At 49.2% G+C, this 141019-nt stretch overlaps 3 protein-coding genes across 5 annotated transcripts; 2 read left to right on the top strand and 1 right to left on the bottom strand.

Moving 5' to 3' along the window:
• Positions 1–10798: 10798 nt before the first annotated feature.
• PHB1 (prohibitin 1) lies at positions 10799–22147 on the top strand. Its single transcript, XM_019415834.2, has 7 exons — positions 10799–10910; positions 13238–13353; positions 14503–14664; positions 16651–16793; positions 16962–17078; positions 20316–20411; positions 21780–22147. Exons 2-7 carry the CDS (start codon positions 13266–13268, stop codon positions 21990–21992), a joined length of 819 nt encoding a protein of 272 aa, XP_019271379.1. The 5' UTR covers positions 10799–10910; positions 13238–13265; the 3' UTR covers positions 21993–22147.
• A 29753-nt stretch (positions 22148–51900) lies between these two features.
• On the bottom strand, positions 51901–55532 carry LOC128774155 (collagen alpha-1(I) chain-like). Its single transcript, XM_053892229.1, has 3 exons — positions 55512–55532; positions 54289–55220; positions 51901–52396 (listed from the first exon to the last, which is right to left on the bottom strand). The coding sequence occupies exons 1-3, from the start codon at positions 55530–55532 to the stop codon at positions 52357–52359; spliced, it is 993 nt and encodes a 330-aa protein (XP_053748204.1). The 3' UTR covers positions 51901–52356.
• ZNF652 (zinc finger protein 652) lies at positions 54775–111635 on the top strand. 3 transcript variants are annotated; one of them, XM_019415835.2, is made up of 6 exons: positions 54775–54902; positions 92914–94078; positions 96539–96686; positions 97065–97180; positions 97536–97680; positions 106975–111635. In XM_019415835.2, exons 2-6 carry the CDS (start codon positions 93173–93175, stop codon positions 107484–107486), a joined length of 1827 nt encoding a protein of 608 aa, XP_019271380.1. In that variant the 5' UTR covers positions 54775–54902; positions 92914–93172; the 3' UTR covers positions 107487–111635. The 3 variants fall into 3 exon arrangements, with proteins under 3 accessions (XP_019271380.1, XP_019271382.1, XP_019271381.1); XM_019415837.2 differs by lacking the exon at positions 54775–54902 and adding an exon at positions 55188–55408; XM_019415836.2 differs by lacking the exon at positions 54775–54902 and adding an exon at positions 58953–59345.
• The last annotated feature ends 29384 nt before the right edge of the window (positions 111636–141019 follow it).

The raw sequence follows: 141019 nt of genomic DNA, 5'->3' as shown, positions 1-141019 counted from the left end.
GAGCAGCAAGAGGGCGAGAGGTGGGCACGCTCCTCGTGTACGCGTGGCTGGACTTTTGGTCACGTGGGAGGGAAGGGGGAAGGGCAAGAAGGCAGGTATTGATGGGAACACCCAGACCTCGGGCGTGGCTGATTGGGAGGGGGCCGGGACCCCTCCTGACATGCACAGTCCAAGCAGAAGAGCGGCCTGGAGTCGGGGCGTGTGTTAGGTGTGCAGGTGCCTGAGAGGTGTGCGGGCAGAGAGCCTGCTTAAGAGCAGGGAAACCCAATCTGTACTTGGGAATGAACTGTGGATTGAGGGGCCCAGGTGATGCCAAGAGCATCTGTCTTGACAGAGGTCACCAGTCTCCTGGAGATTCTGCCTCTTACCCCCCCCCCCCCACCCCGCACACACACACACACACACACACACACACACACACACACACACAAAGGAATGTCTCTAAGTTGGAGCAGAGAGGGGGGAAAGGAGGCAGGGAGCTCTGCAGGGGGAAGGGCTGGTGTGCACCTGCAGAAGTCAGGGAAGGGCAAGGCTAGAGGGGAAAGGGGAGTCCTGGGAACCTGCGAACTGCAGGACCCCCATGCTGACGGAATCCTTGCTTTCACTGGAGCATGGGGCCTCAGAAATCATCTCACAGATGGGGAAACTGAAGCCCGGATGAGTAGAATGCATTGGCTAAAACTGCATCCCCCTAAGTCGCTTCATGCTCTGGGTTGGGAAATTATAGTCGCTTGGTTTTGATTTATGCACAATCTGCCGATTTCCGTAGAGCCTGGAGGCTCACTCCCCCAGCACACCCACGTGTGTGACAGAGAAGGAGGTAGCCCAGGGTCAAAGGACAGGTGTTTGGGGGAGCCCCCGAGACCTTTGAGGCCCTCCCTTCCCTATCCCTAGAAGAGCGCCTCCCTGCAGTCCACTTGAGGACGCTGGCTCCTCCTAGCGGCCATAAGGAGCACTGTTCTTGGTCCCAGGTCAGCCTGGAGTCCTAGTCCCTGGAGCATGGGACTCAATTCCCTCCGACCAATCTCCAAAATGGGCCCAGCACCGGTTACCAGTCCCCGACAGATACTCCTGCCTGCCCCTGTAGGAGACATTCGTTCTTGAGGCCTGACCCCAGCAAGACACTGTCTTCTCCAGGCCAGATTCCTTGGCCGTGACGGATGTGTTTCCACCGCTTATGAGGAGGCGCGGGATACACATCCCACCCCGTCCTATCCAAGTGCTTTTCGCCAGACGAAGAGCCCCCCGAGGGCGGGAACTCTCCTTACTTCTCCTTAGGGTCGGACACAGAGCCTCCTGTGTAGTAGGTGCTCAACAAACTTCAGCTGGAACTAAAGCCCACCGCCCACGCAGCCGTCCTGGGACGTTAACACCCCCTGCCCCCATCCACACATTCCCAGGATGGGGCTGTCTACACCTCTGAACCTCTCAGCTTCAGTTCACCGTCAAGTTCTCCCTCTTAAGAAGCTGGTCCCTGGTCCAGCTTGGCTGGTGCCAGCTCCCTCCAAGCTTCAGGGGAGAATGGAAAGTGCTTCTAGAACTGCCTCCAGCTTTCTGTTGGGGTCTCTACCTGGCCCCTATCCCTCCAGGCTCTTCTCCTTCCTTCTCCGGCTCTCCACCCCACCTGGGAGGGCCTGGGTGAGTCTGAGCCCCCTCCCCACCCCCCCCCACCCAGGGCTTCCTCAGCACTTCCGGGAGCCCATCTGTCGCTTTTTTCCATACGGTCTTTTAGAAGCTGAAGATTTTTGCTATTCCAGTCCTCGGGCTAAGGAGCCGGTGCCATTGCATGCCTTTCCCTCGCTCTTTCATGTGAAGGGTTGGCTGTGCGTGGCATCCAGTTAGGGTGGAGTCTTCTCATCGCGGCCAGCTGGGGCTGCATTTCTGAGGGAGCAAGAAGGGGCCCATCTGAGGAGGGTGTCCTGCCTGGGGACAGGGGCCGGATGAGGTTATAACGGCAGGTAACATCTGCAGAGGTACGGAGGTCCTCTCGTGCACCCCTTGGCCAGGAGAGCCGTGCCCTCCCGCCGCCATCTAGCAGAGGAGAAACCTGCTGCAGAAGCCTTGCTCAAGGTCACAGCACTGGCGAGAGTGACAGAGCGGGGACCCAATCCGGGCCTTCTGATTCCCAAGAATCTCCCTCCCTTCCTGCCAACATATTCTGCACTCTATGTGTCAGGCATTAGACCCTGAGGTCCAGGAAAGCCTGGAAGGCAAGAACCACACACCTGTCACTGTCTCGGAGCACTGTGCCAGCATCAGGCTATGCATGGAGCCCCCGCCGTCCCCCGGACAGTAGCTGTGCCGAAGGAAGGGGGTGGGGGCGACACACAATGACTGCTCTACCTGGGCCACTGCCAAGGAGGCCGCTGGGGACTTAAGCACAAGTTTGAGGTCCTGGGATGCTCAGGACAGTGTCTCCCCCATTCTGTGTGGGTCGGGCGGCAGGGGCACGGGGAGATGGGACAGGAGAGTAATGTCGCCAAAGTGCCTGGAGAGCTAGAACCACAAGCAGGAGGGACCTCCAGCGGCTGCAGTGGGGCCACGGCCAGAAACCCAGTCCAAAGCAGGAAGCGATGAAGAAATACTCCGATTTCTCTCCCCGTCTTCCACCAGTGCCTCCCAGGGGCCTCACCCACCCTGAAGTAGCTGGCAAACGGGTTGGGTTGACGCAGGCCCAAAAGACTGGCCTCCTCGCCTCCGGGGCGAGGGACAGGAACGGGTCTGGGGATTTGGGGTTTAACCAAGCTGGAGTGTGCTAATGCTCATATGCACGTGGTATTCCCGGAGTCTAACAGAGTCGGCTACACAGCGGGCATATAAGTATCCTTGTTCAACGAATACGTAGAAGAGGATAGGTAATAAGGCCTACCCAGTGAGGTGTCAGGAGGAGTAAATAATAACCCCTAACATTCGCGGAGTGCCAGCGCTCCCCTAGGGAAACCGCAGACGTGACTAGCGTGGTCTAACGTATGCCTGGACACGGAAGGTACTCATTCGACGTGTTTCCTCCCCCTTTCCCCTCCTGAAGGATTCGATTCCGTCAGGCATACGCCTAGAGAGCACCTGCCTTGAGCACAGCATGGGCTAAGCACAGGGGACTCAAAGCAATGTGGTCCTAGACTCCAGGATTTGGGGACCAGCAGCACAGAGGTCAGGTGAAAGGGAGAGAAGGAGCAGGGGACAGAGTCTGGGCGCCCCCACCAGTGGGATCTGGGTGCTGTTGCCAAGGAAGGCCAAGCCACCGCGGGATGGAAGTGTGGAAGCCTCAGGACAGGAAGAGATTGGGCCCCCGCCCGTCCCAAAGGCCCCTGGGCCAGTCTCCTGGTGCCTCGTTTCCCTCTTCGCCTCCATCCCACCAGAAGTCTCCCCATGTCACTCTGACTGTTGTCGCTCCTGCCCTGCACACCTCCATTGCCACCTACCTCCCCCCAGCCCCAGCCCTCGTCCCCTGCAGCCCTCCCAACCTCCCCCCTCCCGGGGCCTGCTACGCTCTGGACTATGACTGGCAACCCCCCCCCTTTATCTCCACCTCTGCCCGGAACACCCCACCCCTCGGGCAGCCTCTCTGGCAGCCTTTTCAGTGGAACCTTGTCTTCTCTCATACCTGAATACCATGGGGCTTGGAGGGAAAAGAAGAGTCCTCCTTGATTCCCATTTCTTTCTCGTCCTTCCCTCCTTTAAAAATCCCAGGTCCGGGGCGCCCGGGTGGCTCAGTCGGTTGAGCGTGCTGACAGCTCGGAGCCTGGAGCCTGCTTCAGATTCTGTGTCTCTCCATCTCTCAGCGCCTCCCCTGCTCATGCTCTGTCTCTCTCTGTCTCAGAAATAAACATTAAAAAAAAACTTTAAAAAAAAAATCCCAGATCCTTTGAAGCCTCTGTGATCCATTTACCTTCTTCCCACTTGTCCCTAACTGTTCCTTGACCTACCTGCCTGAACCTCGTCCTCGCCAGAAACAATACCCCCCGGGAAAGCTCCAGTTCCAAAAACCACTTCCCAAACCACCACCTCCCGCCCTTCCAGCTGGCTCGCTTGGGTCCCTCTGCAGCCACGCTTCTGCAAGCTCCGTGAGAACTCCTGGTCAGTTACCGCTTTCCCCCTACCCAGCAGCTCTTCCCGACTTCCCCCTTCTTGCCCAGCCTACATTCTCAAGTTCCAGATGCTTCTAGCCACGCCCCTTCCCCTCCTGGTGTTGCCATAACCACCCCCCCTGGCAACCCCCTCACCCTGGAGGCAGTCTGCCGTGCACACTCTCCATGCCTGGCCCTTGCTGGAGAGAACCACCCGGTTGAGCACTGTCGCTGGCACTTAATGTCCACAAACGTCACGTGGGCTGGATTCTGCCTGGAAGTCCTGCTCGGTTTCTCTGGTGGTCCTGCGTCTGTTCCACAGGACATCCCATGCCCTCTCGTCTCTCCTCCAGCCTCCCACCCGTCCTCCTCTGCCCTCCTCTCAACTGATGCCCTCGCCACATACTTCACTGAGAAGCCATCTGACCTGGCGCTGCCATTTCCCGCCACCAAACCCTAAGCCTCGTGCATGTGCGCTGTCCCTTCCTCTCCGTCTCCTCTTGCAATGGCGCCACCTTGCACTTACACCCCACCCCCCTCACCTTTCCAGAGACTCTGCTCCCTCGGTGAACCACCCCGTTCCGAATCCTTATTCTCACCACCAGATCATTTCTGTCGGTCCGCAAACAGGATGGAGGGTCTCCCGTGGGGAGGAAGACCCTATTCTCCCACCTCGTCCTCCAGCCCCTACCCCAAAGAATTTCTCTTCTCCCCTTTCCAAAAACCTTGTTGCCGCACTCGGTTTCCCCTTCCTCACTTCCTATTCTATTTTTCCTCCTCCGTGCTGACAAGGAGGACTTAATGACAACATGACGGCAAGAGAATATGACGTGAAAAAAGATAGGACACAATGGTGCAAATTACTCTGACCCCAACTACTTACACGTTAAAAATGAAGGAAAGACCAAAAAAATCTAACAGTGACTATTCAGTGAATGTTGACGTTAGAGGCGATTTCTAGTTGCTTTTGTAGGCTTTTCTCTTCTATTTTCTGCTGTGAACACATATTCCGTTGTTGTTGTTTTTTTTTTTCATTCAAAAATTAAATAGTATACAAAAGAAGAGAAGTCTCCCTCCAGCTGAAAGTCGGTTGTGTTTCTGCCCAAGAATAGATGTCCTTATACCGCCTAATTATCATGACCTTCATCGTCTGTGGTTATTTGTAGCAGTTCAGGAGGCTAACTTTTGTCGCACGTTCTTGTGTATAGGCTTCCTCCTTTGTATTACCGTTCTTCTTTATTTAAATTGTATTTTTGAATCAAAGATACATTTGCACACAGCTAAAGAATTCAAGAGTTCCAGAAGGCTGCAAAAGACAAACAGAAGTCCCCATTCCTTCTCTTTCCCCCCAGATTCCTGCTTCCCCGAGGCCAACCCTTGCAATTCTTTGATCTATTTCTCTTGGTGTTTCCCTTTGTGTTTCTAAGTCCACATGCGTATACAACTGCTTGCTGCGTTTTTCAGCTGTAAATATTGCATCTCGTTATGGCTTTTTAAAAAAATATTATGTATTTATTTTGAGTGAGAGAGTGCACACGCGTGCTCCCTGACACGGGGCTCGATCCCATGAACCGGGAGACCATGACCTGAGTCAAAATCAAGGGTCAGTCGCTTAACCAAATGAGCCACCCAGGCTCTCCTCATTATGGTTTTAACCCACATTTCCTTGATGACTAGTGATATTAAAAAAAAAAAAAAATTATGCCTATTCATTTTCGAGAGAGAGAGAGAGAGAGAGACAGAGCACAAAGTGGGGGAGGGACAGAGAGAACAGGGAGACGCAGAATCTGAAGCAGCCTCCAGGCTCTGGGCTGTCAGCACAGAGCCCGATGTGGGGCGTGAACCCACGAAACGGGAGATCATGACCTGAGCCGAAGTCAGACACTTAACCACGCCACCCAGGTGTCCCTGATGACTAGCGATATTGAATGTGTTCTCATGTGTTTGTTAGCTGTGATGAAATATTTGTTAAATCTTTTGTCCATTAAAATTTTTTTTAATTGGGCTTCATCGTTATTGAGTTGTAAGAGTTCTTTATATGTACTATATGCAAGTACTTTGTCACGTAAATACCTTGAGATATTTTCTCCCAGTTTGTGGCCTTAAAAAAGCTTCTTTTCATAACAGTGTGTTTTGGGGTGCCTGCGTGGCTCAGTTGGTTGAGCGTCAGCCTCTGGTTCAGATCATGATCTCACGGTTTGTGAGTTTGAGTCCCACATCCGGCTTACTGCTGTCAGCGTGGAGCCTGCTTCGAATCCTCTGTCCCACTCTCTCTCTGCCCCTCCCCTGCTGTGTACTCTCTCTCAAAACTAAATAAAACATTAAAAATATATATATGTTTTAAAGAGCATAAGTTTCCATTTTAACGAAGTTCAGTTTATCACATTTTTTTGGTCTATGGCTTGTGTTTTTCTGTTCTATGTAAGAAATTTGTACATGGTCATGCAGATTTTCTCTTGCTTTTCTTCTAGAAGTTTGATGGTTTTATTTTATTTTATTATGATTATTTTTCAGTAGTAGTAGAGCTTGAGCTCGCAACTCCTAGATCAAGAGTTGCACACCCTACAGACTGAGCCAGCCAGGCGCCCCAGTTTGATGGTTTTAGCCTTTGTATCTGGGTCCATGATCCTTTTCAGGATAATGTTTGTGTATTGCGTAAGATAAGAGTCAAATACTTTTTTTTTTTAATGTTTTTATTTATTTTTGAGACAGAGAGAGACAGAGCATGAGCAGGGGAGGGGCAGAGAGAGAGGGAGACACAGAATCTGAAGCAGGCTCCAGGCTCCGAGCTGTCAGCCCAGAGCCCGACGCAGGGCTGGAACTCACAGACCGTGAGATCATGACCTGAGCCGGACTTGGATGCTCAACCGACTGAGCCACCCCGGGGGGCCCCAAGGGTCAAATGCTTTTGCTTCCCCATATAGGTATTCAGGTGCTCCAGTGCCAGATTTTGAAAAGACTATCTCCATCGAATAACACTGTTAGCTTTGTCAAAAATCAATTGACACAGATGTGTGGGTTTATTTCTAGATTCTCTATTCTGTTCTGTTGAGAGCCAATACCGCATATTCTATAGTTTTATGGGTAAATGGACACTCAGCTTCAAGCGCAGTAAACCTTTCAACTTTGTTCTCTTTTTCAAAATTGTTTGGCCAATTCTGGGTCCTCTGCAATTTCATAGAAATTTTAGAATTAGCTTGTTAATTTCTACTGCACACACACAAAAAACCTGCTGGAATTTTGGTTAAGATTGCTATGAATCTATAGACCCATGAGGAGAGAATTGACATTTTACCAATACTGAATTTTCCGTGAATGTGGTGGACATTTCTCCATTTATTTAGGTCTTCTTTAATTTCCCTCAGCAATGTTTGTGGTTTTTACTGTATACATGTTCTTAAATTTATCCCTAAGTATTTCATATTTTTGATGCTATTGTAAATAGCATTTTCAATCTTCAATTTCCAAATGTTTAGTGCTGACTTTGCAAACTGACTTTATGTTTCACACCCTTGCTAAGCTCACTTATTGGTTCTAATAGTTATTTTCTTTTTTTAGGACTTTTTTAAAATTTAGATTCTGGTTAGTTAACATACAGTGAAATATTGGTTTCAGGAATAGAATTCGGTGATTCATCGCTTACATACAACACCCAGTGCTCATCACAAGTGCCCTCCTTAGTGCCCATCCCCCATCTAGCCCACCCTCCACCCACCTCCCTCTGTCAACCCTGCGTGTTCTCTATTGTTAAGAGTCTCTTGCGGTTTGTTTTCCTCTCTCCTCTCGCCTCCCTCCTTCCCATATGTTCATGTTTTGTTTCTTAAATTCCACATACGAGTGAAATCAAATGGTATTTGTCTTTCTCTGACTTGTTTCACTTAGCATAATACACTCTAATTCCATCCACACCGTTGCAAATGGTGAGATTTCGTTCTTTTTGATGGCTGACTAATATTCCCTTGCGCATATATATATATATATATATATATATATATATATACCACATCGTCTTTATCTATTCATCAGTCAATGGACAGTTGGGCTCTCTCCATAGTTTGGCTATTGTTGATAATGCTGCTATAAACATTGGGGTGCATGTGCCCCTTCGAATCTGTATTTTTGTATCCTTTGGGTAAATACCTAATAGTGCAATTGCTGGGGCGTGGGGTAGTTCTATTTTTAATTGTTGAGGAACCTCCATACTGTTCTCCAGAATGGCTGCACCAGTTTGAGGATTTTCTACATACACAATAAATAAAGACAGTTTTACTTTTTTCCCAGTCGAAATGCCCCTATTTATTTTTCTTGCCTAGTATAGGCTAAGACCTTAGTGTTGATTAGAAGTGATGAGAGTGGGCGGGGCGCAGTCGGTTAAGCGTCCGACTTCAGCCAGGTCACGATCTCGCGGTCTGTGCGGTCTGTGAGTTCGAGCCCCGCGTCAGGCTCTGGGCTGATGGCTGGGAGCCTGGAGCCTGTTTCCGATTCTGTGTCTCCCTCTCTCTCTGCCCCTCCCCCGTTCATGCTCTGTCTCTCTCTGTCCCAAAAATAAATAAAAAACATTGAAAAAAAATTAAAAAAAAAAAAAGAAGTGAGGAGAGTGGGCATCTTTGCCTTATTCTTGACTTTGGGGGAAAACATTAATCCTTTCATCTCTACCTGTCTTTCCCAACAGCCATCTTGTTCTGCTTTTGTGGACAGTAGAACATTTCCCTTTATCTGGGGACAGCAATGATAGGGTTGGATGGTTCGTTTAGATTTTCCATCCTCCCTGTGTCTCTGATTCGGCCAAGTATTTTGTTTGTGTTGCTTTTGTTTGTTTTTGTTTTGTTTTGCTTAGATGTTTTTGTTTTGATTTTCCCTTTCACGTTATGGCTTTTCTCAAATGGACTTACATCACTTTTCTGACTGTTCTATTTGAGAACGAGATATCGCAGGCTGCTGGTTAGCCCACAAAACTCTTCTTCCTGGGTACTTGGGTGCCCCGCTAAAGAATACATTTCCCAGCCTCTTTGGTGACTAGATGAGGTCATGTACTCAATTTTTCATCAATAAAGTAGAGTGGAATTTGCATGTGCTGCTTCTGACCCGTTTTGCTTAGCAATTTTGTTGTTTTCCCCTCCTGCGAGCTGGAACATAGATGGCCCATGGTTAGGTAAAGACAGTCTTTTCAGGGATGGCCAACCAATGAGATGAAAGGAAACGAGGCCTGTGAATGGCCCAGGGAGCAAAAGAAATTAACTTCTATTTTCTTTAGTCCACTCACTGTATTTGGGGATCTCTTTGGTCCTGTAACTTAGACTTTGCTCTAACTAATATCCCAACTAATTCAAGCACTGAAGGGCTGGTTAGAAGCTTCATGTGCATGAAGGCTCATTCAGTGGCGGGTTTCACTCTAAGGTAGTGACTCTCCAGGTGGCAAGCACTGTTGTACCTTCTGGGAATAGAACAATGAAGACAGCTATCATAGAGCCTGCATTCTGACAGCCAGAGGAAACAACTGGGCTTGGTTAGGGCCAACTCACACCCACCTGAAGAGTGCTGTTGAGGGTATCTCTGGTCATTCGATGGTGCCAAGTGGGGACAGAGAAGAGGAGGGAAATGCAGGAAAAAGAACTTGAAAGAACCCAATCCTACCAGACTCCAGAAATAGGCCTAGTTTTGTTAAAGTGAAGCGTCCCTACAGTACTTAGGTAGGACCCTAGTTGAAAATGCAAAACCTGAGTCTAATCATGAAAAAAACAACAGACAAACCCCAAATGAGAAATACGCTTTTTGTTTGTTTTAACCTAATAAAATACAAGGAAGGCTGAGGACACTTTTCAGATGAAAAGAGATGCGAGAGACATGAGAAATAAATACCGTACCTAATATTAGACTGCATCCTGTATGGGGGTGGGTGTGTGTGGAGATTGCTACAAAGTTCATTATCGGGTCAATGGATAAAATTGGAACGCAGAGGATAAACTTACTTAAATCATGTAAGAGGAGGCCCCTATTCTTAGAAAATACAGAGAGAAGACGGGAGGAGAGAGGGAGAGAACAAATAAAAACAAATGGAGCAAAATGTTAGCAATAGATGAATTTGAGTAAAGGACTTATGTGTTCTTCGTATTATTCTTGCCACTTTTCCATATAAGTTTGTTTGTTTAATTGTGTCCAAGAGGCCCCGACTCTAAAGCGGGCCCCTTGACTAAATCAGTGCATGACCCTGAATGTATCCCTTCCGGTCTCTAGTCCACGTTTTCTAGTCCAGATGGTTCTAAGGGTCTTTCTGGTTCTGGCAATTGACGTCCCACGACTCAGGGCATTTCCTGGAAGGACTTTGGAAAGATGGCCCCATTTGCTTCCCTCCAGGTCCCTCAGCCCGCCAGTTATCTCACCACAACTCTCTCCAAGATGCTCACCCGTCCTCCTTCACGAGCTGTAAACTTGCCCCAGCCTATCCCTGCCACCGACCGCGCGCCCAGCCACTCTTTCCGGGGCCCTAGGGCCCATCTCCTGGCAGGTTCTAGCATCGGTTCTAGACAGGCACGTGCATGTAGCCCCAAGAAACTACAGCCCCCAAAAGGCTTTGCGACAACCCCTCCGTGTTTACCACCAGAGAGGAAAGGCTTTTCAGCGCGGGCCAGACACCGAATGGCATTTTGGGAATCGTAGTTCATTTGGGAAGAGCCGGGGAACCGGGGGTCAGGCCGAAAGCCACCCTTCCCAGAATGCACAGCGCTCTCCCCCACCAATCGGAGGCCCGGATCTTGGAAGGGGGGCGGGGAAGAGAAAGAGCTGAGCAGCGCATGCGTGGTACGTGTGGCTGGGGAATTCATGTGGAGGTCAGAGTGGAAGCAGGTGAGAATGGAGGGGAGCGGCTCCGGCCACGATCCGGGCGTCTCTGCAGCTCCCCGCTGCGTTCTCGTTCACAATTTGGGCGGGTGGGGTGCGTGCATGGGTCCGCCTCGTGTTGGAGGGGAGAGGGTGTGACCCCGGGACCAGCGGGGGTTGCGTCGAGTGAGAAAGGTGTGTATGGGGGCGGGGTGAGGAACAATCCAGAAGCTGTATTAGAAATGGAAAGGTCGGGACTGGGTGTCTTGGCCTCGGGAAAGGAAAATAGAAATGCGCGGGGAGTGATCAAGGAAGATTCGGGAGTTGAGGTCTTGCCGGGCGGGAGGGAGGATTTGAATCTGAAGTGGACGACGACGCTGGGGCGGGGCATTAAAAAGTTAAGTGCGGGGTGGGGGAGGGCCCTGCCTGGGTGGCTCAGTGCGTTGGTTGTCCGACTTGAGCTCAGGTCTTGATCTCGGGGTTCGTGGGTTCAAGCCCCACATGGGCTCTGTGCTATCAGCGCAGAGCCTGGAGCCTGCTCTTGATTCTGTGCCTTCCTCTCTTTCTGCTTCCCCCTCAAATAAATAAACATTAAAAAGAAATTAAGAAAAAAATTAAGTGCGGGAGTAGATTCCAGTTAGGTCAGTTGGGCTCCCGCCCACCCTGCCTCAGCCCCGCCCACCCCGCCTCAGCCCCGCCCTCCCACTTCTTCCCGGGTTCTCCCTTGCAATGCAGCTATGGAGAGCGTTTTTGCTCCTTTGGTTCTTCTGGTATCTTGGTCCCAGAATGTCGCCCACCTCCCGCTTCCCTATTAACAGTGAAGTGTTAAGCTGTGCCTGCCAGAATTAGACCTCCAGGTGCTAATCCTGGTTCCACCACTAAAGAGCTGTGTGATCTTAGTCTCCTCTTGTAACCTTGCTGTGTGCCTCAGTTTCCTCATCTGTAATAACCTACCTCATAGGGGTCGGTGTGAGGATTAAATAATTGCCATTCGAAGACTGCCTCCTGATATAAAAGCTAGCTGTTACTGTTACTTTTGCTGTTGGAATCACCATGTAGCACATTCTGGGAGTTACTTTTCCAAACCAGAATTGCACAGAACCAACCACAAAGCAAGCCTTTGTCTTGGGGCTTGCTTGCCCAGGAAATGGGAGGGTGGTTTAGTGTGGTGCTGAGTTCTCCGTGGGTGTCAGGCCCACGTCTCATTCCCATTATTGAATCAAGTGCCCCAGTCCCCAAATGGAAAAAAAAAATTTTTTTAATTTTATTTTTAATTTTTTAAAATTTACATCCAAATTAGTTAGCATATAGTGCCACAATGATTTCAGGAGTAGATCCCTTAGTGCCCCTTACCCATTTAGCCCATCCCGCCTCCCACACCCCCTCCCGTAACCCTCAGTTTGTTCTCCATATTTTTGAGTCTCTTCTGTTTTGTCCCCCTCCCTGTTTTTATATTATTTTTGCTTCCCTTCCCTTATGTTCCTCTGTTTTGTCTCTTAAAGTCCTCATATGAGTGAAGTCCTATGATTTTTGTCTTTCTCTGACGAATTTCACTTAGCATAATACTCTCCAGTTCCATCCACATAGTTGCAAATGGCAAGATTTCATTCTTTTTGATTGCCGAGTAATACTCCATTGTGTATATATATACCACATCTTCTTTATCCATTCATCCATCGATGGACATTTGGGTTCTTTCCATACTTTGGCTATTGTCGATAATGCTGCTATAAACATGGGGGTGCATGTGTCCCTTCGAAACAGCACACCTGTATCCCTTGGATAAATACCTAGTAGTGCTATTGCTGGGTCGTAGGGTAGTTCTATTTTTAGTTTTTTTGAGGAACCTCCATACTGTTTTCCACAGTGGCTGCACCAGCTTGCATTCCCAAGAAATGGAAAAAATTAAAAATTTTTTTTTTAATGTTTTTATTTCTGAGACAGAGAGAGACAGAGCATGAGCAGGGGAGGGGCAGAGAGAGAGGGAGACACAGAATCCAAAGCAGGCTCCAGGCTCTGAGCTGTCAGCACAGAGCCCGACGCGGGGCTCAAACTCACGGACTGTGAGATCATGACCCGAGCTGAATGGTCGGACGCCTAACTGCCTGAGCCACCCAGGCGCCCCAGAGATGGAAAAAATTTTAAAGCAGAAGAATTGATAGTACACTTCTCCAAGCTGTAGAGTTATTTATTAGGTGGCCTTCAGTGCGTGATTTTGAGCTCTCAAGAGTGGAGAAATAAAGAGCCAGCCTGAGAAGTGAATATGGTGCCTCAGAGAGGGCTTTCTTTTATGGATTTCGGATTTCGGATTTCAGGATCAAGCTGTTTTGTTTTGTCCCCGCCCCCCGCTGTAGGTGTGAGTGGGGTCCAGCAGGAGGCGACATGGCTGCCAAAGTGTTTGAGTCCATCGGCAAGTTCGGCCTGGCCTTAGCCGTGGCAGGAGGAGTGGTGAACTCTGCCTTGTATAATGGTGAGGCTCCGAGGGGTGGTGGTGGGGCACTGCCTTTTGCCGGATTTCCATTGGCCTGCGTGGCCCGTGTCACACTTGTGGTGGCGGCGTGTGTGAGACCCAGGGGGGCTCACCCGCCATCCCACACCATACGGTTGCCTTGTCCCTAGATCCTCTGCCCTCGTGGCCGCAGGTCCTCTGCGAGCCTTTGTTCACAAAGAGCCTCCCAGACCACGTGGCGGTCGGACATTTCCAGCTACTCTTGTTGGTTTGAAGTGACGCTGCGGCCGAGTGTCGGGGTCTCACGGGAGACCCCGTGGAGAGAGCTCATTTGATCCCTCGGCCGCGTGTGAAGTAACCCAGCGAGGGCTTTAGACCTTGTCTGGAACCGGATCTTTGGCTCTGCTGCAGTTGGGTCGTTCCAGACAAAATATCTTTTGAGGCGCATCGCCCAGCCTTTAACAGTGCGACGGGGGCTCCCGCTGGCTTTTTGCCTGCTTTCCTGTGCGACCTTAGGGGAACCATCCCCTCCCGCCCCAGGCCTCAGCTTCTTCATTGGTCAAGCAATAGGACGAAACTGGTTTATGTCTAAGACTCCCTCCAACTCCCGTAGTCTCTAGCTTTCGTGATTGGAAAGCGGCGATAGATGGACCTCCCTCGTTCGTGAGTATCTAGCAAGAGGAGGATAAGTCTAGAGCGAAGATCTTTGGAGCAACTCTGAAGTCTCCTGAGGCAGAGACACAGAGCCGCCGCCGAGAAAAGCTTAACTTGGTTTAAACGGCGCCGCTTTCTGCTCTGATGTCCGCAGCACAACTGGAGGGTAATCACCGTCACTGATTTCTCTCTGAACCCAGAAATCCTTAAAGCCTGAGAGAAACCGTGCCCTTGGAAAGAGTGGGACCGAACGTTAGGGGTTCCGTGGCTAGGTTAGGGTGCAGCTTCTGGGAGCACTGGCTTAAATTGAAACCAGGATGGGATGGTAAAGAGCTTGGTGAGTTTGGGAACAAAGTTTGGGGAGGTGATTTCCCGGAAACGTGTTGGTGGGTGGGATGGTTAATCGGAGCAGCGGCCGCCAGTTTCCAGAAAGCGCCAAGGAGCTTTCAGAGGCAGCCTTTTTGGTTAAGAGGCGAAGGGATTTTTTTTTTCTGACTTGTTCTCCTTCACTCCTAGTGGACGCTGGGCACAGAGCTGTCATCTTTGACCGGTTCCGTGGAGTGCAGGACATTGTGGTGGGAGAAGGGACTCACTTCCTCATCCCTTGGGTACAGAAACCTATCATCTTTGATTGCCGCTCTCGACCGCGTAACGTGCCAGTCATCACTGGTAGCAAAGGTGAGTCTTGCCCGTGGGTCCCATGAGGCAGCGTGTGGAAGGGTTACCGTAGGATCCAGAAGAGGCCGGACCTCCCCGAAGAACTCCCTTGTAAATTCCTCCTGGAGAGATTTTAACACGGATTCAGAGAAATATGTACAGCACGCAGACAGCTGTACAAATTTAGGGAGATCCACAAAGATAGACTTCGAGAGTCACGGAGCGCTCCAGTCTTAAAGAATATGCCGGATGTGCCTCTGCTCCGTCAGTCACCCCTTCTGGTCAGTTCTCGTTCCCCAGGGTGACGATGTCAGCCGGTCTCCAGCCATCCCCTGTGCCTTCACAGCCGGCTTCCCCTTGGCCTTGTTCTCCAGGGCCTCTGTCTCCAGCGGTGCTGGCCTCACATGGGCTGGGGCCGGGTCCCTGAGAGCGGTCTCCTGGTGTCTGGGATGCCGCTGGGTTCCCAGCGAGCCCCAAACGAATTGCCCTGACCGCTCTCCTGCCATCCTACCCACAGAGGTGCCCAGGCAGTAAACAGAATAGCAGGGATCTTTCTGCACGGCGAAAGGTGAGGGTCGTGTGGCTGCTGGGTTTATTATCTGGGGAACACTCGAGGCCTTGGGTGCCATTCCCTGGCCGATGTGTGCTTACGGTGACCGTGCCAGGTGTCAGGCTGGGTCGCAGGGTGGGGGTGGTTCGGAGATTTCAGAGGTGACTAAAGCGGGGGCCCCTGGGGAGCTCAGTGTCGCTAGGGACGTAGACGTGTGGACAGACAGTTACGGTAAGCGTGGCTTGTCCTGGAGGCAAGGGCGTGGGGTGGAGGCGAGCGGAGAAGAAAACAGCTCGCCCCCACAGGGGGCTGCGCAGGCTCCCGGGAGGACCTTAGCTTGAGCTGGGACTTTAGCGAGAGACCTGTGCCGGGCAGAGGAGGGATCGGGTCAGTTGGCATTTCGCAACCTGGCCTGTAGCTCCCGGCTACGGGGTCTGGCTCGCGTCCTACAAAAGGGAGATCAAAGTGGGGCGGGGTTAATCGAGAAACATAAAATTTTAACTTAAAAGCGTAGCTCTCAACTTCCCACCTCTTCGGGATTGCGCTCGCTGTTGTGCGGCACCTGTTTGTAAGGACGCGTTACTTACGCGTCTTCAGAACTGTTGACAGGAACTTCCAGAGATCAGGAGTGTGTGCATCTCCCGCTTCCCTGGGTGGCTGGTTCAGAACTTTCCCGTGCGTCCGTGTCATTGATGACCGCAAGCAAGCTGACCGTGCTTTAGCCTCGGGCAGGCCTGAGCTGTCAGGGGACGTTGTAATTAATGTTGTGCCCCCTGTCCCCCCCCCCCCCCCCCCCCCCCGCCTGGATCAGGTCACGAGAAGCGTGTTCCGGATGAGTCCGATAACCCCTTCCATCTGTTCGCATTTGACCCAGCGCTGTCCAGTCTGATTTCTCCTTCGCTCTCCCCTAGCGTTCCTGGAAGGCAGATGAAATCACCCCCCGTTCTTACAGACCAGGAGATAAGCTGAGATTGGCTAAGGCTGAGGTCACACAGTTAGTAAACAGGACGGGACTGCAGCCCAGGCCTTCGGACTGACTGCCGGTCCAGCCAGAGTGGACTGTCTCCGCTGGGCCCACGATAACCTCTCCAGGGCAGACTCCTGAGTGGGGCCTTGGAAAGGCTTCATGCTAAAACTCTTGGCATTGGCCTGTTTCATTAAAACACGCACTGTTCCACTGTCCCGCGGTACCTGTCATGCACGTACTCGGAATTGCTTATATCAGAGGACGTTCATTCAGGACAGACTGAGAAGCTGTCCTCCCCAGGAGCCTTTAAGAATTCCTGACTCCAGGGCTCTGCTGGGTTCGCTAACCAGGAAGCCCTGCGTGGTGGCCCCTGCCCTCTAAGGTCTTAAAATCAGCAACTTTACGCAGCAATTGTGGCACTCTTGGGGTAGGAGGGGTCACATAGAAGTGGTTTTGATCGCTAACTCCGGCCTTTGTCCCCTACCCTAAGATTTACAGAATGTCAACATCACCCTGCGCATCCTTTTCCGGCCAGTCGCCAGCCAGCTTCCCCGCATCTTCACCAGCATCGGGGAGGACTACGATGAAAGGGTGCTACCGTCCATCACGACGGAGATCCTCAAGTCCGTGGTGGTGAGTGACGGGGCCTCAGCCTAGAGTGCGGTCCCCCAGAGATAGACAGGTGCCAGGAAGAGCGCGGTGGCGGGAGGCTTGGGATGTGGCTCGTCCTTTTCCCTCCTGCCCTCTCTGCTTCCTCATTGCCATCCTCACCGGGCCCCCTCTGCCCTCCCTTGGAACCAGGCTCGCTTCGATGCTGGGGAACTGATCACCCAGAGAGAGTTGGTCTCCAGGCAGGTGAGCGATGACCTCACAGAGCGAGCAGCAACCTTTGGGCTCATCCTGGATGACGTGTCCTTGGTAAGATGCTTGTGGGGGGGGACCTGCGAGGGAGGGGCTGCGGTTCTTGTTCAGGTGCTTGGCCCCATTTCCGGGTGGACGTTAGTAGGTCCTGCCTTCCACGTGCCCAGACAGGCGACTTGAAAATGTGGAAACTTCTCGACTGTGAGACGGTCTCCGTGGGTTTGTTTTCAGATGAGAGTTGTTTTCCTTTCCCTCTGCCACACACATACTTCTTTTCCTTTTTTTTTTTCTTTTATTTTTCTTTTCTTTTCTTTTCTTTTCTTTTCTTGCCTTTCCTTCCTTTTCCTTTTCCTTTTCCTTTTCCTTTTCCTTTTCCTTTTCCTTTTCCTTTTCCTTTTCCTATTTATTTTTGAGAGAGAGCATGATGCCGGGGAGGCACAGAGAGACAGGGAGATAGAAAATCCCAAGTGGACTCCACACCATCAGCACAGCCCGATGAGGGGCTTGAACCCACGAACCGTGAGATCATGACCTTAGCCGAAGTTGGGACGTTCACCCGGCTCAGCCACCCAGGCGCCCCCACACATATTTTTCTTTTGACTTCTAGCCCCACCCGATGGTAGGGTCCCTAACCACTAGACTTTTCACCTCCTCCAAACTGTGAGTGTTCCCCAGAGCTCCCTGAGAAGTAGTGTCTTGTTAACCCCGTTGGATGCTGGAAGAAGCTGCCTAGCGAGACTAGAGAAGGCTCACAGTTTTCCTCCCTAGTGCACACTTCCCAGCCTGACCCCTTGGGATGTCCTCACATTTAGGGTCTGAAGCTCAGTGAGGTGGGCTCTGGGAACCCCCGGTGAAAGGGGATAGAGCGTGAATCAATGGTTCTGTTCCCCAAAGCCCGGTATGGGGCACAGGGGACATCTCTGAGGTGTAAGTTATCCTCTCGGGACCGTAGAGTGCGTGTATTTCTATGACACCGAATGCCATGACTCAGAAAGCAATACAGGCAGGATAGCATTTCAGATCAAGGAGGGTGATGGGGAAGGGGTCGTGTTTCTAGATGCTCTGGGAAAAATCACTGGGAGTGATTTGTGCGGGTGGCGAGGTAGAGGGTTTCCTGTTCGTTCTCCTGTGCGTCGCTAGGGAAAGGCACCGTTTCCCTCTCGGCGTCTGTGCAGCTGTTTAAACAGCCCTGCTCTCCAGACACCCAGCGCTGACCTCGGGGCGCCCCGCTCCCCCTTGTTTCAGTCGCGGGCTCCCTCTGCTGGCGGGATGCCAGGCTGCAGCCATTCCCCTCTAACCCCAGCAACTCCCACCTACTGTTAACCTAAACGCCTCGCCTGTGAGGCAGTGCTAAGTCAAAACCTAAGGAGAAGCTTGGCGTTCTGCTAGACTTTTAACCACATACTCCATTCGGGGGAAATGCGGGCTGACCACAAGAAACCATATCTAAGAGGTGTGAGGAGAAAATTAGATTTCGGGGGGGATTTGCTGCCCTCACCTGGCCCTTTTAGAAAGGAACTTTATTCCTTAGTTACACATTCCATTTTAAATTTCTCAGGACCGCGTTTTCTTCCCCGGGCTTTGAACACGAGTCCAGAAATGGAACAGGCAGAGTAGAACAGCTGCATTTGGAAGAGTGAGGAGCGTTACAAGTTGTGGAAGGCAGCGGGACTAGGATTTACTCTCGAGGAGGAGTGTGGAGCTGCTTATGTTTCTCCCTTTTTTCTCATTTTTTTTTTTTTTTTTAATCTCTATTTATTTTTGAGAGAGAGAGAGACAGAATGCGAGCCGGGGAGGAACAGAGAGAGGGAGACACAGAATCCGAAGCAGGCTCCAGGCTCTGAGCCACCAGCACAGAGCCCGATGCGGGCCTCGAGCTCACGAACCACAGGTTCGTGATCTGAGCCAAAGTCGGACACTCAACCGACTCAGCCACCCAGGCGCCCCTGCTTTTCCTTTTTTTTTTTAATTAAAAAAAATTTTTTTTTTTACATTTATTTTTTGAGAGACATAGAGAGACAGAGCACACGTTGGGGAGGGGCAGAGAGAGAAGGAGACACAGAATCCGAAGCAGGCTCCAGGCTCCGAGCCGTCGGCACAGAGCCCGACGCGGGGCTCGAACTCACAAACCGTGAGATCATGACGGGAGCCGAAGTTGGACGTTCAACCGACCGAGCCCCCCGGGCGCCCCTCCTTTTTTTAAAAGCAGAGGTTGGGAGGGTGGGGGGAGGGGATGAAGCAAATAGAATTTGGTAGCAAAACCAGCGCCATTCTTCCCTTTATTTCTTCCTTTTTAATAAAACGTGGGTTAAATAATAAGTAAGTCGCTCTAGTCTCGGCATTAAGAGTTGAGCTCTGGGGGCGCCTGGGTGGCGCAGTCGGTTAAGCGTCCGACTTCAGCCAGGTCACGATCTCGCGGTCCGTGAGTTCGAGCCCCGCGTCAGGCTCTGGGCTGATGGCTCGGAGCCTGGAGCCTGTTTCCGATTCTGTGTCTCTCTCTCTCTCTGCCCCTCCCCCCTTCATGCTCTGTCTCTCTCTGTCCCAAAAATAAATAAAAAAAAAAAAAAAAAAGAGTTGAGCTCTGTTCCCACTGTCTTCTGCCGTCATTGCAGACTGTCGCCTCAGCCAAGTCTCGGTTGTACGTGTTCTTAGGGAAGGTCTGTGGGTAGTCCATTGTAAGCCCTCACCCTAAGCAATAGCTTTACCTGCCTTCCCTCCTAAACCCTTTACCAGAAGCGCTCACACATGAGGAATACTGTGATTCGCGTTCCACCATTTTTCACCCTCTTCCTGTTTGGTGGTGGGGCTTCCGTGCGAAAGACGGGGATGGTTAATCCATAAGCGGAGAGCGTCACGCCCTTGAATGCCTGAGAACCGGCTGCCTCCTTCACTCTCAGGGGCTCAGTTTTCCATCTGGCCTCTCTGGGGGCTTCCAACAGGCCATCAAAGGATGGGCCCTAGTCGGAGGACGGGGGTCCTAGAACCCGCAGCCTCCTCCCCTTGGGAGGTGGTCACTTGAGTAGGTGCCTTCTGGCACCCACGGGTGGTTGTCTGCTTCAGATCTCGCCGAGGGCGACAGAAGGACGTGCGGGAGCCGTCGAGGCAGCCGAGGCTTCCGGGGTGTGCCCTCGGTTTGGACCCGGATGTGGAGGTGGAAGGACGTTCTGGCCTCACAGAGGCCTCCAGCTGCTAGAGCCATTCCTGGCCCCTTCCTTCCAGCGGCCACGGGGGCCCCGCGGCAGCGCTGCCTGAACAATCCCGCCGCCTCATCTCGCGCTCCCTCTGTCCCCTTAGACGCATCTGACCTTCGGGAAGGAGTTCACAGAAGCAGTAGAGGCCAAACAGGTGGCCCAGCAGGAAGCGGAGAGGGCCAGATTTGTGGTGGAGAAGGTGAGTGTTCAACCAGATGGCAGGGGCCTCTCTCCCCTTTCTCCTGTGCTCAGCCTCCCCATTTGCTGGGTGGCCTGGAAACTCATCATCTGTCATCTCTTTTTCTGGGATCCTCGGAAGGGGATTGAAGGAACCGCACTCCTACGATTGGTTCCAGGGTCTTTGGGGGCTAGTCAGGGATATGTGAACTTAGGTTCCGAAGTCACCGAAGGGTAATTTTTCTTCCACTTCCCCTAAGACCAAAAACACTCCTCCTACCAATAAAAATGTTTTCTCCTGGAATATTTTCAGCTTCACTGAGAAGTCGTTTTTAACCGTGGTTACACAAGTGAAAGCTGACAGCGAAAAGGATCAAATGTTGGGCCAGATGCACTATCGTCACTGACGTTTTTTTCCAGCCCTAAGTCCATCCAGATGTGGCAGAGTGTGGTGGGACAGGAGATAGTTGCCTAGCAGCCTGCTCTTCTGGTCTTTGCAGACGTGTATTTATTTCTTGCTGTTGCTTCCCCCCACCGCTGCTGGTTTTTCTCGGGTTAGTCCTAATCCAAGAACCCTTCGTCCTTTGAATCAAGGTAGAGAGATGTATTGGTGGCCAGCGTTTAATTTTAGAGAGTGTAAACTCCACGTGGACGGGAACTTTGTTGCCCGCCCCCCACCCACTAATCTCCAGAGCCTAGAACACGCCTAAGACCATGCCTGGAAATACTAGGTGCTCATTTAACATTTGCTGACACGGTACCCGCCTCCCGTGACCTCGGACCGGTTGTGCCCCGCTGATCGATGTCACCCTGCTAATAACGGGTGGGGAGAGCCTCGGAGATCTCTTTCAGTTGGTTGCCTGGGCTCCCGGTCAGGATCCAGCTTAGCTCAGGGGCGACTCTAGGGCCCGTCACGCATACGTGCTACTCCTCCCCAGCTGCCCTGTTTTCATCAAACAGATCTCATTTGTTTGATGAAAGTCCCTTCGACTTGGGGCTGGAGGGAAAGGTGAGCCTGAGGGTGGGTTCTGCCTTTTTTTTCTCCCTCCCGTCTTCCGCGGCTTGGATCCTCCTGGCCCAGAGTAAGGTGGCCGGACTGGATGGCTGTTGACGTTAACGAGAATTTTGAAATAAGACAGATACTTGCGCAGCCAACAGAAAGAGAGCCCTGCAACCATGAGAGGTGGCGCTGCATTGCAGGAAAGCGGAGGACTGGGTGCACGTGCCTGTTGACCCCACCTGGAGGGGGAGGAGGAGGAGGAGGAGGGAGATTCCCAGAGTTCCTTCAGGAGCCGGTGAGGGTGCCTCGCCGAGTCCTTCTGAGGCCGCTGCCCGCCGTTCAGCACCCTCAAGTGTGATCCTGGTCCCCCCCCCCCCCCCACTCTCTTAGGCTGAGCAGCAGAAAAAGGCGGCCATCATCTCTGCCGAGGGCGACTCCAAGGCAGCCGAGCTGATCGCCAACTCGCTCGCCACCGCGGGCGACGGCCTCATCGAGCTGCGCAAGCTGGAGGCCGCGGAGGACATCGCCTACCAGCTCTCGCGCTCCCGGAACATCACCTACCTGCCGGCCGGGCAGTCCGTGCTCCTGCAGCTGCCCCAGTAAGGCGTGCCCGGCCCGCGCCGCCTCGGGCCGCCTGGGCCACAGCCCTGAGGATTCTGAACACCGCCGTCCTTCTGCCCCTGCCCCAGAAATCACTGTGAAATTTCATGATTGGCTTAAAGTGAAGGAAATAAAGTGGAATCACTTCAGATCTCTAATTACTCTAGCAGACGAAGCTTTCTCATTCTTCCCATTTCCACCCACTTTCTGAGCCACCTCCTTCCCCCAGATTGCCAAGTGCCTACACAGCCCGGGGCAGAAGAAAGGGCTGTCGTGCACAGCACGGGTCTCCGTGTTTTCCGGCGGTTCCGACACAGGCCCGGCTGAAGAGGTGCCAGGGAGGGTCAGAGAGGAAGTAATCTGTCTCTTGCCATAAGGCTGATGCTCTCGAACTGTGGGGCCAGCGGAAGCAGGTGTGAACAGCTTGAAGAATCTGCCCCTGTGACGGTGGGTGGGCCTGATTCGCTGCCCCCCCCCCCCTTCCACCCCCCCCCCCAGGGTCCTGCAACTGCGACGGGCTTGGACAGCGAGCGAGCGGGCCTGGACTGAGATGTGAGTCCGGCCGAAGACTTCCTGTCCACCCCCCACCTCGGTGTCTCAGGACACCCGACGGATTGCAGCTTGAAGGATTGCATCCTGCCGGGGGCCAAACGTGCCTGCCAAAGACGTGCATCCTGTGCTCCTGGCTCCGTCGTTCAGAGACTGCCCTTCTCGAGGGTTCTGTGCCTGCGCTTTGAAGGAGGCGACCTTGGGAAGAAAGCGAATGTGTGTAAACTGCCGTCAATAAAGGACACCCAGGCCTTCCAGCCCAGGTCTTAAAAGGGTTTGTGGTTCTGTTTGTGGGAGCCGTGGGATCAGAACAGAGCATTCTAGAGTTGGCGTGTGCACGTGTGTGCGTCGCCAGCTGGGACGGACTCTCCAGCGAGGCAGAAAATGCTTCAGTTTCAGAAAGCACCACTTTGGGCTGTGTCCCAGATCCGTCCCCCGCCTGAAATGAAATGAATCTCAAGTCGTGCCAGGGGAGGGGGGTCATGAGATGGGCTCTTCGGAGGCCACGTGGGTGCAGATTAGTTCACTTTTCCCCCGTGGCTTTTGGTACCACCCCCCCCCCCCCCATTTCTGACTGGGAGCCATAGGCCTGCCCACCAGCCTGTTGGCAGCGGACAGACGTCACGTGCTACGCGCGGACAGTTGCCTTCCTTGCGCGCGAGTTCGGTTTTTTATGTTTTTGTGTTCCGATGGCCCCAGGTTGCTCTGAGGTCGGTTTGTATTGCTTACTCCGTTTTGCTTTGATGCAGAAAGGACTTGGCCTTTGAGGGGGCCAACCGGATGTATTTTGGATGGTGGGGAGGGAAAGCCGACCGACCATTGAGAAACGAGCCAGTGACCCATCCGAAATCCTTCTAGGAACTAGACGCAGAAACAGCAGTGGTGGGGAGCACTCCCGTTCGCTGTACTTTACCCTCTGCGCTCAGTTTAATCCCTGGGCTCACCACCTGGTCAAGGAGAGCTGCCCAAGAGACCTCGGCAGGCCAGTCTCTGACCTGAATTCCGCATTTCCTCTCCCCCTTCCCACCGCACCCCCCCCCCCCCCCCCCCCCGCCGCCCCTGCACCTGCTCCCCCTCCTCCCAGGGCCTCCCAGCGGGGGTCTGGTCCTTTCCCCCAGAGCACTCAGACAAGTGTGATGGGCCGGGCTACACCTCCCACCTCCCACCAGAGCCTGGTGAGAGCCGCGAAGCTCCCATCTAGCCCAGCTCCCTAGCCCCTGCCCCGGCACCCTCTATCTCAGGGTGTCTCTTCCTATTTCTTTGCTGTAAGAACAGTGAGGCCCGAGAACCATGTGCCTGGACTCAGCGCGACAGAGACGTGAGCAGAGAACATAACTTCTCGATAGCTTCCTGAAGGGCTTCTACTCTGCCGCCTTCCTCCTTTCCTGCTGTTTATTGCTTTGGACACCCTTATGGGGGGCGGGGGGTGGGGGGGGCGGCAGGGGCGGGGGGCGGGAGACTCCCTCCTCCCCAGGCCCTTTTTAAAAAGAGCAGTTGTGTTTCTTGCACCGGGCGGGAGATTGGGTTTCATCCTCCAGGCGTCTGCAGGGGAGCCCTCCACGGGTTTTGGGTCCCCTCTGCCTCGCAGGCCAGCCCTTCTAGCCACAGACAGGCCAGCTTCCTACCGGGTTTGCCTTTGGCCTGCTTGCCTCGGATGATGCCAGTGACAGCCCGGGGGCCTCGTTCCGCCCTGACTGCCGCCAACTAATTCTTTCCACAAATGTTCAAGGGCTGTTAACCGGCTCCTTAGCCCCAGAGCCCCCCCGACGGCCTCTGGGCTTCTCCAGATTTCTCCAGAAGCTGCCACAATGGGCCTTTATCAGTTCTGGGATTCTCTGGGCCTTGAATAAAAAGCCAAGTCCTGTCCTGGCCAGGGAAGAGCCAGAGTAGGGAGTGCCTTCCTCCCTCTCTCCTTGGGTCAGGCTGAATTGCTTCCTTGTTCGGGCCTGGAGAGGTCGCTTGCTAAGAAGGCAGTGGACCCTGGATAGGCAGCGGAGAGAAAACTGTTAAATTACGTTCACGTTAAAAAATACCAGGAAGTACGAGGCTCTCCATGGTCTGGCCACCGCTGGCTACTTTTCTAGTCCAACATTACAGTTTACTGCTTGCCTCCCCAGACCAACCTAGCAGCTCCCGTGGGGGTGGGGAGCGTTGTTTGACGACGCCATCGTGGGCACTGGGGGAGGGGGAGGGGAGAGGGCAGTGAGGCTACAAGACCTACTTTGTATGGGACAGACTCCTACTACGAAGAATCGCCCCCAAAGTCATGCCAGTAACACCCACCCCCCCCGCGTTGAAAACGCACACCGGACTGACGTCTCTTTTCTGCGCCCCCCACCTGTTCACCGCACCCCCTTTGCTCAGCAGCCCTTCAACCTGGAGAGCCCTCTCCCTACATTTCACAGGCCCCGGGAGCCCCATCCTCAAAGGCTTTCTCTCCCACAAAACGGCAAATCCCCTCTTCTAGTCATTACTTCTCCCTTGCCTGAATTTCCTCATCCACACTCTCATGAGGCATTTAGCGATCTCCTCATTGAGCTGGAGTGTGTGTGTGTGTGTGTGTGTGTGTACTCTTCTACTCTATAAAGGGCAGGATCTTCATAGGACTCAACATTCCTCCTTCCTCTTCTTTCCCCCAACCACTGCCTGGTCTTTTCCCCAAGTCAAGCACGCCTGGCTCTTGGGGGGAGCGCCCGGGTGTCCGTCGAAGGAACCGATGAAGGAGCAGCCAGCACAGGACCGAGGTTAGGACTGTGGACCGAAGTCGGGTCCTTGCGTTCTACTCCCACGCCGTCGTGCTGTTACCCCAAGCTCCCCTGAATCAGGCCCTCAGGGTCTAGCAGACCGACCCCTCCACTGCTGGGCTGCCCCGGCTGACCCCCCCCCCCCCCCCCAGTGCCGTCACTCTCTTGCTTCAAACAGCCTCCGTGTGGGATTCTCCCCTCGCCGCCGCCTGCCCGCAGCTCAGTCTCTCCCGCTTCTGTCTGGAAGTTCTCTCTCTCTCTCCCTCCCTCCTTCAATCCTCGTCCCTCTCAATATCTTGAGCCCAACTTAAAATGCCTCCGCTCCGGGAATGCGCCCCTGGCTGATGCGCCCCAGCTTTCCTAGCGGCTAAGATCTCCCTTTATAAAAAGGATGCTGACTCTAGACCGCCTGCAACACGGGGATTGAGAATTCGACAACAAAAGAGCCGTGAGGCCTGCCCGAGCCCGTAGAGGCCCGGATGCTTTGGCAAGGCCCGGTGCACAGAGCTGGAAGAGAGAATACGTGGCAATGTGCTGGCCTGGGGAAACCACTTTAATACAGCCGAAAGAGAACGCCTTTGCAAGGAACGCTGGGTGGGTAGAGAGGAGGGTATCTTTCCAGCGGCCTCCAATCAAGCTACTTTGGAAGAGAGAGAGAAATACCGAAAGGACAAGGCCACTTTGGGGGAGCTTAAAGCTGTTGTCATCCCTGCCGGCTAAGAGGAGCCATCCAGATCAGCCAGAAAGGCCAGGATCACGCAGAGGCTTGGACCGTCTGAGTTCGGCTGAACCGGCTGCAAACACTTGGGTGAGGGGTGGGCAAACCACGGCCGGCAGGCTGAGTGCAGTCCGACTCATGGGGGTTTTTTACCAGCTCACAGTGGTGTTTACACTTCTACGTGGTTGGGAAAAATCAAAAGAAAAATACAATTTGGTGATACATGGCAAGGATGTAAAATTCAGACTTCGTTGTCCAGGGGCGAAGTTTCGTCGGAACACAGCGAGTGTTGGAACACATTCGCGTTGCACTTCCAACGGCGGGGCTGAGTAGTTCCGACAGACCCCACGTGGCCTGCAAAACCCACAGTATTTACTCTTTGCCCCTTTACGGGACAAGTTTGCTGAGCCCCGACTCGGGGGATTGGATAGCCTCGGAGAAGAAAAAAAAAAGAAGCGTGGGATTTGGAAGTCTCAGGGACCAAGGGGACTGAGGGCTTTAAGTCCGACACAGTGTAATTGCTACCAGAGTTCTCGATCGTGTCCCGGAGAGCAAAGTTCTGCTGGGGCCCTGGCACACACGTTTATGACGCCTGCCGTTCTCCCTGGCTTGCACATGTTTCTGAACAGGACAGAAGACAGGAATGGCCGTAGCACACAGGTGGGAATTAGGAAGAAAGGAGGACCCGATGGTTCCTTAGAGATCTGAGGCTCTCCAGGCCTGGGATAAAAGTACTTCCTTTCCCTCCAGGAGGGGTTTGCTGCTGGACAGTCCTTCCAAAGCTAGGAGAGGCCACAGTCAAGAAAGGGAGCCCAGTGCACAATAACTCCCAGAAATGGGGCCTCTGGGAGCTTCAGCCACTGGGTAGAGAAAGTCTCTTGGTTAAGGCCACATCTATCCTGGATAACCAGAGATCCCAAAAGAACCGCAGATGCTACTCATTGTGGATTGTGCCAAACCTGATCTCTACCAGGCGTCTGACAGCAGATGAGCTCACCGTCTCTAGCTAGCAACTGCTTCCTGTCCTTGCTTGACTTTACCAACCTCTCAGTGTGAGCATTTCCCTCTCCCATGTCCCTAGCCCTCCCCTCTTCAAGATCCTGTCCCACACTCACTTCCTTCAGGGTCCCTTCCCTGTCTAACTCCGTCCCCACTGAAATCACAACAGTGTAGAACTGAGCAGGAGGCTTTCACATCCTCAGGGACAGCCCCTTCATTTAGGTGAGGAACGTGAGGGGACTTGCCCAGCGTCCCACTGGATGCTGGTGGCAAAGCCAGGGGTGGGACCCAGGTCTGCAGGCTCCCTGTCTGGTGCGGTTTCCATCCCATCTCTAGCTTCCAGATGTTCTCGATCTGAGGCTCCTTGTCCTGTCAATCCTTCTTGGCACTCACAAGTCGGTGAGTGCGTGTGAAATCTTCATCACTTTCACAAGCTTACTTTTATCCCCAGCTAGACTATCACAGGTGGGAGGCAGAGACAATGTCTTCTCTTTCGTGAGGCTCTCCATGCCAGGGAACTGCAGCGATCCTGACTGACACAATGGAACTCTGGGCTGGGCCCGACTTCCTAGATCTCTTGCTCCAGGAAGCAACTCCCATTTACTGGAAAGAACGTGGGTTCTAGAATTAGAACGATTTGGGACTGGATTTTGACTCTGCCATTTACTAGCTTGGGAGACCTTGGGTAGCTTACCTAAATACATCAAGCATCCTTCCCCCCTCCCCCCCCCCCCCCCACTTATTAAAAACCTGAGGAAATGGGGACACCTGGCTGGCTCAGTCGGTAGAGCATGCGACTCTTGATCTCAGGGTCGTGAGTTGGAGCCCCGTGTTAGGTGTAGACATTACTTAAATATATAAATAAGTAAAATATGAAAAAAAAAAAACCCTGAGGAAATGAATATCCACACTGCAGTGTTGTTGAGGAGTAAATGAAATGGCGGACGTGAAAATGCTTTGCACAGGGCTCTGAGCACAGATGCTCAAACTATTCTTGTTGCCTTTCCTATTTGTGTCCTAGGGGGCTGCCTGGCTCTCCCAATGTCAGGGACCAGGAAGCTTCTTTGGAATCCAGAGACAGCAATGGGCATCTCTGTGCCCTGATTCCATGCTGGCTATGGAGAAGGGGACACAGGGATCATCATGGGTCCGACCCCGATTTGATTCAAACAAGAAGATGCAGGAGGAATTGGGTTCTGGGCTTCTCCTCCCCAGGAGCCTAGATGTCTTGGAACAGGCGGCTTGGCTGAGGACTCAGGAAGCCGTGTTGGGCCCTTGTTTGAGGTTGACGGTGCAGCTTGGCCGGGCAAATGCCAAAGCATGTTTTGCACAAGGGCTCTGTGTTTTAGTCTGCTATGCCACTGTTTGCACAAGAAGGTTCTTTTTTTTTTTTTTTCTCTAATGTTTATTTCTTTATTTTCGAGAAAGAGAGAGTGCCTGCACGAATGGGGGAGGGGCAGAGAGCCAGGGAGAGAGTAGACTGCACGCAGGCTCCGTGCTGTCAGTGTAGAGCCCGGCTCGGGGCTTGAACCCATGAACGGTGAGATCATGACCTGAGCCGAAATCAAGAGTTGGGACGCTCAACCGACGGAGCCACCCAGGCGCCCCTGCACGAGTAGCTTCTTATCTTCAAGGTTCCACTCTCCCATCCTTACAATGACAGCGGAAGTGAATTCACCAGCTGAGCTTGGGGGAGTGTCCGGCAGGTCCAGTGGGGCTCCGAGTCCCTCCTTCCCCTGCTACGGCCACAGCAGCGCATTTGTCACCTTGGTCCTTGCTGTCGTTTGAAGGAAGGGTTCCGTGGCTGCAAAACTTTGACACCCACGGTCCTGGAAGCCGTGGTCAAAGGTTCCTTTCAGCTCCCCGGTTTCAGGCCAGCCTGGGAAGGCCGTGGCCTCTCTTGTCCACCAGATGGCAGCAACCGGCCTGCAGCCGCAGACCCCACGCTTTGTGGGCAAGTACAAGACATTCAGGAAAAGACCTCGGGGAAGGGACTAGGAGGCCGACAGCGGCAGGTCCGAGGATAAGTACACAGGTCGAGGTGACCCTTTGCAGACGGCTTCCTGATACGGAACCCCCGGGGGCATCTGTGGCTGTAAACATACCACGTGTCCCGGCCCAACCCCCAGCCAAACGGCTGCTACCCCTCTTGGCCACGTGGGAGACAGCCACCCAGCTCAGCTTTACCTCTTTCTTAAACCCGGGAGGCTCCCGGGGAACTGGGTCCTCAGGCCTTGGCAGCCTGAGGTCAATTTGGGCAGCTCGCTCCGTTGTTGCTGAATTAATGAAACACAAGGGAGACCTCAGACAGGATCTCTTTCCCAGGTTCCGGGGGTTTCCTTTCAATTTCTCAAAACACTCATGAGGCGGAGCAAACAGACCTGCAAAGAGCAAGTTCCGAATTGACACACGAGCTGCTCCATTCGTTCACCCCCCCCCCCACCCCCCACCCCCCCCCCACCCCCCCGGTGATTACTGAGTACCTACTGTGCGCAGTCCTGGAATCAGAAGATGAGTCAGATACGGGTCCTTTATACAGAGGCTGCTGCCACTCGGTCCAGATGACAGACGATCAGGTCACGTGTGTCAAAGTGCCTTATATTGTTTGTCTTCTCCCTTCAGAGTTCTCTTCCTTATTTTCGGCGTGGGTCAACAGCTAAATGAGGAGGCCGCGAAATGGGGGACGAAGCTGGGAGAGGGAGGGGTTGGAAGGAAGCCCAAGACAGCTCAGACTTTTGCCGCAAGGAATCCACGCGGTGAAATGCAGAACGGGCGACACTGTCTGTCACTGATGGGTACGGATCTTAAAGCAGAGCGTTTTCCCCCCCACCCCACCCCGCCCCCGCTTCTCCCATAAATTTTCCCGGAGAATCTGCCTTCCAGGCTCTACCTGTTTCACCTCGTAAATGCTCACTGCCAGATTCTTTCAGTTGCCTTAAAGATAAGACTTAGTGGTTCAATACTTCTTTTTTTTTTTTTAAGTTTATTTGTTTATTTTTGTAGTGGTTCAGTACTTTTTCTTAAAGTTTATTTATTTATTTTTTTAGTAATCTCTACACCCAACATGGGGCTCGAACTCACGACCCGGGGATCAAGACTGGCATGCTCTCCCGACAGAGCCAGCCAGGCGCCCCAATTTTTTAAACGTAATTTCATTTAATTTGGTTAAAGTGTATTTATTTTGAGGAGAGCACACACACATGAGAAAGACCCTCGAGCAGGCTCCGCGCTGTCAGCACACAGCCCGACCCAGAGCTCGAACCCGTGAACCCGCACAATTAAGACCCGGGCGGAAATCGAGTCGGACCCTCGACCGACTGAGCCACCCAGGCGCCCCAGCACTTTTTATTCGAAACGATACAGAGACGTGTGCAAAGAGGGAAACGGAACGGACCCGAATTCCACTGCCCGAGGTAATCTTTTCGAAATATATAAACCTTACTGAAAAACGGAAACAGCACCGAAAGATAAATAATGAAAAAAGTGAAGCCTTCCCACCACTGTCCTCCCAGTTCCTCTCGCTCAAAATGGCCCCTGGTGCGCGGGTTGCTTAAATTTCTCTCCAGAAGGGAGATCGTGCATTCAGCAGCATATCTATCTGTCAGCCTGTGGGGACGTGCCCTCTGCTCTTCTAATTATTTGCACGAAAGGGATCACACGGTTTTCTGCACCTTGCTGTTTTCATTCATGGAAATGTCTTGCCCTTCTCCCCGCAGTGGCATATACCGATCCAGTCCGTTCTTTCGAATGGCTACGGCGTTTTCCCTGGCGTGGATCTACTAAGTTTTGCTGTCAATCAGTTGGCTTTTGGACGACTAGGTGGGGCTTTGCATGTATTTTGCTGTTGCAAACAAAACCGCGGTGCGTGCTGCCTGATTTTTTTTAAAGGACGTGGTGATTGGTGATCTCTGCACAAGACTTCCCCAGAGGGCAACAGAGTTGTGCCCAGGGTCCTTGGGAGTAATTTGCGGTGGGGGTGGGGGTGGATCGAGGGATAACGATGCTGGAGCCCCCCACGCCCACCCCCAAGCTGCTCAGAGGCCTCCTATTATGAATGTGTGACTCTGGCTTTTTTTTTAGGGAAGTCATTACTCCACCTCCTGTCCCCGCCAAGCTGGCCTAACTGCTAACGGGGCTTGCCATCTGAGCATGGCTGTCCTGGGAGAGAGTCCCTGCATCTCCCAGCTGGCTGAGGGCTTGCTGGGTCGGCGGACGGGCTCCCTGGAGCTCTTGGCTCAGGCCAAGGTTGCTCTGCTTAGCTGGGTGCTCTGCTTAGCTGGTGTTCATGACTGCACGGGGCTGCTCTGAGATTCACAAACAAACAGGAAGCCAGTCCACTTCCTCCTTGCCGGGGCTGGTCCCCCGTCCTTATCACCCAGTTAGCCCGGAGGGGAAGGGGCAGCTCAGGATTCCTAAGGCAGCTTCCTGGCAGAGGTGGCCGGGGAATTCTGGGTCCCACTGCCAGGATGGGCTCACCATCTCTGTGCACCTATGTGCCCAGCTGCTGGGACAGCCTTATTGACAGTCAAAGTTAGGCTGAGATCTCTCCCCTTCGGGAAGTTCTGATAAATCCCAGCGTGTTTGGGTTCCCCCCCTCACCCCCTTCGTTCTGAGATGGAGTTCTCTTGAATCTGTAGTAAGCAGCGGTCTAGGTTTGTGGTGGGAGAGTTTTCTCCCTGGAAGGAGCATTGAGATATATATATATATATATATATATATATATATATATATATATATATATTTTTTTTTTTTTTTTTTTTTTTTTTTTTTTTTTTTTTGCCTTATCCCAGTACCCACCCAGCCTGTCTCTCTCTGCCCATGGGTGACGCCCAAGAACTGTTTATAGACTGAACGGGAGACCAAATCCTAAAGAGGTGCCAGGGACAAAGGAGATGGAAAACAAGTTTGCAGCCACAGTTCAGTGGGGCCAGAAGGCATCGCTACTTGGGATCCTGGGCCGGCTCCACCAGAGGGAGGGGTGGGGACAGTCAACAGAGTGTGAAGCAGAGGTGTGGCCTGGGGGGGGGGGGGCGGGCGCGGGTGCGGAGGCTGGAGATGAGAGGTACAGGTATTCTGTGTCATCAGCAAGGCCTCAAGGCCACGTGGAGAATTGGTTCCTTGACTTTCTATCAGTAGGTGTGTTACACAGGGGCGCTCTTTTTTTTAAAGAATTAGAATTTTCAAGACGGCGGTCCACAGAAAAACAAAGCTGAAGCGGTGACTCAGAGCCCAGTAGGACGTGGCGATGCCCCGGGCAATCATTAAGACTATCGCTTACTTTAGAGAACATTAGCTGTGGGCCCAGCAGCCTGTAGTGAGTCACTGTCAGTTGCTTTAAAAAAAAAAAAAATCTCAGGGGCACCTGGGTGGCTCAGTCGGTTAGGCGTCCGAGTTCGGCTCAGGTCATGATGTCGCGGTCCGTGAGTTCGAGCCCCGCGTCGGGCTCTGTGCTGACGGCTCAGAGCCTGGAGCCTGCTTCGGATTCTGTGTCTCCCTCTCTCTCTGCCCCTCCCCCGTTCATGCTCTGTCTCTCTCTGTCTCAAAAATAAATAAAACATTAAAAAAAATCTCTGATATTATTTTGTTTAGTTGCTGTTTAGCTGTTCTGTTTGTTTTTTTTTTTTTTTTTTTTAAAGAAAGCCGGGTATAGACACTGAACTTCAAAACCAACAGCAGTTACGACAAAACCCTGAAAGCCCAGTTATCTCCCCTTTGCAGTTACTGAAGCTTCAAAACAAAAGTTTCTCTGTTTCGCTCCTGGGGTGCACAGAAGCGTTGAGACGTTGAGAGGGGTGGGGGCTGGACACCAGCGGGTGAGGACAGAGTGGAGGATGGTCGGTGCGCCAGGCTGAGGGCTGAGGTAAGGAGAACTAGAAGCACAAAGGGCTTCCTGGTAGCAGAGACCTTCGAGAAGTTTCGAGGAGGACGGGGAGGGAGTGGGGAGCTCTCTGCGCTGCAACTCCAAAGCTGAGAGAATCCTTGAAGGTCCCCTCAGGCCTCCAAAGGGCATCAATAATTCGGGTCACACAGGCGGACTGAGAGATGACCCTGGTGGCTGTTCCGGGGACGTGCGACATTCTAGGCCTCCTTGACCTTTACCTGGCTCTGTATATGGTCTTCACGGCATTCCCCCCCACTCCACAACACCTCGGGGCTGAGCTCAGCTCCCTGTGTGTCCTGTCCAGTTTCCAAATCTTCAACCCGTGGCCGGTTCGCGGTGTTTCCTCCAGAAGCAGAGGAGGGAGAGCTTAACAGAGGTGGGGAAGGGTGAGGGCTAAGCCCGTAGCCAGCAGCGAGGGACGCAACTGCGGCCTCCAAGGTGGGCAAACCGCTCCCAGCCCTCCAGCTCGCCAGCAGCCCTGCCCGGTCCCAACGGGACAGTGAGAGGTGAGCAAAAACCTCAGGTTAAAAATACCCACTCTTGTCAAGAAAAAGAACAGGAAGGAAGCGTGGGGAGGCAGGCAGAGTAGACAAAGAGCCCCGGAGAAGGAGAATGAGCTGTTATTAATGGCCGGAAGCTGATCAGGTAGAAGAGGTGGGGAACCCCCTCCAGGTGCCCGAGGGGCTGGTGGGCAGGCGTTGGGGTCATGGGCATGGCTCCTGTGGGCCCTCCCGGAGAAGTGATGGCACCCCGCTGATACCAGTGTTCAGATCTCCCCAAAGAGCCCTGGTCCAGGAATGGAGTGAACCGGCAGAGGGCTTCCCCCAAGGACGGCGGGGAGATAGTCATGCCCGTCGTCTGTCTGGGGTGGGGGGGGAGAGAGCTACCCGAGCCACCTGTCCCTCCGCCTTGCGCAGGGTGGGAGGGTGTTCAGCTGGCCTTGGGAACAGCAGCCACTCTTGTCGAGGAAAAGCGAGAACAGCGAGGTCGAGTGAGGTGCCACAGCACTGACCCTAGGCCGTAGAGGTCACAGTCAGGGCTCTGGACCCAGGAGGCAGAGGTGGACTCCTGGCTCTGCTCCTTACTCGCCGTGTGACCCTGGACTGCCACGTGGCTTCCCCATGTTTCGGTTTCCTCATTTATGAAACAGGGATGCCAGAAGGGCCAACCTTATGGCCTTGAGGTCAGAATTCAGTGAGCTGAGGTACTTAAGGATGCTAGAACAGTACCCGGCGCCTAGAAATTTGCTTTCTGAGTGTTGGGTGTTGGGGGTGCAGTAGGGGGCGGTCCAGGTGACAATAGGAAAAAAGTGCCTGACACCTCAAGTCAATGGGACAGCCCTTTCCAGAGAGACTGCCACCATCTCAGCCTGGGAGGGAGCAGGGAAAGGAGGGTATAGACAGAAATGAGATATGCGTCCAGGTGTTCAGGATCCACCATCATGGGGAGGATACGAACCGCCGAGCAATCACCTTCCAGCGTTAATATAAGAGAGTTTCGCACCAAGCGCCAAGGTGCAGAGAGAGACGGAGTGCATTCCCTCTGCCTTCAGTGTTTGGAAGGTGCCCAGAGTGCTGGCCTTGAAGGTTAAGTCATACAGTTCAGCAGGCCGAGAAGAGGGAACGCGCAAAGCTATGGTAAGAAGGAACGTGATATTCAAGATGGCAGCTCCCGGGTGGTTGGCGGGGTGACCAATTTGGAAAGGTCAGCAGGGCCTGCCGTGCGACCGTGTGCCAGGAGTTCATACTTGGTCCTATCGGCAGGAGGCAAAAGGAGAGGCTAGGAAGAGGGGAGGCCCAAATCAGACGTGTGTCGGGAAGATTCTCTGGCAGAAATGTGGAGGGCACAGAGGAAGGGAAGAGCACAGTGGCAGGGAGGGCCACTGGTTAGCAGTGGTCAAGGCCCTTAGAAACTGGACTGGTTTGGAGCACGTGGGTGGCTCAGTCGGTTAAGCGTCTGACTCTTGATCTCGGGGTTGTGAGTTCAAGCCCTGCATTGGGTTTCCATGCCCAGCAGGGAGCCTACTTAGGAGAAGGAGAGAAAGAAGGAAGGAAGGAAGGAAGGAAGGAAGGAAGGAAAAAGAAAGAAAAAGAAAGAAAGAAAGAAAGAAAGAGAAAGAAAGGAGGAAAGAAAGAAAAAGAAAGAAGGAAAGAAAGAAAGGAGGAAAGAAAGAAAAAGAAAGAAAGGAGAGAAAGAAAGAAAGAAAGAAGGAAGAAATAAAGAAAGAAGGAAAGAAAGAAAAAGAAAGAAAGAAGGAAAGAAAGAAAGAAAGAAAGAAAGAAAGAAAGAAAGAAAGAAAAAGAAAGAAGGAAAGAAAGAAAGGAGGAAGAAATAAAGAAAGAAAGAAAGAAAGAAAGGAGGAAAGAAAGAAAAAGAAAGAAAGGAGGAAAGAAAGAAAAAGAAAGAAAGGAGAGAAAGAAAGAAGGAAAGAAAGAAAAAGAAAGAAAGAAAGAAAGAAAGAAAGAAGGAAAGAAAGAAAGACAGAAGGAAAGAAAGGAGGAAAGAAACAGGAGAGAAGGAAAGAAGGAAAGAAGGAAAGAAAGAAAGACACTGGACTGGTTTGTGGTTTCTAGTGGTGCAACTGAGCATTTAGTGGGGCCCTTAATGGACTTAGGGAATAAATGGAGAGAAATGGGCTTTACAAAGAAGGTTTTGGAGGTGACCTTGAGGCGGCTGAGAGAGCCGGGGTGGGGGGGGCACCGGAGATCGTAGAACTGGCGCATGTACTGATAGAAATGAGGTGGGGGTCACAGAAGACCCCTTTCAGACTGAGTCAAGGAAGCCTCACCGATATTCTAGCATAGGGCTGGACACCGAGCCGTGGGCCATTCAGTGAGCTGATGTACTTAAGGATGCTAGAACAGTACAGGGTCTCCTGGGGGAAGCATGGGAGTGTGTCAGAGAGGGGGACAAGGCTCCCCCGCTGTTTACAGATCATGGTTGAACACCTGCAGAGCAGGGATGCCTGCGTGATTCAGTGGGTTGAGCGTCCGGCTCTTGATTTTGGCTCAGATCGTGATCTCACAGTCGTGGGATCAAGCCTCGCATCAGGCTCCGTGCTGAACGTGCAGTTTCCTTCAGATATTCTCTCTCTCTCTCCACCCCTCCCTCCTTCTGCCCCTCTCCCCTGCTGTGCTCTCTCTTCTCTGCAAAAACAAACAAAACAAAATCAAGCAAAAAACTACAGAGTATCCCAGTTTACATTACCTGGTTAAATGACACTAGGGATCATGTTATCTAACTTAAACTAAATTAACCTTCACAAGGGGCGCCTGGGCGGCTCAGTCAGTTAAGCGTCTGACCTCGGCTCAGGTCATGATCTCACGGATTGTGAGTTCGAGCCCCGCGTCAGGCTCTGTGCTGACAGTTCAGAGCCTGGAGCCTGCTTCGGATTCTGTGTCTCCTTCTCTCTCTGCCCCTCCCCTGCTCACGCTCTGTCTCTCTCTGTCTCACAAAAATAAATAAAATGTTAAAAAATTTTTTAAAAACTAACCTTCACAAAATGAACTGGGGGGGGGGGGTGCGGTTAAAAAAGATTCCTGCAAAGAAACCTCAGGATAAAGATCTTCCTAAGTCAGCACAGAAGAAAATGACAAAGCTGAGGCTTCTCAAATGAGCTCTTTGTTAGGCCCCATCACGAGGTGGAAATGGCAAGTCTGGATCAGGTCTAACATGAAGAGGGCCACAGAACTTACTTGTAATTTGTAATTATCAAGGTGACTATTTTTGGAAAAAAAAAATATATATATGTATATTTTTAAGTTTATTTATTTTGAGAGAGAGAGAGAGAGAACGAGCCGGGGAGGGGCAGAGAGAGAGGGGGACAGAAGATCCAAAGCCGGCTCTGTGCTGACAGCAGAGAGCCCAATGTGGGGCTCGAACTCACGAGCCGTTGAGATCATGACCTGAGCCGAAGTCAGACCCTTAACCGACTGAGCCAGCCAGGCGCCCCTTTCAAATATATATTTTTAAAGATTTTATTAAGTAATCTCTACGCCCGCTGTGGGGCTCGAACACACAAGCCAGAGATCAAGAGTCACCCGCTCCACCGACTGAGGCAGCCAGGTGCCCCACGAGGTGACTATTTGCAACGTGAGCTAACCCGGGGCGCCTGGCTGGCCCTGTCGGTAGAGCCTATGACTCTTGATCTCGGGGTTGTGACTTCCAGCCCCACGCTGGGCGTGGAGCTTCCTAAAAAACGAGTAAATACATAAAAGAAACGTGAACTTACCCTTCTACCCTTGCTAAAAACGAACCTCGAAGCCACGGACCTCACACCTTCACGGGAGACTTGGGGTACCCGCACCCCACGCGAGAAGAATCTGGCGGGAACACACAGGCGTGAACTTTTACGCTAAAATAATTATCTGTACTTTTGCAAAGCACATATGCGTGGGGGAAGTTATCGGCGGGGGGCTGGGGGGATGATCGCTGGCCACAGTTTATGTCCGACACTTACTTACTGAGCAGGTGCCCCGGGCGCAAGGTGCTGTGCCTGACACACGGGGACGCAGAGATGAATGAGACCTCAGCATGGTGATGATCCACGGGGTGAGTTAAGAAATGCGCGCAAGCAACCCAGGAGGCGGGCACAGGAGTTGAGAGCGTCACGTGGAGAGGAACCAGCGTGCCAAGGTGGGATGGGGGTCGGGTGTGCTCATGGAGGCAATGAACTCGGGCTTGGGCTTTGAAGGCTAGGAGGGTCTGGCCGGGTGTCGGTGAAGGAAATGACATTCCCCAAGAGGGACTGGGGCCCCAAATGGAAAAGCATGGCGTATGTATGACCAACTGTTAGTGGTTACTTCCGGCTGGCATCTAGAGGGTGAAAAGAGTAGGTAGGGTTGGAGAAGCGGATTCAGACCAGATTTGAAACAACCCCATGCCGGCCCTACGAGATCCAGAGCTTAGCTTCAGCGAGCCACGGGGAGTCTTGGGAAGTTCGGGGGGCAGGTGAGGCCGGGAGCCCAAAGAAGTCAAAAACAAAACAGAACTTGCCCATGGTCCTCTGGCGGGTTAGTCTGCGGGCCGGCCAGGCCTTGAATTCAGAGCTGTATGGACACGGGCAAGGCTCCTGGACCTCACGGTGACCAGACGCAGGTGGCTCTGTGGGAAAGTGCTCCGGGCCAGGCGCGAGGAGGATGCTTCTCTGGGAAACCCGGAGCCCGAGTTTCCAAGTAGCTGGGCGTTCTACCAGGCTGCTGGCTTGGGTCTTGTTAAGCGGAATCTTCCCATGGAACCTGGGTGGTGGATGAGCCGGTGGCTGGACCGCGCTCCTTGGGAACCCAAATGGGTTGGGCTGGGAATGGGAGAGTGTGGGATCGCTGCAGTAAAACGAAGGGAGAGGAGCCCTTCGAGTGTCCTGGGGTGTGAGGCGCACAGGGCGTGGGGCCTTGCATTCCTGGATGGTTAAGCCGCCCGCAGCTGATGATTATCATTATTATTCCTGCTCTGGCTTCTCCAAGCTTTCATCCTGCAGGACCCTGCCTTGCCGGCCCGGCGTCACCAACTAACAAGGCCTTCTGGGGGAGGGCGGGGAGGGCGGCTCCCGGCGGCAAAGGAACACAAGACTGTGGGTTCTTCCCCCATGAGCTCAGGGAACGTTTTAGCACGGGGCGGCCTCCTCACTCTAGAAGCATGGGCAGAATGTCTCAAGGGAGAAACTGAGGCACAGAGCTGGGGAATGATTTGATCCAGATCCTAGAGTTGAGACCCCTTCCCCGCCCCCCCCGCCCCCCCCCCCCATCCGCTACTCCCTAGGCCACGCTTATCCTTCCCCAACTGGGGCAGATCTTGTCAGCCTGGAGGGGAGCCAGGGAAAGTGTGGATTCTAGAAGAGAGAACTGGACTGTGGCCAGGGCAGAAGAGCTGGTACCTTACTTGCCAGACGCTGCGGGCATCATGAGGTCAGGCTGTTGGTTTCGCGTCTCCCTGGAAGGTCCTGCCATATGGGTGGATCTTCCCCAGTCCCCTGAGGGAGGCCAGTGCTCACAGACGTGCAAAATGCCCAGCTCTCTCACATCAGAGGCCACATTCAGCATCCGGGGAGAGGAAGAGTCATACAGATGGGCCAGGCCTAGAGGCAGAGGGACAGACAATGGCTCAGAGACAGGGAAAGTGGGGTGTGTGTATGTGTGTGTGTGTGTGTGTGTGTTTGCTAACACCAGGCTCCCGTGGTGACGCGTCCCTGCTTGCCAAGATAGGATCAAAGGGAGAAAGACTGCAAGGAAATGCGAATGACGATCTGATGTTTGGGCGGGGGGCCGAGCGGGATCGTCCAAAATGCGTGGACCCCGTCTGGCAGCAGGAGCCCCGGGAGAACGGAGGGCACGGCCCACAAGGCTGCAGGCCGAGACGCAGCCCGTAGGTGCTAGAGTCCCCCTCTTTAGTATTGGCTGTCCACCTACAGAGTAGCAATCTTTGGGAACATCTTCTGCCTTAAAGCACAGGTGATATGACACAGAAGGTTAGACCAGGGAAGTTGGAGCCGAGAAGACAGTCAACAGAGCTCTGGTGGCCTCCACACGCTCTCAGATCCTCAGTGCCTCCCAGAGTCGGCCAACCAGCCAAGCATTCCTTTACGGAGTGTTAGTTGAGCAGCTACTATGGGCAAGGCACTCTGCTTCGATTGGCTGTAGATGCATAAGACATAGCCCCCTGTCCTCGGAAAGCTCTCTCTGGAGAAAGTCAGATCTTGCCTTTGGGGCTTCCCTCCCACTCCACGCGAGACAACACCAGATTCCCAAGGCGTCTTCTTCCTCCCCGGGGCCATTTTTGGCCATGACTGCACTGGCCCCTGCCTCTGCTCCAACCGCCACACCTTCTCTGAGTTTGCCCAGGAGCAGCGTCCATCTTTGACAGCCACCCGTCGGAACCATTCAGCCTTCAGCCACAGGAGTCATCCCTTGAGTTTGCCACGGTGACCAGGCCCCTCCAAGACGCACTGCTCTTTGGTGCCCCTACCCTCTTCCGGATCAAATGCGGCCTGGTAAGCCTCCCACCGCTTGCCTTCTCCTATCGGTGACCCGAAGAGCCCCCAGTGGGTTTCCCTGTTGTTCACCAGATACAACTGGAACCTTGGGGCTGTTTTCCAGGGGCCGTCCACGTGCTTCTAGCTCTTATCGTCACCCAACGGTGTCCCTTCCCGTCCCCCAGCACACCAGGGTTTGTAACGTTACTCTACATCCGAACCAGAGCGAGGAGCGCTTTAAGGGAATCGCCTCCAAGTTTACAGTTGAGTTTTTTTCCGCAAACATTTACCGAGCGGCGGCTGTGTGCCAGGCACGGTGACAGGTACTGGGGACGGCTCTGGCGGCGACTAGGACAGACCTGCCTCCTGCCCGGGGGGAGCCCATGAACTCGCAGGGAAGACGGACACCGATGACCACCCGGGTCCCGAGAGTCTGGGCTCTACTTCTACTGTGGCTTTCGTCGATCTCCTTGACTTCCTGCCCGGTTTCTTCACAGAGCAGAGTGTATCTTGCTAAGGAGGGGGGGGGGCGGGGAATGTTCCAAAAGGATGTCCCCCACTCTTCACCCCCACCCCCCGAGGTGAGGTCCCTCCCTTCCCGAATTCAGTCTCCTAGGGAAGTGATGCAGGAAGCAGGGACAGAATCAAGAGCCTGAGAATTCCACATGCAAACAAACTCATTGAGCAGCGGCACTGAGAAGGCCCTTCAGAATTTCACCGCGCCAGGAACTGTCAGATCCCTCCAGAAAGCAGCCGCCCCACCGCGTGTGAGATCCACTCGCCTCTATTCTCTGCATTGCCCGTGACAGGTTGTGCTGTCGTGTCTTGTTGTGAAACTTGTCCGGGAATGACGGCTCTGACGCCTCACTGAGTTGTTGGATGTTGAGTCAGTGTTTAACCACTGTTACTGGTAGAAACGTCCTCCTACTGTCTAATCCAGATGAGACAGACGCTGTAAATGTCACCCTTCGTGCTCAGTGGCCGCCCTCTGTGGAATGGAGAAGGCAAGGAAGTTATGGAGTGTTCCCTCCTCCGAATGCTCCCGAGAAACTTCAGCAAAGCTGACATAAGTAAAGGGCCGTTGGATCTGATGACCCCCTTTCTCTCTAAGTGTGAATATCCCAGAAGGAATTGTTTTAGAGGGTATCGACGGCCCGGGAGGGGGTCGGTGCTTGCCAGGGGGCGCTCTCCCAGGCGCCATTCTCTCCCCAGTTGGCGCTTCTGTCACACGGGGTGACCGTGTGGTCACCGCATGGTCAAAGAACCGAAATGGACCCCAAGAATGCGGGGTGGGGGGGTTGGGGGGATGGGACTGTGAATGTGAATTGCAGTGGTAGAGAATTCTTTCTTAGGTGCGCCTGGTGGAAGTGAAAGTGTCCAGAGCTCTAAAACAAGAAAAGCGTTAGAGAAATACAATTTTCAAAGGCTGCTGTGCTAAGTCTGCGGGAGTTTCCTAAATGGAGGAGCAACTCACTATACTGGAAAGAGTTCCCTTCCCTTCCCTTCCCTTCCTTCCCTTCCTTCCTTCTCTTGCTCCCTCCCTCCTTCCTTCCTTCCTTCTTTCCTTCCTTCTTTCCCTCCCTCCCTCCTGCCTTCCTTCCCTTCTTCTTTCCCTCCCTCCCTCCTTCCTTGCCTCCTTCCTTCCTTCCTCCCTCCCTCCCTCCCTCCCTCCCTCCCTCCCTCTTTCCTTCCTTCCTCCCTCCCTCCCTCCTTCCTTCCCTCCCTTCCTCCTTCCTTGCTTCCTTCCTTCCTTCCTTCCTCCCTCCTTCCTTCCTTCCCCCCTGCCTCATTCCTTCTTTCCCTCCTTCCTCCCTCCCTCCCTTCCTTCCCTCATTCCTCCCTTCCTTCCTTCCTTCCCTCCTTCCCTCCCTCCCTCCCTTCCTTCCCTCCTTCCTTCCTTCCCTCCTTCCTCCCTTCCTCCCTTCCTTCCTTCCTTCCCTCCTTCCTTCCTTCCCCCTCCCTCCTTCCTTCCCCCTCCCTCCTTCCTTCCTCCCTCCCTCCCTTCCCTCCTTCCTTCCTTCCCTTCTTCTTTCCCTCCCTCCCTCCTTCCTTCCTTCCCTCCTTCCTTCCTTCCCTCCTTCCTTCCTTCTCTCCTTCCTCCCTCCCTCCTTCCCTCCCTCCCTCCTTCCCTCCTTCCTTCCCTCCCTCCTTCCTTCCCCCTTCCTTCCTTCCTTCCCCCTTCCTTCCTTCCTTCCTTCCTTCCTTCCTTCCTTCCTTCTTTCCTTCCTTCCTTCCCTCCTTCCTCCCTCCCTCCCTCCCTCCCTCCCTTCCTTCCCTCCTCCCTCCCTCCCTCCCTCCCTTCCTTCCCTCCTTCCTTCCTTCCTTCCTTCCTTCCCTCCCACCCTTCCTTCCCTCCCTCCTTCCCTCCTTCCTTCCTCCCTCCCTCCCTTCCTTCCCTCCTCCTTCCTTCCCTCCCTCCCTTCTTCCCTCCCTCCTTCCTTCCTTCCTTCCTTCCCTTCTTCCCCCACTCCCCCCTCTCCTCCAGAATCTAAACCAGTGAGTTCCTCTACAAGGGCGTCTTTATCCCTCTGCAGCCACATCCTGAACACCTTCCTCTCCTGTCTTCCGGCCTCAGCCCTACCATCCTTTCAGGTTGAGCCAAAGCCTGGCAGCCTTCCCGTCACCTTTCCCATCTAGTTAATCTCTGGTTGAATGCCTCTTTCTCTGAATTCTCACTTAATGCCATTGAACTATGCAGCTTGGTGTGATTACACAACGTCTCGTGCTCCCCCACCGTTTCACATCCACGACTCTTGTCTCTGTAACCAGGTTGTAAACTTCTAGAGGGCAGAGGCTGTTCCTTACATTTTGGGCTCCCTCCGAACACTGAGTACTGGGCACGTAATAAGCCTTTACTGAGAGCTCCAGTGGCCTTTCGCTTCTCATTAAACATCAGAGAATTCACACAGGGGACAAAATTCATATGTGCAATGAATGTGAATAAGCCTTTATTTGGGTGGGGTAACCATCTTCTACAACATCAGAAAATTCCTACTGGAAAGAAACTCTGTATCTGATGTGTCCATGGGAGAGCCCTCAGGTGAGTTTGGAGTCTCCAAAGGCACAGCTGACATCTGACTCAGTATTCTGGAACTCAGTTACATGAATGCAACGACTGTGGGGAAACCTTTGCTCAAGACGATACTTAGCATCGGTGTGCCTATTAGAAGACATGAATCCGAAGACTATGGGAAAGTCTCCCCCAAGATCTTCGGCAACCAACACCCAGGAATTCACTTAAGAGGAAAGAGCGCTGCTAGGCATGAGGGGATACAACGGGGTTCGAAGCCACCACAGCTCCTGTTTCTGTGTAGCTTGTCTCTAGACCCATTTCCCAGCTGAAGAAACCAAGACCTGAAGAATATTGTACACTGTAGGGAGGGGCGCCTGGGTGGCTCAGTCGGTTAAGCGCCCAATTTCAGCTCAGGTCGTGATCTCATGGTTTGTGAGTTCGAGCCCCGCGTCGGGCTCTGTGCTGACAGCTCGGAGCCTGGAGCCCGCTTTGGATTCTGTGTCTTCCTCTCTCCCTGCCCCTCCCCCACTCATGCTCGCACTCTCTCTCTCTCTCTCTCTCTCTCTCAAAACTGAATAAACGGTAAAAAAAAAAAAAGAATATTGTACACTGTGGACATAACTGCACTGTTACAAAACTTTGATTTGTGCCTTTTTCTCCTTTTTTTAAAAAGCTTATTTTGAGAGAGAGAAAGCACGAGTGGGGGAGGGGCAGAGAGAGAGAATCCCAAGCAGTCTCTGTAGGATCAGTGTGGAGCCCCGTGCGGGGCTCGAACCCACAAGCCGTGAGATCAGGACCTGATCTGAAGTCAGCGGCTGGCTTGACCGACTGAGCCACCCAGGGCGCCCCCACCTTTTTCTTCTTTGAACTTGAAACACTGCCTGATTTCCTTTGTCTTCGTCTCTCACTAGGGAAGGGAAGGGAAGGGAAGGGAAGGGAAGGGAAGGGAAAAGATGATTCCTCCCTTCCCCGTGTTTGTTATCGAAGGGGAGGTGGGGCCGGAAGGGCTGTATCACATCCAGGGCACAAGTCAGGACAAGAGCTCTAGTCTCTGGAGACCTTTATTTCACGAGTCGAGTCGGGGACTGTGCTGGGGGCAAAGGGAGATCAAAGAGACGTCCCATGCCCTCAAGCAGCTTATAGTCCAGAGAGGGAACAGACAGGTCCTTTAACAGGAGCGCACATGAGATGCAGGAAAGGAACCTTAGGTCAGGCTTCACAGACCAAGTATTGTTTGAGCTGAGACGGAAAGGATGAGGACTTTGCCAGGCAAACAGGTGAGGAGACGGTGTTCCGGGGAGAAGAAAGAGCATGTGCAAATGCACGGGAGTAAGAGAGGGCACGGCCCATTGAGGATCCTGGAGAAGTTCAGTATGCAAAGCATGGCAGGCAGGGGGGGCCGCCGGGCAGATACCCCCAAGCCCTCGAATGCCCTGCAGAGCAGTTCAGTTTTCCCTTTAAGTAACGGGGAGCTGAATTTGGGGGTTTTTTTACTGCCTCCATAACAAGTTACCACCAGTTGAGTGGCTTAAAACCACCCGGATTTATTATCCTACAGTTCTGGAGGTCAGGGGTTTCGCTGGGCCAAAAATCAAAGGGTTGGCAGGTTACGTATGTTCCTTCTGGAGGCTCTCAGGGAGATCAGTTCTTTGCCTACTCATTTCTGGAGGCTGCCCACGCTCCTTGGTTCCCGTCTCTCTCCCATCTCCAGAGCTAGCGCTCACATCATTCTGGCCCTTGTTCCACATCGCATCTCCCTCTCTGACACTAAAGCCCCTGTGTCTCTCTTCTAAGGACCTTCGTGATAACACTGGTCCCACCAGATAATCCAGGATAAAATCTGCATCTCAGGATCCTTAACTTAATCCCATCTGCCGAGTTCCCTTTGCCAGGTAGGGCAATATAGTCACAGGTTCCAGGAATCAGGGTGTGGACATCTTGAGAATATGAACATCTCTGGGTGGGTGGGTGGGGGGGGGGTGGCATTGTGCTGCTTACCATAGAAACCATGGAAGAATTCTGAGTAGAAAGTTGGTGTGACCGAATTAAGGTGTTGGTTAAAGCAGCAGGCTTAGGAGTCTAGCTACCTGGGTTCAACCCTGAGTCCACCATTTTCTACTTCAAGTCTCTCTGCCTTGGTTTTCTCATCTGTACAATGGGACTAGCCACCCCAAAGGGTAGTTGGAAGGGCTTTATGGGATTGTAGAAGCAGAACACTCAGGACCGTGGAAAGCACTCGATACCTTGGGAACATCTTGGTGCTTAGTAACTGCTAAAAATAGCAACCTGGGCAAGAAGAGGCCAGTCACAGTTGATGCCATGAAGGACAAAACCTAGCTTCCCAGGAGACCCATTTCCCCCACGACCATCAGTATGATAGGGAAGGAGGTATCCAAGCACCAGGGGGTTCTCTGGCCCAGAGGAAACATGCATGTGCCTCCGAATGGCACGTTGCTCCGTGAGCATTTGCCTGCCTCCTCTCTGTTGGCATAAAGACATGACGGATTGGGGCACCTGGGTGGCTCAGTCAGTTAAGCGTCTGACTCTTGATTGTGGCTCAGGTCACGATCTCGTGGTTCATGAGTTCAAGCCCCGCATCAGGCTCCTCGCACTGACAGCGCAGAGCCTGCTTGGGATTCTCTTTCCTTCTCTCTCTGCCCCTCTCCCTCTCTCTGCCCCTCCCATGCACCCATACTCTCTCAACATGAATAAACTTAAAAAAAAAAAAAAAGAAATGAGGGATGGAGGTTAAGCTTGATTCTCTGAGATCCCTGAAATAGGCAGTTAGTTTGATGTGGGGCCAAAGGCTTGGTGACATTTTACCCATGTACCCAGTATGACGATGAGTGTGTTCCTCAGTATCCCCTATGATTCCTTAACACATCTTCGGCCATCTTCTCTGTCCCCATTTCCTTGTACCAATAAACCTGAAGTGATCTCAAAGTATCTCTCTCCTTGTTTTCTTCTCTAAGGAACTCCAGAAGAGTGCATATGAATCTCCTAGTAGTTTACCTACAAGTAGCGTTGCCAGGCAAAAGAGAAGACAAGCAGCTAATCTGAATTTCAGATAAACAGTGAAGAATTTTAGTATTCAGTACTATATATTTAGTACTACTCTGTTAACCAGATTACCTTATTAACCAGAACATTCTGTTCCCAAGGTCACCACAGAACACTTTACTGTATGTTCTTTGATACAATCTACAAGATGGATTGGTATTTAAGTCCTGAAAGTTCTAGTATCTTCTTACCGGTGACTTTTTCTGTAGTGACACAGGGAAGGGAAGGAAGGCTGTGGTTCTGGAGGGCTGGCAAGGGTCAGAATTGTGAGGTCTGGTGCCTCTCATTTCACTGTCATGAACTGTGACACAAATTCTTCTGCCGCTCGATGCTGAGATTCAGACAAGCTCAGCACCTGCTCTGGATCTCATGTGTCGCCTTTATTAATAATTAGTGGGGAGAATCATCCTACCACTCCATGACGGAAGGACCTCCAGGATACCTTGCTTAAATATCTTGAGATTTTTTTTGTTTAAAACGTGCTTCTGTGTCTCCCTCTCTATCTGCCCCTCCCCTGCTCACACTCTGTCTCTCTCTCTCAAAAATAAATAAACATTAAATTTTTTGTTTAAGAAGGTGGGGGCGCCTGGGTGGCTCAGTTGGTTAAGCGTTGGACTTCAGCTTAAGTCATGATCTCATGGCCCGTGAGTTCGAGCCCCATGTTGGGTCTGTGCTGATGGCTCAGAGCCTGGAGCCTGCTTTGGATTCTGTGTCTCCCTCTCTCTCTCTGCCCCTCCCCTGCTCGCACTGTGTGTGTCTCTCCCTAAAAAATAAACATTAAAAAAAGGTTTTTTAATGTGCCATACATTGCATGCTCTATATCCTTATCTTTGATCTTGACTAGGATAACCACGAGGACTCTCACCATCTATGGGATGCGATCGAAAGCTTGTCATTGCATTGGGTGCATAAAATCTGTGGTGCTCACTGTTATGGGAAACACACAAACAACGTGAAACAACAGTTGAAATCTACAAAGCTGGTCACGGATGGCACTCAGGTTTGCTCAAGGCTTTTGGCGCCCAGGCTCCATCCCACGTGATTTCCGCAACGTAGAATAATCCTCCTCCTCTTACTTGCCTTGAGTCTTCACTCTAAATTCCCCTCCTCGGTCTGAAGTCCTTCGATTTACCTCGTTTGCAGCAGACGCTCAGCCTTGCCACTAGCTAGGGCTTCACAGATGGTCGCTGTTCACTTCCAAGTCACTTCCGGGTCACCCCCAGGTCACTCTCCACTGTAGCACATTGTTCAACCTGGTGCTCTTTTGGTGGGGGGGGGGGGGGGGGACTGGAGCTTCCGCATCAAAGTTGTTCAGGCATCTGTGGTGACCGATTTCTACATTCCCCTACTCATCCCGTTTAAACATCACTTGTAAAGAAATGCAACAGCGTAAAACAGTTTATGAAACCTTAAAGAACCTTGCGTGTTCTCCCTCCGTAAATGAACCAACCCTCCCAGCCACCAGCAGCGGGCCTCACTGCCCAAGGATCGTCTGCGTCCTCTTGCACCCGCGTTACTTCCAGAAAAAGGTGGCCCGAGGGGCCGGGGGAATTAATGACTTAATGCCTACAAAGCTCTAGGAACAACTTGCTGCAGATAAGGTCTCATTATCCGTTAATTGTTATTATTATTGTTATTATTGTTATTAGCTCGACTCATATGAAAAGCTGCCCTGGCTTTGCTCACCACCTCAGGTCAGGGGTTTAATTAATACCTCCTCTGAATGCCAGAGGCCCCAGGCGCCCTGCTCCCGCCCCCACATCCGGGCTCCACCTCCTGTGAGCTCCACCCACAGGGTCCTCTCCACCCCCAATCTCCGTGGTCCTTACCTGAGCAGGTCTGTCTTGCTTGGTTCCTGCCAACAGTTCCCCCTCACATCCCCCCCCCCCAGCCCCAAGCATCCTCTTGTCCCTTGACTGCCGCGCCCCCAAATCTCACATACCTCCTTGGACCTTGCCTTCCCTTTCCTGCAATTTCCTAGCGCCCAACACACTTCTATGGTACCCAACAGTTCTCAAGAGCCAAGATTCTGGGGTGTTAGGAAAGTTAAGAGAGCGTCCCCTGACCACCCCCCCTCCCAACTTCCCCGTTGCAGCCCTCCCTTTCTGCTTCTGCACTGAGTCCTGGGTCTCCCAACCCACCTCCGTGAGAACCTCAGGATTGTTCCTCAGGTGGTGAGGCCGGTTGGGTGGGTTGGCTGGTTTAGGGTTACGGAGTTTGGCACTAACTCACAGCCCAGGACAGCTGCCTTCTTTAATTAATTAATTCCAATTTAAACAAACAAACAAACAAAAAAAACCCCATCACTTTCAGTTGGACCTCAGTGCATGCCTCCAAGGCATATGTCACATCAATTACAGACAACAATTAAGCGTGCTGCCTAAAAGAATCTGTGAGCCTCTTTAAAGACTCTAACACAATTTGGACCTAACTGCCTTAGATCACTCTGCTGGAGATAGTCCTCCAGGCAGAACCCCCAGGGGAGGAAGCAGGCTGCTACCAACTGTTGGAGATAGGAGGACATTCTCCTGCTGGATCCCTGCCCTCAGCTGTCCACGTTGTTCCCTAACGCTAGGGTCGCCTCTGCCTTTGCTCAGGATACACAGGAACTGAGCTGTTGTAGGTGGGGCCTGGCCTCGCTTCTCTGATACCAATGTCCCTCAAATTCCAAGCCCACTGCTGCACTGTCCTAACTGGCCGTCTTGCGTGGATAAGGATGAATCTCAGGCCCTGTGACAATAGGACGGCCACGGAGTTGATCTGTCCTTTTCCTCTCAGCAGAGATGGTGGAGGCGGGGTGCATCGAAGCTTGGACAGCAGTTAGCTTTAGGAAAATGGTTGAAGACGTTGCTCAAGGGCAGACGTGATTTCCTGATGGTTCTTGATTCCCACCTTGGGTGACACTTGGTAGATGTTCACAGAAAGTTGATACAATGTTGACGACAAAGAGGGGAAACAGTGTGGAAACACCCACAGTATTTTTCCATATACAAAGCAAGTAGGCAAAGAGGGGACTGGCTAAGACCTTAGCCTCATTAACAATGTCCTCTTTACCTTCTCTACTAATAAATGGGGGGGGGGGGGGAAACCAACAATATATTTTTTTTTTATTTTTTTTTATTTTTGGGACAGAGAGAGACAGAGCATGAATGGGGGAGGGGCAGAGAGAGAGGGAGACACAGAATCGGAAACAGGCTCCAGGCTCCGAGCCATCAGCCCAGAGCCTGACGCGGGGCTCGAACTCACAGACCGCGAGATCGTGACCTGGCTGAAGTCGGACGCTTAACCGACTGCGCCACCCAGGCGCCCGCCCCAACAATATTTTTTTTTAACGTTTATTTATTTTTGAGACAGGGAGAGACACAGCATGAACAGGGGTGGGTCAGAGAGAGGGAGACACAGAATCGGAAGCAGGCTCCAGGCTCCGAGCTGTCAGCACAGAGCCCAACGCGGGGCTAGAACTCACGGACCGCGCGATCATGACCTGAGCCGAAGTCGCCCGCTTAACCGACTGAGCCACCCAGGCGCCCCCCACCAATATTAATAGAGCAGGTAAACATGGCTTTCCTTATCGATTTAACTCATTTATTTATTGGCAGATGCGGGTTGACTGTAATCACTTTGTCCTTTTATGTTTGCCAGAATTGTCCACCTGAGTCCAAACTTCCAGAGAGCAGAGACCACATCTGTCCATTTTGCTTTGTAGGGTATCCAGCAAAGGGCTGCAGCGCAGTATCACAGAGAAGTCCCGGACTTGAATCCTGGAGACCCACATTGTAGCTCTGGCCGTGTGGCCCTTCAAATCCAGGCCTCGTTTGTATTTGCTGTTGGAAAAAAAAAAAAATGAAAACTGCACTTTCTGCCCTTCCTACCTGCCAACGACGAGAGAAGGATGAAACGATGTGATGTAGACTACAGATTTGTAGAAATTGTCACATGAACATGAACATGAACATGAACACATGTCACATTTTTTAAAAAATTATAAAATGCATTTTCATGTACAGAGACCATGGCTTCGGGGGGTGGGGGGACTGTAAGCCAGATGATGACCCAAGGCCATGTTGCAGCCGGAAACCAAGCTTTGACCGAAGGGACACTGACCATCCCCATAGCTTCCCTCATCTCTGCCCCCAACGCAAAACAAATGTATTCGTGGGTCTGGCCTTTGAGGGTATCCTCTCTTCTTCTTCTAGGACTCCCTGGCATTTAGCTTACCTTTTTTTTTTTTAATAATTTTTTTTAAATTTATTTTTGAAGGAGAGAGAGACAGAGCATGAACCGGGGAGGAGCAGAGAGAGAGAGGGAGACACAGAATCTGAAGCAGGCTCCAGGCTCTAAGCTGTCAGCAACAGAGCCCGATGCGGGGCTCGAACTCACGAACTGTGAGATCATGACCTGAGCCGAAGTCGGACACTTAGCCGACTGAGCCCCCCAGGCGCCCCTAGCTTACCTTTTTATTTTTTTTTTTTTATTTTTTTTATTTTTTTATTTTTGGGACAGAGAGAGACAGAGCATGAACGGGGGAGGGGCAGAGAGAGAGGGAGACACAGAATCGGAAACAGGCTCCAGGCTCCGAGTCATCAGCCCAGAGCCTGACGCGGGGCTCGAACTCACGGACCGCGAGATCGTGACCTGGCTGAAGTCGGACGCTTAACCGACTGCGCCACCCAGGCGCCCCTACCTTTTTAAAACAAGTAGGGGTGGGGGGAGGTGAGGGGGCACCGAATGAAAGTACCCTTGGCTCACATCCCTGTAAGATTGGACATAAACACAGACCTGTGCGCGACACCTCATACACACGCAAGCCTTATGGCAGAAACGCAAAAGCCCAGCTTTCTGACTTGTCTCTAAACACCGTCACTTGGAGATATGAGAAAAAGTGAGTAAAAAAAGGAGAGCCCGGGCCAGCTTTATCCATTCTGCAAAGGGGGCAGCTTCTTGTATCGAGGGCTTTGAGATAGGAACCGGATAGTGCTTCTCAGCAAAGGAAGGGCATTGTAAGATATTAACGAACAAAGTCAACTTTCTCGAATAGAATTCCGGGCATCACATCTGGAAGACTCGTAAGAACCGGGTAACGCCGGCTGTTACAAAGCCTATCTGTAGGCTTTTACGAAGTCTAATAGGTGAAAGGATTGAGCGAGGGTTGCGGCACCACGAGAATGAGAATCTAAGGGACTATGACCAGGCCCCCGGTTCCAAGTCTGGTAGAACCGTCAAAGTGTGCAGAACTTCATACTAAAACTTTTTATTGTTTATTTATCGTCGGAGTAGAGTCGACATGCAACGCCACGTTCCTTTCAATGCCACGACAGGGATTCAGCCTCTACCGTATGCTGGGCTCACCTCCAGCGTGGTCACCACCCGCCACCATATAATGCTATTACCGTATCATTAACTACACGATTCTCTATGCTGCGCCTTTCATTCCTGCGATATATTCATCCCGGGACAGGAAACCTGCATCTCCCACTCCCCTCCTTCCCTTTCGCCCATCCCCACACTTTTTTCCGCTCTGGCCACCACCACTGTGTTCTGTGCCTTCGTAGGTCTGATTCTGCTTTTGCTTGGTCAGTTCATTGTTTTGCTTTGTAGATTCCACTTCTAAGTGACAGCATATGGTATTTGTCTTTCTCTTAGTTCACTTAGCATAGTGCCCTCCAGATCCATCCCTGTTTATTGTAAGTGGCAAGATCTCATCTGCTTTTATGGCTAATATTCCTGTGTGTGTGTGTGTGTGTGTGTGTGTGTGTGTGTGTGTGTAGTAAACTTTTTTTTGTTTTTGTTTTTGTTTTTGTTTTTTTAGTGGCTTGTACTGGGTTTTGTCCACTCTCCCACTCTCTTTTTTTTTTATTTCTAATTTATTTTATTATGGAAGTATAATTGGTATACAATGTTATGTTAGTTTCAGGTATACAGGATTGATTCGATACTTCTTTTTTTTAAGATGAAATTTATTGTCACATTGGTTTCCATACAACACCCAGTGCTCATCTGCACAGGTGCCCTCCTCAAGGCCCATCACCCACTTTCCCCTCCCTCTCACCCCCCATCAGCCCTCAGTTTACTTTCAGTTTTTAAGAGTCTCTTACGGTTTGCCTTTGTCCACTCTCTTAATGAAGAAATTAGTGAAGGACTATCCAAGGCCAGGAAACCAGGGTGAAAGAAGCCTGATCTTCCAGTAAGGCCAGATGTAGGTGCTAAACGTTGTCTGTAATGCCTGCTGAGCTATAATGCCAGCAGCTGAAGAAGGGAGGCATGGAATGAGGGAGTCTGGCTGAGAGCAAATGCTCCTTCTTGTGACATGTTGAGCGAGGACACTGGTCGGTAGCCCTCTTCTGTGGGTCGATGCATGAAAGGGAAAAGTTAAGGGACAGCAGAGAAACCGGGATCTCCTTGCTAGCCCAAGACCCAACGCCTTCCAAAGTACCAGTCACCAAGGCCTCGAATACACGGGGACGAGTCCTAGGGTCCTGGATTGAAAAAAGGGGGGTGAGGGAAGGAAATGTGAAATAAAGGAGATGCTAATGTAGAATTGAATATTAAAATTATTCTCTCTCACTTGCCAAGGCTACCTGTTTTTACTCCACAGGAACATGTAGCAGTTTTTCGGAGTCAAACCCTCCATTGTTTTCTGGGGTGAGTGATTGACTGAGCCATTAAACATTGCTTGGCCCAAATTTCCTTCACTGGGAATAATTCCTGTCTTGCCTGCCTCACAGGATTGTTGGAAGATCTGATGAGATAATGGACGTAACCTCTCTGCAGAAACCATAAAGCACTCCTCAAATAGAAAGTAATAATATGACTATTCTAACTACTAGGAGCCCTTCAGAGGGTTGGCCTGTGAGTGGAGAGTCATAGAAGCTTGGAAGGTTACCTCTCTAGCCTTTGCTCTGCACTTCCCTCTTCCAAGCTGGATTGCCCTGATCGGCAGAGTAGGGCATTGATCAAATGTCCTAGAAGGCAAAACTAGACCTCCCAGTCAGATATTCTGGGCTCACCACCCCCCATGGATGCCAAGTTCTTTTTTACATTAAATCTGAGTCTTCCCTTTTTTTTTTTTTTTTTAAGATTTTCTTTTTTTAAGTAATCTCCACACCCAGCACGGGGCTTGAACTGACAACCCGAGATCAAGAGTCGCATGCTCCACCAACTAAGCCAACCAGGTGCCCCTAAGTCTAACGCATGGTTATTTCCTCCTGCTCTGCCCTGAAGATTTTCTCTCTACCTGCTGAATTAGGACATCATTTTTTCGTGTTTATCCACTGAAGACACTCACTACTGAGGAACACGACCCAAAGGTGCCAAATTACACTCTCTGGAGTGTGGAGTCCAAGTGTAATAAAAAAAACCTGTTTTCAGAAGGGCCCAAGGACAGAGCTAGGCCTTGTGTATCAAGTTTCAATCTCTTCCCTAACCCTATGCCAGATTCGGGTCCTTTCACTCGCTGTAGGACTAGTTTTGAGGGGCGCGGGTGGCTATTTTGGCGCGAAGTAGCTGCACCATGTTGAAAATGTATAGAGAGGTAGGTCTTAATGCCAGGACATTTGTTAAGCGTGCTTTTAATAACGGAAGGAGGAGGAGGAGTTCCAATGGAGGTAAGATTTGGGAAACATCAGGGGGGTTTGGTTTATGGTGGGGAAAGGTCAACCTCCCCCTCCAAGCTGCCCTCTTGGGTCCTCTCCTCCTTGGGCCTTCGCCTCACCTGCTTTACTCCCCCTCTCTGTACTCCAAGCACTTGTAATTATGATCACCCGCTCTTGGCTCTGAACTTGGATAAATGCTACCTTGTTAGCTAATAGTACCATTAATTATATTAATGATTAATAGCTAATTAGTCATAATGCTGTAATCCTTTCAATGGAGGGCTCCTTTCTTATAGCAGTTCTATGCCTCAAGCACACATGCATCCCCTTCCCTATTCCTGGCCGCAGAACAAACGTGGCTCTAAGTTGGTGTTTCTGACCACTCCGGCAATCTCTAAATTTCTCCAGTGTTTACTAGCTGTCCCATCTATCTAGTGAACGACCACTACTGCTTATATTTTTACCTGCTTTATTTCTGTCCTCTGTCACTCACACTACCCTCCAGGAACAGAGGCCGCAGTCAAGATTTTTTTTTTTTTTTTTTTTAATTTCATAAGCCAAGGGCTCTCTTACTTCCGAGTCTCCCTTGGGCCCGCTTTCCTACTTTGGTCCCCCTTCTTCACTTTACCTTCCCCTGAATCCTCACCCGCCCCTACTTCAGGGAGGCTCCCACCCTCTGCCCCAAGCTCCCTCCCACTCTGCGACTTGGCTTCCTTTCAGCAACCACGCCCCCAGACCCCGGGAGGGCGGCGCGCACGCGCAGTCCACGCCTTTACCTGGGCGCTCGGCAGTGGGCGGAGTGGGGGAGGGCGGGGGTGGAGCGGGAGCCGGCGGTTATCTGGGCGGCGGGGCGCTCACATTGTGGCAGCGGGGAGAAAAGGTGCGCCGGGGCCGGCCCGAGGGGGCTGCGCATGCGCGCCGCCGCGCCCAGCGGCCGGGATGCCAGGGGGGCGGGCGGAGGGAGGTGTCGGCTCCCCGTTGGGCGGGGGGGCGGGCGAGGGACGGGGCCGCGGGCGCGCGCGCGCTCTCGCCGCCGCTCGCCCTCCCTCCCTGCCCCCGGCTCCGCACACACAACCACACACGCACACCCCCTCCCCTGCCTCCCTCCCCGCGCGCCGCCCGCCCCGCCGGCCCCGCTCGCCCTCGCGCGCTCGGAAGGGAGTCGCGAGACGTCGGAGCGGCGGCCACGTAGCGCTGCGGCGGCGGCGGCGGCGGCGGCGGCGGCCGAGGCCGGGTCTGCGGAGCGGCCCTGAGGACAGACGTTGGGCGGGGGGGAGGGGCCGGCCCGGCCGGCGGTTGTTACTCGAGCGCCGCGGCTACAGGCCCCCCGCCGCAGGATGGACCGCCGAGGCGGCGGTCGGGGCGGCGGAGGCGGAGGCGGCCGGCCAGGGTGAGTAGGGGCCCCTGCCCCCCACGCACACGCCACAGTCGCGGCTGCGCCCCTTGCAGCAGCCCTTCCTCTCCGCCGCCCGCCGGGCCGGCCGGGGCTCGGGCGCCGGGTTAACCCTTCGCCGAGGCAGCTGCGTGCGCTAGGCCGGAGCAGCCCCCATCCGGCGGGGAGGCCCGGGGCGCTGCGCTCCTCCGGCCGCGAGCTCGGGCCGGGGGCGCCCGCTCCTGCTCCTTCGCCCCCTCGCTCCCGGACCCGGGCCGGGCTCCAGTTTTGCAGAGAGCCCGCTCGCCCCGAGGCCCGAGGGGAGGCTGGGGTTGCCTGGGTTAGCGGGCCGAGGGAGGTTTGCACCGGTCCTCCTGCGAGCCTTCCCCTGCCCTGCAGCTGGTGGCTTGCACCCACTGCCTCCCCGGCCCTGCGGCTGCGCCCAAACCTCCAACCCCCGGAGTATTGTGCCGCCTGAGATAAAATGCATCCAGTGTATACCCGCCCAGCACTCACCCCAGAGGGTAATGCAGACCTTTCTCCTCCCCCACCTCCTCCACCCCTCCAATCAGGCTCTACTTAAGATTCTTAGATGGGAGACAGTAAAGGTAGTGACACCCCCGTTACATCTGCGCCGAACATGTTCATTGTCGAGGGATGTCTCCTGTAGAAATGATAAATGCCCCTGCCTCACCCTCGAAGTCTGTCTTCACGATTTGAGATCCCATATGCTGTTCTTTGAAGAGGGCCAGTCTTTGATCACATCTAGTACATCCCTCCCCCACAACACACACACACACACACACACACGCACACGCGCACACACACACACTTCCTGATTGCCAGAGCAGCCCCTGTCATCGCGGATCCATTGTCAGGAATGGCTTGTGCCAATCAAAGGAATGTGCTCTTGCCTTTGGAAAAGGATTCTTTCCACAACCATGTCCTCAGGATGTTCCTGCGTGAGTCTGTCTCTGATTGTCCCCATGTTCAAGCGTCGTTATCAGAGTGTTTTGCTGATAGGCATCTCCTGTGTACCCTCAGTAATCACTGAGTGGTGCTTTTTTCCTCAGTTGATGAGATACATAGGGTGTGTGGGTATTTCGTTTATTTTGTGATGAGGTTTAACATCAGTCGTCAAGGTGCAGTAAATAAATAGGGTAATAATTTGGGGAAGAATGTGTATTTTTTTCCAGAGATGGCCAGGCCTGTATTGTTCTGGGAATGGCAACTAGCACATGCTTTGTTGACAACATGTGTATGCGTAAGGAATGAGGGGCTGGCGTGTGTGTGTGTGTGTGTGTGTGTGTGTGTGTGTGTGTTGAATGCAGGTGATGTTCCCGCCTCGGGCTGATTGGAGAGTGGTCAACTGAACCGTGATGGTCGGGACTGGCAGGGCATCTTGGTTGTCTGTATCAGGACTGTGCACATGTATTCAGATAGCTACTACCTTTAGTATACTTTTGTTTAAAATGTGCACCTCTGAGTTGTAGGGATTCTGGAAATGTCTGCTTCAGCGGTTCTTAACCTTTCTGTGGGGTCACCGAAGCCTTTAGGGGCTGTCTTCTTAGTGAAAGAGACACACACAATTTTGTATGCAATTACAGTCCCCTTGAAGCTAGTCCTGGGACCTCAGGTTAAGATCTATATTATGCAAAAGTGAAAGGAACTTGAGTTCTGTGTTTTGCTTCCCAAGGTTTGGCATTACAGTACTTTGGTTCTGAGCAGCAAGCTCAGATAACAAAGTGGATTATATATGTATCCTTGTGTTTTGTTCCTTGATTACAGTGGGTCACGTATTTGTAAGGCGTCATTCCCTGTCTTCCTGTAAGAAGGAGATGTGCGAATTTCAGAAAAAGTTAAAACTGGACTCAAAACAATTTGTCCCAATTTGACCAATGGATGATGCATGCTCCTTGCACCGTATTCTAAATGCAGCACATTTCAGCATCAAAGTCGGTGGTCTGTTTCATGATGACTATCCGGAATGTTTATGTGTTGATTGAGGTTGATTTGGTTTCTTAAAAGAAGGCTTTATCATTCCCATAATAGAGCACCTTCTCCGTGCAGAGTTTTTCCACCTTTATTAAATATGATTTCATGTCTTCATTCAGGGTGGCACTGCCATCAGAATCATCTTCTTTTAAAGTTTTGGTTTAATGGAAAGATCTGAACTGCAGTTAGGGAATTCGGTCTCCATGTTTAGAACTTAGAACTGGACAGTAACGTTGCACCATCCTGGGATAAATATCAGCTATTCTTGTTTAAATCACTCTGCATCCAGCTTTTGCCTTCTGATTATATTTCAACCAAGAGAGATTTATTCCAGCTTGTGATGGTGCTGTGATGGGCAGTGACATTAAAGAAACACAGGCCCCGGCTTTCTGGGAGCTTACATTTCCAACAATATTTTTTCCATAAAGAATCCTTTGAGACCTTCATATTTTTTGCGTTTTTTGGGGGGGTTCTGAGAGGCCGAGGAATTCATGGTATTAACAGCTTTTTGGAAGGCAAGGGAGCCTTGGAATCTTGCAAAGAACCTGTTCCACACACCTGAAGAATAGCATTTATTCTAATAATTATGCCGTGTACCCTATGAAGTTTGAAAGCATGCTGAGATTGCAAATATTGCACTTTTTATTATCTCATAAACATGCTTGAAGTGGCTTGTATTACAGGCTTGTTTTATATTTTTTTGTTCATGTCATGCCTGAAGTTTTACTGTCGGAAATTATTTGCCTATCCTAAGCCCAGACCATCTCAGAGTTGCAAATATGTTACTTTTCTTTGTCAGCCTAGTGTGGTGCCAGATCGTTAAAATCTCAGGGGGGCAGTGTGCTTCCTTGATTGAATATTGCTGCACCGCTTCTAACTAGTCGCTTACCTAGTTAAACACCCACACACCGCAGAGCAGCTGATCCTGTAACACCTATGGCTGTGAGACCAGAGTTCTGACTGCCAGATTCAGAGCTTGGAAGGGTGGAAAACAGTCGCCTAGCAGTGGAACACTTAAGGAGTAGTAGCGCCAGCAGGTCACTCATTAATACAAACAGCTTGCTTTAGCTTCTTTAACACCCTTCTTCAGACACCCTTCCCTTAGGACGTTTCAGATCAGCAGCTCCTACTCAAGGGAGACAGCACCTACTTTCCGCAACTGTGGCCTCAAGATCCGAGTCGCGACGCCCAGAGCTGTTTCCATTTCTGCTCTGAGTATGGGAAGTAATCTTGTAGTGTGGTAAGACGATACTTTTCAAGTCTGTAGAAAAAAGTTGATCAGCAGCGCTACTGATGGGATTTTGCTTTTGAATTGTCTGGAGCCTATCGAAGAAGTAAACTGTGAAAGCGAACGGTTTAAAAAAAAAAAAATCACCCTTCACTCCAGGCTTTTAGCAGTTACTGGCTGTATGGCAGCGGGCGTATCACCTTGATCTCTCTGGCCTCAGTTACCTCGCCAGGAGAATGGGATTTGTTATGAAGATTAGAGATGCTGTGTGCAAGCTTCTGGCAGTTCCTGGCACATGTACCTGTTAAGGAGGCAGTAAATGGCAGGAATGGCTGATGAGGGAAAATGCAGATCATTCTGGTTTGCAAGAGGTCCGGTGTTTCACTTGTGCAGATTTGGGAGGAAAAAATTGCAAATATTTGACTTGGAGCGCACCGGAGTCTTGCAGGTGCAGTGTGCTTATTGGAACTTTGATTTGTTGCTCTATGGCTGGCTGAATGTGGTGGAGACCGTAAGACTTAGCTCCAGTTTCTACAGCGCTTACCCGCAGGCTGTGCTTGTTTTAAGCGTGTTCAGAGCTTCTGTGGTGAAAGGGGTGTTTCGGGATGTTAACGTATCTCGGTGCGTTCTGTGTCCAGAGCTGAATCATGTGCAAAGCCTTGTGTAAATTGTCACGGCTAACGTAAGCCATAAAGTGCTCGGTAGAATCAGTGAAGACATCAGACGCTTATTTTAGTTAATCTGTTTGTTTATAGAGCAGTTAGGTTTGATTTTAAGAAACACTTAGGGACATTCTCGCCTAAAGAATTCCCACTGCTCATCTGAGGTTTTGATCATAAACTGTCATTAGGGTTATAAGTCTGACTGCCTTAGGCATTTTTGCTTCGGTGGGTGAAGGAAAGAACAGTCAAGTCGCCTTACCTGGCAGATTTTATCAACTCTCTGCTTTTGGCCTGTACCTACAGATTGTGTGTGTGTATCCCTAGCCTTGTTTTTAGCCCCAAAGGTGGTTTTGTAAAAATATGACATTTTTTTTTCCTCTTTAAAACATAGGGTAAGAGATTAATTACTTCGAAAAGTAGATTCGAGGGCATGTGTACGGTTCTATTCAGTGCATGGAGCTTTTAAAATAGAATTTCTTGGGTTCCATAGAATTAAATTATTCTGTCATTTTTGCCGGATATCGTTGTGATAAGCCAGCGAACCCGCAAGAGTTACGTAGAGACTTTTCAGATAAGGTAGACACATCAGTAATGCATTAGGATTTACCTCAAGGGAATCTGTTAATCCCTGTTTTCTTGTATTATTGAGCCACCTAGGGGCTTTCCCATCAATGGAAATCAGTCACTAGTATTGGATTGCTGATAAAGAGGGATTGGCAAATAATGGCCTTAGATTTGCCTTAGGTTTTGCAGAACACTTGAAAAAATTTAATCTTGGCCAGATGTATCATAATAAGAGGACTTGAGCCAGGTGAGCCCAGACTGACTAAACAAATAAAATTGGGATGATTGAGCTACGTGTTTTTTTCTCAACCAGACTACATTTTGCTAAGTAAACTTTCTCTGGGGACGAGGGTGCTATTTTTCTTTTTTTCTTTTTAGTTGTTTTAAATGTTCTATTTGATTTTTTAAGAGACAGAGAGGGACAGTTCATGAGCAGGGGAGGGGCAGAGAGAGAGAGAGAGGGAGACACAGAATCGGAAGCAGGCTCCAGGCCCTGAGCTGTCAGCACAGAGCCCGACGCGGGGCTCGAACTCGTGAACTGGGAGATCGTGACCTGAGCTGAAGTCGGACGCTCGACCGACTGAGCCACCCCAGGCGCGCCTGTTTTTCTTTTAACTGTTATTTTTTCTGGTGTACTGGCGTCACGGGGCCTAGTGGAGAGCCAGGTGCTTCTGAACGTTTCTTGGTAAACCAGTCCGTGTGGTGAGAAGGGATTGTTGGAACAGAAATAGAAACGAGGCAGGGTGCGGCTCCATTGCCTGACTTCGGGGCCTTGCTCTGCACGTGGCATCCGAGGGTCAGTACTCTCGGCCGGATTTGTTTCATAAGGGTAAACCGTGTTGGGTGATTCCCTTTTGTCTTGGATGCTAGTCGTGGATATAGTCGTGAAGAGCTTTGGAATTTAGACTTTTTCAGCTTTGGAATTTTGATTCGGTTTTGGGGATTCAGTGGCATATAACTTCTTAATTACCCTGTGTGGCCTACGAAATGAGTATAAGTAGGCCCTCACGAATTGTTTTCGTCCTTTCAAATGTGCCATTTTAACGTGTCTCAAGTCACGTCAGTGGCCTGTGGACATTGACACATATGATAAAGTGTTGGGTTTTTGGAGGGGGTGAGGAGTGTGTGTGTGTGTGTGTGTGTGTGTGTGTGTGTGTGTGTGAGATATTTCAGTTGTACGGATAAATCTGTGTTTTTTTTTTACCCAGTTCCTCCTAAGAGGAGGGGATTTGAAGTTCCCTTGCCTGAAAGATCCTTATTAGAGAGCCGGGCAGTTTTCTTTGTAGCCTCCAGAGCAGACAGAGTCCTCCAGATAAACTCAACAAAAGTTTGGAAAAAACCTAAATGTCCATCTGTATAGAAATTGGGTAAATAAACTAGGGTATGTTCACGCAGCAGGATAAATTTTATAGCTGTAAAAAAGAATGAGAAAGCCACGTATGGCTGTGGAAAATCTCTAAGCGGTGTATAAGTGGAGTACAGGATTGCTCATTTGATTTGTGTGTGGTGTCTTTCACTCAAAATTATGTTTATAACATTCACTCTTACTTTCGCGTGTAATAACTCATTTTGCCTCATGTAATATTCAGTTGCATATACTGTAATAATTTATTTGTCCATTCTCCCATTGATGGGCATTTGGGTTATTTCTGGTCTTGGCTGTCGTGAGTAGTGGTGCTCTATCTGCTATACTTTCTTAAAATGTTTGATCCATGTGGATGTATACCTAATAATAATTTTTTTTTTTTTTTAATTTAGAAAAGTGTCCCTCACCTCTCCGGAGGGAAATGATAATGCCCTATTTTAAATTGCATTTTGAAATATTTAGTGGGAATGATTTCAAACCATTTTTTAAATGGTTTGAAATTTTCAAACCTAGCTTGGAGTTGTACCATATTAAGAGAATTCTGAAGTCAATCTACAAGCAAACCCTATGTATTTTCATCCCAAAAGAGGGGCTTAATGTGACAGAATAGGTCTTAAAAATAGTTACATCTCTTGAAAGGTTTGTCTTTGTAACTGCTAAATATTTCTTTTACTGCTTCATTTCAGAATATTCATATAATAATCCTTCTTGCATTGCTAGTTATTAAAAGTGTTTAGCTAATATTTTTATAACCGTGGTATAATTAAACTTTTTGGAAACTCGGGGTTTTAAACACATAGCAACAGGAGAAATTTACGGCAACACAGTCAACCTGGTGTTGAATATTTTGAAATTTGGTCGCCCTGCCGGGTTGGTCGGTGGAATGTAATTGTATGTGCCCACGAACCATAATAACTGCTGAGGCGTCGTCATTTCCATTGAAAACTGCATTTGATCACATTTTTTTTTTTTTTTTTTTGCTGTAATTGCAGTATTGCCATTTTCTCCCTCTTACTGCCCAAACGTGGAAATCGCGATTAAAATACAAATTTATAAAGCAGTAGTTCAACCAAGGGCGATTTTACCTCCGGGAGATAGTCGGCAAGGTCTGGAGATAGCTCTGATTTGACACAAGGAGGCCCTGGGCCAGGGGGGGGCGGGGGGGGTGTGGTGGGGCTACCGGCCAGAGATGTGGCTAAACATGCTACAGGGCCCAGGACGGCCCCTCATAACAAAGGATGATCTCTCTGCTCTAACACGTCAGCCGCGCTGAAGTTGAGAAACACTGCTATGAGGCACCTCACTGGGCTGATGCTACGAGGCAGGTAGCAATTGTAGCATTGACTTTGTTGGATTTAGCACACTGAAGTCACATTTAGTTTATTTAGTCTACAGAAGAAATAAGCTAGGTAGTTTTCTAAACTGTAATAAGGTTTTATTATTTATTTATTTATTTATTTATTTTTAGTTTATTATTTTGAGAGACCGTGCACGCGCACATGCAGAGAGTGAAGGTTTTATTATTTATTTATTTATTTATTTATTTATTTATTTTTAGTTTATTATTTTGAGAGACCGTGCACGCGCACATGCAGAGAGAGAATCCCAAGCAGGCTCCGAGCTGTCAGCCTGGAGTCCAGTGCAGGGCTTGAACTTAGGAGCCTTGAGATCATTGACCTGAGCCGAAATCCAAGAGTGCCACGCGTCACCAATTGAACCACCCAGGCGCCCCCAAGGCAGACACATTTTAACTTTTCTGATCCTAATGGGCATCTCCTTCTGCTCCAAAAGAAAATATTTGCTTGTTTGACATAAGGTATTTAAAAAAAAATTTTTTTTTAATATTTATTTTGGAGAGAGAGTGAGAGCGTGAGAGAGGGAGACCCAGAATCCACAGCAGGCTCCAGGCTCTGAGCTGTCAGCGCAGAGCCCGACGCGGGGCTTGAACTCACAGACCGCGAGATCACGACCTGAGCCGAAGTCGGACGCCTAACCGACTGGGCCACCCAGGCGCCCCTACATAAAATATATTTAAATCTTGTAAGTTAAACTTAATGTTGCTCAGTGACAACAATGTTCAAATTAAATTTGGAAAATACATGCATAGTATAAAAATTTTCTACTTCCATGTGGCTGGTTTCTTCCTGTCAGGTCGTGGTAAAGGACATATACACTCGTGCCCCTGTTCCACCTTGTCGGGTATTGTAACGATGTCCAAGAGGTAGTTTGTTCTGCCTCCCATTCTCTCTCTGACCTTTTCATCAGCTCCAGTGGAAAGTTAGATTTTTTTCTTTGAGGATGACTTCTAAGGTCAGGTGGTGAACAGGTTTTAGTGAACACTAAAAAGATTTGTCCACAGAGGCCAGATGTTGCAGAATGGGACCGTTCTCCGTCTAAAACTGTTTATTGAGTTCTCCATAGCGCTCTTTCTCAAACTTTCTGACCGTGACCCACAGTAAAAAGCAGCGCGTGTGTGGTCATGGGTGTTTGCTCACATCGAGTACCCCTACCCGCAGCTGAAGCAAGACTTCATGAAACAGTGCTCACCTTACCCTTACCATTTGTGAAGCATTCTGTTGTGTTTGTTTTTTTTTTCAATTCTATTTCATTTAAAAAAATTGGGTTGGGTCGGGCAGTTTGAAAATCACCTCCCTATATCGTCCTTAACAAAAAGCATTTTTTAAAAATGTTTACTTATTATTGACAGACTGAGCATGAGCAGGGGAGGGGCAGAGAGAGGGGGAGACACAGAATCAGAGGAAGCAGGCTCCAGGCTCGAACTGTCTGCACAGAGCCCGACGCGGGGCTCGAACCCCCTAACTGCGAGATTGTGGCCTGAGCCGAAGTCAGACACTTGACCCACTGAGCCCCCCCCCGGGCGCCCCATATAGAAAGATATTTTTAACTGTATAGTGTAACTTTCTTTAACACAGAGCCTGGTTTAGACAATCATTTGCTTATGTAGAATGAGTACAGAATAAACGTATAGCAAGGACTCAGTGGTGAATGTTTACTTCTGTGTGAAAATCAGACTCCAGGGTCGAACTGTGTTTCAGAGACCGCCCTATCAGAAAAGCACTTATCAGAACCTCGTTCTCCAGAAGGATAAAAACTTAAAAGTTACATGGTTGGCATTGTCTTTCATTTCTGTACCCAAAGTTATATATAGTGTCTGTATTTTTGCTACTTATCAACCTTTACAAAGCACTTGCCATTTAATCCTCATATAACCCTTTGAGGTAGTGTATTATTACCCCATTTTACCAGCAGGGAAATTGAGACAAAGTGAGGTTATGTAACTTGCCAAGTTAAATATGTTCTTTTCTTGGCAATGAGATTTTATAAGAAAGGACCCATTAAATCATTTTATTTTGCTAATTAAAAACTGAAGTTTAAAAAAACTGAATTTAAAAGCCCAGAAATATTTCTGACTTTCAGAACGCAGAGACTGCGTAAGGCATTCGTTTTAATTTTTAAGTTAATGTACGGTGAAACTGACACTTTGGTACGTGTGCAGTTCTGTGAACATCAGTACATGTTACGGACTCGTGTAACCGCCGCCACAGTCAGGAGACAGAACGGTTCCGTTGTCTGGAAACACTCCTGCCACAGTGCACTCCCCCACCCTCCGAACCTGGCAGCTGTTGATCCGTTGTTCATCATGAGTGTTTTCTCTTGTGGAGAATGTTACCTAAATGGGATCATACCGCGTGTAACCCTTTGAGACTGCTTTCAGCATAATACCTTTGAGATTCGTCCTAGTTTTTGTAGGTATCAACATTTTGCTCCTTTTTATTGCCAAGTAATATTCTGTCCTATTCTGTGGATGGATCGCACTGTTTTTCCATTCACCTGTTGAAGGCCATTTGGATTGTTTCCAGTTTTTGGTGATTCTAAGCAAAGCCTCCGTAAATGCTCACGGACGGCTTTCAGAGTGACTGTAAGTTTTCATTTCTCTAGAGTGCATACCTAGGAACAGGGTTGCTGGGTCATGTAGTGTGTATGTCAGGTGTGTTTTCCAGGGTCAACGTGCTCCTTTGCGTCCCCACCAGAAACCTGAGAGTTCCAGTTCTGCATCTCTGTCAGCACCTAATAACGGTCAACATTTTTTTGATTTTAGTCATCATTTGGAGCCTTATGACCAGAATCTGGGTGGTAGGCCCAGCTCTACCGTCAACCAGCTGTTGACCTTTAAAGGAGCCATTTAACTTTTCTGAGCCTCTGTTTTCTTATCTCTCTTATAACCGAGAATATCGAATGTGTTGTAAGTTCTCCTGCAGTTCCCAAATCCATTGATTTGGAATGAGAAGTCCTTGACAAGAGGACAGATTTGTGTTTGCTTGTGCAGAAAAAGCCTACTGACCCGTCTTCTGAGCTAAAGTAAGAACACTGTAAGCAGTATACATATTTATAAATAGAATCCATATGAAATTACTTGATATTTATAACTATAGTTAGTCGTTTGGAGCTAAACGTGACATTGTGATGGTGTGTGTCACATCTATAAGCAACAGTCATGTAGCTAATGTTACAGTTAACGTTGGCAGCCTATAATCTTTTGGCTAATGTTGGATATTTTTATATCGTAATTATTCCTTAGCTCTCTAGGGTTACAGTTTGCGAAATTTAATAGCAAATACTTTGCCATTTTCTTTTTCTTTTCTTTTTTTCTTTTTTTTTTTTTTTTTGAGAGAGCATGTGAGTGTGAGCAGGGCTGGGGCAGAGGGAGAGGAAGAGAGGCAGGGAAGGAGAGAATCTTAAGCAGGCCCCATGTCCAGCTCAGAGCCCAACTCGGGGCTCGATCCCAGGAAGATGAGATCATGACTTGAGCTGAAATCAAGAGTCAGGCACTTAACCAGCTGAGCCACCCAGGTGCCCAGAGGATCACATTTTTAAAAAAGATTACGTATTTAGCTACTTGTCTTTAATGACTTTTTGTGAGTAGCAGACAAGTTGCCTCAATATAGCATTAAAAAAATAGCTTTATTATTTTTCTAAAGAATTATACATGCTTATTTAAAACTAGGTAAGGATTTCAGAAAAATACAAAGAAAAGAAGTATCTCCTTCCCCATCCTTACTCTATCCTGAGACATCTCTCGGTATGACTGTACAAGACATACTTGTAAGGACATGGTTTTACATTAATGAGATGACATGAGCCGGCTCTTTAGTCTTTTTTTTTTTTTTTTTTTTTTCTGATGTGGACATACTTCAGTGTTAAATAATATAAATCCATACGACATCTGGATGGCTACGTAGTATGCTGGTGTCTGTGTGTACCATTATTTATGTTTCAAGTTTTTTGTTATAATAAATAATGCTACAGTGAATGCCCTTGTATACACATCTTTTTATGCTTGTGGCATTATCTTCTCTTGGTGAATTCCTTGATGGCTAGGTCCAAAAGAATGCACACGTCACACTTAGGAAAATAGCACTGAACCCCTCTAAGGAAGGTTACTCCCTACTTAGATAATCTGCTGTGCCAGGCAATGTTGTACATCAGGCTATTTTGGCATTAGCCAGTTTGGGATTAAAGCCATAAAACATATGTACACATGTTTGCACATGGGTCCTGCTGAAAAAAACCAGCCCATTCGCTAATTGATAGTCTTTGCCAAGTAAACCCGAGAATGTGTAAAAACATCAAAGCCTTAAAAAACAAAGTTTAAAAATTACTTTGGAGAAAAGTTAACTGATAAAGCAACCTGCTTTTTTAATTCAAAGGGAATCTTTTAATTAAAGTGATTATAAATAACTCAATTTGTGTTATTCCAATAAGTTCTGTTAAACATTTTTTTTAAATAATTTTTAAATTTGGAATAATTTTAGGCTTTCAGAAAAATTGTAGAAAGAGTATTTGTCTACTCCTCATCCAGTTCCCCTTACTGTTAAGTTCTTACATAACCTTGTTAAAGTCTTACATAAACTAAGGAAACAACATTGGTATATTACTATCAACTCCATATTTAACCCAGAGTTCACTAGTTCATCAACAACTATCCTTTCTCTATTTGGAAACATCCTAAATCAGGCTTTTAAACTCCGTGCTTAAATGAACTTGAATATCTGTTCATAGATTAATTTTAGTCATACATTGTATGTACCATACGTAATGTGTCTGGGTCTGTATTTAGACAAGTATAACTCGTCTTTAGCACTAGTATCTCTGAAAGTTATCTTTTGACATTTACAGGCAGTTTTGCCCAAGGCCATTTTAGGGTAAACTTGAAGATTTTTTTCTCTACCCGTCTGTGTTCCATATAGAAATACGGGGTGTCTGGGTGGCTCAGTTGGTTAAGCATCTGACTCTTGATTTCGGCTCAGGTCATGATCATGCGGTTCGTGAGTTCGAGCCCCACTTCGGGCTTGCACTAACGGTGTGGATCCTGTTGGGGATTCTCTCTCTCCCTCTCTGCTCTTACCCCACTCATGCTCTCTCTGTCTCTCTGTCTCTCTCTCTCTCTCTCTCTCTCTCAAACTTTTAAAATAAAAGTAAGAAAAATACGATCTATAACATGGATGAGTGTAACTTGCACAGGGGTACCCTTTCCCATACAGTTACGAGTTGCTGTCTCCAGGAGCACGTGAAAAATAGCCATCTTTTGTTTACTGGGAAATTAACTTGTCTCTTAATCACAGGTAGTGGTCACCAGTCTACTCTGCCTATAACGTCTGTAATGACTGGCTCTGAGAGAATTTTAAGTATTAGGTGGTTCTTTAAAAGTTTTTTTTTTTAATGTTGATTTATTTTTGAGAGAGACAGAGACAGAATGCGAGTGGGGTAGGGGCAGAGAGAGAGGGAGACACGGACACAGAAGCAGGCTCCAGGCTCTGAGCTGTCAGTACAGAGCCCGACGCGGGGCTCGAACTCGAGGACTGTGAGATCATGACCTGAGCCAAAGTCGGACGCTCAACTGACTGAGGCACCCAGGCACTCCAAGTATTAGGTGGTTCTTGAGGGAGAAACAGGTGCTGGCCTTGAGAAAGAACACCATTATACTTGGGTATCTTTGACTCTACGCTTTCTAATGCAGAGAATCCTTCCCGAGGTAAACCATGGCATCTAAACTCATATTAATTTGAATCACTCCTGGAAACTGTTTGGTTTATGGGAGAGGAGGAAGGAATTGGGAACATTAAAATAGATGTGGATTTATTTATTTTTTTAATATGTATTTATTTTTGAGAGAGAGAGACAGAGTGCGAGCAGGAGAGGGGCAGAGAGAGGGGGAGACAGAATCTGAAGTGAGCTCCAGGCTCTGAGCTGTCAGCGCAGAGCCCGACGTGGGGCTTGAACTCACAAACCACGAGATCATGACCTGAGCCGCAGTCGGTCGCTTAACCGACTGAGCCACCCAGGCACCCCAAAATAGATGTGGATTTTAAAAAAATCACTTTTCTTCCTGAATAAGTGGGACTCCTTGAGTGTTCCCTCCATCAACACGCCACATTTTTTTTTTTTTTAATGAAAAAAAAAATCCTCTTAAGCATTCTAGGAAACAAAAATGTGATCCAGAAAAGCTTCAAGAAGAAGGTGCATTTGAGCTAGGTCTTAAGAGATGGCTAGGATTTTATAATTGAATGATGGGGGAGCAGCCATGTTTTAGGTAGATGGAAAAAATGGCATAGTCAAAGATTTCGAGGTAGAAACAGTCAAGGTGTGTTTGAGAGAGGGCACAAGGATGTTAGACGGGAGAGGAGGCCCTTGGGAGCTAAAACTGAAAACGTCAGTTTGGCTCAAAACTTTTGGAATGCTCTGCTGAGGAGTGGTAGCTTATTCCAAGGCTTTAGAAACCAATAAAGATTTTGTAGCTGGCGAGTTACATGATCCACATTCTTTAGGAAACTGGGGTTTAGAAGATCTGTGTGTAATGTGGTTTGAAAGAGGGAGTCAGACAGACCGTTACAACCTGTGTACGAGGTGATTTGGGCCTGAACCGGGAGGTCGTGTTAGCAGTCGGAACAGAGAGGACAGGGCACTTGGTTAAACGAGCACTTGTCGGCTCATGAGAGAGAGGAGTGAGGCGGAGGGAAGAGCCAAAAAGGAACACGAGGTTTGGAGCCTCGGTCAGAGGCTGCAGCTGATTCACTGGGACCTTCGGCGGACTTGACCGTAAAATAAAAACCGAAAGGCAATAGCGTCCTGGAATTGGGGTCAGACACGTAGCGTTGTGCTTTTCGAAACAGAAAACAAACGTGCCGCGTAGACTTGAGGACACGTGGTATTTGCTGACCTAGGATGGAGGGAGCACACCAGGAATGGAAGGAGGTAGGTTTTTATGTAACGGCTGAGAGCCGCGGTTCTCTCCCGACCGGCTTTTGTGCGGTGAAATGCTTCAGACCGTTGTGCCCGCGGTAACCCCGCCACCGCCACGTTGACTGAACAAGAAGAGAATCCTGGTTCCCTCACAGGACAGCAAGTTTTACACAACGGTCTTTCCGTTGGACCCGTGTATGCAAAGTGACAGACCCTGCTATGTCGTGTATCAGCCAGAGAATGCGCAGGAGGCCGTTTGAACGCCAGTCCCTACGGAAACCTTGGCTGTGGCCTTGAGCAGTGTAGGTCTGAAACCTTACCTGCAGCCAGATGTACATAGTTCCACGTAAAGGCAAAAGAAGGTTGTGGTGTTACCGTTCTGTCCTTGAAAACTTAAAAAGCAAAACCCAGCAGCGGCTGCTGCCTAGAAGGTTGGATTCCAGTCTTGACCGAGCGGTGACCTTCCCAGGCAGTTGTTTTACTCCTATCACGTTTAATTTTTCCTTTATTTTTGATCATTGTGTGTGAACGTATTCGGGATTATAGTCTTATTAAGGCAGAAATACACCGTATTGCCCACATTATAGTTTTTAGAGATAACGAGTTTTGAGTTGGATAAAGAGAAAATGAAGTAGTGGTCCTAATGTGAAGGAATTTTCACACAATATTTTATTTTCTCTTTAATTCCATAGATCAGAATGTCAATTTAGATTTAATTGTAGTTGTTGTTATTTTTTTTCTACGTTGTCAGATTAGGGTTCTGTATGTTTCTAAGTTATGATCCTGGTTTTTGGTCTTTTTAAAAGGAGGTAAGGCTGCTTTTGAATAAAGCCTTTTTATGTTACAGAAATTCTCCAATATAGGGACACCTGAGTGGTTCGGTCGGTTGAGCATCCGACTTCGGCTCAGGTCGTGATCTCATAGTTCGTGGGTTCGAGCCCTGCGTCGGGCTCTGTGCTGACAGCTCAGAGCCTGGAGTCTGCTTTGGATTCTGTGTCTCCCTCCCCTGCTCTCTCGCTCTCTGTCTCTCAAAAATAAATAAAAAATTAAAAAAAGAAACTCTCAAATATAAAAAAGAAAAAAGAGAGAAATGTGATAAATCTAATTTGTCCATCTCCCAGCTTCAACAGTTATCTCTACATGGCCAATTTTGTTTCATTCATATATATATTTGCCCTCACTATACTCCCTTTTCCAGTTCCTTTGAAGCAACTCTAGGGGCATCTGGCTGACTCAGTTGGCAGAGCATCTAACTCTTGATCTCTAGTTTGTGAGTTCGAGCCCCATGTTGGGTACGGAGATTACTTTAAAAAAATTCTAGACATCATATCTTATTACTTATAAATCTAAGAATTCTTTCTGAAAAAGACAACTGCAATACCATTATTACATTTAAAAACTTCCTGAACATCATTTTCAATCGGCGTTTATATTTTTCAATGAACTCATAATTGTTTTTCCAATTTGTTTTTTCAACAGACATAGGCTAGAATGTTGAATTAGGGTCCAAAGAAGAGTGATTAGTTAATTATGTCTGTTAAGTCTCTTTAATCTATAGGTGTGATCCTTCCTTCCTTTCTTTTTTTTTTTTTTTTTCTTTTTTTTCTTTTTCTTTTTTTTTTCTTTGCAGTTTTAGTTGAAGGATCTGGATCATTTGTTGTGTAGTTTCTCATAGTCTGGATTTTGCTGATTGCATCCATGTGGTGTCATTTAACATGTTCCTCAGTCCCTTTTACCTTTTATAAATTTGTTCTTAGATCTACAAGCTTTCTTTTTCCTTTTCTTTTTTTATTAAGACATTTTTTCATGTTTATTTACTTTTGAAGGAGAGAGAGAAGGAGTGTGAGCAGGGGAGGGGCAGAGAGAGAGGGAGACACAGAATCTGAAGCAGTCACCAGGCTCTGAGCTGTCAGCACAGAGCCCAACATGGGGCTTGAACTCACGGACTGCGAGATCACGACCTTAGCCGAAGTCGGACGCCCAACGGACTGAGCCACCCAGGCGCCCCTCACCTACCAGTTTTCAAAAGAATGAGTTGGTTCTCTTAGCAAGCTCTAAATGTGACTTTAAATGGATTTAAGCATATTTGATGTGTGTCAGTCCACTAATGTTGTCAATCCTCGTTGATACTGAATCGCCTCTGTCTTTGTCCATTAGGTGCTTATCAGGCTGGCTCCTGAGTCTTTTGACCCAGCCCTGGTAGCCTTTGATAGTTTCCTTGCTTTTCATTATGACAAGAAGTTCCAGATTTATGCATTTCCTGTCCTCTTTCCTTTTAGTAGGAAATACCTCAAAACCACAGTGGCTTCTTAGTACTGAGTTCAACACAGGTTAGAATGTTGAAGTAGTGTTTCGAGAAGAACTGCCTGCCCTCAAGGGGTTTATAGTCTTTAAAGTTTTTTTTTTTTTCATTTTACTTACTTGCATACATTTTTTGAGGTGATAAAATCAGATTTTGATTTCTTCTTACTTGATTAAAGCAAGTTGTGGATTTCATTGTATACCAGGTGAAATCATACAGCGAAGCGAGATGAATGTCTAAAACAAGTTACATTTTATCATTTAAGAAAAGCCGAACTAAAAAGGAATGAAATGAATTTAAAAAGAAAGCGAAAACCTTGAAATGATCTACATTTTACAGACCTGTTGCCCTGTAGGAAGAATCGTTTTGTTTTTGCATAAATAGGCAACCGTATAATTTATTGGCCAGCCTGGGAGATGTGTGAGAGGGGCATTATTAACAATTACTTTGAGAGAAACAAGTAAACCAGGGCTTTGCCCAGCGAAGTAGAATATAAACAAATTGACAGTATCCATAAGCCTCCTGAGATCAGGGAACATACCTGTTATGTTCACAGTTATGTCTGTGGCACCTGACACGTAGTTGGCGCTCAGTAAGTATTTGTTGACTGTTAGTAAAAGCCTGCTCATATTTGGAGGGTTGGTGTAGATTTTAAGTGTTTGTTAGGCTTAGTTAAATCATGATTGCGCCCTTTCCCCAACTTTCTCTCATTAACACTTGCATCTGAATGATCCGACACGTTGAATCTGAATGGGTGTGGTGAATTCATTCATTTATTTGTTAAAATTTTTTTTAAATGTTTGTTTATTTTTGAGAGAGAGCGAGAGCGGGGGAGACACAGAATCTGAAGCAGGCTCCAGGCTCCAAGCAGTCTGCACAGAGCCGGTCCTGGAGCTCGAACTCACAAATCGTGAGCTCATGACCTGAACCGAAGCCGGACGCTCAACAGACTGAGCCCCCCAGGAGCCCCAAATTCATTTATTTTTTTTAAGTTTGGAATTAGTTGTTTTGTTTATTATAGAATTAATCCATGTTCGTTATAAAAATATCAGAAAATCTAGATAATCTGCTTACCACCACCCCTCGCCTCTTAAAAAAAAAAAAAAAGTCATCTGGCTTCTGGTTGGATTTTAAAGGGAGAAGAGAGCCTAGCAGTTATATATTCAACTAGTTCTTGCTCTTTCAGAATCCCTCGGACTCACCTTTTAGCCACTGGGCCTTAGTTTTTTCCATTTATGAGAGACGAGTAATTATCTGACAGGAACTTTGTCGAGGCTTAGATAAATGTGGTTTTTAGTGGGGAGGAGCTGAGGAAGGAGGGAGTGATTACTTGAACAACGTTTCTGTGATCAGAACTATCTTGGGTCTCTCTAGCCACATGTCTTACAGATATTGCCAAAAGCAGTGCCAGAAAATTTGCATTGATGTGAACTTCTGTGAAAATTCTTTGATGGTGGTAAAGGAAGTCTATGTGCAAAGTCCACGTTACTAACTAAGATCTTTTCCTTCCACATAAACAGATGAAGGGGAATTACATGCAGTCCTGTGTCCTCAGGCCTCTGACTGGGCACCCTGCTCGGTCCCGTTGGCTTGGTTATCTTGACCACTCAAGACAAAAGTTATTTAAAAAAACCAAAGAAGCAGGCAAATACAGATTTATTCAGTTTTTTATTAACATCTATTTATAGTACACGTGTTGTGAAGAGCTGCGGTTTTCTTTAGGTTAAGAAACATTGTATAAAAAAAAAATCACTTGAATGTTCCCTCCACCTACTCATTTGTCTGCAAAGCCAGGAGTCTGTTCACTTCCTCTTGAGCTCGGGGCCTTTGCTCATAGGCTCATGTTTTTAAGACATTCCAGTGCAGTTAAAATATAAATCTCGAAAGTGTGTATTGTTACTAATTAATTTATACCTTAAAAGTAACTTCTCTGGAGCTCCAGAGCAAATCGTGTCTTAAAATAGGCTGTTCATTCAGAAACTTGGACATTTGGGATTTTTGTCCTCCTGAAAACATGTGTAGTCATTACCAGTTCAATGTGGAGAATCCTGTTCTGGGAAAAGGTAATTAAGACTTCCATGTGGAAAAATAACTTTTGTATTTGAACATCTCCCATCTGCTTTCCCTGCTCAGGTTGTTACTGACCAGTTGTTGGGCCAGGGAGCAAAGAGCTGAGAGCAATTTTGTGTGTTGCTGAGGGCTCCCCCCCCCCCCCCCCCCCCCCCCGCCAAGTAGATTGTTAAATTACTAGCTGTTCTATAGCTTAGCCTAGAGTTAAAATCTTAGTGTTATGTCACCAGTAACTAACAGAGGTTTGTCAATTTTGTGTGTGTGTGTGTGTGTGTGTGTATGTGTGTGTGTGCGCGCGCGCATAACGATTGGGTCTTTCTTTCCTTAACCTGAAGAGTTGAGATGTGTTGAAGCCTGAAGATGTGAAGATGTGTTGAAAAAATTCCCCCTACACTTTACCTTTTATCTGGCATTTAATGAAAAAATCTTGCTCGAAAGTTGCAGGTCCCTTGAGGGCAGCAAACGCTACACTCAAAATGAAACTAGGTTACTGTTTCTGTAACATGCAGTGGTTTGTATCAAAAGCTGTTTTGGTCTTAACTTTGAGATTATCCCTTCTTCTTTGAAGTGGTCCTATTTTAACTTGGAGTGGTTTTAAATTTTCGAAATCTCCTGAAGTGAACATAAAAATGTTTTAATATTTTCTTATGTGGTTGTTGTACACAAGCTTATAGAAAGCTTATCTCGAGACGACGTATTTCTTCAGTAAGACCAAAAGAAAAAAAAATACTTAGGATTTGAGAAAGGATGGCAGACGGACAGCGTTTTAGGTGGGTATTCCAAACGGGTTTTTGGTAGCTCTGTTACAGGTGTCCTTAGCTTTTAGCTGTCTGGACTTTCATGGTTTAGTATTTTGAGTTTGGGTTTCAGGGTGCGGACCGTCTTTATGGCGGGAACCAAGAGAACTGAGCACTTTTCATGTGCTGTTTACTCTTACTGCTTTTTATAAGGCGCCGTCTTTTTTCTTTTGTTGACACGTTCTGAAGGGAGGCGGAGCTCAGCGCTCGAGGCTTTATCCTATTTTTCTCCTGTGTCTAATGTTTGAAAGCTTAAGGAACTAACCTCCCACTGTAATGAATTGCAAGATGGTTTCTTGTAATGGATCCTTTGCGGTGAGAGGTGTTCCTTCCCACTGGCGTTCGGACACAGTCAGGTCTCCCCCACCCTTAAAAACCCAACTCAGGCCTTCTCCCTGGGCCGACTCCCACCCCCAGCTTCCGTTCCTCAGCCCCCATGCCCCCCGCATCACAACTTAGCCAGCTGGTTGAGGAGGCCCCACGGCCAGGGGGTGAGAGCTCCAGAACCCAGCCCAAGCCTCAGCCCTGAGCCAGTATACTCATTAACTCAACACTGCTGTTTGTCCAGGGAGGAGGGGGGAGGCTCGCGGAAGGACAGGGGGCCCTTCGGCTTAGGGAATGACTTCAGCCCCTAAATTCGGTGGTCAGTTTTCTCTCCTACTCCGTGCTTTAGCCGCACTTGATACAGCTAACCAGTCCTTTCTTGAGGAAAATGTGTTTATCTCGTGGCTTCGGTGCTCTGCACTTTTTAGTGTTTCCTTTCACCTCCGCGTGAGTTTTTCCTCTCCTCTTGGTTGGCTCTTTCTCCTCTGCCCTGAGGTGCCGCGGTGTTTTCTTTTCTCTGTTTATCCCGTCTTCCCAGCCCCCAAATTTAAATTCTTTCTGTGTGCTGATGTCTCCCAAATATTCAACCCCAGGCCTGACACCACCCCGCCCCCCGCCGCCCATCCCCACACTCTTTTGGCCAGGTGGCCACTTGACTTGTGTCCTTAGTTGTCTCGTTTGCATCTTAAACATGACTGTGTCAGGTAGGGTGCTTTGGGTTTCAACTGATAGAAAATCTAATTCAAAGTGATTTTAAAATAGGGAAAATGCATCATTACAAGTAACAAGATGCCTCAGCCTCGGATCGGTTTAGGACTGTGGTTCAGAGACATCATCAAGGACCCACATTCTTTCCGTCTTTCTGCTCTGCCATCTCGGAAATGTCTTTGTCCCTCATCCATCTCCCACCGTGGGTGCAAGATGGGCACCTCCGCTCCAGGCATCATATCCAGACAAGAGAACATCGAGCAAGGGGTGGTTAATACTTTCTTTCGCTTTTTAAGAGCTTGGCAGTCTTTCTCAGAAGCCGCCCAGCTGGCCCTTCACTCACAGCTCACTAACCAAAACTTGGCCATGGGCCCGCCCCTAAACCAGCCACTGGCAATGGGAATGTGGACATATAAGCAATTTTTGGACAAAATAGAATGAATAAGTATGTTAGAAGTGGTAGTGGTAGAGTATAGATACAGGGGAAGTGATGGGGCTGGGGAATTTCAGGAAGAGTAAGTGGTGTTTGAACCGAATACTAAAAAATTCGCAAGATTCGGTTGTTAGGGAGGGAGATAAGGCGCTCTTGGCTGAGGCGGCAGGATACACTGATGCCCGGCCTGGAGAAATTCTGCGATGCTCAGGGAACGTTGGACCCTGAAGCTGATGCATAGGTTTGTGGAGGGACGTGGAGGGAAGTGAGAGTCGCGCAGTAAGGTGAGGGGTCTGATCTGGAGGGAAGTTTGGACGTAATTTTTTGGCAGTGGTTGTCACCGTAAAAGAATTTTAGCGATATGCCACGAACGACTTCTCTAGTTACTGTGTGAGAGAGATGCCCTCTCTGAATTTGAGGCTGATGATCTTACTTACATTTTTTATTTTGCCTCTCCCACCTGTGTCTTCCTGTTAGCTGTAAAGGATGGACATTCACACTGTCTGAATCATCTTTGATCGTGTTCTTTCTTTATCCATCACGCCTGATCAGCATATTCTGTTGATTTCTCCCTTTTCAGCCCTCTCTGCTACCTTTGGTCATGCATGTATTTCCCAGCTCTGCAATCAGAACCCTCCGTGTTCTGTCCCTGCTCTGTATTTATTAACCCGATCGCCTCTTGGTTCCCAGCAAGACTCCTTTGGCTAGGTCTGTGTCTTCATCGCCTCTGGAATATACTGTTCTTATTCCCGATGGCAGCTTCACTTGCATAGCCCTCTCCTCCACCTGTCTTCTCATTTCCTCTCTGCCTTTTCACGCCCCTCCCATTTGTCAGGACCTGGCTCAGATCTCATGCTCTGCACAGGGCCCTCCATAGCCCGTGCATTCTACATCTTTCTTGCCCTTTTAAATAATTGTATGGCACCTCTAAAAGAAATACCATCGGGACACCTGGGTGGCTCAGTCAGTTAAGCGTCCGACTCTTGATTTGGGTTCAGGGTATGATCTCACGGTTTGTGGGTTCGAGCTCCACCCTGGGTTCTGTGCTGACGGCTCGGAGCCTGCTTGGGATTCTCTTTGTCTCCCTCTCTCCCTGCCCCCCACCCCCCCATGCTCATGTTCTCTCTCTCTATCTCAAAGTAAATAAACTAAAAAAAAAGAAAATACCATTTGTTTTCTTTGGCAATTGTGACTTATTTTTTGTGTATAGTTCTCGCTCTCAAACAAATTTTAAGCTTGTGATGGTTAGGGCCAACACAGTAATTATTTGAAGGAATGAGTAAAAAACATATCTTCACCTTATATTAGGCTCTTCGCGCTTTGCATGTAGATGATAGTCACAGCTTGTAAACAGAGTAGAGTGAGAATTGCACAGAAAATGCTTAGTGTGTAAACCCTTTTGAACTATAAACGTCACCTTTTTAATCAGAAAAAAAATCAAAAAGCTATTTCTCTCTTTGGAGGAAAAAAGGAGATCTGGGCACCTATAAATAAACCTGTGTTTGAGTAACAGTTGTAGTAAACAGAGTCCCATCTCTTCCAAGCCTGTGATATGCTGGGTACACTGTCTTGTGAAGATTCAAAACCATAACTCAGTGTGGCGAGGGTAGAAACCCGAATCGAACCCTAGTAATCCACTTCTCTGTGTTCAGCCGTGCTTCCCCAGAGGGAGGGAAGATCTCTTGGGTCAGTGTGCCAGCCTCCAATGTAGAAACACCTCTACCAAGTCAAGTTGTACTGTCCTTTACCTCTGGAGTGGTTGGGCCCTTTTGCCTTTAATTTTGACATAGTCGTGGCATTGTTACCCGGTTTTGTTTCACTCAGCCTACAACTTACGTTGAAAAACAAACACCGGGGCGCCTGGGTGGCTCAGTCGGTTGAGGGTCCGACTTCAGCTCAGGTCACGATCTCACGGTTCGTGAGTTCGAGCCCCGCGTCAGACTCTGGGCTGACGGCTCAGAGCCTGGAGCCTGCTTCCGATTCTGTGTTTCCCTCTCTCTCTGCCCCTCCCCCATTCATGCTCTGTCTCTCTCTGTCTCAAAAATAAATAAACATTAAAGAAAAAAATTAAAAAAAAAAACAAATACCAACAAAAGGGACCATTAACATAAAGGAAAAAGGCTTCTGAATTTCTGAGGTATCTGAGGCTTCCTGGATTCCTTCCACAACCTGTTTGGCATACTGCCTTAAATGCTTTCTTACCAAGGCAGAGGACTGAATAGAATAATCCAAGGAAGGGTGTTAAGTGTGGTCGTGACTGTCTCCACACTGAGAAAGCGTGGTGGACCCAGTTTTGGAAAAACCTAACCTATACCACAGGCCAGCTTGTGGGCTTGATCTCATTTAGTATCATACTTATTTCAAGACCATAGATAATATATTCCCTTAACAGGTGTCCCCAACCTGAGATTCATAAGCCAATTTTAACGTTCAAAAAAATGGAAATTACGGTAAAGCTGGACAGTCCGACCAAGAAATTATGATAGGCTCTTTTTTTATATTTGGTTGTTAAGACATTTTTTAAAAAGTACGACCTAAATGCAGATTCTGAGACACAGTATTTAAAAAGCAGTGCTCTGTGGGAACGTGGCTGGGGAACTGGGGGTGGAGAGAGGAGCGTACGACAGCCCTTCATGTTCAAACGGTTGGGAGTGACGTGGCAGTGGGCGACCAGAGGAATTAGGCAAAAGAATGGAAACACGTGATCAACACAATGTGAGTGAATGTGAGTGTTGGAAGGGAATCCCTTATTTTCATGGTTGAGGAAACTGAGGGCTGGAAAGGCAGAGTAGCCTGCCCAGCGGTACGGAAGAGCCCGGCAGAGCCCTGCCTTAATTTCCCCGGTCTCACTGCACTCTGCTGTCCGAGCCCGGCTCTTAGCTGATGGCCCAGCCACTCATCCAGCAGTGTCATTTTTATGTAAGCTGTCATAATTTTCAGGTAATCTTATTTTCTCAGACCACCTTTGGACTATTCGTGTCCAGGTAGCCTGTTCCATTTTATTTATTTTTATGGAGATAATAATTCGTCCACCATGTATAACTCGCCGTTTAAACATGTACGGCCTCAGTGGTTTCCGGTATATTCACAAGGTTGTGCAGCCGTCACTAGTATCGGGCTCCCGAACATTTGCATCACCCGAAAAGAAACCTGGAACCCGTGCGCAGTCCTCCCTGCTCCTCCCTACCCCCAAGCTCCTGTCAGTCACTCATTTACTTTCCGTCTCCCTGGATTTGCTTACTCTGACCACTTCATGTAAACGGAATCCTATGGTGATTCCCTTTTGTGTGTGGCGTCTTTCGCTTAGCGTAACCTTTTCAGGATTCGTCCATGTTCCACTGTGTCTCAGTATTCCATTCCTTGCTTTGATAATAGTCCACCGTACGGATGTGCATTTTCTTTCTTTTTTTTTTTTTTTTTTTTTTGGGATGTGCATTTTCTTCGTGCATTCATCAGTTCATATATCTGTGGATGGTTTGCGCTTTGGGGCTACTCGGAGTAATGCCGTGAACATTTATGTGCAAGTTTTTATATGAACATTCATTTTCAGTTCTCTCGAGCATATACCTAAGAGTGAAATTGCCGGGTCATACGGTAACTCTTGTGTTCAGCTTTCTGAGGAACCGTCCAACTGTTTTCCAAAGTGGCTGCTGCACTTTGTATTCCCGTCAACAGCACATGAGGGTTCTTTTCACTCCACACCCTCACCGACCCTTGTTGCTGCTGGTGGGTTTTGGTTTTGTTTTTTGTTTTTTTGTTTTTAGTTTTTTTGTTTGTTTTTGTTTGCTTTTTGCTTGTTTTTTAGGATTACAGATTTTATTCTAAATTTGCCACTTTGTAAATTTTTTGCATTTTCAAAGTTTATACAGTGCTACACATATATATTATATCGTATTCTGTTATTATATTTAACACCAAAACATCATAGTTTTTGACTTTAGTCCTTTTGACAGGTGTGAGATGGGAGCTCATTGTAGTTTTGATTTGCCTTTTTCTGATGATGAGTATCTTTTCTTTCATGGGTCTGCTTAGCCCATTTCGTTTTTTGGTTTTTGTTGAGTTTATTTATTTATAACATTTTAGTCAGTTAACATACAGCGCAATATTGGTTTCAGGAGTAGAATTCGGTGGTTCATCACTTACGTTCAAAACCCAGGGCTCATCACAACAGGTGCATCACCCATCTAGGCCATCCCCCGCCCACCTCCCTCCATCAACCCGTAGTTTGTTCTCTGTCATTAAGAGTCATAAGTCCATATGTTCATTTGTTTTGTTTCTTAAATTCCACGTATGAGTGAAATCCTATAGTATTTTTCTTTCTGATTGACTTATTTCACTTAGCATAATACATTCTAGCTCCATCCACATCATTGCAAATGGTAAGGTTTCATTTTTCTTGATAGCTAATATTCCATTGTGTGTGGGGGGGGGGTCTGTGTGTGTGTGTGTGTGTGTGTGTATAATATATATATATTGTATATATATACCACATTCTTTATCCATTCATCAGTCGATGGACATTTGAACTCTATCCATAGTTTGGTTATTGTTGATAATTAGCCCATTTCGTTTTTGAACCTTACTTTCCCTTCCCTATCTTTTGCATTTTTTTTCATCTTCATTACCTCATGTTCACTATGGAAAAATGTGTGCAACAAACTCTAAAATTACATAAATCTCTACTCTGTCACCTATAGTTTATAACTTCTTTGAGAAAGAGTTTCTCAGCTGAGAAGGAGAAAGGAGCCAGCACTGAAAGCCCCCCATGTACTGGGAACTTTGCCTGTGTTACCAGATTATGTAGGTGTGGGCGCTCTTATTCTAGTCTTACGGGGGGATGCAGTGAGATTGAGTGACATCAGTTGCCTCGTCCAAAGTCACATACCTGGTTAAGTAGTATATCGGTGTTCATAGAAGATCTTTTATTCTATACTTAATGATGTCACTCATCAGTGTTCTTTCGTTCAGCTGTTAATTCACTTCTGATCGTGGATACACTGTAGAGATGGAGAGAAAGGGTAGGAAGAGGAGAAAACATTAATTTATAAACCTCACTACATATATGTTACAAAATCAGGAAAAGTAAAATCTGCTTATGATACGAGGTCTCTGCTTGGGGGTTTTGGACCTCTGAGGGTTCCGTGGATGGGTTTCTGGAAATGGGCAAACTCCTTGAAATGGCATGTGAAATTTTGTGTGTTCATTTTTCTCGGGGAGAAGATTTTTAATTTTCCAAAGATTCTCAGAAGTGTAAAAGTTGCTGTGCCAACTAGAGCAACATACAGACCTTATGGGAGGGAAAAAGCAGGCAGTATGAGAGCAGTTGTCTCTTCCCATTGGCCATGTTTTGGGTATGTTAGGGTTGGGTTAAACCTTCCCATCTGTCATCAGATATCTTTGTGTGAGACTGTTTATACCTGTTGGTTTAAGACTATTTCAGTTCAACTTTTTTTCCAAGTGTTAACTTTTTGAAGTGTGAACAGTTAATGAGAAAACAGTAAGAGTCATTTGTCTTTTGGTAAATTCCAGCATTTCCTTGTTTACACGTCTGGAATATCTGTGATTCTTATTTCTGTGAAATATAGGAATGTAATGAGGGCCTTTCTCCATTATTTTCACTTTCTGAGTGAGTTTTTCATTCAAGTTCACAATGGTCTAGTCAGTTGACATACGTATAGGCCTCTCATAATGGCTTACATTACAGGCAGCCACAGTGAGAACAAGAAAGATTTATAAGACCTTCTAAGTCTCTGAATTTTATATTGATCAGTGTACCGGGGCAACTGCGTGATTCAGTCAGTTAAGCGTCCAACTGTTGATTTTGGCTCAGGTAATCATCTCACAGTTCATGAGATTGAGCCCCGTGTAGGGCTCTCGGATGACAGCACAGAACCCGCTTAGGATTCTCTCCCCCTCTCTCTCTGCACCACCCCCTCAAAAATGAGAGAAATAAACTTTTAAAAAAATGATCAGGTCCTCACACAGATGGCCATTTTGAAAATGGACCAGTGCATTAAGTAGCTTCATTCCATAAAGCAATTTGGGTCAAGGCTAGCCTGAGACTTTCCAAGATTCTGTATCTCGTGGATACGTTCTGGTTGTTTTTAAGGGCACAGAATTTTACTTGAGTATTCCTGCAGCCGGGACTTGGTCGGGTTTTAACGGAAGAGATAGCAGGAATACAAAAACTCTTACTCTTCTTTTTGAAAGAGCTCCTTTGTGGGGCACCTGGGTGGCTCAGTCGGTTAAGCGTCCGACTTCAGCTCAGGTCATGATCTCGTGGTTTGTGGGTTTGAGTCCTGCGTCGGGCTCTGTGCTGACAGCTCGGAGCCTGGAGCCTGTTTCAGATTCTGTGTCTCCCTCTCTCTGCCCCTCCCCCGCCCCGACCCCCACTCACACTCTGTCTCTCTCTCCTTCAAAAATAAATAAACTTTAAAAAATTTTTTTAAAAAGAGCTCCTTTGTTTAAATTATATTCTCCTGTCTGTAGATGATGTTTGGGAGTTGAATAATGGAAAGATGTTTTGAATATAACTGTGATCATCCAGGCCCTGCAGCGTAGCCTGTTTAGTATTTGATTTCTCCTTTGGCCCTCAGGGGTTATTGGTAAAAGTTAAGGTTGCCTAAGCCACCGTGATGAGTAATGCACGTAATGCACGTTAGTTTTTATTGTCTTGGATGGAAATGTGGAGACTGTGGATGTTTCGAAGGTAATTAGGGAGTCCCTTAGGAGGAGTACCTCTTCTTTGTCCTCTTTTTCCTTGCTTCTCCTGTGTGTTATTGAGGAAGCACAGTGGCAGTCTCATTTAAATGTAGGTGTAAAAAACTTCAGTGAAGTTTTATTTTTTGCAAAAGCTTTGTCTACAACTAAAGGTGACAAGCATTTCTCAATTCCGTTTCTTACGGACAACGGATTAGACGGACTGCTTAAAAAAGAATTGACATATGAAATCTTACTAGGTGAGATTACATTAAAATTAGTTGTAGGGACACCTGGGCGGCTCAGTTAAGCGTCCGACCCTTGGTTTCAGCTCAGGTCATAGTCTCACGGTTCGTGAGTTCAAACCTCCACCTCAGGCTCTGCTCTGACAGTGGGGAGCCTGCTTGGGATTCGCTGTCTCTCTCTCTCTCTCTCTCCATGCCTGTCTCTGCCCTTTCTCTGTTCGCTCTCATGTGTTCTCTCTCAAAATAAATAAACAGTAAAAAAATTTTAAATTAGTTGTATTTTTCACCTATATGAAATACAGGCATCTGAGAACACTTTATAATATTGATCTAAAATATGGCCCAGTAATCTATGTCATTTGAGGTTTTGCTTATTGTAAAGCTGATTTTTACATGTTGTGTCGGTCGCTTTTCTAGTGCGTCCCAGGTTTGTTCTGTGCCTACCCTTGGAAATGAAGGACATTTACAACGTGCTACTGATCTCGTGACTCAGAACGTTTTTTACTGTCAGTTTTGTATCTGTAACTCCCACTTTACACACCCAAGTTTAAAGTCTACAAATTTCTTAAGGTTTCATCTGCTGAAAACTTAACAGTATTGTTGCGAGAGAACGAACTGAACCACATTAAATTTTTACCTTGTCAGATTGGTCCCTGTGGAACACCCAGTGCAGGCGAGGCGTGCTGAGACCTGAGATGTGTCCCTGGGAAGTGACCCAACACTCGGGGCCTCGGGCAGGGAGGTGGGCATTCACTAGCGAAGGTTCACACTTGGACCCTTGAATAACATTTTATTTCTTTTACTTTGTCTCATTAGAGACTTTTTTGTTGTTCAAGGCCTAAATACATCATTTGGAATAATTGTCATAGCGCAACGAGAGGCCGTTGGTAAACGGGACTAGGAGTTAGAACACCAGAATTCCAGCCCTTGTTCCATCACGTATCCGGCAACCATAATGGGAAAGTTATCAAACTGAGCCTCAGCTGTGAAATAGGAACTTGCAGTCCAAGCCACTGCAGGGCAACGCTGCTTAACTAAGACAAACAAAACCCTATGTGGTTTCATTCCTGTCTTTTTCATGTGAGTTTCTTGCCTGTAACTTTGCCTACTTCCCTTCTCCATCTCTCTGACTTCTGCTTGTCCTTCAGAACCAGCTCCAGCTTTATCTCATCTCTGAAACTTCCCCTAACAGGTGACCCCCCCCCTTTACACCAGTCAGTCACCTCCTTTTCCTGCACTGCCTCTGTACATTATAGGTATAGGTGAGTGTGTTTATTCAGGAAACACTTATAATAGTGCTTACTGTGGCTAAGTCCTCTCGTAAGCGTTTATATTTATTAACTCATTTAATCCCAGTAACATACCATGAGGTACACACAATAATTGTCTTCATTCTGCAGATGCAAAAACTGAGGCATAGAGAGGTTAAGTAATTTGACCAAAGCCACTTAGCTCTGGAATGTGTCAGGGCCAGATTTCTAATGCCTCGGAGTTTGTGCTCTTAACCACTGGGCTGTGCTGTCTTTTGCAATTGTCCTTATCACGCTGTACTGCGATGACTGGTTTTCACGTCCGTCTCCCTGGTTAGACCTTTGCACACCTTGATGGCTCCAACGCCTGCAGCGCCTGACACATAGTAGGCACTTAATAAATGTGTAGCAAATGTATGATAAATATGCTATGTGCACATTGTAAAACATCGTATAAATGCAAATTATCACCACTCCCGTATGCGTTTTGTAAATCAGGGAGTAGACCTTACCGAGCTTTCCAGGTGTGCAGCTTGTTCTTGGTTCCCACTTTACAGGTCGACAGACTGAGGTACATAGACTGATCAAGTTTTAGACAGTACCAAAACTTGGGTTAAAAATGAACTGTAGTTATTGGTCCCATCATCAACCCTGTTGGGTCACGCATTCTTTGCCATAATAGTATAGCTTGTTTTGTATAAAAGAACAAGATCAGAGAGGTCTCAATGACTCTTACCGCACTTGTTAAAATTACTTGGCAATTTAGGATCTGAAGTAGTCAGACTTCCAGTGTCCACCACAGGTATCTTGAAAGTTGTCTTACTCTTAGAGATTATTTTTAAGAAAAAAACAAGGACAGGAGCACCTGGCTGGCTCAGTCAGTTAAGTGTCTGACTCTTGATTTCGGCTCAGGTCACGATGTCACGGTTTGTGAGATCGAGCTTCACGTCAGGCTCTGTGCTGACAGTGTGGAGGCAGCTTGGGATGGCCTCTCTCCCTCTCTGTCTCTGCCCACCCCACCCCCTTCTCTCTCTCAAAAAGTAAATAAACATTAAAAAGAAAGAAAAAGACAAGGACTTGGTGAGATTTCTTTCATTTCAGACGAGTAGAACCTACTGTATTAAAAAAAAATCAGCTTTTAGTGTGGACATGAATTTTAAACTCTACTTAATTACCAGGTAGAGAGATTAAATAATTATTTCATAAGGAACACATTCTTGTAAAACAGTATTTTGAATTGCAATTCAGATATTTAAATTTTTATTTTTGTCAATACTGATAATTAGTATAAGGCGGTTTTTGCTTTTATTTTATCCTAATTCCAGGTATTATCTTTCCTACTTTTATTTTTTTCTACTTCAACTTTTTAACTTTTTTAAAAACTTACTTTATCTTGCTTAACTGTGTGTTTGTTTTGTCATATGTAATATATAATAGAATATGCATATATATACCTGCCATTCAAACTTTTCCAAAACATATTATCCTTCACAGACTTTTTCAATTTCTCCAACTTGGAAAAATTTTTCTCTCTTCTAAACTTTCAGATTTCTGCTTTTTTTTTTTTAAACTCCAGTGTATATAGTAGTTGTTAAATAATTACTTGACTGTCCAGAGACTTTGAGATTAGTTGTTACTTGGCAAATGCATCACTAACATACTTTCCTAATAAGAAAGAAGTGAATGGCCTTCTGCAAAATCCACAGGGCTTTGAATAAACTATCAGACAGTTATTGTCACAGACCCAGTTGTCATCCTGTCCCTTCTTCCTGGTGGACATTTATTTATTTGTTTGTTTGTTTGTTTGGAAGGATTTTGCCAATACACATTTCTCTTTCCCTCCTTGTTCCTTTCCGTTTCTTGGTTGTTGTGGCCTTGGCCTTCTCCTCAATCGGTGTAGGTTCTGGAAACCTCCATCCAGCGGGACCACGGTTGGGCACCAGGTAGTTTGGCCTTGGAAACAGGCTGGAGGAAGCGGTTCCGCAAGAGGAGTCAGGACGGGTGGCAGAATGATACGCTTTACAAAGTTGCCCTTTCAACTTGCAGCGACTCGCCCCAAGTACACGAGGAGGATGTATAGTTGCGTATTTTAATAGGGAAAAAAAAAAACCTGTTGGGTTTGTCAAAAATTAACTATTAAAACTTTTCAGGGGACAAAGTGGTTTTTCTTTTAAAACTACATATAAATAAACACTCTCGAAGACTACGTAAGTGTGTTTTGTAATCCACTTGGGGGGAACATGGCATTGAGAAGCGTGCATTCTGGAAGTTGTACTTTGCTGTTTATAATAGGCTATCGCGTTCTCTAGTTTTTCTTTTAAAATTGTGTTTTCTTCCCAGTGGCTGGTCAAGCTCATAGAGTGCCAGGACTGCTTGCTTCTCAGTTTGTTTACCCCTTAGCGTACGTACCACATTTTTGCCCAAGTTGTGTACGTTAATTATGGCAGGACACGAAGGAATGACCTGCTTTAGTTTGGAATCTAAGAAGCAGTAGAAAACGATGTCTAAGAACTTGTGTTGTTGTAACACCAAAGAGAGATGAACTTAAACGGCTTTAAATATCAATGAGAGTTACTTCTTCGTTGCTGTTTCTGTCTACTTTCAGGTTCTTAGAGCTCCGTGTATTCACCTCGAGACCCTTCTAAAAAATGAAGCTAAGATGATTTGTAATAAGTGAGTTAGAACTGAGGATACACAGTAAGAGTTGGATAACGAAACATGGAATGTTCCGTTTCCCTCGTGTGCTTCTGGTCTTGCAAAGGTTACTCAGTTGTGCTCTCAGGAGATAGTTTAAGTCTTCTGGAAAGAGAATAAAGGAAGATTATTACCAAAATTGAGTGAAGGGTAAAGGTGCCAAAATCAAATGAAGCAAGTAAAATGCGGGCAGAGAGCCCGTGTGTGTTTCAGAGCGAACAGTTAGACTGCATCTTCCGTTGCGACCGTGTGGTTTGTTGATGTTTCTGTGAGTGTCCCTGATTTTACGTAATAGTGGTGAGATGCCCCTCTCAGGTTCACGTGGGAAGGCGTTTATGCGTGTGTCATTTAAAATAGAATAAAGCGCTCTAACTCTAATTTTTTTTTTTTTAAAGAAAGAATAGTCTCATTTTCTAACCTACTAAGTAAAGAATTCCCCTGTGTATTAAGCCCTTTGTCTTTCGGATTTAACTTTTCACTTAGTAATTCTACTGTCTGTGCTGTCTAGCTGAGGACTGAGATAGCTGATCCGTGTGATATGTATAAGCATACATATAAAGAACTACATTAGCTGGGTTATGCTGCCATAACAGATCACTGCCCACCCTTGGCTGAAATCAGTGAAGGGCTTCGCTCTCGCTGCGTGGCCATGGTAAATGAGCAGGGAAGCTCCGCTCACATCACTCAGGGATGCAGATTGATGGAGCAACCATCTTCTTGTACATTACTGGTCACCCATGCCTAAGAGGGAAAAGCGGTCTGGAGGGCCTCTTCTTGGCAATGAACTACAGTAGCTCAGAAGTGATGCACAGGTCTTATTTCACACGATGCCCACAACTAGTCAGGTAGTCCCCGCATGGCTATGGTAGGGGCAGGAATTCAGCCCTGCCAGGGAGCCAGCTGAAAATACTTCATAAACAGCACCATGCTTTTGCTCATCAGATACTGTCTGGTCTCTCTCATAGGCAAATACACTCACTTCCTCTGCAAGGTAGGGAACCCCAAGGTCTAGCCAGTCATGGTGATGTGGTTTTGAAGTGGTGGGGGGGAGGTCTGGGGCCAATGGCCAAGAAAGAATTCTTGGTGCAAAAAAGGTGATTGACTTGTTAAAGTGCGGGGAGAGGACCCGCGGGCAGAAAAAGCTGCACTGGGTTGTGAGGAGTGGATTATATACTAGGGAGTTGGGGGGTGGGTGGGTAAGGAAGAATGGACATTTCCAAAAGGACTTTTATTGGCCAAAGAGGACTCATAAGATACTGGAGGCCTTGCTATTGTTGAGCTAAAGTTCTTTTTCCCTCCAGCAAAGCACTAACGCTAAGACGGTAGGGGCTTCCTAGAGGACCATTATTCTCTGTATTTGCCTCAAGTATTTGTCAATGGGCTGCAGGTTATAAAGAATTTTAATTTTATCTACATTTTCTTCTTGCCGTTGTGCCCCGCATCACTGTGGAGGGGAGTGCCACACTCTAGGGCTCCAGGAAATTGAGTCTGTGCGTTTCTGGAGGCTAGGCTATTGATAAGATTGCCTTTTTCTTGCAATTTGCTGAGACATTTGTAAACTGATGGAGACTCACGTCCTGCATGACTATGATCTCTATCAGTTAACCATTTGTTTTTCCCTTTCCTTTGTTCCGGGGCAGCCAGGAGTGCCTGAGGAATGTCACACGTATCCCATGGGGAGAAGTGGGGGGGAGCACTTGGGGAGGGAGGGCTGCAGGGTGTTAGCTTGTGCTTTGTCCTGAGCTTGCCTTTGGCCCCCTCGTCAAGGGCATCAAGCTTCAAGTCCAGGACCTCAGAGTGACTCAAGGGTATGATGATTGGTGGTCTCTTTGTGAGGAGATGACGCACAGTAGTCTCTACATTGGATCTAGATGTTGCCTTTCTTGATCTAGAGACTTGTGTGAAAGAAACTGACAGATGGTCACTGCCCCGACATACAAAGTGCAGCCATGACTATCTACTGGTCTCCCATTTGAAAGGGGGCAAGAATAGAACTGTAGCAGTCAGTGCACTATAGCAGATTCTAAAATCTCGGAGCAGTCATTGAGCGGGCCTCCTCCGGATGGGAGAATGTTCTTGAATAGACTCTGATTGGCTCCTTAGGAGTAACTCGAAGGTCTGTTTTCTCCTTGCTCCCTCGCTTCATCCTCTTTTTTTTTTTTTTAATTGTTAATTTTTATTTTTTTACATTTTGTTTATCTTTGAGAGAGAGGGAGAAGGAGACACAGAATCCAAAGCTGGCTCCAGGCTCTGAGCTGTTAGCACAGAGCCTGACGCAGGGCTCGAACCCACAAACCTGAGATCATGACCTGAGCTGAAGTCGGATGCTTAATCGACCGGGCCACCCAGGTGCCCCTTCTTTTCCTGTAGTCTTCTTAATTGTGTGTGGAGTGGACTCATGAAGAAGATGCCCCCTTAGGGGAATGATCAGCTTTCTTGGCCTGCCTCCTCCCATAGATGCCTGAGGACCCAGAGAGCATTTTAAGTCTTGAACAGTCATGGTCTCTTTTAATCCAGTCTGGAGGTTCTTTTGGCCGTATAACTCTTAAAAACTTAATTGGCTTTTTTAAAAAAGTTTATTTCCAGTCAGCCCTGTGGGCCTTAGCCACATCCACAGTTCTTTTCTAATCCTACTTAAATTTGCTACAGAGCTCTGTCTTATTGGTCCCATACTTCTTCCTGGACTTAATTTTGAGGATAGGTATTTCTGCTATAATGCCATATATGTCTTCCTGGATTTTGCAGAATCGTACATTAAAATGAATGAGGCTTATGGGAGAAATCAGTTCGGGGCAGACCACTCAAAATCTGTGAAACACTGTAACCGGTGTACCAATAAAAACAATAATTAAATGTATTATAATAAATATATTAAAAGATATGTTCCAAATGTAACTATACTAAATCGCCATAGGCATGTGCATCCAGCATCAGTCAGTCGAACCTCTACAAGACTTAATCCCCTGGGTAGTGGTTTCTTCCCCGGAGACTGGGGTCTTGAAGACATTCGCTTACGGTAGAGACCAGTTTCATTACAATTAAAATTTTGGTGTATGAGATGGGGTAGGCTTTGGCGCTCCCAAAAAAAAAAATTTTGTAACCCGGGAGGGGAACACATGCCTCAACTTGACGAGACATAAAGTGGAAAGTGTGGTGGTTCATGAAGCAGCTGAACCAGCCACTCCTAGCATTCAAGGAAGGCACGGAAGTCGGATGCTCGGCTTTTTTCTCAAGGTCTTCGTAGGTTGCTAAGGCTCTGTCTTTAATTGTGAGAAAGCTTTCTCTTGATCACTTGAAACAGGAACTCGCAGGGGAACATCTCATAGAAACCAACAGAAGAACCTGGGTGTTACACTGACATCATTTCCCCCATTTACTAATAGCATTTCAACTGATTCGCATTAGAGAACTAGGCTTTGTAGCTACGTACCCTAAGAAACTGCTTTCCTCATTAGTCTCTTTTTTTTTTTTGCTGGGCCCCGCCTTAATCCAGTGGGAGGTTTTATCAGTAAGTAGTTCTTGATCCCGCCTCAGGACTGAATTCTAATCAGCGTCTGTGGCTCGAAGACTTTCCCTGTTTTTATTAAGCATCTGCTTCTTCTAACCTATAAACCGCTGGCTTTCTGGACTCCTTTAATCCTGACTGCAAACCGATCAATGCTTTTCTGCGTTCATCCTTTTCATGTCATGATTTGTCACGGACAGCCGATAGTAAGCAGCACACTCTCTGGACAGTCCCATTCTCCTGGTGGAGCGGTGAGAGCTCTCTCTTCGGAGACAAATCGGTGATAAGCCTCACCAGTAATTTCACCACTGCGTAATAAGAGTTGCTGTCCTTGTCGCCTCCCATAACCTCCCGTGCCCCCTTTCACCCGCTCCTGAGCCTTTGCCCTACGTGTTCGTTTTTATGGATGAGGCAGTACCCCGCTTGCGGATTCCGTCTGTAGCAGCTAGGCCAGGCCAGATGATGCGTGCAATAGTACTAAACAACACAAGATCTCAGAGGTCTTAAAAACCCACCCTGTGTAAAAGTAAATAAAAAATGAAAGTAAAATCCCCTGCGCCGCGCCTATCCTGTAGGTCATTCTAGTCACTCGGGGTCCCAGGTTGATACCAGTGATGGCAGTTGCCATCTTGAAGGTTGGTGGTCCCTGAGGCAGAGAGAAAAGGGGTGTGTGTGTGTGGGGGGGGATGTCTCATTGGTCAGAAAATGCCCCATCCTGCATGTCACCTGTGCTCACGATGTGCGGTCCAGAAGTAGTCACAGTACCGCACCCACCGACAGGGGAGGGGGGAGCGGTTAGAACACGTGGTCCTGCCACACGCCTCCAAGGTTGAGGACCCACAGGTCTTTGGGAAGAACACCTTAACGATGACCGCAGAGGATTTCCCCGCAATTACTGTTCTTTGTCTTCCTGGTTTTTGTTCAGTTCTTAGCATTTGCTGGTTAACTGAATTTTACTGTCTCTCCTCCCTTGCTAAATTTGAGATAATTAGCGTAAGTTTAACGTGATTTGTAGTAGCTTACATTATTTCCCTGGGTCAGAAGTTTTGGCACATGCAAAATAAAGCTAAGTAGAATTAAAAGCTACTGGGATCTTCCTGCTTACCTTATGAGGTATGAAATTTTGAAATGGGCAAAAGGTACGCGGTTTTATAGGGACAGCTGAGTTGAAATTATTTTGGAGCGTCATTTGTCCATGAGCCGTGGGGTCAGGCAGGCCTGGGTCAAACACTGCTTCTCTAATGTAATGGGTATGTGATCTTAGATTACTTAGCCTCTCACAGGCATAACTTCCTCATTTATAACTATAAAAACGTACAAATATATCTGTTCAGATGTCAAGTAAAACATTAGTGGTGTTTATCGCCAGGCGTTTCTGAAATTCCACTGAAATGAAAGTAAAATCACTTTTTTTAAAAGAATACATCCATAAGGTCAAAGAAGACGGAAGATAGTCACAGAGGAATGACAGTAGTAGTTATGAGCCGCATATTATAGTCGTAATAACGTAAGAACAAATACTGATTTAACAAAAAGTGGTGATCCAACTGTTATTGGGAAGATGGAGGGAAGGTTGGGAGCAATAAGGTAAGAAAACTATAGTGAGAGACAAATAGTAATGTCTCAAACTGAAAAAAATCAAAGAAATAGAAATCCAGTCATATTTACAAATACGGAAGCACATCCTGGGGGGAGGAGGGGCTAATAAAGTAGTTGAATGGTTTCGTCTGTGGGGGATGGGTTTCAGAGAGGACAGAGTAGGCAGAGGGCTGCTCTTTCCATCATAAACCTTGCTGTGTATTTGACTTGGGCAGCTGTGCGTGCTTTTCCTTTTTTAGTGATTTGATTTAAAAAAAAAAAAAAAATTAAAAGCGAGTTTCAAAACCAGCCCCAAAGTCTTGTGGTGGCTTTCAAATAGAAATAATAACAAGCACCTTTACCTGCCGGTGCACAGAGGAGGCGTTCAGCAAAGGCTAGTTTCCTTCCTTGTGTCGACTGGACAGGGTATGTGTTTGCAGTAATATTCATGATTCAGAGATTAGGTGGTTGACTAAACAGCAATGTGAGGTATGTCACAAAGCAAATTCTGTGCCCTTCTAATTTTTTTTTTTTTTTAATGGACGGTTTTATTTTTCTTGGAACCATATCAACCTGATGGTTACTGTTTCTTAGAATTTAGACCTCCGTGCAACTGACACATGAAAAATTACCCAGCTCTTGAGCGCATCTAGTCCGTTCACCTAGAGGAGACTTAAAAATACGTAGCGACTTGGAAATGGCTCCAGCAAACCTGAATCCAGTAACGTCTGTGCCTAGATTAGACCGTATTGAAGGCTGAGGACGTTTTCTGTCTCTTCTGGAGTTATGTCACTTAGCTGTTCTATCCTCCTAGCTCACTGCCAGCTTTGTTCTTTGAGCCCTCGCCGTGGTGGATGGTGGTGACCGAGGTTGTAAAGAAAGCCAGCCAGCATAAAGCTCTTGTGTGTTTCGCGTATGACACGTATTCTATAACAAGACTAAACGCCCTGTGGATAGAGACCGTATGTTCTGCCGTACCGTTATGTGCCATAGCACCTAGCATAATGAACGCCATGCAAGCGTAGACACCCAGTTCGTCGTCCAACGTATACCCAACACCTACTAAGCGCCGGGCCCTGTGCGAAGCTCTAAAAATATCTCCGTGTACCGGACAGATGATGCCTCCCGCTGTCGTGGACTTTCCACTCTGACAAAATACGTGTCGGATTTAGTAAACCAGTAGCCCAGTAAAATAATGGCGCACGCGGAACCACTTAAGCAGGGTAAAGAATTGTATATATAAAGAGTCTAATCCTTTTCAGCTGTGTTTGTGGTATGATGTAAGCTCATGCTGTAAGAAGGAAATAGTGGTATCTGACCTTTTTTCCTCTTTGCTTTTCTTTGTAGATAAGATGCGCCAAGTCACTTGCAGCTGTCTGCAGAAGAAAATCCCTAGTGCTCTGCTCTTGCCATAATACCAAACCTTTCGACTTCTGCTTTGGTGCTGCGACACTGGAAGAATTGCACACGGGTCCCAGGAATACCCTTTTTCCATTTGAGTGGTTCTTCGTGGATGGAAAATTATTTGAGGCTTAACAGTTACCCTGTTTGAGCGCTCTCTCTTTCTCTCTAGTCTGAACTGCGTAATAAATCGGGCCACGTACCCATGAGCCACACAGCCAGTTCTGGTCAGGAGCTGGCTGAAAACTGTGCTGCGCGTGTAGCAGGAATGGCACAAGAAGAGAGCCGTCGTGGTCAAGCGCCATCTACCTTCTATCACGGTGCCAACCAAGAACTTGACCTGTCCACCAAAGTGTACAAAAGGGAAACAGGAAGTCCTTATTCTGTGTTAGTGGACACCAAGATGAGCAAACCACATCTCCACGAAACAGAGGAACAGCCGTATTTCAGGGAGACAAGGGCAGTGTCTGACGTGCATGCTGTTAAAGAAGACCGGGAGAATTCTGATGACACAGACGAGGAGGAGGAGGAGGAGGAAGTCTCTTACAAAAGGGAGCAGATCATAGTGGAGGTAAACCTTAATAATCAAACATTAAATGTGTCTAAAGGGGAAAAGGGTGTCTCTTCCCAGTCCAAAGAGACTCCTGTTCTGAAGACAAGCAGTGAGGAGGAAGAGGAAGAGAGCGAGGAGGAGGCCACCGATGACAGCAATGACTACGGAGAGAACGGAAGGCAGAAGAAGAAGGAGAAGACGGTGGAGAAGGCCAGCGTCACACAAAGGAGAACCAGGAGGGCCGGCTCCGTGGCCGCAGCTACCGCTTCCCCGACCCCCAGGACTACCAGAGGGCGTAGGAAGAGTGGAGAGCCACCTAAGCGGAAGAAGCGGGCCGCGAGGGAGCCCAAAGCCCCAGTCCAGAAAGCTAAGTGCGAGGAGAAAGAGACTCTGACCTGTGAGAAGTGCCCCAGGGTGTTTAATACTCGCTGGTACCTGGAGAAGCACATGAACGTTACTCACAGGCGCATGCAGATCTGTGATAAGTGTGGCAAGAAGTTTGTCCTGGAAAGTGAGCTGTCCCTTCACCAGCAAACAGACTGTGAAAAAAATATTCAGGTAGGTTTCATCACCGAGAGGGCAAACCTTTCAGGATACAACCTGGCTGTTCAGACTCACCTGGTATCTGCCCAAGAGAATAAATACAGTAGAGGCTGAAGGGACAGTTGTCACCGATTTCTCTTTTTAAAAGCTCCTTCCTGCTTTGGTCTTTTCAAAACCCAGGCTTAACGTTTTCTTTCAAAAGCATTGCATTTAACTGACGCTGGACTAGTGGGAAGCCAGGTACGTGGAAGGGGGATCTGTTGTAGGTGATTGCCCAGGAGGTAGAGTCAACACCGACTTGGCACTGAGATTCGCTGTTGTAAGACATACGTAATGTGTCATTTGTTCTGGCATCTTCTCGGTCAAGGTGGGAGACACTGAGTCAAGGTCAGGAATAGAGAGAGGTCCCCTTCTGGGTTTGAAAGGATGCCAGATTCTAGTGCAGCTGATGGGGACAAAAACCGTAATGACTCAGACCGGTGAAAATGGAAGATCTCCAGGAGTGAGTTTGCTTTTACCAGTGGAGAGATGACAACATTAAATTTATCAAGAGGCTGAGCCCATGGGAATATGCAAACTTTAAACAGAGGCTGAGCTGGTTGAAAGTGTCGCCCGCCTGGCCGTAGGGTTACATAATGCTCCCGTACGGTGTCATTAAGGTAACAGAGTGTGGTATCCAAACCAGGCTGGTGTCCTGAAAGGACGGTATTGTGACAGGTTAAGAGGTATGCTGATTATATTATGTTGAGCCGTATATTGGTTTGTACATGTGAATGCATATCGATGAATATTCATAAAAGGTAAGTCTGTTAACGTCTCCGCAAGATATGTAAAATACACATAAGTGCTGTGCTGCATTCAAGCTAAACTTCTTTTGAAAAGTGAAATTGTTCTGTTTTGGTTTGTTTCTTGGAGCGTGCTTGATCTGGAGCCCTCCTTCGTCTTCACTTTCCCGCTTGCTTTTGATCAACAGTTGAGATCATTGCTTTACTCTCAACAGGTTTTTAAAATATAAGTTACATTTGCTAGACATTCACTGCTTTTGATTCGTCGGCTGTGACGTCACCTGTTTCGCGCTTGCGCTTGGTAATGAAAGAAGGCTGAGTGGTGGCGCCCCTGCCCTCCCGTAGCTACCGTTGCCGTTGCCCTTGCTGGGTTGTCAACTGGTTCAGACCAAAAGGGAGCGCGACGCGATGCTGCACCCTAGGGGTCGGACTTCGGCTCTGTGATGACCCCTGCTGAAAGGTGTATCTTGATGTTTATGCAGTTGTGGTTTTTTTGTTGCTACTCAAATTTTCTCTACGAAGTTACAGAAAGAACGCATTTAGTACATCCTCCTTCTGTGACTTTCCTCGCTGTTGCTGACCATAAGGCATTTAAACTTGTGTTCAGGTTTTCTGGAATCCGCCGGAAGAGTTCTATTCACATTCCTGAAGGACACTGCTTCGTTCATACGTGTAGATCCTAATAATCCTGGCGACCCAGGAAGAAGTAAAAATCGAAACCCTGCCCTGCATGATGGCTTGGGGGTGGGGGGGGTCTGCCCTTTTCTCAAGCAGGTCCAAGCACAGGCTTATTTTTTACACTCAGAGTCCTTGTTTCCCGAAGTGATCGTGATGCTCAAGATCTTCGTTTACAGTGAATAACTACTTGTTCCCTTAAATATCCCAGAGTCTGGTGGTTACCTAGAACATTCTAGGATTGTTTTGCTTTAACCAGAAATATTTTATTTTGATACGCTTTATGCGTGGTATTCTAGACTATCCATGATTCGTAATACGAGGAACTGAGCACTGTCGGCGCGTGTGTTTCCTATAGATGCGTGTACGAGAGATCTGGAGCTGGCCCTAAGGGGGAAGGAGGTTTAGGAGTTACAGAAAATTCTGCCAGAGGGAAACGTTTAGTAGAGTAAATGAGATAATGGGAAGATACAATAAAATCTCAATAAATTGTGTGAAGGGAGGCTCCAAATGCATTCTTTAAGGTACAGAAACATTGTTACGCTTCCACAGATCTATAACCTTTAATGTGTGTTTTATCTTGCTTTTATCTGTGCTGCTTTAAAATTAGTTTGTAATCTCTGGGAAGCACCTGTTACCTGCATGCTGACTTACGTGTAGGAGACAGATGCTCTTCGTAATTCATTTATTTTTAAAAACTTGGTTCTTCTCGTTGGTACTGTACTAATTTGCTAAAAGCAGTCGAGTCTTCTGTATGAGTGGAACTTCCCATTTCTTTCCGTCTTCCTTTTTGCCATTGTTTTTGTACTCCCGACGTGTGTCTAAAAGATGCGTCTTGGAGAATAGGACGTACAGAGGTTGGTGTTGGCAGCCGGACTCCTCGGAGGACTGGCTTCGGTTTGGACTCGGGCCCTGTGCCCCGAGTCTAAGGCACGGCCGTTTCGCGGGCCGGTAGGCAGCTATGGCTTTCTGCAGGCCCCCGTAAATAAAGATTATTTCTATTTATCCCGCTCAGTGTGTTTCCTGTAACAAGTCCTTCAAGAAACTCTGGTCCCTTCATGAACACATCAAGATCGTCCATGGGTATGCAGAAAAGAAGTTTTCCTGTGAAATTTGCGAGAAGAAATTCTACACCATGGCTCACGTGCGGAAACACATGGTTGGTAAGTTCTTCCTGCTGCTTTTCTCGCCACCCCCGTCATTTTCCCTCGTTCTTTGGTGTGTTTGACGCGTCGGATTGGGCAGGATCTGAGGAACGGCCTTGCCGTAATCGAAATCGGTTCTGACTCGCTGAGACTAAACGCGCCGTGTCCCCCATGAGTCCCCGCGGCGCAGCGTGCGCGGGGTAGGTAGCCTTCCGCACCCGGGCTTCTTTCCAACGTCGTGGCCTCTTCCTCTCTTGAGAACGTTGGTGCGAAGGCCTCACTAATTAAAGCGTGGAAGGTTAAGATGGCACGATTACCTCGCAGTAGGAGCGGGGCCTGGGCCACTTTGAGCGGCTTGGCGGGCCCGTCGTGAGTCCGGCGCCTTCTGTGTTCCAGCACACACGAAAGACATGCCGTTTACATGCGAAACCTGTGGAAAGTCGTTCAAACGCAGCATGTCCCTCAAGGTGCACTCCTTGCAGCATTCTGGAGAGAAGCCCTTCAGATGCGAGGTAAGGGCTGTGCTGGGCCCCGGCCCTGGGGCGGGGCGGGGGCGGGGGAGGGGGGGGCGCGGTGAGGGAGGGGAGCGGGGGCCGCGGGCGCCAGGTGCCGCTTCTGACACCCCCGTAGCTCTCCCAGACTAGGGCAGCCCCGGGACTGACACAGAGCGAGTTGTTTCTCTTTCCTCAGTCATCCCGACAAGTCGGGTGTGCTTCGGGGATCATTCTGCAGAAGCCCTCCCTCTTGCTAATAACCGAGCTGCAGACATATAGCAGCGCCGCAGAGGGAGCCTCAGCGACCTCGTGGGCTGGGCCCCAGCGAGGCCAGCGAGCGCGGCTCTCACGCGTCTCCCCGTGTCCGCTGCAGAACTGTGACGAGAGGTTCCAGTACAAGTACCAGCTGCGCTCGCACATGAGCATCCACATCGGGCACAAGCAGTTCATGTGCCAGTGGTGCGGCAAGGACTTCAACATGAAGCAGTACTTTGACGAGCACATGAAAACACACACTGGTAAGAGTTCCCGGGGACCGGTTGGTCACCACCTGGGCGTCTGTGCACGTAAAACCCGAGAGCACACGTTCGCGTTCTGAGTGCAGATCCTCCTTGAGATAAGCCCGGCACGTGGAAACACAGACGTGTCGTCCTGGGAGACTGGGCTCTCGTTAACTCCGTTCGTTTAAAAAGGGAGTGTCTGCCAGTGCCTTTTACCCGTGGGTCCCTCCGAGACATCGGACGCTTAGGGCACAGGATTCCTGAAATTGTACGCCACTTATTTTGTGTACGTGCGTTTGTGCTTTTTTAAGGAAAGGGTTCCGGACCCTTAAAACACGAAGGCCGCCGACTGCTTTAGATCGAATACTCTCTCAGCTCGCTTAAAGTCTGATTGGATTGGATTTCCCGAAACTGACCGCTTTTCAGGAACCTCTCCCGTCAAATGAGCTTAAGTCTTACTTTAACCATTCCGTGTTTCTAGGGGTGTATGCTTCCTAGCACGGATGTGAATCTTATAAGCACTTGACCACCCAGCCCGCAGGGACGCACGGCATCCGTGTATCTCAGCCTTGACCGGGTATTCTGGGGTTAGCAGTCTTTGCACCGATTGAACAGTGTGAACCACTTTCCGGGTTTCTAAATAGAATCTAGTCACAGGTTTCTCCGTTCTGTTAGTACAAAGTGACAGAGCTAGAAGGAACCACGGGATTAACTTGCTTAGCGCCCTGCTCGTTTGGCTCGGCCAGTGGTGAGGAAACTGTCCTGGCCGGATCACTGTAGTGCGCATTTTTCTGTCAAAGTCCGGAGAAGAACGCCTGCCTGGCTTCTTTCCCATTCAGAGCGACACACCCTGCGATTTTAAGGATTAGTCTAGATGAAGAGTCACGAGAGGATTTTCATTAAATAAGTTACATCCCAAAGAGTAACTTTGAAGCCCAAGCGAATGGGTGGCAGGATATATCAGAGTAGTTAACAAATTCTCCTCTTCTAATTTGGTGGCTCTCAGATAGGCTCCTAGTTGTAACTGAGTCAGTTTTAGGATTCAGTTTTTTGTTGGAAAGCAGGAAACTGTGGAACTACGTGGAAAATAAGCTCTTGGGAAGGCAGAAGCTGTGTCACATTCACACACGATGCCTGGGACATAGCGGGGGCCCCATAAATGTCCCACGATTGGAAGGAACCTGGAGCCACCAGTGCCCTCTGCCTCGCGCCCCTGCTCTTCTCTTCGTGTCTTCTGGGCCCCTCTGTCCCGGTTCCGGACTCGCTCCTCCTTCTGCGGTTCTTCCTCTTTCTTCCTTCCCCTCCGTCCTTCCTCCTCTAGGCCCTTAAATGTCCGCAACACGAAACAGAGTGTGTATTTTGTGATTAACTTATTTGTTGAATAAAATTTTATGTTGAATGTTCTTTGACCAAATAGGCAAGTTCAACATTTCCTGTTTCTTCTAAAAAAAAAAAAAAAAAATACAGCCACCTAAATTCACTTAAATTTTTATCCCTCTCATTAAAAGAGTAGTACATACTTCTTAAAGTGTATTAGAAAATGTGAAAGTTGAAAACAAAACAAAAATGATCATCACTGAAAGACCATGACTGTTAACATTTTGGCATACATTTAAAAAAATTCTTTACTTTCTTAACACACGTATAGATAGATCCTGCGCATAAGTATTTATGTGTTCGTGTGTATAGTCATAAAACAAAAGTTGGGTCTTTATTGTAACCTACTTTGCCTTTTTACTGTGTTATGTCGTTACCAGTCATATCGTTTTAATGGTTGTGTAATATTCCTCCTGGTAAATTTGCTGTAATAATAGCCATCATTTGCTATGCACATATATGTCAGGCACCGTCTAAAGTGCTTTACATACGTTACCTCATACAATAAATACAACTTTTAACAATAGTCCCATAAAGTAAAAGATGTTGTTTTCTGTTTTTTTTAGCCAGTTCCCTATTGGACATTTAGATGATTTCTGTTTCCAACTTTTCTACTCTTCTAAATAATACGGTGATAAACAACTTTGTGGTTAACACATCCATGATTATTCACTTAGGGTAAATTCCCAGAAATGGGATTATCAGGGCAAAGAGACGTGCACGGTCTTAAGACGTGGTATGTGTTGGAAAATAGCCATCCACATACACTCTCACTGGCTGCGCCTGAAAACACCCATTTCCCCAACGCTTTCCAACGCTAAATAAAATCATCACTGATTTGATAGGTGGAAAATGGTTTCTTATTGTAATAATTTGCGTGTAATTAATTGCTAAGTAAGAGTGGACATTTTTTCATGCACTTGTTGAGAGTCAGTTTATTTTCTTTCCTGAATTGCTTGTGCCTCTTCTGTATTCACCTTTCCATTGCAGAGTTTGGCTTTTTTTTTAATTGTTTATAATAGCCCTTTATATATATTTACATATACTGGACCTCGTTTAACACTAATATTAAAATACTCTTCCCTGGTTTGTCATCTGCCTTTTAATGTTGTTCGTGATACCCGAGCTGGGAGAGTAGCTGGTTGGTGGGGTGGGACAAACCTGGCTGTGCCGTTCACTCCCGTGGGGCCTTCCATGAATTATGCAACCTCAGTGGGTCTCTGCTTCCTTGGTATTAAGTAAGGATGACAGGAGTACCTGGAAAATACAAGGAGAAGGGTTAGCACTCAAGAAGAAAAGGGATAGCTCTTTTAAGGCTGGGCAAAACCACATTTAGAGTGTGTTTTATTGGGGATTAAGGCCATTGCAGGCACGGACATTGCTTGGGCTGTTTCTTTGCAGTTAATGAGACTTGAGGCAGATCTTATCTAGGGAAGCTGGCCAGCCCTCAGGCAGGGTTTCCTAGGGTGGTGTGGACATGGGGTGATTTCAACATGGAATAATTGCTGATTCTCCTCGTACCAGGCGCAGCACTAAGTGCCTGGTGACACAGGGATGAGTTGAGACCCGGTTTGTGCCCTCAAGGAACTTCCAGTCCAGGGACAGTGCTGATGATTGTGGTGTAGTAGTAATAGTCGTAATAACAATATAATAGTAATAATAACAGTCCTAATGTGGCACTAAAACGCGTGGAGCGTCTGCTACGTGCTGGAGACTGTTCTAAGCTCTTTCCTTGTATTTCCAACTTATCTCAGTAACCTACTATTGTTACCTTCAGTTTTCAGATGAGGAAACTGAGGCTCGGAGATCACATAACTTGTCCAAGGCAGTCTGACTCCAGAGCCACATATTTAACGGTTCTGATATAATTTAACGTAGCAAGTGATCAAATGGGGGGGGGGGGTGTGCAGGGCCTCGTGAGGGCAGACAGCACCATCCCAGAGTCTGGTTCTCAGCTTCCAGAATGTGCCCGTGTACTCCAGCAGATCAGGATCAGAGGAACTGATAGGTGCTAAATAGTGTTAATGATCTATAAACAAAACCGCTGATTTATTAATTCACAGTGAAAAAGCTGAGCGGCAGGTGGCTCAGAGCTCTTATTTCTTTGGCCGTCATGTTCTTTGCCTAAATAAAAATCTATATCGGAAGCTAAATTATCAGAAGATTGGTAGGGATGGGGAATTACAGGAGAGGAAGGTAATTGAAAGATCTTAATAGTGAGTACCATATGTCATTGAACCTGATTGCAGCCATCCCTCGTAAGACAGACTTCATTTGCACACTGCTAAGAAAATGTTGCCAAGTAAAAATGCCACACCGTTGATTGTCGGGTGTGTGTCCGTTTCTGAGATGCTGACATGCCAGGGCACTCATGTCTTAATGTCTTAAAGTAACACATAGTTGTTCATAAACATCAGTCAAGAACCAACCAGGGGCGCCTGGGGGGCTCAGTCGGTTAAGCGTCCGACTTCAGCTCAGGTCATGATCTCACGGTCTGTGAGTTCGAGCCCCACGTCGGGCTCTGTGCTGACAGCTCGGAGCCTGGAGCCTGCTTCGGATTCTGTGTCTCATTCTCTCTCTGCCCCTCCCCCACTTGTGCTCTGCCTCTCTCTGTCTCTCAAAAATAAATAAATATACAAAAAATTAAAAAAAAGAACCAACCGAATTGTGGGGGGGCACCTGGGTGGCCCAGTCAGTTAAGTATCCAACTCTTGATCTCAGTTCAGGTCTTGATCTCAAGGTCCTGAGTTCAAGCCCCGCGTTGGGCTCTGTGCTGGGCATGAAGCCTACTTAAAAAGAAATAAATAAAAATTAAAAAAAAAAAAAAGAACCTACCAAATTGGGCTCCTGTAGTGAACAGGACTGAAACATCCCTGGGTTCACAGGGCTTGCAGTGAGTCTAGGGGGCAGACACACGAGGCACCACACTGGTTCGCTGATGAGAGCACAGCAAGTACGCGGAACTAAATGAGGTTGGCTAGAGTTTGGGGGACAGGCACGGCCTGGTGTGGAGTGTGATGAGACGTGTTACTGGAGACCAGGTGCCAGGTCTCACTCACACACACACACACACACACACACACACACACACACAAACACACACCCATAAGACGTGTAAAAACGTTTGGACTTTATTCTAACGACAGTGGGAAGTTCTTGAATGGCTTTGAGCAGATTGTGACACAGCTCTTGAAAGTTCTCTCTGGCTGCCTGTGGAGATTGGGCTGGAGGGCGGGGAGCGAGAAAAGGGATGGCGAAACCAGTCAGGTGGCTATTGCAGATAATCTAGGGGAATGAGGGTGAGGATACGGACTGTGGTAATGGCAGTGGGTGAAATGAAAGTGATGCACCAGGGAGGTGAACTTGGTGACTGATTGGATAAAGGTGGTGTGCGAGGGAAGAATCAAGGGGTAGTCCCAGGTTTGGGTCTTGAATGCCATTTGTCAAGATAGAGAACGGTGGATGGAGGGGCACGTTTGCTAGGCAAGATAATGAATTTAATTTTGCACTTGTTAGGTTGGTTTTTTTTTTTTTTTTTTTTTTTAGCGTTTATTTATTTTTGAGAGAGACAGAGCGCATGAGCGAGGGAGGAACAGAGGGAGAAATAGAACTTGAAGCAGGCTCCAGGCTCTGAGCTGGCAGCACAGAGCCCAACATGGGGCTCGAACCCACGAGTCGTGAGATTATGACCCGAGCCGAAGTCAGACGCTTAACCGACTGAGCCACCTAGGCACCCCTTGCACCTGTTAGTTGTGAGACCTCCGTGGGATGTGCAAGTGGAAATATACCCAGTAGGCAGTCTGTAAAAAAATGGGTTTAAAGCTGAAGAGAGAGATTTTAGGCCACACACATCGATCTGCGGGTTTCTGCTGCTGCTCAAGGGTATTCATACTAAGCAGACTGGAAACCAGATCGCTTATCCCTTTGAACAGTGCAAAAGGCCACCAGCTAGCCAGCCCAATTCTTGTTCTTTCCTATCTTCCATGTAGATTCTCTGCCTTCATTTCTAACGCCCTTCCTTCACACCCATTACAACACTGCTTCCTCCAGTCGGGCTTAGCTTTTTATGTAATAGGCCTTCTGTCTAGATGTATTTGTGTTGAGATACTTTTCTGTTTGCCATGTTGGACTTCGCTTTAGCGTGTCTTCCGGTCACCCATCTACCAGCTCTTCTGCAAAGTGGGACGTTGTGCAGGTGGCCGCGTGCACATAGTACATTTTGATTCTCCCTTATTTCAGTCTCATTTTCATCTTACCCCGAGGTCTTCAGGAGACCTTCCCATCACTCATTAGCACAGTTAGTTGGGGCCGGATGAGTAACGAGAGTTAGAGGCAAGGGGGATTGTAGACTCACGTCTGGAACAACAAATGTGGAAAATGTGGTAGGACTTCAAGAAATGAATAGAAGAGGGGCGCCTGGGTGGCGCAGTCGGTTAAGCGTCCGACTTCAGCCAGGTCACGATCTCGCGGTCCGTGAGTTCGAGCCCCGCGTCGGGCTCTGGGCTGATGGCTCGGAGCCTGGAGCCTGTTTCCGATTCTGTGTCTCCCTCTCTCTCTGCCCCTCCCCCGTTCATGCTCTGTCTCTCTCTGTCCCAAAAATGAATAAAAAACGTTGAAAAAAAAAAAAAAATTTAAAAAAAAAAAAAAAAAAAAAAGAAATGAATAGAAGATTACTAAGCAATGAAAAGGACCCGTTGAAATGTGATCCCATAGATTTGTGGGAGGCGGGTCCTAAGAGTTGTGGGCCCTTTCTATGGCAAACCATTACAGCCTAGAGGACTACACGTGAGAGATGGCTAGAGAGGTCCAGGATTCGATCCGGAATGGAGCACACAACAGAAAGTAAGCTTACAGTGAGGATATGCTGTTTGTGGCGCAGGGTCTAGTGTGCCTAAAATGTGGTCCGTGAGTCAGGTGGACAGCGTTTGCTCAGAGTAGACTAATAATTCAAAGAGTAAGTCCTTTGGCTTTGTTTCCAACCAGCTTTTGGGAGCGAGGACTAGTTCTGGAGAGTCCAGGAGGGAGGGAGGGGCCCAGGGGGGTTGAAAGGTTATCAAACAGGTGTGCTTTTAAAACATTATATTATGGGGCGCCTGGGTGGCGCAGTCGGTTAAGCGTCCGACTTCAGCCAGGTCACGATCTCGCGGCCCGTGAGTTCGAGCCCCGCGTCAGGCTCTGGGCTGATGGCTCGGAGCCTGGAGCCTGTTTCCGATTCTGTGTCTCCCTCTCTCTCTGCCCCTCCCCCGTTCATGCTCTGTCTCTCTCTGTCCCAAAAATAAATAAAAAACGTTGAAAAAAAAATTAAAAAAAAAATAAAACATCATATTATGTAAGTAAGTGGCGTTTATTTAAGAGAAACAGAATGTACACATAAGCATAAAAAACAAAACATCACTCATCAGCCCATCGCCTCCGGGTAATCACCGACATTTGTTGTGGTTCTTTCCATATTTTTTCTACAGATGTTTTTCACCAAAAGAGGGTAATACCGTGTGTGCATTCTCATTTAAGTTGATTGTTTTACTTAATAGAGTGTGGATTCTCACATTAGGAATTTGAATTCTACAGCTTTATAGTATTTGTTAACGGTGCTGTCCACTCAGATGGGTGCGCCATATTGATGTAATGAACCCCATTTAAACAGAGAATTTGAAGTCTTTAAGGTAGTTGGAGGAAATGGGTTAAAATGAAAGAAAACAAGTTGGGCTCCGAACTTACCCAGAAAGTTGAATGTGGATCACAGAGAAGAGCCTAGCAGTGGCAGCCATTGGATAACGAAAAGCTGAAAGATAAGAGGAGTATGACGTCAGAAACTAGTGCTGGTGATTAGAGACAAAACTGATCCCTCCTGACTGCACAGCCCGGTCTCTTGAGGAAGCAAGGAGAGTTCTGGCTTTCACAGAAGGAGGGTAATGGGAGAGGTCAGTTCTCAAAGGCAAAGATAAGAAATAAGGACTACAGGGGCGCCTGGGTGGCTCAGTTGGTTGAGTGTCCAACTTCGGCTCAGGTTGTGATCTCACGGTTGGTGAGTTCGAGCCCCGTGTCGGGCTCTGTGCTGACAGCTCGGAGCCTGGAGCCTGCTTCGAGTTCTGTGTCTCGCTCTCTCTCTGCTCCAACCCCGCTCATGCTCTCTCTCAAAAATAAATAAATATTAAAAAACACTTTTTAAAAAAAAAAAGAAATAAGGACTCCGATACGGGTACAGAGGTGTTCCCTCCTTGTGTACGGAGGGGTCCCCAAGCGGAAAATGGTAGGAAAATAACATTCCTCCGTGTGTGCAGGGATGCCCAAAGCTCCGTCACATGAAGGGCTGTGTTTTATGTGTCGAAAGCACACCCTGGAACCAGACTGCAGGGTTTTAAATCCTGGCTCTCCTCTAGCTGTAGAACCCCGGGCAGCTTTCTTAATTTCCTTATCAGTAAAACAGGGATGATAACATAGCTGCCTCCTACCCAGGTCTGCCCCTGGGAGGATCACCGAAGTTCACAGACGTGAAGTGATGGGGACGGTATCAGGCACACAGGAAGGGTCCGTACACCACAGCTATTTATACTGAGTAGGGCGAGGACGCTGTTGGAAACGAAAGGGAGCCGACCTGAGCTGAGAACAGACTCTTGTAGCAGGAGTTACAGTAAAGGCACAAGCTCTGTACTCTGAGAATTGGTGAAGGAATTAGTAAATACAAGCATATGTCCGCTGAAGGGCACACACACAGGTACTCAGCACGGCGTCCGCATGAAGTGATTGATGGATGTATGCATTCAAAACCTGTTCTGTTTCCCCCTATGGCTTGGGTAGAAGGGTAGGCTGGCAGCATGGAACTGTGTCGTCATCCAGAGGAAGTGAGGAACCCTAAAAATCAAGCCCTTATTTCTCCCCTAAGTGCCTTGACAGGGAATTTTGTTTCCTTTTTTAAAAATGTTTATTTGTTTTTGAGAGAGAGACAGAGAGAGACAGAGTGTGAGAGGTGGAGGGGCAGAGAGAGAAGGAGTCACAGAATCCGAAGCAGGCTCCACGCTCTGAGCTGTCAGCGCAGAGCCCGACGCGGGGCTCGAACCCACGGACTGTGAGATCATGACCCGAGCTGAAGTCAACCCGGTTGAAGCTCAACCGACTGAGCCACCCAGGTGCCCCAATTTTGTTTCCTTTTTGACTCATCGGCCCCATGCTTCTCATCTAGGGCCAGGACCCCCTCTCAGCACCCCCACACACCCACACACACACTCATGGACATTTGGAAATGATGTAGGGACAGTTTTCATAGAATCTCTTGGGAGCATTTAGTGGGCTGGCACCGGGAACGCCGTAGGCTCTTCGGGTGGGCCAGGCGGTCCCACATGATGAAGAAGTTGTCTGCGAAAATGCCAGGAGCTCTCCCCCGGGAGCCACGGCAGCGGGGGTTCCCCGGGGTGGGGCGAGCCACCCAGTATTTTCCAAGTCCAATACCAAAAAGTAAGCCACATGCTAAGGATCCCACGCGAGTAGACACGAAGCGACTTCTGCGCTCCCCAGGATGTTGTCAGCAGCCTTTCTTCTGGTTGGAATTCAGAAATTGCTAACTTGCCTAAATGTAAGAGGCAGAGACGCGTCCGCGGCCTTAGCTGCTTTGAGCACAGGAAAACGATTTAAACGGTTCTTCACGTCGGATGTGAAGGATCACTACCGTAGATTTTTTTTTTTTGGGGGGGGGATTTGTTGTCGTTTTTGTTTTTTTAACCAAGCCCAGATGGTAGGTTGCATGTAAGTTTTCCTCCTATCCGCTCTTACTTGTGAAGCCCCAACTTTGGGAGACCCTCTTAACGCCTCTTAGGCTATAATAACATGCCGTACGGGAGCGATGTGGTGGTGATCTCCTCGTTGAGTACGAGGACTAGCGTGAGCACGTAATTACCGCCTAGTATGTTAATCGTTTTCTTGTGTCTGTGTTCATCTCAGGAGAGAAACCCTTTATCTGTGAAATCTGTGGCAAAAGCTTCACCAGCCGCCCCAACATGAAGAGGCACCGCAGAACGCACACAGGCGAGAAGCCCTATCCGTGTGATGTGTGTGGCCAGCGGTTCCGCTTCTCCAACATGCTTAAGGCCCACAAGGAGAAGTGCTTTCGGGTGACCAGCCCCGTGAACGTGCCGCCTGCTGTCCAGATCCCACTTACGACCTCCCCGGCCACCCCAGTTCCTTGTGTGGCGAACACCCCCACAACGCCCACGCCCCCGATCAGTATGAGCCCCGCGAGCACTCTCCCCCCGCGGCCCATCCCGCACCCCTTCTCACACCTCCACATCCACCCACACCCTCACCACCCGCACCACCTTCCTATCCCTCCGGTCCCGCACCTCCCGCCGCCCCCAGCTCTCTTTAAGAGCGAGCCTTTAAATCACCGAGGCCAGGGTGAGGACAACTTTCTGCGGCACCTGGCAGAAAAGAACAGTTCAGCACAGCATCACTAACATCCGTCTCCTTAAGTGTGTTCTCCACGAGCTGTGTGCCCGTGTGTGAGTTTGCAGAAAGGGAGCTGGTGGGTATTTCTGTAGCTGCCAGACTCTCCTCAGCCTCCACCAAGAGCTGTGTCATTGTCTTGGGGAATCGACACATCCAAGGGAATGAACGAGAAGACCGCCTTGCGCTCCCGGAGGGAACTGTCATCTAAACCAGGGGAACCACCGAACTAAAGCCCAATTCGCTTGCATTTTCTGGTGGACTTTTATAAATTTCGAATACTCAGACTTGTGGAATTTTATAATTTCATATCAGCTGATGAGGTATGCTTGCTTTTCTATCCCGGGCTTCTCCTCAAAGAGGGGACAGGCCCGGCTTCCTTTGTACTAATCGGGAAGGCTGTGAGATTAATCCAGAGCATTAATTGTATCACTGTGTATCGTAACCAATTCTTTTCAGCTTTTGGCGCTGGCCTCCGAATCGAGCCGGCCGCGTTTCACAGTATATCAAGCATTATAGAGAAAGACAGAAATTTTCTTCTTTGTGTAGCTCTCCTAACGCACTCTTTATTTTACTACAGAAATTATTTTAGAGTTTTTGTATAGACTTCTTTAGTAGTCTGTTTCTAAAATGAAATGTATTTCAATAAGCGGTGTAATTTTTTCAGTGTAGCTGGGCCTATGTTGTAAAATAGAAAAAAAATTTTTATAATCATCAAAATGTGATTCTTAAAGACGCATATAACTTCTATAGTTCAAAGTTATTCTTACATCCGTACAACTCAAAGGTGCTTCAGAGACTAGACGCATCCGGGAGGGTCTCCAGACACCAGGTCACTGCAGAATGAGGTCTTGCTTTCAGAACTTGGCGTAAGTCCTTGGCAGTTTTTAAATCTCTGCTTCACCCTCAAGCATCCGTCTGTCGGGCTCGTTGACACGCTCCTGTCCTCCGTGTTTCGTTTCGTTTGGTTACCGCGTGAAGTGGGATGATTTCATTTGGTCACTGCGCTAAGTGGGGTGATTTGCAGGGAGCTGGACCCTTTCCAGGGACGTCCCCTCACGCTTGCGTGTTCGAGAAATTGGAGTCCAGCTGTTCGCCGTCAGGAGGAGGAAGTGATGGAGAATCATTCTCCCTCACGTCTGCGTCTCACTTTCCCCAGGGCTTGTTTGTGTCCAGCCGATGGCACAACCAAATGGAAGTCTCACGAGACACTGCTCGTTTCGAGGCTGCTGTATTTTTCTAGAATTGTTAGGAAAATACAAAATAGTACACTAAAATCACAAGCATGAATGATGTTGCTGACAGTAGCTGAGAAGTTTGGATGAGGACAGATTTGACTATGAGTTTTTAAAATGTCTGTTCAGCTATGGATCCAGCCACAACTTTGAGCTGTCCTAACACAGTTTAAATCGTAGCGAGGGAAAGAAAACTGCCTATGTTTTGCTGCCCTGTTCTCTGCAGATAATTATGCGACAGACAGCGGTGTTCCCAGGTGGTGAGGGGAACATCTCTCACCACCTTTAAGATGGGTTACTTTTTCGAGTGTGGGAAGTTTCGAAAGAGCACGTTCATTCAGGAACTTATATAGGAAAGTCTGAATAGAAGGGCTAACATACTGCTCATACTTAACTGATCAAATTTCTTCAGACTCCGTACAGCTAAAACTTTTATTTATATATATATATATATATATATATATATATATATATATATATATATATCTCAGAGAACTGAGTTCCAAAGCTGGGTCTGCTTTCTTTCTCTCTCTCCCTCTATTTTTTAATCTTGACATTTCTTCAGTTCCTCCCCCACCCCCCACACTGCCTCGGGCTCTTAGATCATTGCCTAAATAAGAACCCTGGCTTTTATTTATTTTTTAACTTTTAATATTAAATGTGCAGATATACTTCAAGCACTTTTGTGGCTGATTAGTAGCTCTGTGGTAGGAAAATTTGGAACTCTTGATGGAGGTCAAGTCCCTCTTTTTAAAATATCACATTCTCTGGTAGCTTTTTGGTTTAAAATTTCCTCATTTTTTTCCTTCTGATTATTGCCTTTTGCCTTCTGTAATGAGCATAGGAAGATTTTGGAACGGGGCAGAAAAGTATCTCAAGATCTACTTTTCTTCCTGTTTTTGGATGTAATTTCTAAAGAATGTTATTTTAAATATTTGCGTGCATTTTTCGGGCACCCAGGTACCCAGACCATTAAGGAAAATTAATTTCTTGTTTGTGATTGTCATTTCTTTCGTGGCTGCGTCCCCTTACTTACTCCACAGTCTCCTTTACCTCCCATGACAAGTTTCTGGGTGGATCTACACCTTTATGTGGACATACCGTTATTTAATGGCCAAGCCTATGATATTAAGATGGTTTTTTAAAAGATGTAAATCGCAGCTTAATTGGTTCTAGTACCTTATTTTATTCTAAACAAATTTATGGCATTCGGTAGCAATTCTGAATTCTAGACTTGAGACCATTAAATCAACCATTTTATGAAGTGTACTATAATGAGACACTGGAAAATTCAGGTCGTCATATTTGATTTTTCATTCAAGTGAATATAGCCATAAGAAAATACCTACTTACATAGGAAAACCAGTATGAAGCAAATAATCACCACCACCCTTAACAGAAGCAAAAAAGGATTTGTTTTTGTTTTGTCTTTTGAATCAGCACTGTCACACGACACCGTTCCTAGTGAAATGTATTGTGGAACAATCTGGAAACTTCTGATTGTTTTTCCCCCTAGATGGGTATACCTTCCTTGACTCGGGATTTGTAGTCTTCAGGAAAACTGCTCAGCACATAACGATTCCTTATCAGTGTCATATTACACATAAACAATGAGATGCATTAAATAATATTCACGACGTTAACGCTTCTGAATATGAGAACTGCAGGATTAAGCCTTAAACATATATGTGCGTCAGGTTTAACATGCTTCAGACTCCAACTCAGGGTTGGAAATTTGATTGGGGTCCTTCACTAAGGTAAAAGTTGCATCCTGTGTGTTCCCTCCAGCCTACAGTACAGCACCCCGTGACTTCTTCAGAACTTCATGCCCGTTTGCTATCTGTTTACGAAGAAAAGAACCACGGAGGAGTTTGAGCCCTTAGCCCTCATCCCGTCCTTAGTCTGCTAAGACAACAAAGGCCACCTTTCAGCGTCCTAGCGATACCCAATTGAGGTTGTTTCCCATTACTTAATTTCACTGTCTTCAAAGGCTTGTTTCTTTCTTTGGTAGGGTTAAGGCTTACTTGAAGAAACTTCCCAAGGACTTTCTTGAGTTGACATTGCCTTCCCCCCCCCCCATTCTTATCTCATAGATTTATCATTCAGATATAAACTCTTCCTTAGCCTTAATGAAAGGCTGCTTGCTGCTTTCTCAAATGGAGTCAGGGAGACTCAGACTGAGTTAGACGTTTTAATTTGAAGAAAACAAGGGGAGCAGTTTAAAGGCACGTGGCTTCATTTCCACATCTATTTGTGATTTGATTCTTATTTGTAGCGAGCAGGGAGTCTCCATCTAAGACTTTACCGTAGTTCAAAGAAATCTTCGCAAATCAGCCACGTGTCTTTTCACGGTCTATCACTTACATTCATTGTTCTAAATTAATGACGGAGGACGGCATTACCATGGTTGTCTTTTTAAAAACTACATTTGCTGAGGGGCGCCTGGGTGGCTCAGTCGGTTGAGTGACCGACTTCGGCTCAGGTCATGATCTCACGGTTTGTGAGTTCGAGCCTTGCATCGGGCTCTGTGCTGACGGCTCGGAGCCTGGAGCCTGCTTCCGGTTCTGTGTCTCCCTCTCTCTCTGCCCCTTCCCCACTCATGCTCTGTCTCTCTCTGTCTCAGAAATAGACAAACATTTTAAAAAGATTTTTTTTTAAATAAAAATTTAAAAAAAACTACATCTGCTGGAAGCACCTTTTCATTGTGGCCAGAATGCTCCCTGTACCTCGACTGCCCCTAGTGTACTGACCGAAGGCGAAACACGCTAAAGAGATGCTTGTCAACTTCGAATTTTCTACTTCTCGACATTTTTTTCAGTGCTTACGTTTGTTACGTGGATATGTGCGTCTCGTTTAATTTTTTATCTCCCTGGAAGTTTGAAATTTTGAGAAGATTGAGCAGAAATAACAATCTGTTGCCGATGATATTTATTTACCCTACCTTGCGGATTTCAGTCAGTGAAGCAGAATGGTGGGTCGGATTTTATTGTACCAAAAAAAAAAAAAAAAAAAAAAAGGATAAAAAGTTAGAGAAACTTCTGTGTGAGCTACTGCCTAGAAGAGACAACTCGTACTACATCGCCGATCCACACGATGCACATTTCCATGCTGTTCTAGACTGTGGGAAGTACTTAGTGGAAAAGGGGATACGTTCCATTTAAGAAGTGTATCAGCTGTTGTACCACGACAAAACCCAGCTCGCTTGGAATTCCTCAGACTATACGATTGAACAAGTAAATACCGGGTTTTAATTGCCCGTTGCCTAAGTCCGGATAGGAAATTCCCCCCAAAAGATCATTTTTTTTCAGGAATGAAAGGTCATTAGCCACTGGAGTTAGTGGCATTCTTATGCAATAGGAACATTACCACCCTGCTTCGGTCATCTGTAGCATTTGTACTAAATGATGATGGCCTTCCAGCCCTGGACGCTACCTCGATAAAGCAAACCAGAGATCCTCTCTCCACTTTCTATGGAAGCCATAAAAGTTGCCATCAGTATGTCCACTTTCATAACACTGTACTTTTATACTCTCCCGACCTTTTATAGACTTTGTGACCGGACCTTTTTGTCCCAGAGGATCGGTTTTGCAAGATTCAAAGGAAAAGCAAACTCCTCGGTCGTCCCAGCTTTGAAGCCTTAGCTTCAGGGAACTCGTTTAAAGAACCAGATCGCGTACCACTTACCGAATTCTTGATCTCGGTCAAAACTGTTCGGCCGAGAGGCAGCTCCAGAAAACAGACTTCTCTCTCTGACTCCCTGTGTAGAAGCTATCTTGTTGTAAGAAACTACTTAACAAAGTGGATCTCTACTACCTTGTTACTCTGTGTGTCACTCGATGGAATATGTATTGTCACAGTGTTCCTGCGGTGGTTTTTATTTCCTCGTGACAGATCAGTGAGTGCACACCTCTCCCGGATCCCCCATTGTCTCTCTGAAGCTTCTTCACGCTCTCTCACTCACTCCGTTCCCGAGTGCCTTCAAAAAAGCCAGCATCCTGGAACATTCTTTTCCTGGTCTGAATCCTACCTCTGAATATCTCCTTCTGCTGAGTGTCGGAAGCCACCCTTGCCCTAGTTGGTTTGGCCCTGCAAACTAGCTGAAACCTTGGATGTGAACTTTGAACCTCTCCCTGTTCTGTTTCCCTGGGGTCGCTTTTAGATCCCACTTCACGCTTTCGCTTCTGTCTTACGTCTTGACGCATTAACATCTCTAATGATGGAAGGTTTTACCCTTACCCCTCATTCGCTTTTCCTCTCACCGGAAACTAGATGTTCCTTTAGAAGTAAAGGTCACCGAGCACCTCTTTTGAACAGCTCCTTCTCATCATGGTCTTGCCAAACGGCACCCTCCCCCCCCCTCTTTCTGATTAAGGGACCCCGAGTGCTGCTGTTGCTGCGTCCTGCTCCTGCGTTGCCCTCTCTGTCTTCCAGGAACATTCCGGAAGATCGTACCCATCATTTTAGTGTAGTCCAATTACTTTAAACTTGCTCTCTGGGTTTATCAGCGGCCCTTCATGGATGCCTGTCTCATCCGCCTGTCCCTCAGAAACGTCCAGTTCCTTTCTTTTCCACTGGCTCTCATCTAATTAACTCCTAAAGTATGACTGATGCATAACATATGAAGGATGGAATAAAAAGCGGGTTGCAGTACGTTCTCCGTGTGATCCGAGCACCTTATCGATAAACCGTTGTTAACAACGGGCCGATCTTTCCCAGTCAAAGCTGACGTGCGCGGTGTCGTGCGGGTCTCTCGTTCCCTGTTCAGTTCTCCTCCCACACCGAAAACAAATAGAACTCTGTACGACGAGGAAACTCGGTTGCATTTTCTTTTCTCTTTTTGTAAGGGAACGAAATCTGCTAAGTGGAGTTATTTTGGTCTTAGTCAAAAGTTTTCCTCTCTGACCTAAGTTGCCATGGCCCTTTCCTGAAAGCTAATCATACTAATAACTCAGGTTTTCAAGACTAAGAGCCACACAAAGTGGGAGTCTGTGAAGGCAGCTGTTAATAAACTCCTCACCCTTTTTTGTCTGGCGACCGTATGTCGTTGGTGAGACGGTGCAAACTTGTGGGGATTGGTTGCGTTTGAAAATGAAGAAATTCAAGACCTCTGAAGGCCTCCCAGGCCGTTTGGAATTGGAAGGCCAGCTCACAGAATGCAAAAAGTAGATTTCTATGGAATTAAGTATCAAGGGTTTTCTCGTTTCAAGGGCTTTTCGCTTAACGTTTTCCTCGATGGTCCCCACGATTGACCTAGAAGTTGGCCTCTTGTATTGTAACTGGCTCCCTAAAGTAACCACTTCGACATGCGTGGCTTCCCTTGGGAGTCACAGGCCACACATACCACAGGTTGGGGAGAGCCGCGGCGGGTTCCCACGCGGAGCAGCCACATCCCTGAGACGGACCGCCGGCTCGGTCATGTCTTCAGTGTTAGGAGACGTTTGGCGCAAGTTATCGAAGGGCCCTTGTCCCTGAGAAGCGTCCCCTCCACCTTCTGGTCGCAGGTTTTCCTTTCACGCTATTTGAGCTTCTCTGGTGAAATCAGGGATGTTACAAGTTACTTGAAAGCACCCTGGGGTACAAGTGGAAAGTGGGGACGTGGCAAGAAGGGGTAGGGGCGGTGAATTTCACTTCACGTCGGAAGGAAATGGAGTACTTGCATTTGTTGGTTTTGACCAGCCAGGGAGCCTCTCTCTGACGGGGATGTGCCAAAGAATCAGGTGGTTTCTGAATATCCAGCTCCGCTGAACGAACGCAGCTTCCTCCCTGCCTGTCTTTTTCCAGGTGAAAAGGGACCGTGTGCTCAGAAAGGCAGAGACAGAGACGTCACATCACAGCCTGCGTAGGACTCGAGGCTGTGTGTAATTGCATTTGAAAGTCGGTGGGAAATAGCTGATCCTTTCAGAATCTCTTAACAGTCTTAGAAATAGCCTTTCTGTCCTTGGTTAGCCAACTCACTAGGTCTTTCCAAAAGTGGGAAAGAAAGAGACTGTGTAGCATAATTTTGGTGTTTCCTTCTAATGTTGTATCCCAAAGGATAGGTCTGCAGCCTCTGAAAATCCGACGGATTCTTCTCAATCTCCCATAAGTGCAAATATGCATTGTATTCATGCCTCGGCAAGGGCTGTGTGATTCTACCCCATGAGCAGTACCGGCTCTGTCCACAAGGGAGCAACAAAGTACTTCGGCGTCTTTATTCACCTTCAGAAGAAAGAGCGTGCTTTTAAGTCTCTTGCAGAATGTCCTCTCTTGGCTCAGTGCTTATTTATAGATCTTTGTTTTTAAGACATTTTCCCTTATTACAAAGTCCAGTAGTTACGCCTTCAGGATGCAAACCAAGATTGAAGAGTGGGGTCAGGCAGCTTAATTAGCCGCTTCAAACAATGGTGCCCGGAGATTGAAAGCTAGGACCATCCCATGGGGACCCAGTTGTGCAGAGCAGGAAGGCAGCCCTCCTCACTTCTTCCTTACAAATGCCACCACCAGCACAGGGCCATCACATCTCTGAGAGGCACAAGAGCAGCGGGGTGGGGGTAGGGGGAGACTCTGGAGTACGAACGAGGAAATGCTTCTCTGCTGGGCTCCAGTGGATGTCTGTTACACCAGCGAGCAAGTCCTCGGCCTTGGACCCTGCATCCTGACCCCTGGGAGGTCCCTCTCCAGGTTAGGATTCAGTCCGTGTTCCCTCTGTCAGTGACTTGTCCCAGGGCTGCTGACCCCCTTCCGCTCTCTGACCAGGAGTTTCGTACTCATGGCGGCATCTGCCCCACCGTGGGCCGGTCAGTGACAGCCCAGGGCAAAGCCCCGCACGGCACTGTTTACCCCGTAGAGCTGGGGGCACCTGCGCCTAGAGCCGCCTTCCCTTCTGACCAGATCTCTGCCTGGATCCTGCCCCGAACCCCGGCCCAGGCTGACCCACTCCTACACTTGACAAAAGGCGAAACTGGAGCTGTGATTGATTGGTGTAGGTAACAGGTGGCCAGAAGTAACTTGTTGGGTTTTATTTTTGTTACCCCCCACCCCCGCCCCGCCCCGCCAGTACTGAAATCACTTGCACTTTTCCTCGTTTCTTAAAAGAAAATCCAGTTTGCTTGCCAGGAGTTGTTTAGCATTAGGTTTACAAAGTTGAATGTTGAACATTTGTCCAAAGGAGTTTGACAAAACAGAAGCTGCTTGGTCCCTGTTCCGCCCGCCAGCTCCCGAGGCTCAAGGCCACGCGGCTGGGGTACTGGTGTCAAGTTCAGAAGGGGGCAGTGGCCCTCTCCTACCTCTGCGAAGACGCAATTGAAGGTCAAGTTGGACTCACGTAGGGCAGGTACCTCTCTTGCTGCAAAGAAGTTTAGAGAAGTCTTTCAGTCGGGGTGGTGACAGGTCGGTGGGACAGGATCCCTTCAGATGGGAAAGAGCCTGCAGAGAGGAGGGCTCTTGGCCCCGGGGTGCTGCAGCGAGGCGGAACCCAACTCCCCGGGCCCTGAACCTCCAAGCTAGCCCAGCTTCCCTGAGTCGTCTCCTTTCCGGCATCCTGTCACATCCCTCAATGTACTGATTTCCCACCCCCCCCTCCCCCCGCCTTGTGTGAACTCTACCAATATTATTTTTTTAGCAATTGAAATGCACTTTTTAATTTCCACTCAATCATGATTTTAAGTATAAAAAATTTATAGACTGTTAAAACTACTTTTTGCGTGTGTATTTTTAACCACTCGATGTAGCATTGTCTATTTTATTCTTTGCGAGACTCTGGTATATAAGGTGTGCCACTTCATGATATTTCCGACATGCTGGGCCTTTGGATGTGTACGGTAACAAACTTAATGCTAATGTTCAAAGTAAAAAGAAAAAAAAAAAAGTAGCCACATCCGTTGTGTGTCTTTCATTCCTTCCTCCTCCTCAGTCAGCAACATCCTGAGGTCTCCTTGTCCAGTGAATTCTTTTTTTTTTTTTTTTTCTGTGAAATGAACAGCCCTGACCTGCTGTCATCAGTGGTCAGTCCCGCCCAGCTCACAAACTCTACAACCGCCGCCCTCCCCCCCCCCCCATGAGGGATGATGCGTTTTCAAGGCCCATGGCCAGAGTTAAAGTGATTCATTCTCATCCTCGTCTGCCAGCCCCTCCCCCACCGCCCCGACTCCTTGCTGATCGGTTTCAGTAACACTTACTCTGTCAGCTGAACAATAATCTGATCGTGTCCTCGAACGCAGTTATTTGAGGAAGGAATCGTGGCCAAGATCTGAACCAGTCTGGGGAAAACCAAGCCCGGATGGAAACAGCTTACGAAGTACCTTCAGGGAAAAGCAAGGATTTAAAATATGGCGCTCGGGATGAGGGCCCTCTTCAGGCCCCTCCCCTTCATTCATTCATTCATTCATTCACCCATTTGTTTATCCCGCAGATGTTTATTGAGTGCCTAGTCTGTGCTGGGCGCTAATCTAGCCACTGGGAATTCAAGCAGTGAGCAGGACAGTGTCCCCGCTCTCGTGGACCCTGTCCTAAGTGGAGGACACTCAAGAGACCAGTAATTATCGAAGACCATGTCAGGCGGTGAGATGCTGGGTGAGGCTGGTCCTCAGAACTGTTTTCCACTGTCAGCTGGAAGATCACCTGTTTTCTGTCACATTCCTTTCCAGCTCAGGGTCCACCCGGTTTGGTTCCTTTGAAGGACTGCAGCGAGGGACTAAGGAGGTAGAAAAGAAATCCCCTTGTTCTGGGGCGCCCGGGTGGCTCAGTCGGTTAAGCGTCCGACTTCAGCTCAGGTCATGATCTCACAGTTCGTGAGTTCAAGCCCCGCGTCTGGCTCTGTGCTGACGGCTCGGAGGCTGGAGCCTGCTTCGGATTCTGTGTCTCCCTCTCTCTCTGCTCCTCCCCTGCTCACACGCGCTCTCTCTCTCTCAAAAATAAGACTAAAAAAAAAAATTTTTTTTAAAAATCTCCTTGTTCAAGTCCCCTCTATTTAATACCTCTCAGAATGGAACAAAACTGTCCAAATCATAGAATTACCATACTTGCTTTCTAGCATGTAACTCTGACGAGAGACTGAGGTTAACACACATTTTTTTCATGGATATAGAGTAGCTACTCCCCTGCCTCAATATATACTAACTCAGCAGCTTTCACCCTTTGGGACCCTTAATAAAAAATGTATGTTCTCATTACCTAGCTAATCCAACAGAAGGAAATTAAAAATTCAAGAAAAATATCTTTGTATGTGCTGTACTTTGATGCTTTCTATTTTTTAAATGCCAGTCATAAACAGCTTAATTAACTTTAAGACCCACGAATAAGTCCTACCTGTAGTCCAAAGGATCTTGTTCTAAAGCAGCGTATATGTATATTCTTTTATTCCAACAGCCTGAATTCACTTTCATGTAGAATCAGGTTGTGGTCGCTGAAAGTTCCAGCATTTTAAGTCTAACGTGTTTCTATTTCTGACTAGGTCCCAACTCTGATGCTCCCTACACAGATTACTCGTTCCAGTGCCCTGCGGTGGAGATAGTTCACATCACAGGCACATTGCGGTCCTTTCTCATGGGGCCTGTAACCCACTGCGAGGACCAGGGCAACTAGAACCCTCAAACAGATGACCCTCAAACAACGTGGGGTTTATGGGTGCTGACCCCCCTGTGCAGTCGAAAATCCAGGTGTAACTCTGGACTCCCCCCAAACTTAACTACTAACAGCCTTGTGTTTTACTGGAAGCCTTACCAATAACAGAAACAGCCGATTAACACGTATTTTGTATGTTCTGTGTATTTTTTACTGTATTCTTACAATGAAGTAAGCTAGAGGAAAAAATTTATTAGGAAAATCATAAGAGGAAAATACATGGACAGTCCTGTGCAGTTTCAAAAACACCCACATTATGAGTGGACACCCGCAGTTCAAACCCACGTTCGAGGGTCAACTGTACCTCCCCGCAATTTAAACATAAACTCCCTTTCAAGACCTCCGTTGTCACTGTGAATAATAACGACCCCGGATGCGTCTCACGCCCGTGCGTCCCCCGACCTTCCTCCCAGTAAGCTCCCAGTAAGTGGCGTGGCCATTCCCACCACTCTCCAGTCTGGGCTTGTCACTGCTTCGACCGGTAGAATGGCAAAAAAGGTGTGCGAGTCCCGGAGCCTATGCTTCGAGAAGTCTTGCGGCGTCTGCCTTTATTTTCTTGGAACCCGACCACCCCCATGAGGAAGCTTGGGTTGTACCACCCAGTGGTGGCTGTGTGGAGACAGAGGTCCCAGCCCGCCCTGCCAAGGCTCCAGACCCGCGGGCGGGGACATCGCAGACCCTTCAACTCAGCTGCCCTTCTAGTGAAAGTGAAATGCACGCTTAGGAGCAGGGTAACTGCCCAGCCAACCCAAAGCATCGCTAGAAGTGAATTACTGTTACAATCAGCCACTAAGATTTGGGGTGGTTGGTTACAGAGCAGTCGATAACTTGGAACAGCCCTCAGATTTAGGTCAAGCAGTTACTAAGAGCTTGTTGCTTTGCCTAGTCCCTTATGCAAGAAGCTTAACCTTTTTTGGCCATGGCTGAATAATGGTTTTAGCTCATTTGTTTTTCGATTCCTGCTGTCTCTATTTCCAGTCCATACTTAGCAGCTACGAACCGGGAAGGAAGGAGGGTTTCCTCATGTCCACAACTGATTTCACCGACATTTCAGAATTCCCCTCCGGCCGGTCTTCTGGCCTGCTGCTGGTCTGTGTTCCCAGCTTCATTCTTGAACTCCCCGAGTGAGGGAACGCTCGGCTTTAGAGCCCTGACTGGTACATCTCAGCCTCGGTCCCTGCAACAACTTGGATCCTTCTGGAGATGTTACTGAGGGAGACCTTGTAGTAAAAGGGCCACACAGGCTTGTTCACAGGAGACCCTGGGCTCAATCTTTTCTCGCCCACGCAGTGATCCGTGTGGCCGTGAGCAAGTTATTTAACCACTCTGAGCCCGGTTCCACGTCTGCGAATGAGGACATTCGTAACATCTCCCTTAAGGTGATGGTGAGATTCAATAAAGCGGTGCAGGTAGAAGGCTCAGCTCAGTGCTTGGCAGCTCCGAGGTGGCCCCAGTGACCCCCACCTCCAGGTATTCACGGCCAGTGTAGTCCTCTCCCCTTTGGTGGGGCTGGATTTGGTGACTTACTTCTACAGAGTAGAAGATGAGCACAGGGATATGAGGTCACTTCCAAGATTAGTTACAAAAAGACTGGGCGTGGCCTCTCTCCAACCACCAGCTGCTACGTCGTGAAAACACAGGCAGCCTATGGAGGACGTGGCCAGGAACGGGAAGCTTACTAGCAACCATGTGAATGAACTTGGAAATGGTCTTCTGGGGCCTGCCAACAGCCACACGAGTGAGCTTAGAAGTGGGCTTGCCAGCCACGGCAATCTCCAGGTGACCGTAGCCCAAGCCAGCAGCCTGATGACCTCATGACAGCCCCTGAGCCAGAGATGCTCATCTAAGCCGAGCTCAGTTTCGTGACCCACAGAGACTACGGGCTGACAAATTGCTGCTTTACGTTACGAAGTTTGGGAGTCGTTTATTATGCAGCAATAGACAATACAAAGCACACATGTTAGCTATGAGGAGATACGGAAGATAAGAACTGAAGTGGATGCTGTGGCCTGCCACCCAGATGCTCCCCCCTTTCAGGGTTGAGGCTCGAGAGTGTTTGTGCCAACAGTTCTCATCTGAAGGCCTCCCCAGGAACTGTTCTCAACTGAAGAGAGCCACCTCCCCAAAAGTCATTCGTCCTCCCCTTCCCCAAGCGCAGCCCACATCCAGGGACTGGTTGGTTCGGAGGTATGTTAAAGATCCGACCCGGGGCGCCTGGGTGGCTCAGTCGGTTAAGCATCTGACTCTTGATTTCATGGGTCATGACCTCACGATCTCGTGATCTCAGGTCATGGTCTCATGAGTTTGTGAGTTCAAGCCCCATGTCAGGCTCTGCACTGACAGTGCGGAACCTGCTTGGGATTCTCCCTCTCTCTGCCCCTCCCCTGCTCGCCCTCTCTCTGTCTCTCTCAAAATAGTTAAACAACAAAAAATAAAATAAAACAGTGCCGCAATAAATATCTGTTCCTCATTTGTGCTTTTATAGGGGATGGTTTCAAGATCGGGGTGCCAGAGTCCAAGGGTAGGTCTCTCGAGTATAGCTACCACCAGTCCCCACGCAAGGCTCTCGGAATACCGTTCACGATGTTTCCTGGGCTGCACCCTGAAGCCTGGACTTGAAGACACTGCTGGTCAGGACTCAGAAGGAAGTGAGGGACACACGATTGGCACTGGAGGCAGGGCAGAAAAAAGTTCGGTATATGTCTCTGCAATGTTTTTGCTGAGACTTGAGAAAGATCCAGAGTCACAGGAGATCAAGGGTTGTACCAGCTGGCTAGGGTTTCCATCACAAAGTGTTGCAAACTGGATGGCTTATACGGTAAAAATGTACCATCTCAGCTACTAAACCGAGATCAAAGTGTCAGTGGGGTTGAAGCCAAGCATCTGTTCCGAGCCTCTCTTCTGGCTTCGGGTGGGTTCCCGGCAGTCTTTGGCATTCCTTGGCTTGTAGAAGCATCACCCACCTCTGTGTCCGTCACACGGCGCTCCCCTGTGTGGGTTTGGGTCCAGCTTTCCCGCTTTTGTGAGGACACCTGGCATATTGGATTAGGAGTCCACCCTACGCCAGGTTGACCTCATCTTAACTAATCACTTCTGCAGCAACCCCGTTTCCAAATAAAGTCACATTCTGGAGGGCCGGGAGGCAGGATTTCAACATGTGAATTTCAGGGGTGGGAGGACACAATTCAGTCTATATCAGGGGTATTCTTCATAGCCGCAGTCAAACCAGGGGGGCTCTAGGAAGCTTAGGTTGTGTACTGTTGCTTACCCATCCCAGCAGAAGGCAGATATAGAGAAGGGACTGTCCCCGAAAGACCCGTGGGAGAGCCTTTTGGCTAATGGAGTGGATCCCCGTGCATGCCGTGCAAAGCCCACAAGTTCTTGAAAACTTTGTGTCTGGAGAAACCTCACGAGGATAGATTGAAAGAGACGGTAGAAAATGAAAGAAGCTTTTGGGTTCCCCAAGTGTTACTGACAGGAAGCAGGTTGATAGCACTTCTCAGCTGCAAACTTGTGCTATCTTTCACGAGAAAGGCAGAGTGACTCAGAGGGGACATCAGAGTGACTCAGAGAGCCCAGAGGCAGAGTCCAGAGCCTTGGAAGGGTTAATCCCATGGCCTTGAAACCTGTAAGAGTTTGCTCGACTTGATTTTAAAATTCCGTTGGACCGGCGACATTTCCCCGTTTCGAACCAGAACATAACGGTCTTTTTTTTTTTTTTTTTTTTTTTATTTATTTTTGGGACAGAGAGAGACAGAGCATGAATGGGGAGGGGCAGAGAGAGAGGGAGACACAGAATCGGAAACAGGCTCCAGGCTCCGAGCCATCAGCCCAGAGCCCGACGCGGGGCTCGAACTCACGGACCGCGAGATCGTGACCTGGCTGAAGTCGGACGCTTAACCGACTGCGCCACCCAGGCGCCCCATAACGGTCTTTTTTTTGCCTGTCTCGCCACGTATGCTGGGAGCGTTGGGGGCACGTAACCTAAATTCCTTAGGTTCACGGGTCCGTAGGCAGAGAGGAATGGCGCCCAGAAGCTGTCCTGAATGAGTTGTACTCGGAGAATCCATGTGTATTTCATTTCGATGATGCAAGTTTGGACTTTGGAGCCGATGATACTTACATGGCATTTTGGACTTTGAACTGATGCTACGATAGGACGAGACTCTTGGAAACCTGGAAGGGGGTGAATGTATTTTGCCTTTGGGAGAGCTGTGAATCTGCAGACCGTGGGTAGGCAGAATTCTAAAACAGCCCCCTGCCCCCGATTCTACACCCTGATCCCTGAAACCGTTAGTATGAGGAATTTCTGCTCCCATGATCATGTTATGTTCCCTGGCACAGTTGACCCTGAGAAGACCCCAGTCCAGCCCTGTCCAGACTCCTAACCTACGGAAGAGAGTGTTAATAAGTGGGTGGTGTTTTAAGCAGCTGCTTGTGGTGTCAGCAGTCGGGCACGAACTGCCTTGGCAACAACATAAGGACCAACTCTCATCTCCTGCAGCCTGAAAGCAGAAAACCTGAAGATCAGGCCCAAGACTTAAGTCTAAAAGTAGCAGAGCTCCAGGGCCACCTGGGTGGCTCAGTCGGTTAAGCGTCAGACTTTGGCTCGGGTCACGATCGCACAGTTTGTGAGTTCGAGCCCCGCGGTGGGCTCTGAGCTGACAGCTTGGGATTCTCTTTCTCCCTCTCTCTCTCTCTCTCTCTCTCTGCTCCTCCCCGCCTGTCTTAAAATAAATAATAAATAAACTTTAAGAAAAGGGCTCCAGATAAAGTTGAATTCTTATCCACTGAGACCATCCTCATCAGGGGCCTGGTTGGGAAGGGGTGGGACCCCTGAGGTTTGTAATGGAGACATCGGGGTCCTATAATTTCCAGATCCCCTTTAACCCTCTGGGACTGCAGAAGTGCCCCCTGCCTCCCAGTAAGAGGCCAGTGCTCCCCTCTTGCTTAAAGAAGATGCGGAGGCCTCTGCCTCACCCCTCTCTGGGTCTACCCCACCCCTTCTCCTGGCCACCAGGCCGGTCACAGCCTAGCTAGGGAAGTGCCGGCCTTGCTAACGGAAGAAAAGGACGATGCCCGTTGTCACCTTGTGACCTCTTAGCGCCAAATCTGCAGTTCATTCCCCGCTCTGTAAAAATGGATCTGAACCCTTTACACAGCTCACCTTTGCCGGTTGGCGCAAGGTCAAGCTTTGTCACTAGAGGGCCGTGGAGAAACTTTGCAGGGGAAAAGGGGTTCTCCTTCCCAGTTCTACGGTGGAACTTCTGGCAGGTTCCTGCAGCTTCTCCAGCTCTGGCTTCGGGGGCGTGGGCAGCTGGTCCATTGTCTGGTCCTAGGACCCTGCCGTCAGCAGCCCCCGGAGGCCAGCAGCCTTCCCCAGCACTCCCCCCGAGGCACTTTTAGAGTGGACCACCTCCTGTGACATACCTCCTCGTGCACGGATTTCCCAGGCACCCGAGAGGGCAGATTTTGGCGAGTTCTGCCGGACAAATTTCCAGTGAGACCCGTTGCCCAGCCCAACGACTTTCCTGCCATCCGATGAGCCATGACTGCGTCCTCTTAATGAGATCTAGGTCCCCGCCGCAGGGAAGCCTCTTGAGGGCCCTGTCTCAGCATTAGGGGTGGCGGCTGGTCCTTACGTCTGCTAGTCCCATACACCTCCGAGTTCTCGTTGTGTTTTACCGGCCAACCCTTCGTTACTCCAGTTCCCTGTCATACGTCCTTATTTGCATATTAAACGTGCCCTGTTCAAATCACTGTGTGGCTTCCGTCTCCTGATTGGACCCCGCCTGGTGTGGGCTCTGTATCCTGAAGTTGCATAGACCCCGGCCAACATGTACTGATAGGAGCCGGGACGGGGTGATGGGGCTTGGATTGAGGGATGTGGGGTCCCATGGGGTTGGAGGCGACTCCCGAACAGCGATGGGGATGACGGGATCCTTGCATAATAGAGGCCAGATGGTAGTAAACATCAGCAGCAAGTGAGTTCAGTTATCATAATGAGTGGCCGCGTCAGATTTGGGGCCGGAGGTGGGGGGTGAGGGGTGGGGGGTGGGGGGTGGGATGGCAGAGCTGTGGAGGTGACTGATTAGCACAACATGCCAGGAGCGGTGATCTCCATTACAGCCCCGTTAAATTCCCCAGTCTGGCCCCTGCGAAAACCAGACAGAGCCTCGGAGACCCGACTGGACCACTACAAACTCAACAAGTCGTAGGTCCACTGAAAGTGCCATGCAGCTGTGGCATCTGGGCGAACGCTGAATGACACGGCCACCGATCTGGCGAATGCTTCCTTTTCCCTCCCTGCCAGGCGAATCAGGAAAAATGCACATCCGTTTAGAGGGGTACAAGTATATACGTTGTGCTCTAATTCCCCCCACCCTCCTCCTGTGTCGCCTCCCCCCCCCCAAAGGGACCTTTGTGACATCCCGAAGAGTATCACCGTGTTCCACGACAATAGTGACATCCCGTTCGTCAGACGGCGTGGGCGACAAGTGGCAAGTATTTGGAGGCTTTGCTGAGACACATGTACTTAAGGGGGGGTGGTTGGAAATAACCGTTGAGAAGATTCAAGCACCTGCCACGACCCACCGTGAAACGCGTAGAGGTCCCGTGATCCCGGGCCTCCGAAATAAAGGACGCGTTGTTTCATCCTGCACTTCCCACCCCAAGGAGAGAAGTCCAGTGCCCGGCAGGCCTTTCTGGATTCCAAAGGCATCTTTCCTCGCTTTAGGAATGCTGCTCCGACTCACGTAACTGATGGCACCGAAGGCCGCCAACCTTGGGTGGGGTGCCGAACAGGAAAGCGTTCTTCAGCAGGTCCAGGCCATGGTACAGGCAGGTAAGGGCCAGACAACGATGACATTAGAAGTTTCGATGAAGAAACCGTGTGGAGGTCATGGCAGGCCGCATCGGGAGAATCATGCAGGCCGTGGCCCATGCTATCTGTGTAAGATCATCATAAACCACTTGCGAAACAGCTTCTGGAATGCTGGATCCTGGTAGGCACAGAACACCTGACCATGGCCATCAAGATTCACGCAGCCAGAACTTTCCCTCGTGAGCTCCGTGTGTCATGTCCCGTGGGCCTAAGCAGCACTCTGAGATGCAAAGAATACACCCAGGAGTGCACTTGAACAAAAGAAAGGGGGCACAAGTAAGACATACGAGGAAGCTGCCCAAACATGTGGCCCGGCCCCCTCTCCGTGCGATTCACCACTCTTACCCTGGTGCCTCTCCTCTGGCTTGCGTGTATGGTGGCCACAAGGGAGCAGGGGTGGGGGGCGCTGGTGGAGGGTCCTTTACGATCATCTGAAGGCAGAGGGGAAAAACGCAGAGCTTGGTTCACAGATGGATCGTCTTGCTGGATGCCAGCTGGGAACAGACTTTGGCTGCACTACAGTCCTACTCTGGGGCAGGGGGGGTCCCGAAAAACAGCCGTGAGGGAAAACTCCCCCAGTGGGCAGAGCTCTGGCAGTGTCCCTGGACATTCGCTACGTGTGGAAAGAAAAGTGGCCCAAGGTAAGAATATACCAGAGACATGGACAGCAGCGAATGGCTTGACTGGTTGGCCAGGGGGTTGAGAAATAAAGTTTGGAAGGTCAGGGACAAGGAGGCATGGTGAAGAGACACGGGGACGGGCCTGTGGGAATGGGCATAAGACGTGAGATGAATTACACATGAATGCCCCCCAGAGGGCATCCTCCATGGAAGATGCCCTTAGGCAACGATGTAGACTGAATAACGGGGCCGCTTGACATTAACCAGCCTCTGCCATTGGTCAGCCCAGTGCTCGCTCAATGGATGCGCGAGTGGAGATCCATGGGAGTAACTCACGAAAGCTATTAACTGGGTCAAATAGCACGAGCATCCACTCACCAAGATTCATCTAGCGGCTACCAACCAGTCTGCCGGTAAGAGACCGGTGCCATGCCCCTAATACGGCACCACCTCAAAAAGATCAAGGTGATTAGATTGGATCCCTTCCACTCTGGACGAAGCAACAGTTCATCCTGACTGGAATCAACACATATTCCGAGTTTGGGTTTGCCTTTCCTAGAGTTTCTCCTCCTGGTGAGTTTCTCTGGTAGAGCCCTGAATGATACAGGGCCTGTGCCAACATCACTCTCTGAGGGTTTTTTTTTTTTTTTTAAGTCTTATTTTTACTTAATTTTTGAGACCGAGAGAGAGCAAACAGGGGAGGGACAGAGAGAGAGGGAGACAGAATCCCAAGCAGGTTCCGGGCCGTCAGCGCAGAAGCTGATGTGGGGCTCGAACTCACAAACCGTGAGATCATGACCTCAGCTGAAATCGAGTCGGAGGCTTAACCGACTGAGCCGCCCAGGCGCCCCACTCCCTGAGGGTTTATTTAAAAAAACAAACCAAAAAAAAGAAAAACGAAAAACAAACAAAAAGGAGTCATGGAGTGGGCAGTAAGCCTCGTCCCAAATCACCGGTTTCCGGGGAACCCAACTTAAGAGCACAGCTAACCTGTCCCAAGCACCTGTTGTGTGCCGTCCGTTAACATGAACTTGACGTCGCAGCTGAGACCAGGCAAGAAGGAAACTATTCAGGGCCACAACTCCGCAGCCTAGCATTCTGTGCTGATGCGCAGGGTTAATCACCACAAATGATGGTAAAGTCACATTTTGTAGTGTCGTCAGTGGATAACAGGAATGGTAACCACGGAGTGTGGCCGACCTGAGTGGGTGGGCACAGATCAAGCCAAAGAAGACTTTTGCTGGGCAGCTCCCCCAGCCCCTGGGGAAACGGGCAGGTGTTGACGCTGGGGGGGGGGGGGGGGTCAGGGGTCCCCAGGGGATGACTGCAGGAGAACAGTCCCCAGCAGCCCCTCGTGTGTGAAGTGACCACACCAAGGGGGTCAGAAGCAGAGGAGTGATTGACCAGTCAGAGTCCCCGGGGTCAGGAATATTGAACCGAGAAATGGAAACAGTGGGTATTCAGCATGTGGAAATCACTTTTCTTGCTCTCCGGTTGTGGCTTTGTGAAAATCAGTTTAGGAAGGCACTGAGCGGCTTTGACCGGTGCGCTGATTTCACGGCTGGGTTCGTGCTTGGTCACCCGCCGGGCCCCGGGTGGGAGGATATGCGTTGCTGGAGGCCAGCGCGGTGGTGGACGAAAGTCTAGTGACCTCATCGGGGAAAATGCCCGCCCGAGGCAGGCCCCGGGGCAGCAGAACTTTTATAAAGAACAGGCATGTAGGCCAGCTGAGGTGAATGATGGTGGCTTGAGTTAGCAAATAATATCCCAGACAATCTTAGACCACAAAATAATGCTCAGCCTGGAAATCTACAAAATTAGAACGTCAAACATTAGCTAGTTACAAATTAAGACTCCTTTATATACCTCCCTCGCCGTGGGGAGCCCCATCTTGCTGCCCAGATCCCTACCACAAGGAGAATGAATGCCATTATGTATTTGGGGATGATGTGACATGTTTGGGTTGGCTCTATCGGGACTCACACCCACTGTCTTGAATGAAAGAACAGGACCCTTTTCAAAGGATTTGGGTTTTTCCACTTCTTTCTGATCCAGGATTTTAGACCCTAGGGACAGGTCAGGGAGGGAGCTGGGGACTTGGGCTCAGGAGACCGTGGATGGAGAATCTGAAACCCCCACGGACCTGGGGGAACCCACTCTGGCGAATCCCAAGATCACGGCCTCGCTGCGGCTCCTTCCCTCAGGAAGTCAGTCCCAGGACCTCCGTCTGGCACCCCTTTCTCGTCCCTTTGCTCGCATAGTAGTGTTTCTCTTATTCCAGTCTTTAAAAATAATACAAAAATCCGAATTTCTGCATATTTTAAAGGAAGGGAAGCAATATACAGACGGACCCCAAAAAAGCAGTAAGTGCCCACCTCATTTTTGTCGGAAAGTTATTCCTCAGTTGCATATTTAACACAGCAAGTTGCCTTGTATTAAGGCATTTGCCTCCTCTGAGCACCCCATGCCGGATGGCAGGGACCGGGGAGTCTGGGCACCAATTTCTCCACCAGTGGAGAAGCCACACACAGATAATCAAGACCCCAATGCTCGGGTTCGCCAGGCTATACTTCCGGTGCCTACGAGGGGAGAAAGAAATGGAAACTGCCTTTCCTAACTCAGCCTCTATCCCAACCCGCCTGCCTGGGCCAACCATTCATCCCTCAAAACCCAGCTCAAGTATCTCCCCCTCTGCGTATGGGGGTCTTCCCCAAGCTCGTCCCTCCTACGCTCTGCCCACGACTGTCACACTTCTCACATTATTTATAATTAGCGTCTGACCTGTTTGTCTCCTAGTCTGACTGCAAGGCTGAGTGAAGAGAACACTCTCTAGCTGTAACCCATGGCAGGTATTCGATATGCAAAGTAATTACGACGAAATTGCTTCAGGATGAGAAGGATGGGATCTTGAAGGTGGCTTCCCCATTTAAGAGTCTGCGACGACCACAGTCTTACTCCCAAGACTGGGCCCTAATGGCTGAGAGGCATTAGGTGAGAGACCCAGGATTCGTAAACCCTCAAGCCGGTCTCTGGGGCGCAGAACTAGATTTATACATTATACACACAGGTATGACAAGGATTTGGGGGTTCAGGCATGCCTCTCTTCCTTCCGCGAGTATAGATCGGTCATCTGAAAGCATTTTTGAGGTCAGTCATCACACCCTGAGACGAGATGGCGTTTCTCTAACAGGTGAGAAGACGGAGTGGTTCTCCGAGACCGTGGGGATGAAGGCAAAGAATGTCTTAGAAGGGTCGAGTGATTTCCTCAACCACATGCACATTGAGGGTGATCTAGTTTTTTTTTTTTTTTTAATGTTTATTTATTTTTGAGACAACGCGAGAGACAGAGTGCAAGCGGCGGAGGGGCAGAGGGAGACACAGAATCCGAAGCAGGCTCCAGGCTCCGAGCTGTCAGCCCAGAGCCCGACGCGGGGCTCGAACTTACCAACCGCGAGATCATGACCTGAGCCGAAGTCGGACGCTTAACCAAATGAGCCACTCAGGCGCCCCGAGGGTGATCTAGATTTTGAGCAGCATTCGCAGTTCCCCCTGTGGGGTTGACCAAGGAAGTCTTGACATGGGCAGCTGTCCATTTCCTCACTGCACTGTCAGGGGGCAGGGCGGGGATCTGGGAGGCGCTAGTTTTGATGTGGGCCTTTTAAGTAGAGGGTCATCCTTGGTGTGGTTTGAAACTGTGCCTTCTGGCTGTGCTTGGACAATAGCTAAATTAGCCCTCTATGAAGACGGGGAAAGGAGGGAGGTCTAAATATAATCATGGGACACAGTTTGAGACTCGCGGTGGGTAGAATGCAAGAGCCCTAAGCTGAGGTATAAGATAGTAGGAGATTCAAATCCATTTCCTATCCCCACTTTCCTAGCCCTGGCCAGTTTTTTTGTTTTTTTTTTTTTAACATTTATTTATTTTTGAGACAGAGAGAGACAGAGCATGAACGGGGGAGGGGCAGAGAGAGGGAGACACAGAATCTGAAACAGGCTCCGGGCTCCGAGCTGTCAGCCCAGAGCCCGACGCGGGGCTCGAACTCACCAACCGCGAGATCATGACCTGAGCCGAAGTCGGCCGCTTAACCGACCGAGCCACCCAGGCGCCCCCCTGGCCAGTTTTTAAAGGTAGAGAAAAAAAACACGGGCAACACCGGGCAAACCAGGTCACTGTGCATTTCTGCCCTTTCCAGGTACCAGAGAAGAAAATGCCATTGTGTGTGTGTGGCGGGGGGGGGGGGGGAGCTCAAGAAAGGAGGGGGTGCGGTGTGCCTGTTGCTGCCAGGCTACAAATGTCAAACAAGGTTGTGCAGGTGATTTGTGGAACCAGAGGGTGAGCCCCTATAACACTCCTGCCCCGCCGGTGGAGACAGATTTTATTAGAAACCTTCCATTCTGTTTTCCTGGCATTTGACTAATTTAGCCAAACCACACTTTGGCAAAAAGTCTGGCTGTCCTTAGCCCAAGGGTGGATTTGATTTCATTTGAAGTAGGGTACGGGGTGTTGGAGAAAGGGCCCTGGGCTGGGCAACAAAAACGTGGGCTAGGCGCTGACTTACAGTGGGGGGCCTTGAACACGTCGGGGGGGCCCCACTCTGGGCCTGGGTTTTCACATCCGTCAAACCACAGGGTTGACCCGTACGTAGGCTCTGTCCCTACCTTCCTCTGCCATAGGATGTCATCCTATAGCTCTAGGGCTGGCTCTGGTCCTAGATCAGGGGCAGGGGCAGCGGAACCGAGTGCAGGAGCGGAGGAGGGGACCCAGCTCAGGCGGTTGGCGCCCCCTTCTTCCCCGTTGGCTTTGCTTTCGGGCGCCCGAGTTGCCAGCTCTCCGATGACCAAGCGGCGGGGGCTGTAAAGGAGGCTCCGGGAGGCGCCCCCTCTCGCGGGGCGGGGCCGCTGCGGGCGCTGGGCTCCTCTCCCCCCACCCCTGCTCCCCGTCCGCCCTGGGACCGCACCCGCGCCGCCGGGACGTGGCGCCCGCAGAGGCGTGCCCGGGGCTGGGCGGGGGCCGCTGCCCGCCGGACGCCGGGTCCCCGCCGCGGCCCGGCTCGTCCTTCCTGGACGTGACACGCTCCGGGCTCCCGGCCACAAATAGGAAGCGGGGGGGGGGGGGGGGGGGGGGGACGCCCGGGCCCGGGGCCGACACGGCGGCGGGTCGCGGGCATGCGGAGCCCCGGGAGGAGGGGCGTCCGCGGGTGTAGACCGCGGGGAGGGGGCGCGGTGACACGCGGCCGTCTCCACTTCGCGCGTCTGGGCCGGGTCACCGCCCCCCGCCGCGGTCTCAGTAGCTGTTCTGTGTCGGCGGCGTCGGGGCTGCTGATTGTCTCGCGCCCAGACTGGCTGGCTCTGTGCAACTTCCAGACGCCTCTTTGGGGCAGGTCCGGGGGGAGCGGGGAGGAATCTGATTGCCAGCAGCCAGGCACACAACCTTGCCTCCGTGCTCCCCTCTTTTGATCCCCTTAGGGCATCCTGGCCGCGCGCGCAAGGTGGGGCAGGGACGGTGACCCCATTTTTCGGATGGCAAAACTGAGGGGAGAAGCGACTCGGCCAAAGGCACATCTCAAGATACAAGTAACGGAAATGAGAGAACTCCCATCCCTCACTGCCGTCCCCCCCTCCCCCCGGGGTGAGGTCCTGGGCTCAGAAATCTCCCTCTTTGTCTGTCTGCGACCTCTGGTAAGGAACTGGCCATCAGCAAGGATTTCCAAGCCCCGAGGGAGGGAAGACTGAGGGCTCCCATCCTGTGTTGGGCTCCCGGCCTTCCTTTTGTGGGATGACACCACCCTCCCCCTCCTATCTGTCTTCCAGGCTCCACCTTTTACCAGCTTCAGTCCATCAGGACTGGAGGCTGAGAACCAACTCTCCAACTTTCTCATTCATAAATCCGATTAAAGACCACTCGAGTGTTCTAACCTGTGGAACTTAGGCAAGCCCCTAGCCCATTTTGGGCCTCAGTTTTCCCACCTATATAAGAGAGGCTATGTTACCCCCTAAGAAGCCTCCCAGCCCTCATGTTCCAGGATACTTGGATACTTTCGCTGCAGGCACCAGCCCGCCGTGAGGAATGAAACTTCCTTCCTTTTCTCTGTATCTTAATTACAGTTGCCTTCCCAGTGCCTGTGCAGGTAAGGGTGTTCCGCAAAGGCGATTGAATAAGTATAAAGGCCTGCCTTTGCCTGTCCCTGTCTCCTAACAAATGCCTGACGATGACCAAAGGCAACGAGAGAAAATAGCTGTGCTTAACTGCCCTTCCGAGGAATCTCCGCATCCCCTCGTGGGACAAGGAACAGACGCGGCCACCTCCCGAGGCTGATGGGTCAGCAGTAACACTTTGGTTCAGAAGCCGGTGTGAATTCGATCTTCTCCCCTCGCTTACTGCTTTGGGCCACATCGCCTCTTGGAGCCCCTGCATCCTGAGGTGTTCCCCGGGCCCGCGGATAAGTCAGAAACCGTGGCTCCCGTTTTCACAGATGACCAAACCAAAGGAGTGAAGGGACTCAGCCCAGAACGCGCCGCAAAACACGAGAGGGTGGGCACAAGACCGTTTCCTCTTTTTTTTGGATGGAGGTAATAGTAACGCCTGCCCTACAGGATTCTGGGAAACCCAGCTGGAACAGAAGAGGCTGTTAAGCTGTCAGCTGCCGGGTGGCAGGTCCTGTGGCAGCAACGGTGCCCCTGATTTCCCGGTGTGGGGCGACGGGGAGCTTTCTCAGCCACGTGCATCCGGGCGCGGGCCCAGGACGCACAGGATGAACGAGACGCGGTCTTTGCCTTGGAGGAATTGAGACCGGAGCTAGAGAACAGCCCAGGCCACCGATTCGCACGACACCTCAAGGCAGTTTTTATAAAGCAGACAGCCGTGCGGCACGAGCACCGCCTCCCTGCCGGGTGTACTGGGTTTATTTTGGTGTGTGTGTGTGTGTGTGTGTTTTAAGTGCATTTATTTTGAGAGAGAGAGAGAGAGGGAGAGAGTCCCAAGCAGGCTCTATGCGCAGCACTGAGCCCCACGCGGGGCTCGATCTCACAACCGTGAGATCGTGACCTGAGCCGAAATCAAGAGGCAGTCACGTCGGCTGGCTGAGCCACCCAAGCGCCCCTGTTCTGTTGTTTCAACACCCCTGCCATCATTAGCAGCTCCCTCAAGGGAAACACGCACAGCTCAGGGCTTGCCACGCCTCGCTCACTTCGGGTGCCACACCCGAGGGAGAGCTTGGCTGGATGACTCCCCCCCTCCCCCTTCTCTCAAGGTCTCTGGGTCGCTCTGTCACCCCAAAGGCCTTGGGGACAAGTCTGCTGGCTTTCCCTGCGGTTCAGCTTCAGTCGCGGTGGGAACAAGGCAAGGGTTATATTTGGTGTGTTGCTTTTATTTTTTACCTCGTGCTTGAGCGGTGCTTTAAACGTTTACAATGTCTTTTTCAAATAAACCGACGTTTATTTATGCGGGTATGCGGGTTCGGCTACCCACGCCTGCGCTACGAAATTCACAAGGTACAACGGAGAATACAGTGGTGGGTAAGTCTCCGTGCCTCCCCTGCCTTCAGGCCTCCCAGCTCTCCTCCCAGGAGGTAACCACCCTTACTAGCTTCTTACATGTCCTTCCTAGAAGGAAATCCCCTTTTGAAACGAAACCATCCCTGGAAACATACGTGTAAAATAAATAAAAGCAAAGCCCCTCCCCTGCTGCAGCATGGGAGGGGGGGCAGAGGGAATTTACTGACCCCCCCCCCCCCCGCCGCCGCCTTTTGGCAGCCCCAGTGGCTGCCTCCTTGGAACCCAGGGGTTGAAAGACCACAGTCTCTGGGGCGCCTGGGTGGCTCAGTCGGTCGGGCGGCCGACTTTGGCTCAGGTCACGATCTCGCGGTCCATGGGTTCGAGCCCCGCGTCAGGCTCTGGGCTGACGGCTCAGAGCCTGGAGCCTGTTTCAGATTCTGTGTCTCCCTCTCTCTGACCCTCCCCCGTTCATGCTTTGTCTCTCTGTCTCAAAAATAAATAAACGTTAATTAAAAAAAAAAAAAAAAAAGACCACAGTCTCAACTCATCTTCGGGGGCTGGGGGGTGGGGTGGAACATCCTAGTGGCGACAGGAATTTAGCATCCCGATGGTCAAGTTCAAGGTGGAAGAAGGCATTCCAGCTCAACTCTCCCAGTGGGGGCCCCGGATACCCCCAGTGCTTGGTAAACTCCAGCCGCCCCCGCCCCCATCCCTCAAGTCCGTGGGAAGCCTGCTGTGCACAGAAGTCTGCTTGGAGCCCTTGTGTCCCCTTTGAACATCCGCATCCTGATCAGTTCGAGTGTATTTATGGAGACCTCTGAGGTGCCCGACGCAAGAAGCTCCAAGCAGTTTAACACTAGTCCCGCCCACCCGTGCTCTCGGTATAGCTGGAGAGAAGAGACACAGAAGAAGCGGTAAGGACATAAGGCAGGCGTGTGCTGGGTGAGGGGTCAAGGCAGGTGGGCAGGCAGGTAGGCCATCCTTGGATGCCAGGGAGCGGGACAGGGCGGGGATGGAGAGACAGAAGGAAGAGCGGATCAGGGAAGGAATTCAGGAGGCACTGCCTTCCAAGGAAGCGCGGCCACGCTCCCTGGAGATTCGACATGAGGTCAGAGTCTTAGGAGCAGCAAATCAGGCCCTGAACGCCTAAGCCAGCTTCATTAAACCCACTGGCTTGAGGGGCTTGAGTTAGAGTTTAGGAAAATCTTTACAGCACTAAACGTCCCTCCTTCAAACCTAGAGACCCCCCCCCTCCCTCCCCAGAGGGAGAATACCTCCTCCCTAGGGAATACCTACCTCCATCCTTCCACCTGCCTCACTCACCTCCAAGCCCACACTGGCTTCCCGCTACTGGAAGGCTCTTCTCCAGATATCCGCACAGCTGAATCCCTCACTGGGCCCCACAGCTCATCAGTAAGGCTTCCAACTGCCCTTGATTAAGTATCACCCCTCCCTCCCGCTCAGTATACTTCCCTGCTCTACGTTGCCCATAACACCTACCATCATCTGGCACTCAATATGTTTACTTGTCGGCTGCCTCTCCCATCAGATGTGAGCTACAACAGTCCCAGATACGCAGTAGGAAAGCAGCAAGCAAACGTTGAATGAATGAGTGCATGAACGGTCTGTCTTAGTGAATCTCCAGAGAATCCTCCCTAGGATAGAGCGGGTGCTCCTGTTGGCCAAGAGCTTGGGTTTCGCGGACGGCGGCGGGAGGCAGCTACATCCCGGTGGGATTTCACCGTGTCGTGAGCAGCGGTAACCAGCTCGATCACACATCCCACCAGGAGGTACAGGTGCCACGTTGAACCAGCTCCTCACGTGGACGGTGAGGCTCCCTGGGGGGGAGGGGAAGACCGGCCCTGGAAAGGCTGGGGATGAGCGAGTGCAAGGCGTGGTTCCCTGCTCCCTGCTGCCTGCACGCTGCCTGGTCACCCCAGACACGCACAGAGAGAGAGAGAGAGAGAGAGAGGAGGCAGTCAGGCAGGAGGAGAGTGATGGTGAGGCTGCCTGATGGGTGTCGCCTCCTTTCCCGGGACTCAATGCCCTTAACCTGCCCTTGGCTTCCCTGATGAGTCAGCAAGTTCCGGTCTCTGAGGTGCATTGCAGCACTTCCCCCCCCCTCCCCCCCGGGGCGGGCCAGAGGATCTTGAACAACATTAAGTAACACACCTAGGAAGGCAGGAGGCTCAGAGAGCCAGCGGCGCAAGAGTCATCCTGTCCAAACCTATGTCTCTGTACCAAGACCCCCCCCCCCCAGCCCAGGAAACAGCTGGTGTTGGGGACTTGGGGATGGGGCGGGGGGTGGTCCTCAGTCTCAGCTGAAAATCAGCACCTTAGGTACAGCAGTTGAAGAAATACAGTTTCAAGGCAGCAAATCCTCACCAAAAAAAAAAAAAAAAAAAAAAAGAATGTAGATGTGTTTTGCTTTAACTTTACAGGAAAACTGAATATCTACCAAGTATGGTCAAAGGGATGCTTCCTCATTTTATTTTATTTTTTTAATTAAAAACATTTTTTTTAACATTTATTTATTTTTGGAGAGACTGAGAGAGACAGAGCACGAGCAGGGGAGGGGCAGAGAAAGAGGGAGAGACAGAATCCAAAGCGGGCTCCAGGCTCCGAGCGGTCAGCCCAGAGCCCGACGCGGGGCTCGAACCCACGGACCGCGAGATCGTGACCTGAGCCGAAGTCGGACGCTCAACCGACCGAGCCGCCCAGGCGCCCCTGAAATGTGGCACTTTCTAATTTACAATCTGCCCTCAAAGATGTGAGTACTTTCACACATATATATTCCCATTAGAGTCTCAGAAGACCCTGTGGGTTACCTATGATGATCCCCATTTTCCAGAGGAGGAAACAGAGGCCTACAGTGGGCATGGCACAGACTCCAGCCAAGCCTCCCGCCTTGAAGCTCTTCCCAGCGCACCACACTGTCCCCATGTGATCCCTACAGCTCTGGGAGGCTGACCCGGAGCAAGAGGCCGTGATGCACGTCATAGGTGAGAAAACCGACTCCGGGAGGTGAAGGTTTCGAACGGATTCCCTGGCTCAGAAGCCTGGTCTTTGAAGTCAGACAAACCTGGGCTCACACACCTTCGTTTTTCACTCCCTAGCTCCACTTGGCACATACTGGGCCTCAGTGGGCCTCAGTGTCCTCATCTATAAAATGGGGCCAATGATACCTACGTCACAGGGAGCCGGGAGGGGGAACTGACGCGCATTATTGCTTAGAGCGGTTCCTGGCCCATAGCGGCTATGAGGATGCCCGCCGTTCTCGTTAATTTCGCCGTATCGCACACTTGGGTGAAATATCCACGGAGGGGTGTGACGGTGAGTCTCTTCCAGGGGCAGGCAAGCGGGCGCCTCCCCGCCTCCCCCCTCCCCTCACCACCCTCACTATTCCAGAAAGTCATCCCAGGCTGGTTCTCTCCCAACCCCCAGGAGCCTCCGCGCCACCGCCTGGCTCCACCTCGCGGCCACCGGGCCCGTGGCCACCCCACCTCTGCCTGCGGCAGGGCCCGGAGCCTGGACATGGCTGGCAGGACGCCAGCTCCCTTGGTAGGATGCCCCACCACTCCCTCTGGGCCCCTCTATTCTGGGAGCTGTAATTTAGACGGCCTTCCCCGCCCCAGTTGCTATATCTATGGCAGCAGTCACTGTGCCCGCGGGCCCTGCCCACCCCCCTACGACGCTGCCTTTTCATAAACAGCTCCCAGGCTGCCCTGTTATCTTGGGTTCCTTGCCTCTGGGGGAGGAGGCCCTGCCACCCTGAAGATACAAATAACCCCTCAATCCTGGGGGAAGCTGGCCTGATGTGGCCAGAGGCGGGATGGAAGCCTCACCCACGGGAGCCCAATATAGCAGATCTCAGAACCTGACCCTGAAGTCGGCGGGGGCGGGGTAGGGGGGACAGGAAAGAGAAGAGCCTGCCATCATCCTCCCGACACTCTGAGAACTGGGCTGGCCTGGGCTGTGGTCTCCCCAAAGGCCACCCTGCTCAGCCACAGGGCCATGAAAAGAAGGAGGGGCAGCCAGTAACAGCAACACAAGTGATCTTCCTAAAACACAGATGTGATTGTGTCAGCCCCTCACTCCAAACCTGCAGCGGTTCCCCATGGCCCTTAGGGAAGAAGCTCACAAGACCCTCTGTCTTCTGCCCTTTCTACCACCTCTCGGACCTCAGGACCTTTGCACGAGCTCTCCCTCTTTAAAGTTTTCCTCTTTATCCAACTCCTATGCATCCTGCAGGTCTTGGCTTAGAAAGCACTTCTCATGGAATCTTCCCCTGACATCACCACACGTATACACGCCTCTGGTCCTCCCCCTTGAACTGGGTTGGATGTCCCTCCCATGTTCACCAGAATCACTAGGCCCCTGCTGATGCGCCTTGTCTGTCTCCCTAGCAGACTGTAAGCGCTCCCAGGGCAGGAACTCTGTCTTGCTTATATTGTTCCTCCAGAACCAAGGCCAGTCCTGGTTCATGAAAAATTTGTTGAAAGAATACATGAGTAAGTAAATAAACAATTCCTCTGTCCCCTGGGATGAGTGGGTCTCTTGGAGAAGGACTTGCTACTTTGTGCCCTTGATTGTCCCAGGAAACCCTGTCTTCAGGCTCTGTCCCTTCGCCCTCTGTGTGTAACTTCAGGCTTCCTCCACTGATCTGTCCATCCTGATCTGGAAAATACGGTGGCTATGGCCATGGGCCTGCTTGTGGGGAGCCCTGAGGGATTCTGAGGACGCAGAAAGGACATGGCAGGCATCCCTGGGTTGAGGAGGAAGAGGGCACAGAAAGAGGGAGTCCTCAGGCCATGGGTCACTTACAAGCAACATCTGTCACTGAGAAGGAGGGCGAGTGTGCATATCAAATGGGCGGTTTGGCACTTTCTGCTATGACACGGAGACGCTTTGTATTTTGCTTGCTTCAAAAAAGGAAAATGGCAAAGAATAACCTACAACTATAGCAGTAGGATTGGAGTTAGATTTTTCTACCAGTCAGCCCCATAAATTAGTGGAGGGCCTCTGAAATTTGAGTATCTGTGTGTCCAAATCGCATTTCCTCCGTCATTTCTCTTGTCCTGCCGTCTCGCTTGGATTTGCCCCAGGTCACCCGCCCTGCCTGGAGGCTGGGAAGATCTGCCTGTGCGGCCACTTCCACATCCTGAGAACCTGAGACCCACTCCCAGGACCACAGCCATGGAGCCAAGGTCAAGGGAGAGAAGAAGAGAGCAGTGGGGGCTCAGCAGGCCACCCTCCCCACTCCTGGAGGCCGCAGGGATGAGATGGCCCAAGACAGGCCTGGTGAGGACAATCAATCCAGTGGCAAAATATACGAAGTTGGTGCCCTGGGCGGGTCACGTGATCTAGACATGCTCCCACCCCAGGGCCTTTGCACATGCTGTTCGTGCTGCCTGATTCTCTTTTCCCCTCAGATTTCTATAGCGCTCACTCTCTCGGGTCTTTGCTTAACTGACCCCTTCTCCGTCAGACTTTCCTTAGGCCCCCTACTTAAATCGAAGCTCCCCCCCCCCACCACCATTTCCCTGCTTTATTTTTTTCCATAGCACTTCCTGCTATCTGACATACTGGGTTCTTTCCCTCTCTCCCCCCGCCCTTCCTTCCTTCCTTCCACGGTCTGCCTCCTTTAATAGAATGTGAGAACCATAGCAATTGTGTTTACAGGTGTATTTCTGGTTCTCTATTGCTGAGTCACGGATCACCCCAAAAAGTCAGCAGCTGAAAACCAGCATTTAGTTCTCCAAGTGCCCCGACGAGATGGCCGAGTCACCTCGAAGCCTGACTGGGGCTGGAAGGGCTGCGCCCAAACTCACTCATGGGGTTGTCGCCGGGTCTGCCCTGGCTGATGGCCCGAGGCTGAATTCAGTTCCTCGCCTTGGGAGCGTCCCCCGTGGGGAAGCCTGGCGGCCAAGCGAGCGATCCAGAAAGAGGGGAGAGCAAGAGAGTGAGAGAGAGCGCCTAAGATAAAGCGTCGTCTGTCCTGACCCGCACCGGCTGAGCCGGGCCTTGGCTTCTCCCCAGCGCCACTGGTCACTCAGACCGACTCTGGTACAGCGTGGGAGGCGCGGGCATGACGGCGTGGACACCAGGGTGTGGGCTCAGCCCCGAAGGATCATGAACACCTGCTGCTCTCCTCGGCCCCCGCACCCCCACCCCCACCTCTCCCCTGACGTGTGACCTTGGGCAAGTTCCTAGACGCGGAGGCCTGCCGTGGGGATGTAAAAAGACGAGGCGCTAGGCATCACAGTGTTTGACACACACACGCCCTCAGTATATGTCACCATCGTGGGCAGCTGTTGCTCATACGGGAGGGAAAAACCAAAGTATCTTCCTGGAGTCAGGAGCCGTTTTAGAGCTGGGGGTGGCGCACCGCGCGCGCGTGTGTGTGTGTGTGTGTATGTGTGTGTTTCTATACGGTTCTCTTCCCAGAGCGCTGGCTGAGAGCAGCTGTCCCAGGTCGGCAGCGCCTTGGGTGAGTCATGCGGGCCAGACAGCAGGTTTATCACTTGGACCAGATGTGGTCATGTGTTGGGGCCTTCGTCACCCAAACAGGCGGGACAGACTGACGAGCACAGGGGCTGCTGTCCTTTTATACCGAGTTAGCCGGTGATTCTTAAACGTTTTGCAGAGCGGGGAGGGAAGGACGGCTGGAGTCGTGGAAGCTTTTTGAAAGTTTACGTGAAAAATGGACAGTTATACGTAAACACGAAAAAATTATCTATGATAAGCTCAGGCCAATCACAGATGGACCCCAGATTCCCAAGGCCAGCACTGGACTACGGCCTTCTCGAAGGCAGCGGTCGACTGGAGCACGTGTCTCCCGAACCGATGAATGAATGCACGCCTACGTGAACGAATAAAAAACCCCAGAAAGAGTCAAAAATAATGGCCCGAAGGCCAGAATCTTGGAATCTTTGCTGGCTGGCAACGCATCCTCTCTCCTTGTACACTTGGCCTCGGCAAAGCTGGCTGGGTTCAAAAGACCTGCATTTGGGTGTTGCCTTCGCCACCTTGGACTCACCTAACCTCTCCCGGACCCATTTCCGGCATCAGGAGAATAATGTGAATTGCAGAGAGTGTGTTGTAAGTTACAAAGCTTGCTGGTAAAACAAGGGGCTCTCATTTTGGCTGGACCTGATTCTGGACGGTGCCTCTTCTCCAGCACAGACCTGCCTTGAGGGTGGACAGATTCCTCCCTGGAGCCCTTAGCTGCTGGTCCTTCCTTTTGTGAGCACATCCCCCGCCCCTCCCAGTCAGACGACCCAGCCTTGGGTCATTCCAGGCCTGGATTGGGAATCCTGCAGTCATTCAGGCCACAAATATATTTTTTTGAGCAGCTACTCCAGATCAAGGCATGCACGGGGTGCTCCCCAGCACCTAACCACCATGGGAGCAAACCCATTATGGTGCCTGTCCCCGTGGAGCTGACAGTCTAATGGAAGCAGATATTAACCAGCCAGGAGAGGCCAGGGTGCTGTGGAGGTGTGTGATCAGAGGTCCTTATCTCCGGGGGAGAGGGAGGGTGTCTGGGGAGGCCCAGTTTCCTTTTAGAAGTGACAGATGAGGGGCGCCTGGGTGGCTCAGTCGGTTAAGCGTCCGACTTCAGCTCAGGTCACGATCTCGCCATCCGTGAGTTCAAGCCCCGCGTCGGGCTCTGGGCTGATGGCTCAGAGCCTGGAGCCTGCTTCCGATTC

The sequence above is a fragment of the Panthera pardus genome, unplaced genomic scaffold (genome assembly GCF_024362965.1).
Source record: "Panthera pardus isolate Hobbes unplaced genomic scaffold, ASM2436296v1 HiC_scaffold_3, whole genome shotgun sequence".
NCBI lineage: Eukaryota > Metazoa > Chordata > Mammalia > Carnivora > Felidae > Panthera > Panthera pardus.
Note: the sequence above shows the minus strand (reverse complement) of the source record. Positions and strands in the feature narration are given on the sequence as shown.

Excerpts from the sequence above, each read along its gene's own strand:
- LOC128774155 (XM_053892229.1), bottom strand. The coding sequence starts at position 55,532 with ATGAACATGTTCGGCGCAGAT. Across the intron at positions 55,221-55,511 it reads TGAACATGTTCGGCGCAGAT|GCAACCCCAGCCTCCCCTCG; the intron begins GTAACGGGGGTG and ends CCGCTAACCCAG. Across the intron at positions 52,397-54,288 it reads GCCCACTGCCGAGCGCCCAG|GACCCTAGGACTCGTCCCCG; the intron begins GTAAAGGCGTGG and ends TTTTCAATCCAG.
- ZNF652 (XM_019415835.2), top strand. The coding sequence starts at position 93,173 with ATGAGCCACACAGCCAGTTCTGGTCAGGAGCTGGCTGAAAACTGTGCT. Across the intron at positions 97,181-97,535 it reads AGAAGCCCTTCAGATGCGAG|AACTGTGACGAGAGGTTCCA; the intron begins GTAAGGGCTGTG and ends TGTCCGCTGCAG. Across the intron at positions 97,681-106,974 it reads GCACATGAAAACACACACTG|GAGAGAAACCCTTTATCTGT; the intron begins GTAAGAGTTCCC and ends TGTTCATCTCAG.
- PHB1 (XM_019415834.2), top strand. The coding sequence starts at position 13,266 with ATGGCTGCCAAAGTGTTTGAGTCCATCGGCAAGTTCGGCCTGGCCTTA. Across the intron at positions 13,354-14,502 it reads GAACTCTGCCTTGTATAATG|TGGACGCTGGGCACAGAGCT; the intron begins GTGAGGCTCCGA and ends CTTCACTCCTAG. Across the intron at positions 16,794-16,961 it reads AGATCCTCAAGTCCGTGGTG|GCTCGCTTCGATGCTGGGGA; the intron begins GTGAGTGACGGG and ends CCTTGGAACCAG.